General features: G+C 45.2%; 3 protein-coding genes and 1 non-coding gene across 9 annotated transcripts; 2 read left to right on the plus strand and 2 right to left on the minus strand.

Annotated features, from left to right (window-relative positions):
• Nucleotides 1–16: 16 nt before the first annotated feature.
• On the plus strand, nucleotides 17–125 carry LOC120362866 (U6 spliceosomal RNA). Its single transcript, XR_005578661.1, has one exon. It is a non-coding gene; the product is annotated as a U6 spliceosomal RNA (small nuclear RNA).
• Nucleotides 126–48,277: 48,152 nt separating this feature from the next.
• ZNF835 (zinc finger protein 835) lies at nucleotides 48,278–55,042 on the plus strand. Its single transcript, XM_003945165.4, is given in 3 exon segments — nucleotides 48,278–48,451; nucleotides 49,446–50,986; nucleotides 50,989–55,042. Coding segments are annotated over 3 exon segments (1,782 nt in total). The 5' UTR covers nucleotides 48,278–48,345; the 3' UTR covers nucleotides 51,124–55,042.
• On the minus strand, nucleotides 52,994–95,503 carry SMIM17 (small integral membrane protein 17). Of its 3 annotated transcripts, none has more exons than XM_039466979.2 (4): nucleotides 95,430–95,503; nucleotides 61,974–62,242; nucleotides 60,127–60,203; nucleotides 52,994–54,792 (listed from the first exon to the last, which is right to left on the minus strand). In XM_039466979.2, exons 2-4 carry the CDS (start codon nucleotides 62,140–62,142, stop codon nucleotides 54,682–54,684), a joined length of 357 nt encoding a protein of 118 aa, XP_039322913.1. In that variant the 5' UTR covers nucleotides 62,143–62,242; nucleotides 95,430–95,503; the 3' UTR covers nucleotides 52,994–54,681. The 3 variants fall into 3 exon arrangements, with proteins under 3 accessions (XP_039322913.1, XP_003944073.1, XP_074241968.1); XM_003944024.4 differs by lacking the exon at nucleotides 95,430–95,503 and adding an exon at nucleotides 68,859–68,894; XM_074385867.1 differs by lacking the exon at nucleotides 95,430–95,503 and adding an exon at nucleotides 66,562–67,129.
• On the minus strand, nucleotides 70,534–112,848 carry ZNF71 (zinc finger protein 71). 4 transcript variants are annotated; one of them, XM_074385865.1, is made up of 4 exons: nucleotides 112,776–112,848; nucleotides 105,862–105,947; nucleotides 95,430–95,556; nucleotides 70,534–87,810 (listed from the first exon to the last, which is right to left on the minus strand). In XM_074385865.1, the coding sequence occupies exons 2-4, from the start codon at nucleotides 105,892–105,894 to the stop codon at nucleotides 86,321–86,323; spliced, it is 1,650 nt and encodes a 549-aa protein (XP_074241966.1). In that variant the 5' UTR covers nucleotides 105,895–105,947; nucleotides 112,776–112,848; the 3' UTR covers nucleotides 70,534–86,320. The 4 variants fall into 4 exon arrangements, with proteins under 4 accessions (XP_074241966.1, XP_074241967.1, XP_074241965.1 ...); XM_074385866.1 differs by lacking the exon at nucleotides 112,776–112,848 and adding an exon at nucleotides 112,603–112,763; XM_074385864.1 differs by lacking the exon at nucleotides 112,776–112,848 and adding an exon at nucleotides 96,461–96,555 and having other exon boundaries at nucleotides 105,862–105,938.
• Between the last annotated feature and the right edge of the window lie 3,338 nt (nucleotides 112,849–116,186).

Genomic DNA, 116,186 nt, shown 5'->3' on the forward strand with positions numbered 1-116,186 from the left:
AAACAGGGCTTTGTACTTGCTTCAGCAGCATGTGCTTTAAAACTGGATCAATACAGAGCAGATAAGCATAAACATGGCTGCTGCCTAAGGATGGCACACAAATTCATAAAGCATTCCATATTGTGCATTGCCCCTGGAAGGTCATTTGACTGTTTTTTGACCAGCTCCAAGGAAGCAGTGTGAGTCAAACCAAAATAGGAGATACCCGATATTAAAATTGTGATAATCACTATATAACTATTGATGTATGGTGATCTATGAAATGAGAACAGAGCTGAGTAACATATGGGATGTTACATGGAAACATGTTATTAGTATATGTCTTGGAAATGGGAAAATGTCAACTTGCATTTCCTTCATAAACCTGAAAAACAAGAAAAGCAGGGTTTTCTTCTTGTCTGTTAGTTGGAGAGGACCACGGAGAGCCAGCATCCTGGCACAGATGTGCCGGCTCAGAGTTTGAGGAGGTAGAGAAGGAGTGGTGGTTGTCCAAACCAGGTTTGACATCTGTTAATTTTCTGCTCTTGGTGTGATTGATGAGCTCAGTAACAGGGGACAATTATGTTATCTATTTTAATAAATATAAATATATTTATATATAAATTTAGTTATATTAATGACTTACCTAAAATGCCCTGATTTACAAGCCACAATAAATACAACCAATAAAATTAGCACTTAATAATGTTTTATGAAAACTGCAACATTCAAATCTTAGAACCTATGGAAAAACACACATCAAGCTTTATTTGGGACTCCAAAATAGTTTCAGCAATAAAGTTCAAGAATAAATTATTCCACTGCTTTACTATTTCTCTGAACATTTAAGCATGTAATCAATCTCATTACATCTTCCTATCAACCTAGTGAAATAAGGCAGCAAAATCCTTATTTTTTAGAAGAAACCATGGAGCCTAATAGAAGCAACTTGTCTGAACACAAATACCTACTGGTTACAGAGCAAAGACTTGTTCTGAGTGCAGGACACTTTGCACGATGTCCAGCTAACTGTAGTTAATTTACTGAGCTGTGCTCCCTCCATTTATTAGTACTTCACTTTTTTTCTTTAATTATAAGGTTAATAAACTTGTAAAGCTTAAAATTTTGAAGTGTATGGGACAGAAATTAAAGTTCTGTCACTAACGCTGATATTGCCTGAAATGGTTTAAGAACTTAATACGTTTGGTAAATATTTTTTATTTTAGTATTAAAATAACAATTTTATTTATTACTTTTTTATACATAGAATTTGACCCCAAATTTTGGAACATAAAAAGAAGACAAGTAAGACTTCTGATAGTAAATTTCTCATTTATCTTGTTGGTCCTACTCTTGATAAAAAAGAAAAGATGTAAGATTAAGGTAGTTTTAATGGGAAAAAGACCAGTTTAAAAATGTGTAAATTGCAAGTATCTATATATGTATACACATATATGTAAATTAATTTTCAAAATTTAACTTCTTTAGTTTGGAATTCAGAGTAATTTAAGAAGGTAGTTGTATCTATAATCTGAGACAGTTACTGTCTGGAAAAAAAATCACTTAATTATAATCCCTAAACCTCGATATATTTTTTTGCATAAATAAGAAAAAAGATTGTCAAGTTGGTATGTTTTATGTTTTCTCTATAGTCACATTATAACAAATTGAACTTGTTATACATAGGGATCTTCTGTTTCATTTTTATAATAAATTGTTTGTATTTAGTAAATAAATAGTTGACCCATGAATACTGTGGAGGTTAGGGACTCTAATCTCTGTGCAGTTGAAAATCCGAGTATAACTTTTAATTTCCCCATCTTAGCTACTAATAACCCACCATTGACTGGAAGCCTTCCTGATAACATAAACAGTCTATTAAAACCTATTTTATTTGTGCTGCATTATTATATACTGTGTTCTTACAACAAAGTAAGCTGATGAAGCTGTTAGAAAGAAAATCATCAGAAAAAATATACTGACTTTTCATAAAACGTAAGTGGATCCTTACAAAGGTCTTCATCTTCATTATCTTGAGGTTGATTAGGCTGAAGAAGAAGAAGAGAGGTGGATCTTGTTGTCTGTGGATTTCAGAGGCAGAAGAAAATCTGCATGTAAGTAAACCCCTGCAGTTGGAACCCTTGCCGTTCAAGAGTGAACTGTATTATGTATTAATTTGTGTCACTAAGAAAGTAACTATGTTTAGAACTGGGAACTCAACAATCCCTTTCTTGTACCATAAGTAAATGGCAATAAGAACTATAAAATTGAACCAGCCTGCACCCATACAAACTGGAGATTATGTTTTGGAGATACCCACTGAGTGCAGAAGACGGAAAAACAATTCCTTTGTGAGAAGTACAAGTCATGTCTTACATAAGCAAAAATGGTTTTATCTGTCATAGTTGACACACACGTACACATGTACATGCACATATACACACATGCTCTTGCACGTACATATGTACACACTAAAAGTCCTGCTGATTCTTTATGACCAAATCCACTATTTGCAGAGAGCAGTGAATAACACATCCTACACTTTCGATGCAGTTCTTTTGACTTTTTGACTTGTTCTGTGATGAACTACCTTTAATGGATGAACCATGTTTCTAGTTTTAGAAGTAAAAGGAACTCTATGATCAGTAGTAGACTGTTGTACTTTATTCAATGGTAACATACGACAAGTTACTTGAATGATGAGTTCTCCAGTTATATGTTACTTAAATAATTAATTAATTATTATTAAGAAATGGGGTCTCTCTATGTTGCCCAGGCTAGAATACAGTGTCTTTTTAGTGGTACAATTACAGCTCACTGTAGCCTTGAACTTCTGGGCTTAATCAGTCCTCCTACCTCATCCTCCTGAGTAGCTGGGACCATAGTCACGTGTGGTTACATCTAGCTGGATACACAATTATTTATTGATTATCTGTTTATTTTTGAGACAATGTCTCCCTCTGTTGCCAGTACATGAGTGTAGTGGTATAGTGATGCAATCTCTGTTCTATTTTTAGAAGAGGCCATATTTTAATTGTATCAAGAACTGTTATTTAATATATAGATGGCTGACCTTTTCCCAGATTGTGTTTTTGTTTTTTGGAGGGGGAAGCTGAATATAAACTGGCAGGTAAAAAATATGTATTTAAAAAAAAATCAACTTGCTCATTTTTATTGTATATTTTTGCTCTAAAGCATTTTCCATGAACTGTGTGTGGATTCATGCCCTAAACCAGATGATGAAGATTTGACTGTTACTACCAAGGTAAAGTGGTCTCTTGTAAAACTTTCTCACTCAGTTAACTTTTGCATAGTATTTACTTTTAAAATTTAGCAGTGGTTTACCTGTTGTTGTTTTATGATGTTTATGGAAAGTTGGTCAGAGAAAACCATAGACATATGGCTAGTTGATTAAAAAATTTATTTAACATTGGCAACTAACAAAAGATTGATAAGTACTGTGACAGGGTGGGGGCTGAACAAAAATGGACTGGAAAATACATAGCAACAGAAAAATCACATTAGGAAATGCTTTCTCCAATAGAGAAAACATGACATTTGGTTAAGGTTTAATTAGATAAATATTAATACTTTGCCTTTTAAATCATACTAATGCGACATCTGTATTTTTGCCACTATAAATCTTTAGCAGATCAAATTACTTGTGGTAATCATGGAATCTCCCCGGCATCTTTTAGTTGAAAAACTGTACAACAAATAGCACATAGCTGTTTTTCTTGGACACTTAATTATATACTTGGTAGGAGAGATTGTTCCTCTGCTTATATTATTGGTTCTGTAGTGAGACTAAAATATTAAAAATTGTAGGGAAAAAATAGCTGGGTGTGGTGACATACACCTATAGTCCCAGCTACTTGGGAGTTTGAGGTTGCTTGAGCCCAGGGGTTTGAGAACCACCTGGGCAGCATAACAAGACAACATCTGATTTATTTATATTTAAAAAATTATACTAAAGTTCTGGCGTGCATATGCAGAACGTGCAGTTTTGTTACATAGGTATACACATGCTATGGTGGTTTGCTGCATCCACCCCCGTCATCTACATTAGGTATTTCTCCTGCTATCCCTCCCTTACTCCCCTCTCCTCCCGACAGGCCCTGGTGTGTGATGTTCCCCTCCCTGTGTCCCTGTGAGTAAGAACTTAAACGAGTAAGAACATGGCTGTGTTTGGTTTTCTGTTCTTGTGTCAGTTTTCTGAGAATGATGGTTTCCAGTTTCATCCATGTCCCTGCAAAGGACATGAACTCATCATTATGGTTGCATAGTATTCCATAGTGTATATGTACCACAATTTCTTTATCCAGTCTATCTTTGATGGGCATTTGGGTTGGTTCCAAGTCTTTGCTATTGTAAACAGTGCCACGATAAGCATGTGTGTGTATGTATCTTTATAATAGAATGATTTATTATCCTTTGGGTATATCCCAGTAATGGGATTGCTGGGTCAGATGGTATTTCTAGTTCCACATCCTTGAGAAATTGCCAGTGTCTTCCACAGTGGCTCAACTAATTTACGCTCCTGCCAGCAGTGTAAATGTGTTCCTGTTTCTCCACATCCTCTCCAGCATGTTGTCTCCTGATTTTTTTAATGATCGCCATTCTAACTGGCATGAGATGGTATCTCAATGTGATTTTGATTTTCATTCCTCTAATGAGCAGTGATGAGCTTTTTTTCATGTTTGTTGGCTGCATAAACGTCTTTCTTTGAGAAGCGTCTGTTCATATCCTTTGCCCACTTTTTGATGGGGTTGTTTTTTCTTGTAAATTTAATTTCTTTCCAGATTCTGGATATTAGCCCTTTGTTAGATGGGTAGATTGCAAAAAATTTTTCCCATTCTGTTGGTTACTGGTTCACTCTAATGATTGTTTCCTTTGCTGTGAAGAAGCTCTTAAGTTAAATTAGATCCCACTTGTCTATTTTGGCTTTTATTGCCATTGCTTTTGGTGTTTTAGTCGTGAAGTCCTTGCCTATGCCTATGTCCTGAATGGTATTGCCTAGGTTTTCTTCTAGGGTTTTTATGGTGTTAGGTCTTATGTTTAAATCTTTATGGAGTTAATCTGTGTGTAAGGTGTAAGGAAGGGGTGCAGTTTCAGCTTTCTACAGATGGCTAGCCAGTTTTCCCAGCACCACTTACTGTATAGGGAATTCTTTCCCCATTGCTTGTTTTTGTCAAGTGTGTCAAAGATCAGATGGCTGTAGATGTGTGGCACTACTTCTGAGGCCTCTCCTCTATTCCAGGGTCTATGTCTGTTTTGGTAACGGAACCATGCTGTTTAGATTACTGTAGCCTTGTAATATTAGTTTGAAGTCAGGCAGCATGATGCCTCTGGCTTGTTGTTGTTTTGCTTAAGATTGTCTTGGCTATGCAGGCTGTCTTGGTTATATATAAAGTTTAAGGTAGTTTTTTCCAATTTTGTGAAGAAAGTCAGTGGTACCTTGATGGGGTAGCATTAAATGTATAAATTATTTGGGGAAGTATGGCCATTTTCACAATGTTGATTCTACCTAACCATGAGTGTGGAATGTTTTTCCATCTGTTTGTTTCCACTCTTACTTCCTTGAGCAACAGTTTGTAATTCTCCTTCAAGAGGTCCTTTCATCCCTTGTTAGATGTATTCCTAGATATTTTACTCTCTTTATAGCAATTGTGAATGGGAGTTGACTCATGATTTGGCTATCTATCCGTTACTGGTGTATAGGAATGCTTGTGACTTTTGCCCATTGTGTATTCTTAGACTTTGCTGAATTTGCTTATCAGCTTAAAAAGATTTTGGGCTGAGAAAATGGAGTCTTCTAAATATACAATCATGTCATCTGCAAATAGAGACAATTTGATCTCCTCTTTTCCTAGCTGAATACCCTTTATTTCTTTTTCTTGCCTGATTTCCCTCACCAGTACTTCCAATACTATGTTGAGTAGGAGTAGTGAGAGAGGGCACCCTTTTCTTGTACTGGTTTTCAAATGGAATGCTTCCAGTTTTTGCCCATACACTATGTTATTGTCTGTAGGTTTGCCATAAATAGCTCTTATTTTGAGATAGGTTCCATCAATACCTAATTTCTTGAGAGTTTTCAGGATAAAGGGCTGTTGAATTTTGTTGAAGGCATTCTCTGCATCTATTGAGATAATAATGTGGTTTTTGTCTCGGTTCTTTTTATATGATGGATTATGTTTATAGATTTGCATATGTTGAACCAGCCTTGCATTTCAGGGATGAAGCTAACTTGGAATATGATGGAGATTCTTAATGTGCTGTTGGATTCAGTTTGCCAATATTTTTTTTTTTTTTTTTTGAGACGGAGTTTCGCTCTTGTTACCCAGGCTGGAGTGCAATGGCGTGATCTCGGCTCACTGCAGCCTCCGCCTCCTGGGTTCAGGCAATTCTCCTGCCTCCGCCTCCTGAGTAGCTGGGATTACAGGCACGTGCCACCATGCTCAGCTAATTTTTTGTATTTTTAGTAGAGACGGGGTTTCACCATGTTGACCAGGATGGTCGCGATCTCTCGACCTCGTGATCCACCCACCTCGGCCTCCCAAAGTGCTGGGATTACAGGCTTGAGCCACCACGCCCGGCCTTGCCAATATTTTATTGAGGATTTTCCCATTAATGTTCATCATGGATATAGGCCTGAAATTTTCTTTTTTAGTGTGTCTCTGCTAGGTTTTGCTATCAGGATGATGTTGGTTTCATAAAATGAGTTAGGTAGGATTCCCTTTTTTTGTATTGTTTTGAATAGTTTCAGAAGGAATAGTACCAGCTCCTCTTTTTACCTGTGGTAAAATTTGGCTGTGAACCCATCTGGTCCTGGACTTTTGTTTGGTAGGCTATTACCTGCTGCCTCAATTTCAGACCTTGTTGTTATTGGTCTATTCAGGGATTTAACTTCTTCCTGGTTTAGTCTTGGGGGGTGTACATGTCCAGGAATTTATCTGTATCGTCTAGATTTACTGGTTTATTTGCAAGAGGTGTTGGTAGTAATCTCTGGTGGTAGTTTGTGTATTTCTGTGAGATCAGTGGTGATATCCCTTTTATCACTTTTTATTGCATCTCTCTTTTCTATTAGTCTAGATAGTGGTCTAATTCATTGATATTTTCAAAAAACCACCTCCTGGATTCATTGGTTTTTTTTTTTTTTTTTGAAGGGTTTTGTGTGTCTCTTGTCTCCTTCAGTTCTGCTCTGAACTTAGTTATTTCTCGTCTTCCGCTAGCTTTTGAGTTTGTTTGATCTTGCTCCTGTAGTTCTTTTAATTATGACAATAGAGTGGCTCTAAAAGGAAGTGTCCCAGCCTCACTCCCCTGCTACCTCTTTTCATGGTTTTTCTTTATATGTATGCTTATTTTTTACCTATGTTAAAAATCCCATTCCCTATTTTTAAAAAACATAATGAAATAATAATTGTTTTATCAGGCTAGGACCCAAATGAGACTTTCTCAGGGACATAATCATAAGGACTAAATGAGAAATGAAAAAGAGGCCAGGTGCAATGGCTTATACTTGTAATCCCAGCATTTTGGGAGGCCGAGGAGGGAAGATGAGCCCAGGCCTGGCCAACATGGTGAAATCCTGCCTCTACTAAAAATACAAAAATTAAGGGCCGGGTGCGGTGGCTCAAGCCTGTAATCCCAGCACTTTGGGAGGCCAAGGCGGGTGGATCATGAGGTCAAGAGATCGAGACCATCCTGGTCAACATGGTGAAACCCCGTCTCTACTAAAAATACAAAAAACTAGCTGGGCATGGTGGCGCGTGCCTGTAATCCCAGCTACTTAGGAGGCTGAGGCAGGAAAATTGCCTGAGCCCAGGAGGCAGAGGTTGCAGTGAGCCAAGATCACGCCATTGCACTCCAGCCTGGGTAACAAGAGCGAAACTCCGTCTCAAAAAAAAAAAAAAAATACAAAAATTAGCTAGGCACGGTAGCAAGTGTCTGTAATCCAAGCTACATGGGAGGCTGAGGCAGAAAAATTTCTTGAACCTGGGAGGCAGAGGTTGTAGTGAGCCAAGATCACACCACTGCATTCCAGACTTGGTGACAGAGACTCTGTCTCAAAAAAGAGATAGGAAATAAAACAAACATTCGTCTGTCATTGGATGTGTCTGCACACAACCTGAAACCATTTCAGGCACAACTGAACCCCACATTGCAGGAAGCCCTGATTTAAAGCCTAGAGCTAATGAGAGCCCCTAAGCTGCTCAAGTTAATGTGGCAGTCAGTAGAGCAGACACTACAAGCACCAACCCTGGAGTCTGCTAGGGTTCAAATCTCAGTTCTGTCGCTTACCAGCAGTGACCTTGGGTATGTCACTAAACCTCTCTGTCCTCAGTTTCCGGTGCAGTAAATAGTACCTTTACAGGTGTACTGTAGACAAGGCACTTTCCGGTGCAGTAAATAGTACCTTTACAGGTGTACTGTAGACAAGGCACTTTGCACAGTGGGCGCTCTGTTAGCTGTAGCCACCATCATCACTGAAGGAGCAAATCTCACCTACCCTGTCTGTGGCTTGTCAGCCTCCATCATTTCCAAGTCTCCTCCTTCTTGGCTTCAGCTTTCTGCAGCTCTGTGGTGCTATTGTGGTGCCTGCTGACGTCCGCCTGTAAGAGGAGGACCTGCTGAGCTGTCTTGGACAAGTAAAGCACAGGGATGTCAACCACACAGGCATACGTGTAAACATATGTCAACATGTGCAACCCCCACCACCATGTCATTACCCAGGGTTATAGGTCCCCAGAAAAAGGGAATGCCTCAGGCAGGAATGAGGCCTATGGAAAATACAATCTGTGATGATCTCTGGGGATCTGCAAAAAGCCCATGAACACTGATGTGCAAAAAGTGCATGCTTTTTTTTTTTTTAAAGATCAATTCTAATTGATCACAAATAAAAGATAAAACAAAGGGCACGTGTTAGATCATCTTTCAAACATGACAAAGTTTCAAAATATGAAAAATTAGGCAAAGTACCCAGTTCGTTCAATTTTCTTGTTTTACAAAGGTGGTGGGGGTTGGGGTGGGATCTTGCCCTGGCTGCTCCTTCATGCAAGCATGTTACTCACAAAACACTTTTTGGCTGGGTGCAGTGGCTCACACCTGTAAACCTAGCACTTTGGGAGGCTAAGGTGGGCAGATCACTAGTGGCCAGGAGTTCAAGAACAGCCCGGCCAAAACAGTGAAACCCGGTCTCTACTAAAAATACAAAAAAAATAGGCAGGCATGGTGGCAGGCACCTGTAGTCCCAACTACTAGGGAGGCTGAGGCAGAAGAATCGCTTGAATCCAGGAGGCAGAAGTTGTAATGAGCCAAGATTGTGTCACTGCACTCCAGCCTCAGCGACAGAGACCCTGTCTCAAAAGAAAAAAAAAAAGGACTTTGTGTACATCAGTGGTCATTATCTTTAGGCAGACCCCAGAGAACCTCACAGACTCTGCTGCCCAGTTCTGTGTTCAGTAGCTGAGTTGGTGCCACCGCACACTGAACTCCAGCCTGCACAACAAAGGGAGGCTCCATCTCGTAAAAAAAAAAGGAAAGAAAAAAGAAGTTATGGAGGCCATGCAAAACACAGATATGGCTCTTTGCTGTGGAACTTTCTATGCCTTCCTCTACCTACTTCTCTCCTGAACAAAATTACATGCTACCTGAGGTCAAGAGCCCCATTCATCACTGTACCCCCAAAACTGTGTCCCCTGAAAATACTTCCTGAAGGCCAAATTAACCTCCAGCGCCTCCCCTCTTTGATCTAGGGCCTGGGGGTGGGCAACCTTTCCTTGCCCATGAGATCTGTGTAGAGGTCTTTGGTTAAGGCCAAGTGAGGTGGGAGTGGCCCTCAAATCCAAAAGCAAATGTGGATTTTCAGGGAGCAGCAGAGAGAAGAATCAGAACCAACTCTGGATGAAATCTGGAATTCAGGTGGGGAACCGGGGCTTCCTGCTTCATGGCCTAGGGCTTCACAAATCCAAGCTAGCACGTGGGATGAAAATCTTATATCCTTCTGTGCTCATGCACTGTCTGGAATCTCCTACTAGAATGCAGGCTGTTTAAGACGATCACAATGGCAAAAGTGACACGTACCAAGGCACAGTGCTAGGCCACATCATCTTTGCCTTCTTCTGACCCCTATAGCGACTGCAGGTCCACCATCCTTTCTCAAATCCCCAAGGTCTGGTATGTTTAGGCTCTGACTTTGTCAATGTTTGTTCTTCTGTTGTTTTTTTTTCTTTTTGTTTTTTGAGACGAAGTCTCACTCTGTTGTCCAGGCTGGAGTGCCATGGTGCAATCTCAGCTCATTGCAACCTCTGCCTCGTGGGTTCAAATGATTCTCATGCCTCAGCCTTCTAAGTAGCTAGAATTTACGGGCACCTGCTACCATGCCTGGCTACTTTTTCTATCTTTAGTAGAGACAGGGTTTCACCATGTTGGCCAGACTAGCCTTGAACTCCTGTCCTCAGGTGATCCACCCGCCTCAGCCTCTGATAGTGCTGGGATTACAGGTGTGAGCCACCATGCCCAGCCGACTTAGCCAGTTTTTAAAAGCTAACATGGTTAACATACTGCATATGCTGTGAATCCGGAGGGATCTAAGGAAGCCCTCTATAATCAAACATGAGGATACTTCTTTTGTGGAGATGGGGTCTTGCTATGTTACCCATGGTAGTCTCAAACTCCTGGCCTCAAGTGATCCTCCTGCCACGACCTCCCAAGGTGCTGAGATTACAAGCATGATCCTCCATTCCTGGCCTTGAGATAGTTTTATATGGAATGCTGCTTCACAAAGACTGAATCTTCCAGGCCCCCCCTCCCCCAAGTGACCCGAGCAAAGACCCACACCATATAGGGAACTCGAGTGTCAAAAGCATGGACAGATGGTGACATCATGAGGCCTGTGTGAGTCACGCCACCTCCCCCCACTTACCTCTGTAGTTGCTTCCCCGCACTGTGTTCAACCAGCATGTCATTCTCCGTCTGCTTTGCTTCCTTCCCTGGACCATTGATGCCCGTGACCCCTGGCAAAAAAGAGACAAAGGAGGGGAGGGGAGTTACATAAGCCAAATGCTAAAACCAAGGGCAAGAAAAACTGGCCACTTCAGGGAGGAGATGGCAGAGCACCAGACAGTCAGGATGCTCAGAAAGTAGACCTGCTCTGCAGAGGCCGTGAACAGGCTGTCTGGTTGAGGGGCAGGTGGTATCTGGAGTTCAGTCCCTTGGGGCAGGAACAGTGCTTTGCAGCTGTGCAGAGAGCTCCATCTACTGAGGGCACTGGGCCCAAGCCAGCATCCTGTACCAGCAGCGATGGGTAAAACCCAGCCCAGATAACAGTATCTGCTGTGTTAAGCTCACTTCCCCAGGATCAGGATGCAAGGAACTGCAGGAGGGAAAGGGCAGAGCCCCCTGGCTCCCAAGCACTGCAAGAAGAGGTGATATGCAAAATAGATAACCAGTCTGACAAGGGCATCATCCAACAGGCAGAGGCCCAGGGACCCCTGTAGTGCCAGGAATTAACCCTTTAGTGCCCAGATCACAGAGAGCTCCCGAGAGTTCACTGTGAAAGTTACCTGGGGCACTGGCTGTTTCCACAGTAATAAGGAAGTATTTCAACATTTGAACAACTGGAGAACCTAGGTCTGCCAACAATCAGGTGAGCTTCGAAGTGGGCCCTTCCCCGGCTGAGTCTAAGATGAGATGCCAGCTCTGGCAGATGCCTTAGCTGCAGACTTAGGGAAGGACCCTGATAAGGACACCAAGGGACAGGACAGCTGGGTATCTGCCCCGATCCCAGGAAGAATCCACCCAGCATCAACAATAATCACCAGAACATCAACAATGACAATGACAGCCAACACTTATCAAGGGCGCTTGGGCACTGTGCTGTGTTAAAACATCCTATCTCTTTCCTGGTTCACAGTACCTCAGTGATGATGAAGAATACAGCCCCAACTCTGCACTGGCTGCCTCATTCTTTGGTGCCAGAAGAGAAAGCAGCACAATGTAAGGCAACAAAGGACTGACCCCAGAAGAGGCGGGAGAGGACCCAAGACGGAAGATACAAAAGGGATAAATACGCAGCCGGCAGCACGGTGAGGGTGACTGTGGGAACATGCTCAGGTGACACAAATAAAAGCAGAATTCGAAAATTCAGGGTCTCACCGAAACAGCCACAGGGAGACACAGACGTGCCTGGAAGGGAAGCGGGGGCTGCAGATCATTCCTGGACTCGGGGAGGCACTCTGCACCAGGGATTCTCAATCTTGGTTGCAAGTGAATCACAGAGGGCTTTATAAATGAGCAGGTGGCAGTTGGGCACGGTGGCTCACGCCTGTAATCCCAACACTCAAGGCCAAAGCAGGCAGATCACTTGAGTCCAAGAGTTTGAGACCAGCCTGGCCAACATGGCAGGCTAAGGCATTTGTGCCAGGATGGAAACCAGTGCCTTCTGCTTCCTGCATTAAGAAAGCCTTGTAAGAAAAAAAAATGTGAGCTGAGCTGAATGGCACGCTTGGGGCCATAGCTGATCTCCATTGTGGTGCTGCCTCCTCATATGATCACCAACTGGTCACAAAGTGTGGATTGTCAGTGTCCGGTGGACCACATGTCAAGTGTGGTTAGACCACAGATATGGCATGGTCTAAACACACTCTAAAATCTACTTATTTTGGGCTGGGTATGGTGGCTCACACCGGTAATCCCAGCGCTTTTGAAGTCCAAGGTAGGAGTATCACTTGAGGCCAGGAGCTCCAGACCAGTCTGGCCAACCTGGCAAAACCCTGTCTTTGCTTAAAAAAAAAAAAAATTGGTTGGGCATGGTGATGCATGCCTATAATCCCAGCTACTCAGGAGGCTAAGACATGCGAATCCATTGAACCTGGGAGGCAGAGGTTGAAGTGAGCCACTGCACTCTAGCCTGGGCAACAGAGTGAGACCCTTTCTCAAAAAAAAAAAAAAAAAAAAAAAAAAAATTAAAGAATTTTTTAAAATATACTTCTTTCCCCACTAGAATGTCAGCTCCAGGTGGGCTGCTGTAGCCTCAGTACATAAAACAATGCACAGCAGGTGCACCTGAACAAATACTTGTCATCCACTGAAGGGGAAAAAAAAATCATACAGAAAGATGTAAAATAAAAAGTATACTGTCTTTTCTTCAATTAGTTCCTCTCCTCCAAAGTAACAGTTTTGTGCATGCTTTTTGAAGAAAATGTATAAGCATATAGGTTGTTTTGTTTTGTTTTTTGTTTTTTTTTGGAGACGGAGTTTCGCTCTTGTTACCCAGGCTGGAGTGCAATGGCGCAATCTCGGCTCACTGCAACCTCCGCCTCCTGGGTTCAGACAATTCTCCTGCCTCAGCCTCCTGAGTAGCTGGAATTACGGGCACGCACCACCATGCCCAGCTAATATTTTGTATTTTTAGTAGAGACGGGGTTTCACCATGTTGACCAGGATGGTCTCGATCTCTTGACCTCGTGATACACCCGCCTCAGCCTCCCAAAGTGCTGGGATTACAGGTGTGAGCCACCATGTCCGGCTAACATATAGGTTTTTTAAAACATATTTTGACAGATTTAAATGGGATCATACGGTACATAGAGTTCTCTTTGTGTAGCTAATAGTATATCATCTGGGTTCATTCTGATCTGCTTTTTTCTCTCTTCTTTTTTTTTTTCAAGTTTTGGTTTTGAAATGAGGTCACGCTGTGTCCCCCAGGCTGGAGTACAGTAGTGTGATCATAGCTCACTACAGCCTCAAACTCCTGGGCTCAAGCAATCCTCCTGCTTTAGCTTCCCAAGTAACTGGGACTGCAGGTGCACTGCTGCCATGCCTGACTTGCTTCATTTGTGTTAATGATACATACTTGTCTGGCATGTGGATGTGCCCTGCTGGAATTACCTTTCTCCCATTCATTGCAAAAACTGGTTGTTGTTACCTGTTTTTTAACTATCATGCTACACTGAGCGTTCTGGTGCCTGTCCTGGGATATGGTTACAGGTCTATCCCTGCCTAGCTGGCTTTGAAAAGTTTAAAGACAACAGTGCAGGCCGGGCACAGTGGCTCACACTTGTAATCCCAGCACTTTGGGAGGCAGAGGCAGGGGTGGATCACCTCAGGTTAGGAGTTCGAGACGAGCCTGATCAAAATGATGAAACCTCATCTCTCCTAAAAACACAAAATTAGCCAGGTGTGGTGGCTCATGTCTGTAATCACAGCTACTTGGGAGGCTGAGGCAGGAGAATCACTAGAACCCAAGAGGTGGAGGTTGCAGTGAGCTGAGATCACGCAATTGCACTCCAGCCTGGGTGAAAAGAGTGAAATTCAGTCTCCAAAAAAAAAGAGAGTGAATACATCAATTGTGTTAGATTCCTAATAGAGTATTATTCAACAATGACTAATGAACAAACTACAGCTCCATAAAACACAGGTGAATCTCTCAAAATGACACTGAGTGAAAGCAGCCAAGTAAAACAAACTAAATGGTTCCATTTATATAAAGTTCAAAGAGCAGGGAAAACTAAACTACCAAGTTTGGGTGCAATATTATAAAAGAAAATGATCCTCATGAAAGGAGAGAGGTAACATTTTTGAGGAGGAGGAGGAGGCATACAGTTGATTAGGGGGAAGTTAGGGAGGGCTTTCAGGAGCACTGGCACTGGTCTATATAATGACCTGAATACAGGTTACAGGGTTACACTTTGTTGATTACAACAACAAAAGATGCACCGCTCAGTGATTTTTCTGTGTGTATGTCTTTTTCTTGAGACGGAGTCTCACTGTGTCGCCCAGGCTGAAGTGCAGTGGCACAATCGCAGTTCACTGCAACCTCTGCTTCCTGGATTCAAGAGATTCTCCTGCCGCAGCCTCCCAAGTAGCTGGGATTATAGGCACCTGCCACCACACAAAGGTGAGTTTTTTGTGCTTTTTAAGTAGGGACAGTTTCACCATGTTGGCCAGGCTAGTCTAGAACTCCTGACCTGAGGCAATCCACCCTACTCAGCCTCCCAAAGTGCTGGGATTACAGCTGTTAGTCACCATGCCCAGCCGGTGATGCCTTTTGTTAAGATAGTAAACAGCATTTTCAGAGGAAGTATATGAAATCCTGGATATGCTGAGTTTAGAATACTTTTTAGACATCCCAGTAGAGATGTCCAGTAGGTGATTAGATATTAGCAGATCGAGTTCTCAACAGCAGAAGTTAGGGTAGAGATGAAAATGTTGGATTTGCCCATGAGTGAGGCCATGGACATGGCTGTGACTGCTTAGGGAAAGAATGACAGAAGGGCCCAGGGCTGATGGTGGAACATCAACATTTAATCATTTAATGGCCAAATACAGGAGAATAACACAGCCAAAAAAAAAAAAAGAGTGGTAGGAAGAAAATAAAGAACACATTATGAACCATTAAGCAAGAGGAAAGAGCGTCTCAAGAGTAAGAAGTCACTCTCTACAGGTTGATGTGTAGCTGAGGAGCGGCTGGGGGGACATGGATTGTGTGTAATTCTCAGCAAGTCAGTTGTCACTCCACCTCTTTCTGGCTGATTTGACACAGGCAACAAGCCAACAGAAAACTAATGCTTCTGAGAATGGCTGCGAGTTTTTATGTGCTGTCTTTTGAGGTGAGAAATCAAGGAGCTCTTCTTTCTCAGGAAAGAAGAAGGCAGATGTGAGAACCTGATTGGGTCTGTGTGTCATGGGGCAGCGTCACTGTTAAAAGGTCAGCACACACATGCAAGCTCACTTTTCTCCTCCTTCCATGTGACTGAAGTGGTTGAGAAGGTTGTCACTCCCTCCTGTACCCCCCACCATCAGGGACAGCCAGGACCAAACCTAGTGCTTGGGCAGAAGAGGCTAGGGCAGGTGTCCAAGGCAAGATCAGCAGTCAGCCAGGGCAAATGGGCTCACTGTGGTTACATGACCCAGGGCAACTGACAGAAAGGAGTGAAATGTGGGGAAGATCTCGGCATGTTTGAGAACTGGGGAGATGAAGAGGGTTCATCTCACGGCCTAAGTTCGAAATAGTTTAAGCTTAACTAGATGCCAAAAAACCAGCATTTCCACATGAACCAGTTGAACTCATTCCAGTCTTCTACCCTGGAGTTTGCTGTGCAAGTCCTAGTTAAGAATAAAATACACAATCCTTTTGTTTTCCATTTGTCAGTGCAAATATTTAATACAAATCTTTCTCCCATGGACCCTATAGACTTGAAAACAGTGTCTATAGATTGAAGCCAATTCTGATATTCCAGGAATCCCTGACCAGAATAATATGAAATTGCCATAATTTCTCAATTTCTAGTACCACACACATAAACCGCATCACACATACACATACACACGCGCGCGCACGCACAAACACACACACACACAGAGGCAGGCTCACCTACCTCTCAGAAAATTGCACAGATTCAACAAGAACAAATAGTAATTAATGTGTTCCTTAATGGCTAGTGAATAATAGTAACTAAAACTAAAACAAATATTTTTAAACCCACTATTGCCTCCCACCAAATATTTAAATCATGAAGTCTAAACTGACAAAAATTACAAAACGCTGTTTCATAAATCATAGTATAGTCTTAAAATGAATACTATGTAAACTTTAAAAATGAGATGCTTGTGTGAAAACTAGCTTTGAAGGAGACACAAGGTATTTACAAATTATGATATCAAAACATAGTATCTGTGGAACACCTATGTACTAGGGCTCTGCTGACTGACTGTACACCTGCTGTTTAATTTTACAATAACCTTACAAGGGAGGTGGCATACTAACCTCATTTAACAAATAAAATGGAAGCAGAGGCTTAAGTTTATTAACTAGTATCACTGAGGGAGGACATAGCAGAATCAGGATTTAAAACCATGAAACCTTGATTTCAGAACCTATACTTCCACTCACTGTGCCAGTGTGTTATAAAGTATACATACATTTGAATAAATCATTATTTAATATGCATCAGTGTTGTATATTTCTTAATATAGAGCAATGTACATAAAACATCAATATTATATATTTATGTAATATACATCAATGTATGAGTTCCCAGCTCTTATCACGAAGGATTTTTGGATTTCTTTAGTAAATTTTAAGAGAACTGTTATGAATTAACAGTACAGATGATACAAATATATGGCAAAAGTAACAAGGAGGCACGTCAATGACTGAAAGGTTGGAGAAAAAACTCTCACTTTCTCAAAAGAGACTTTATATGCAATACTACATGAAATTTTCATAATTACATATTACCTCAGAGTTTTCTCAAAAAAATAAACCCCCCGAAACATTTTTCAAGTAAAACAAGAGTAAAAGCACTGCCTTAGTGTGTACTCTCAGAACCTAGAAACATCCTTATCTAACGTAAGAGTTAAGTACAGTTATCAACTTGATTAAATCATCCTTAATCATTAATGACAATAAGAGATCATACAACACTGCCAGTTGTTACAAGAGCCTGAGTAAACATATACCATACATCATGATAAAGTCTCTTAAGACCCAAAATTAAAGGTGAAAAGAAATGAAAACATGAAGAGATAATGAGGTTTTTCACTCAACTAATTTACTCTAATACTATCTTTGTAATACATGTGTTTAGAACAAAACAGTGCTACAATGAGCATCTAGGTTAAAACCATTATCAGAAAGGCAACTCCAGAATAAACAGATACAGTATGGTCCTTGATGGAAAGACCTGCTAGTGAGAACTGACTGCTTCCCATATTTGTCTATAAATTTAGCATAATTCTAATCATAATCTCAATGGGATTTGTCTTAAAACTCATCAAAATAATTCTAAAATTCACCAGAAACAGTAAATTCATGACAACAGCTAGGAAAAATTTGAAAACGAGCATATTTGCCCTATCAGATATCAAACTTCTATAAAAAGCCACAGGGGAGGAGAGGTAATGGAATGAACACAGACAGACCTGTCACTGGAACAGAACTGAGAATCCAGAAAGAGGCCTTATGGATGCAGGAAGACTTTGTAGCATTTGAAATATGAACAGATCAGTGAACTGAGACACAAAAGCCTATCCATTTGGGAAAAAGTTAGATTCCTACACTCACACTAGACACAAAAAGAAATTCCATACAAACTAAATGAGCTCAGTGTGAAAAAATTTTTTTCACATAAAATATATGAAAAATTTTTAAAGATAATCTTGGGATGGTAGAGATTTTGCTAAACAATTAAAAAAAACAAACAAGCGAAAAAAAAAAAAACCAAAGCTATAAGGAAGTGAGATTTTCAAGTTGAATAATGAAGAATCTTTTTTTTTTTTTTTTTTTGAGACGGAGTTTTGCTCTTGTTACCCAGGCTGGAGTGCAATGGCACGATCTCGGCTCACCGCAACCTCCGCCTCCTGGGTTCAGGCAATTCTCCTGCCTCAGCCTCCTGCGTAGCTGGGATTACAGGCACACGCCACCATGCCCAGCTAATTTTTTGTATTTTTAGTAGAGACGGGGTTTCACCATGTTGACCAGGATGGTCTTGATCTCTCGACCTCGTGATCCACCCGCCTCGGCCTCCCAAAGTGCTGGGATTACAGGCTTGAGCCACCGCGCCCGGCCTATGAAGAATTTTTTTAAGTGAAAGATCTGACCACATAAGTTAAAACTTCTATATAAAGACACCATAAACAAAATTAAAAGACAAGTAACAAATCAGGATAAAATATGTGTAATATATAAGAAAATATTAACCATTGTGATATCAAGAATTACTGTAAAGCAATAAACAACCCAGAAGGGGGAAAAATGGGCAAAGGTATGAATAGGCAATATCCAGAAGACCTAGTAAACCTAGTAGTAACATCTAGTAAACTACAATCTAGGGGATTAAAGAAGTCATGTTTTTTAAAAACTAATACATTACACATATTTTCATGATATCAGAATGGGAAATGCCCTTCTAAACTTGAATCTACAGACAAAAATTACCAAGAAAAATCATTAAAATTTTCATAGACTTAAAAAGACCTCTCTACTAGAATTTGTCTAAATCAATGTGAAAAGTTCTAAGATTTATCTAAGCAGAAGAAGAAACACAGTTAATAAAAACATGAAAACCTCATTATCAAACAAGGTGATTATAAATTTAAAAATACTTTTTTAAAATGTGAAAACCATTAAACCTCGATGATGCTTGGGGAAAATGCAAATCAAAACAATGACATATGACAGTTTTCATATATCATATTGGCAAATATCTAAAAAGTGAGAATGCCCAATATCGGCAAGGGTGCAGGGCACCCAATATTCTCTTACGTTACTGATGGAATTTTTAACAACATGAGAAAATAGTTGTGATTTTTTTTTTTTTTTTTTTTTTTTTGAGACAGAGTCTCACTCTGTCACCCATGCTGGAGTACAATTTTGGCTCACTGCAACCTCCACCTCCCCGGTTGAAGCAATTCTCCTGCCTCAACCTCCCAAGGAGCTGGGATTAATTTTTGTATTTTTACTAGAGACAGGGTTTCACTATGTTGGCCAGGGCGGTCTCAAACTCGTGACCTCAGCGACCCAAAGTGCTGGGATTATGACCATCGCACCCAGCCGCAATATATTAAGTGAGGAAAAGAGATATTAAATGTAAAGTAAGATCTCAACCATGTTCTAAAATAATAACTATGTTTTTTTGGGTTTTTTTGAGACAGAGTTTCACTCTTGTTACCCAAGCTGGAGTGCAGTGGCCCGACCTCGGCTCACTACAGCCTCCGCCTCCTGGGTTCAGGCAATTGTGCCTCAGCCTCCTGAGTAGCTGGGATTACAGGCACGCACCACCATGCCAGCTAATTTTTGTATTTTTAGTAGAGACGGGGTTTCATCATGTTGACCAGGACGGTCTTGATATCTTGACCTCGTGATCCACCCGCCTCGGCCTCCCAAAGTGCTGGGATCATAGGCGTGAGCCACCATGCCCGGCCAATAACTATGTTTTATGAGTACCTTTATGCCAGGGACAAGGACTGGTTACATGTACTAGTGCACTTCATATTCACAATAATCCTATGAGTTAACACTATAATTACCCTCATTTTATGGAGGAAGAAACTGAGACAAGAGATCAAGTGACAAAGCCAAGACTTCAACTCAGGTTAACTCTAGTCTCAGATCTTAACCACTAGCACAATGTACGGAAATTAATTAAAATCTTTAAACACAGTGCAGTTGGGTGTACTACTTCCCTATTTCATCATAGATTTTTTGCTACTTTACCTCTCAAATACCATGATTTTTAAAAGGATCAATAATCATAAGACAGCAACAGTGTCCCTGAAATTCCCCTAGAGATGCTATCTACAAAATAAAACTTATAAATCATAATCCAATAGCTTTAAATATTTTAGTACAATAACATTTGTCTAAATGAATTTCATTTGGATCTATAACGTAAGAAACAGATTAAGGCAGTATTTTATTCTATCAGGGTACTTTAAAGCTAAAATGTGGCCGAGTACAGTGGCTCATGCTTGTAATCACAGCACTTTGGAAGGCTGAGGCGGGCAGATCATTGAGGTCAGGAGTTCGAGACCAGCCTGAAAAACATGGTGAAACCATGTCTCTACTAAAAATACACACACACAACCCCACACACAAAATTAGCCAGGCATGGTGGCACATGCCTGTAGTCCCACCTACTCAGGAGGCTGAGGCAGGAGAATCGCTTGAAGCTGGGAGGAGGCTGCAGTGAGCCGAGATTGTGCCACTGCATTCCAGCCTGGGTGACACAGTGAGACTCTACCTCAAAGAAATAAAAGGCCGGGCGCAGTGGCTCATGCCTGTAATCCCAGCACTTTGGGAGGCCACACACGGCAGGCAGATCAATAGGTCAAGAAATCGAGACCATTCTGGCCAACATGGTGAAACCCCATCTCTACTAAAAATACAAAAAAATTAGCTGGGTGTGGTGGCGCGCGCCTGTAGTCCCAGCTACTCGGGAGGCTGAGGCAGAAGAATTGCTTGAACCAGGCAGAGGTTGCAGTGAGCCGAAGTCATGCCACTCCACTCCAGCCTGGCGCCTGGTGACGGAGTGAGACTCTGTCTCCAAAAAAAAAAAAAAAAACCTCTAATGTAGAACATGCATGAGAATAAAATTCTTCTGTTGAACACAAACTTTAAATTATGGATGATTAGGCAGTCTTATGTCAAATTTGTTTTGATTACATGAATTCAAGAAAAACCTGAATCACAAAGATGAGATGATAAAGCATGTTTTACAAATGTTTTCTGTGTTTTTTAAATAGTACATTAATGCTATCTGAGGATTTAATTACACCTGTCCAGAAGTTTTTAAACGAGAACATTTCTAAATTAATTCTGTAGTAATGTTAAGGAATGTGAATACTTGGTAGTTGTAAACTTTTTGGTAAAAAATAAAAACTTTACAATATGCACTAATGCTGATATATGCATAAGGCAGTCACGTTATTGCATAATGCAACTAGTTCTGATAGTACTGAATGTGCTTACAAAATGTTACAGGAGCAAACAAGCACCACCCTAAAATTCCAAAACATCAACATAAAACTACAGTCTTACTAATCAGTAAAATTTTTTTGCCTTTCTGAGGAAGAAAAGAAAAAAACAATTTTAATTAAAAAATAAAATGGTTTTTTTTTTTTTTTTTCCCCAAGACAGAGTCTTGCTCTGTCGCCCAGGCTGGAGTGCAATGGCATGATCTCAGCTCACTGCAACCTCCATCTCTCGGGTTCAAGCGATTCTCCTGCCTTAGCCTCCCTAGTAGTATAGTAGCTGAGACTACAGGTACGTGCACCACGCCCAGCTAATTTTTGTATTTTTAATAGAGAAGGGATTTCACCATGTTGGCCAGGATGGTCTCGATCTCTCAACCTCGTGTCCCACCTTGGCCTCCCAAACTGCTGGGATTACAGGCCTGAGCCACGGCACCCCGCCTAAAAAGTAAAATGGCATTTATTTCAAGTCTATACACAAAGTGAGAAACTCTATTCCAAGGATTGTTGTCCTGGGTATGAGCATTATAGACAATTTATATTTTCTTCCTTTTGCTTATTTTCCCTCAAATATTCCAAATACATTGCCCTTTTTTTTTTTTTTTTTTTTTTTTTTTTAACTTTTATTTTGAGACTGAGTTTTGCTCTGTTACCCAAGCTGGAGTGCAGTGGTGCAATCTCAGCTCACTGCAACCTCTGTATCCCAGGTTCAAAGCAATTTTCATGCCTCAGCCTCCCAGGTAGCTGATACTACAGGGGCACACCCCACCATGCCCAGCTAATTTTTGCATTTTTGGTAGAGACAGAGTTTCGCCATGTTGGCCAGGCTGATCTCAAACTCCTGACCTCAGGTGATCCACTCGCCTCAGTCTCCCAAAGTCTCCCAAAGGCGTGAGCCACCATGCATGGACAACTTTTTATTTTAAAAGCACTGTAATTACAAACCACAGGAATTTGCAAAAAAGTACACAGGGAGGTCCCAAGTAACCCTCACCCAAATTCCTCCAATGTTATAACTTACGTGACTCTAGTACACTGTCACCATCAGGAAAGTGACCTTGGTACAATCCCAAGTTTATTCCGGTTTCAACAGTTTTGTATGCAAAATGGGACTGGAGAATGCTAGGATTTCTATGCAGTATGTGTGTATGTGGTTGTACGAAATTTCATCACATTTGCAGCTTTGTATAATCACACCTGAGATAGAGAACTGTTCCATCCCTACACAGCTCCCTCATGCGACCACTTTATAACCACACCACCCCTCACCTCCCATTCCGAACTCCTAGCAACCACTAAATCTTCTCCATCTCTGCAGTCTTGTTATTTCAGTAATGTTACATAAATGCAATCATACAGTACGTAACCTTTAACTCTTTTTTTTTTTTTTTGAGACAGAGTCTTGCTCTGTCACCCAGGCTGGTGTGCAGTGACGCAATCTTGGCTCACTGCAATTTCTACCTCCTAGGTTCAAGAGATTCTCCCACCTCAGCCTCTTGAGTAGCTGGGATTACAGGTGTGTGCCACCATGCCTGGTTAATTTTTGTATTTTTTGTAGAGACACGGTTTCGTCATGTTGGTTCAAGACCAGCCTTGGTCTTGAACTCCTGACCTTAGGTGATCCACCCACCTTGGCCTCACAAAGTGCTGGGATTACAGGCGTGAGCCACCATGCCCAGCCTTCACTCAGTATAACTCTTGGGATAACCTGGCAGTACAAATCAGTTGTCGTAATATATTAAAATTTAACATGATATGCACTTGAGTGCATATAAACATTTATAACATTTTAAAATTTAAAACTTTAAAATGTGAATCAAAGGCATGTGAAATCCCTGTTTCACTGACAAAAAACAAGCATTCTGAGATAAAAATTTTGAAAACTGGTAATCTAATATATGTCTAGTATAATCCATTACAGGTTGATTATTTCTTATTTCAACGCTTTGGAGCAGGAATATTTTGGATTTGGAATTTTTTTCAGATTTGGGAATATGTGCATTATATACTGGTTGAGCCACCCAAATCTGAAAGTGCAAAATCCAAAATGTTCCAAAATCCCAAAACTGTGAGTGCCAATATGACACTCAAAGGAAATGCTCACCCTGGAATTTCAAAGTTTGGATTTTCGGCTTAGAGATCCTCAGCCTGTACAAGCACTTCATAGAAGCAAGGCCCAGGGCTCAGCGCCATGTCTTACCAGTGTTCACAAGAGTGCATGGTTTGCAGGAACGCCTGGTTTTGCACTTTTCACGGCCAGCTCTGGATTCCAGTTCTTTCCAACCCAGTTGAGTGTGTTACATTCAAATATGACCACGTGCTCTTCTTCTCAAATGACCTCAGTCTGCTACCCTTTCAAGTTCTTCCTAATGATGGAGGAAATGAACTCCTCTTCAATTTCCAGATCTGTGTGGTGCTTTAGCTAGCACCACACGTCAGGTCCAATTCTCCCGTCTCTGTGTGCAGCAGGTCCACATGACAAGGCCTCCCTCAGAAAGAGCTACCCCAACCTGGGACAGATTCAAACAAACTCTTCTCCCTGTCCCTCCCTCCAGCTGCCTAGATGCCCTATCTCCTTCCTCGCTAGGCTAACCGGCTAAGTCTTCCGAATAGCTCACCCCCACTGCCTATCTGTTAGCTAACTGGGTGTGATAAACCAAGTCCTCACACCTTCAGGTTACAAGGCAAACACTCCAGGAACTTAATTCTCAAATACCAATACCTTCACAGTAATTTCCGTGCCTTTCCTAGGAGTGCTCTAAATAGGTAAAAACTATAATACAAACTCTACATATTTTTGTCATATAGATTCCAAAAATGGCAGCCTTTTTTTTTTTGCAATTAAAAAAATCTGGTTGATATGGTTATCGCTCTAACAATATTAGATCTAAATGGAATTTGAAGTAGTGGTAAAAAGCTGCTTGTGGTGGCTCACAACTGTAATCCCAGCACTTTGGGAGGCCAAGGTGGAAGGATCACTTGAGGCCAGCAGTTTGAGACCAGCCCAGGCAACAAAGAGAGACCTTGTCACTACGAAAAATAGAAAACATTAGCCAGGCGTGGTGAGATGTGCACCTGTAGACCCAGCTACTTGGGACGCTGAGGTGGAGGGATTACTTGATGTGGGGAGGTTGAGGCTGCAGTGAGCCATGATTGCACCACTGCACTCAGCCTGGGGAAACAGAGTGAGACAATGTCTCAAAAAATAAAGGAAAGAAAAGAAAAAAGGAAAGGAAGGCAGGAACAAGGAGGGGAGGGGAGGGGAGGGGAGGGGAGGGGAGGGGAGGGAAGGAAATAGAAGGACAGAGAGAGAGAGGGAAAGGAAGAAAAAAGAAGGAAAGACAGGAAGACAGAAAGAGTGGTGGTAAAGAGCATGGACTCGAGCCAGACTGCCTGGGTTAGAATCAGGCCTCTGCCACTGTACTACCTGGATCAAGTGTTATTTTGTGTGGCTCAGTTTACTCATGTGTAAAATGGCGATAAAAGCTACATGCCTCATGGGACTGTTGTGAGACTTTAATAATATATGTAAAACATTTAGACCACTACCCAGCACATAGTAAGTATTATCTGTAAGTATTAACATTTATCTCTACTACAGTCCAGATTCACTTCTTTGTGCTATTTCTCTATTCTTCTTGGACTCTTTTCAGTTCAACCTGCTTCTGAAATGTCCATACCAAGACACAATGACAATGTTAAGAGTTTTATTTCTTAAATTCATCTTGGTTAGTCAAAACTACTAGAACAAATTCTCTTTTACGTCCTAGTAGTTATTAACATTTCACTAAATATAAATACAAGCATTTAAACTATAGGAGTAATGGCACAAATGCCAAGCCAAAAGCAGGCTATCTAACAGAACATATACATGACACTCCCGTTAAAAAAAATGGGAGGAAAAATATGTTCACATGGATGTTTGTCTGTGAGTCAAATGGCTCTGAAAAGTTTCACAGTGGCCCACTGACAGGAAGAACTGTCTGTTTGGGGGAAGGGATACAAAGAGTTTTCACTGTACATGCCTTGTTACCTTTCAAATCTGAAGCAGCAAATGCATAACCTAGACAATACTTAATTTTTAAAATAGGGGTGCAGAGGTGACTCTAAATAAGTACTCTGAAAGCCACGTGTCAAGTATCAACTTGCTACTACCTATGTTATCTTGGGTAAACTGCTTAACCTCTGAATCTCAGACAAAGCAAGGAGTAATAAAAACTTCTAGGTTCTTTTTTTTTTGAGACAAAGTTTTGCTCTTATTGTCTAGGCTGGAGGGCAGTGGTGTGATCTCGGCTCACTGCAGCCTTCATCTCCTGGGTTCAAGTGATTCTCCTGACTCAATCTCCCGAGTAGTAGCTATTGCAGGTTCCAGCGATTCTCCTGCCTCAGCCTCAGGAGTAGACGGGATTACAGGTGCACACCACCACACCTGGGTAATTTTTTTATATTTTTAGTAGAGACGGGGTTTCACCATGTTGGCCAGGCTGGTCTCAAACTCCTGGCCTCAGCTGATCTGCCCACCTCAGCCTCCCAAAGAACTGGGATGACAGGTGTGAGCCTCCACACCTGGCCCTAGGTTCTATTCTAAAAGTTTTATTATCTCAATGGGGTAGTAAATAGATGGTACTTTCTTTTAAGATATGAGAGAGGTACTAATCCAACATTTTATAAAACAAGGCAACATTTTTGTGGACTTCATTTTCAAATACAGTGGGCCCTTGAACAACACGGGTTTGAGCTGCATGGGCCCATTTATATGCGGCTCTTTTTCAACCAAATGCACACTTGCATATACGGAGGCCCAACTTTTCACATACCCAGGATCTGCAGGGCCCACAGTGGGGACTTGAGTATGCCAGGGTTTTGGTAGAAACAGGGGTCCTGGAACCAACCCCATATGGTGTATGTTCTATGCATATACCATAGGACAACTGGACTACTTTTACAGTGTTAAGAAATATAAATTTGTCAAGCCTATTAACCTTTCCAGATCATTTGTACTATTCTTAAATAGAAACCCTTCTCACAGGGGGTCTTAAATAAGAAACATCTACATACAGTATTTTGCATATTAGGACTGGGCACGGTGACTAATGCCGGTAATCTCAGCACTTTAGGAGGCTCAGGCGGGCAGATCACATGAGGTCAGGAGTTCAAGACCAGCCTGGCCCACATGGTGAGATGCTGTCTTTACTGAAAACACAAAAATTAGCCAGCATGGTGGTGGGTGCCTGTAATCCCAGCTACTTGGGAAGCTGAAACAGGAGAATCACTTGAACTTGGGAGGCGGAGGTTCCAATGACGAGATCGCACCACTGCACTCTAGCCTGGGTGACAGAGCAAGACTCCATCTCAAAGAAAAGAGAATATACTGCATATTAGCTTCTCTTGCACAACTTCAAAAGTGTTTTAAATGAACACATCTTTATGCTATGCCATGAAGTCAGCAACAAAATACATTTAAACAATTAACGTTTAAACATATAAATGACTATATACAAGAAATTTATTATACTTAAAGGCATTTATTATCAAACACTGAAAAAAAAAAGGTAACATCTCCAATCAGTGGTAACAGCTATAACTGAGGACAGACTTTATTTCAGGAACATATATGTAATCACTTTTCATCTTAACATTCATCTGGCAAAGTAGGTTGGTTGGTTTGTTGTTTGAGACAGGATCTCTCTCTACCACCCAGGCTGGAGTGCAGTGGCACCATCATGGCTCACTCCACAGTGACCTCGGCCTCTGGACTCAAGTGATCCTCATACCTCAGCCTCCCAAGAAGCTGGAAATAAAGGCATGCACCACTATGCCCAGTTAATTTTTGTATTTTTTGTAGAGACAGGGTTTTGCCCAGTTGCCCAGGCTGGTCTGAAACTCCTGAGCTCAAGAGATCTGCCAGGTGTCAGCCTCCCAAAGTGCTGTGAGAGCTGGAAGTCCCCCCAGGTCCCTTACATTTGAGCTCAGTATACCAAAACAGAGGGGGAGGGAGGACCAACTTCATGTTACATGGCAGGCTGGTGTAAGTTTGCAGCAGAATTTTCACTGATTTATGGGAAAACGGGGAAAAGTAAGGAAACAAAAGTAAACTTTTTTTTTTGAGACAGTTTCACTCTTACAGCCCAGCTGGAGTGCAATGGCACCATCTTTGCTTACTGCAACCTTTGCCTCCTGGGTTCACGTGATTCTCCTGCCTCTGCCTTCAGAGTAGCTGGGATTACAGGTGCATGCCACCACGCCCAACTAATTTTATATTTTTAGTAGAGACAAGGTTTCAGCATGTTAGCCAGGCTGGTCTGAAAGTAAACTTTTCAATATAACTAAATGATTCAATTTAAAGATCTCTTTGTTTGTTTGTTTTTGTTTTTTTCTAGGACTAGTGCTACTGAACAATTTAAAGATCTTTTATTCTGGCCGGGTGCAGTGGCTCATGCCTGTAATTCTGACACTTTGCGAGGCCGAGGCAGGCAGATCACAAGACTATCCTGGCCAACATAGTGAAACCCCATCTCTACTACAAATGCAAAAATTAGCTGGGCTTGGTGGTGCACGCCTGTAGTCTCAGCTCCTCAGGACACTGAGGCAGGAAAATAACTCGAACCAAGGAGGCAGAGGTTGCACTGAGCCAAGACTGATCGTCCCACTGCACTCCAGCCTGGCAACAGAGCAAGACTCCATCTCAAAAAAATAAAAAATGAAATTTATTGTGAGAGATTCTGTTCTTTCCAGTTGTTTGAGTGAAACTATCCTTTTGTTAAATGACGGTGACAGGAGACACTGGTGTGATACTTGTTTTTATTGGCTGTACCTGGTAGAAATAAAAAATCAGGCCAGGCACCGTGGCTCACGAGGTCAAGAGATTGAGACCATCCTGGCCAACATGGTAAAACCCTGTCTCTACTAAAAATACAAAACTTAGCTGGGTGTGGTGGCACGTACCGGTAATCCCAGCTACTCAGGAAGCCTACACAGGAGAATCACTTGAACCCAGGAGGCAGAGGCTGCAGTGAGCTGAGATCACGCCACTGTACTCCAGCCTGGCAACAGAGCAAGACTCCATCTCAAAAATAAATAAATAAATAAAATCAACATTTCTATTGTAGCCTCCTAATTTTGGGAAAATGTTTCTTTAGAAATCTAAAAGCCTGGCCCTTTACATCATTATGGCCCCAAAATAATAGGGGACTTTATACACAGATAACACATGCCCCTCAAGATTCTCTCTTTAACCTCTACCTTATTCTGTTTAGATTAGGACATTTGGGGATTGTGAAATGAGAATAAAGTTGAGTGTAAGCAATCCAAAACCACGTGCTGACACTGGATCCTGGAAGAGGACCTTCTTCAGAATCTTTTTCATCTGTTAACTTTTCTCTGGGCTCAAACATTTTTTCTTTTTTTTGAGACAGAGTTTCACTCTTGTTGACCAGGCTGGAGTACAGTGGTGCGATCTCGGCTCACCGCAACCTCCCAGGTTCAAGTGATTCTCCTGCCTCAGCTTCCCGAGTAGCTGAGATTACAAGTATGCACCACCATGCCCAGCTAATTTTGTATTTTTAGTAGAGACAAGGTTTCTCCACCTTGGTCAGGCTGGTCTCAAACTCCTGACCTCAGATGATCCACCTGCCTCAGCCTCCCAAAGTGCTGGGATCACAGACGTGAGCCAGGTGGCTTCAAACTTTCTTATTTATTTATTTGAGATGGAATTTCGCTTTTGTTGTCTAGATTGGAGTGCAATGGCATGATCTCGGCTCACCACAACCTCTGTCTCCCGGATTCAAGCAATTCTCCTGTCTCAGCCCTCTGAGTAGCTGGGATTACAGGCATACACCACCATGCCCACCCACTTAATTTGTATTTTTAGTAAAGACTGGGTTTCTCCATGTTGGTCAGGCTGTTCTCGATCTCTCAACCTCAGCTGATACGCCCGCCTCGGCCTCCCAAAGTGCTAGTATTACAGGTATGAGCCACCAAGCCCCACCTGGGCTCAAACTTTATTTTCCTAAGAGTCACATCTTTGAGTAGTAATGCTACCTGGCAATCACTACTCAAAAGAAACTAACTTGAGGTGTCCAATAATCAACTTTCATTTAAAGTCTCTTTCAGCTTGACAAAATAAAAACTTTCAATGGTTTGTCTACCTACTTCCAAAAGAAAATTAGTCTATATATGTATATATATGTGATTATATATGTATATATATACATACATTATTTTGATCAGCCTGTTTATAAACTATTTCCAAAATAAGTTGACCTGTAAATTCATTTATTAAATAAGTAGTTTATAAACGACTTGATTGTTGCAAGTAGTTTATAAAACGGGCTGATCAAACTGAATAAATTTCTTAAAATAATTTCACTGTATAGATAGCAAGTAAGTTATTTACTCTTATTAGCATATCTTATTTTTAGCTGTCCTTTAACAAGCATCTAATTAAACTCTTTTATGTCCACAACTACACGCTGAAACACTTTCAGTCACAATATATTAAATTCACATTTAAAACTATAAAGAGATCCATTTACCTTTAGTCTTACACGTACATGTATATACTTTTAAAATACTTGATGTTTTATGATGCACAAACACGAAGCTCTTACAGTATATACAACTGAGAATATTTAGAGTGTATACTTATTAAATGGTTCAAAACTATCTTTTTTTAAAGAAAGTCAATTTTAAGAACTTAAGCATAAAGTACTCCTTCCATGCCCAATGTTAAAAGATCCATTTATTTTAAACTACTTGTTTCAAAAAAAATCTAAAATTGATCATAATTCTGCTTAAATTTCGTATTAACCTAGGATCAAAAGTCATTTTTAGTTGTTTCTTAAATACTTGAAATGTGCTGCTGCATAATGTTTTCCTTATATATTTCTTCATTCAACTAACTTCAGGTGGAAGGTACTTAGTAGCTTAAAAGTCCTTTCCCAAAATGGAAATAACAAAAAAAATTTGCATAAAAGACACTCAATGTTTCTCAAAGGGTATCTGAGAGTCTAATTAGCCTATTAACTTAGTTCGGAATAACCACCACCAGCAATTGTTTTTTGTCACATCTATGTATTTTCCCCTGCAAACTAATACCTACATTTTAATTGCATTTTCAAAATGTTTCATTTGGCCACGTGATAATTATTTCCCCTGTAAAAAGCTACAGGATTTTGGTTTAAGAGCAAATGAGATAGAGTATCTGGTCCATCAGAAGGCTAAGTGGAAAGATCACACCCTGAAGTTTGTAACCGATAACAAGACAAACTCCAGTGCTACCTTATTCATGTAATCAACAATATGTGAGTCGAAATAAACTAGTCAGCTATACATTTCTGTCTACATACCAATTTACCAATCAACAGGAGGGGAAGAAATTGCTCAAATGTGACTACTGTTAACAAGCATGTTAACGAACGTCTAAATATTAGACATAGCGTCTATTAAAATCGTAGCCTATCAATTCTGAAATCATTCCTTCGACTTGTTTTTAATACCCCCCCCCAAAAAAACAAACAAAAAAACAGCAGCCACCTTTAAAATGTAAATTCCTCCCTTTTTCAAAGTAACTTGCCTCGGAAAATTTAATGCGTTTAAATAAAACATAACAGACAAACCAATTACATTTAAAAAATAAAATTATCATCAGTAACACAAACCAATCGCTCAAGTTTAGCAAAGCGTGTGTTTTTAATCTGTTGTGGGTATCCTATTACACTAAGAAGCAACAACGTTTAAAAGTCATCTCAATGCCTAAACACCACCATAGGCATTGTCCTTTACTCCAATGAAGCTTAAACTCAACCATTTCCCCCTCCTGACACACTGAAATATACAAGGGGAAATCCAAGAAACCAGGTATGTCAAGTGCCAGTATCTTCCAGAGGAGGGTCAAATTCATGTTTGCCCGAAAATGTCACCGTTCCAGAAAGACGTCACCGTGCCAGAAAGTCTGCAAATTCTATCACCGGAGTACAAAGAGGCCTGACCACGGAAACACCTGTCCTAGCACCAGGAAGACGCTGGGAAACGCAAGCCCCCTGAGTCCGCGCCGGCCCCAAAGCCTCGGCTGCAGCCATTTGGGCGGGGGATGGGGGGCAAGAGGTGGCCGCTGGCCTCGCGGGTGCGGCGGACAGGGTCCCACACCCCCGGCCCGCCTCCCGAGAACCAGGAAACCTGTCAGGCCGGCCGGGACCCACCCTCCTCAGACCCCCGCGCTCGAGCCCAGCGCGGCCGCCGCCCGCCCGACCGCCCCGGCCTCCCGGCTGCAGTCACCTCATCCCTCCCTGGCGGCCTCGAGCCGCCGCCCCCCGCCTGGCCCCGGCCCCGTCCTTTCCCCAGCGGCCCGGTCCCTGCCGCCCCCAGGCCCGAGCTCCCGCCTCGCGCTCCCCACCCCCAGCCTCCGCCCTCGCCCCGCGCGGCGGCTCCCGGCCCACTCCCCAACGCCGGCTACCTGGAGGCAAGGGCGGCGGAGCACTTCACCCAGGGCCCCAGGCTGCAGAGGGCCCGGTGCTCGGGGTCGGCGTAGATGGACAGCAGGATCCCGGAGGCGCACACGGCGTATCAGGCCACCCGCTCCCACCGCGGCACCGACACTCTCAGCGGGACTGGCGCCGCCATCTTCCCCTCTCCGTAGCCACCGCCTCCTTCCGCCTCCATCCGCCTCCACCTCAGCCGCCGCCGCCGCGCCCCATTGGCTCGGTCGCTTGCTCCGGGCTTCTCCACCGCATGCGCGCTGCCCAAAGGCCCCGAAAAGGGCGAGGTGGGTGGAGCGCGGAACGAGGGGACGGAGCGCGCAACCGCCGGGGAGGCCGGATTGGTCTGCGGAGACCGAGGCGGTGCGTCGCGGCGGGCGGGGCCCGGAGTGAGGGGCGGGGCCGGGATGAGGGGCGGGACCGCGGGTGAGGGGAGGGACCGGGAGGGAGGGGCGGGACCGGGGTGAGGGGCGGGGCCGGGGTGAGGGGCGGGACCGGGGTGAGGGGCGGGACCGCGGGTGAGGGGAGGGACCGGGAGGGAGGGGCGGGACCGGGGTGAGGGGCGGGACCGGGGTGAGGGGCGGGGCCGGGGATGAGGGGCGGGACCGGGGTTAGGGGCGGGACCGGGGTGAGGGGCGGGACCGAGGTGAGGGGCGGGGCCGGAGGTGAGGGGCGGGACCGGGGTGAGGGGCGGGACCGAGGTGAGGGGAGGGACCGGGGATGAGGGGCAGGACCGGCGTAAGGGGCGGGACCGAGGTGAGGGGAGGGACCGGGGGTGAAGGGCGGGACCGGGGCGAGGGGCGGGACCGCGGTGAGGGGCGGGACCGGGGTGAGGGGAGGGACCGGGGCTGAGGGGCGGGACCGGGGTGAGGGATGGAACCAGAAAAGAGAAACGGGATCCAGGTGAGGGGAAGGACAGGGATGAGGGGCAGGAGACGGGTGAGGGGCGGGACCGAGGGTGAGGGGCGGGACCGGGGTGAGGGGCGGGACGGGGGTGAGGGGCAGGACCGGAAGGGAGGGACGGGACCGGAAGGGAGGGGCGGGACCGGAAGGGAGGGATGGGACCGGAAGGGAGGGACGGGACCGGGGTGAGGGGCGGGACCGGGGTGAGGGGCGGGACCGGGGTGAGGGGCGGGAACGGGGTGAGGGGCAGGACCGGAAGGGAGGGACGGGAGCGGGGTGAGGGGCGGGACCAGAAGGGAGGGACGGGACCGGGGTGAGGGACGAGACCAGGATGAGGGGCGGGACTGGGGTGAGAGGCGGGACCGGGAGGGAGGGGCGGGACCGGCGGTTAGTGACGGGACAGGGGTGAGGGGCGGGACCAGAAAGGAGAGGCGGGACCGGGATGAGGGGCGGGATCGGGAAGGAGGGACGGGACCGGAAGGGAGGGACAGGACCGGGAGGGAGGGGAGGGACCGGGGTGAGGGGCGGGACCGGCAGTTAGGGACGGGACCGTGGTGAGGGGCGGGACCGGGGTGAGGGTCGGGGCTGGGGGGTGAGGGGCGGGACAGGAAGGGAGAGACGGGACCGGGGTGAGGGGCGGGACCGGAAGGGAGGAGCGGGACCAAGGTGAGGGGCAGGACCGGAAGGGAGGGGCGGGACCGGAAGGGAGGGGCGGGACCGGAAGGGAGGGGCGGGACCGGAAGGGAGGGGCGGGACCGGAAGGGAGTAACGGGACCAGGCTGAAGGGCGGGACCGGAAGGGAGGGGTGAAAGCGGAAGGGAGGGGCGGGACCGGAGTGAGGGCGGGACCGGAAGGGAGGGGCGGGACCGGAAGGGAGGGGCGGGACCGGGGTGAGGGGCGGGACCGGAAGGGAGAGCTGGAAGTGGAAGGGAGGGACGGGACCGGGGTGAGGGGCGGGACCGGAAGGGAGGGACGGGACCTTGGTGAGGGGCGGGACCGGGGTGAGGGGCGGGAACGGAAGGGAGGGGCGGGACCGGGGTGAGGGGCGGGACCAGAAGGGAGGGGCGGGTCCGCAAGGGAGGGACGGGGTGAGGGGCGGGACCGTGGCGAGGGGCGGGACCGTGGTGAGGGGCGGGACCGGAAGGGAAGGGCGGGACTGCAGTGAGGGGCGGGACCGGAAGGGAGGGACGAGACCGGGAGGAAGGAACGGAACTGGGGGGGGGCGGGACCGGGGTGAGGGGAGGGACCGGAAGGGAGGGACGGGACCGGGGGGTGAGGGGCACGACTGGAAGGGAGAAGTGGTACCGGAGTGAGGGGCAGCACCAGGGGCTAGGGGAGGGACCGGGGTGCGGGACACGACCGGAAGGGAGGGACGGGACCGGAAGGGAAGGATGGGACCGGAAGGGAGGAGAGTGACCGGGTTGAGGGGCGGGACCAGGGGTGAGGGGTGGGACCGGGTGGAGGGGCGGGACCGGAAGGGAGGGGCGGGACCGGAAGGGAGGGGCGGGACCGGAAGGGAGGGGCGGGACCGGGTTGAGGGGCGGGACCGGAAGGGAGGGACGGGACCGGGAGGGAGGGGAGGGACCGGGGTGAAAGGTGGGACCGGAAGGGAGGGACTGGGGTGAGGGGCGGGACCGGCGGTTAGTGACGGGACCGGAAGAGAGGGACGGGACCTTGGTTAGGGGCGGGACTGGGGTGAGGGGCGGGACTGGGGTGAGGGGTGGGACCGGAAGGGAGGGACAGGATGGGGTGAGGGGCGGGACCGGAAGGGAGGGATGAGACCGGGGTGAGGGGCGAGACCGGGGTGAGGGGCGGGACCAGGAGGGACGGGACAGGGTGAGGGACGAGACCGGAAGGGAGGGATGAGACCGGGGTGAGGGGCGGGACTGGGGTGAGGGGCGGGACCGGAAGGGAGGGGTGGGACCGGAGGGGAGGGGCGGGACCGGGTTGAGGGAAGGGACCGGGGTGGGGGGGCGGGGGAGGGGCCGGGGTGAGGGGCGGGAGCGGGAGGGAGGGACTTAGGGGAGCCGTTGGGAACACTTGCAAGGATCCCGTTGTGGGTGACTGGGTGAGCCCTCGGCCGGCCCCTCCCTCTGTGGAATGCCAACAAGATTCTGTTAGGTTAAGCCACCCAGTCTACCCAGGCCACCCATCTGCGGTGCTTTGTTACAGCAGCTGTATAAAATTAATCCAGAACCGTCCCACACACTCAGGTGAGCACCCACAGCCCTCCTAACTGGTGCACACACTCACAGTCACACTCTGACACTCACACTTGGGCTGTCTTAGAGAGTCGCACACAACAGCACATGAAGTAACACAGCGAACTGCGATGCACACGCAACAGCCCACGGCCAGACACAGACACACACCTTCCTGTGGCTCATCCAGACTGAGATAGAAGCATTCAGGCGAAGCATGACACTTAATCACACATGGACATACACGGCTGGACATCCAGCCGTACGTGCGAGACCACACACTCCAACCACACAGAGTCAGAGAGAAACACAAACACATGCACACACTCAGAAGAACCCTCAATCCAACACACTCAAGGACACACAGTCACGCAGACATGGGAGACAAGCCATTACATAGTTGTACAAGACGCTGTCATCTCCCTGTTATTTCCCTCCTGTCCTTCCCTCCCTCCCTTTCTCCTCTCTTTCTTTCTTTTCTTTCTTTCCTTTTCTTTTTTTCTTTTTTTTGAGACAAGGTCTAGCTCTGTCACCCAGGCTGGAGTGCAGTGGCACAATCTCAGCTCACTGCAACCTCTAGCTGGGCTACAGGCTTGCACCACCACGACGAGCTAAGTTTCTGATTTTTTTGTAGAGATAGGGTCTCTTTACATTTCCCAGGCTGGTTTCAAACCCCTGGTCTCAAGCAATCTACCCCCCCCCCCAGCCTCCAAAAGTGCTAGGATTACAGGCATGAGCCAGTGTGCCCAATCTCTTATTTAAAATTTTCTACTTTTTGATGTAGGAGTTTATTGCTGTATACTTGCCTGTTAGTAGTGTTTTGTTTTGTTTTTTTCCTTTTTGTGGAGAACCAGGTCTTGCCATGTTGCCCAGGCTGGTCTTTAACTCCTGGGCTCCAGCGATCCTCCTGCCTTTGCCTCCCTACTGGATTATAGGCGTAAGCCACCATACCTGGCCTTGGAACTGCTTTGACTGCATTCCACAGGGTTTGGTATTTTGGGTTTCCATCTTAAGAAGTAACCAGTAAAATACTCACCTCCTTCAAGAGTGCAATGTGCTATTGATACAGATTTCAGAGGCACAGCTCAAACTCTCAGAGTTCATGACCTGGTGGGGGAAACAGGTAAACAGTCAGTTATGTCCTGATGAGAGTCAGAGAACAAGAGAACCAGCACACCTCTACGACAGCATCGAGGAAGAATTTGTTCTAACAATTACGGATACAGTGGCTGCGGGAAAAATTACAAAGAAGATGACTCTCTTTACTTTCTTTTTATTTTCTTTTTTGAGACAATTTCGCTCTTGTCACCCAGGCCAGAATGCAATAGTGCAATCTCAGGTCACTGCAACCTCTACCTCCTGGGTTCAAGTAATTCTCCTGCCTCAGCCTCCTGAGTAGCTGAGATTACAGGTGCCCACCACCACACCCCGCTAATTATTTTTGTATTATTGGTAGGTACAAGGTTTCACCATGTTAACCAGGCTAGCCTCAAACTCCTGACCTCAGGTGATCCATTCACCTCACTCTCCCAAAGTGCCGGGATTATAGGTGTGGCCACCTCACCCAGTGGACTCTCTTCACTTTCTTTTATTTGTCACATTATTAAAATAAAATATTTCACATTTATGGTAGAAATGCCCCAAAACCCCACCTAGCCACTATTTCTTGATTGCTTACAATGTATTGGTGGGCACCAGGTCAAATCCTTCCCCAGTCCCAGCCCCGACTTATAGGTGAAGGAGGTGGTCTCAGAGGGTAAATATGTTCCCTAGGACCACCCACAGAATAAACGTTTGGGCTGCGGTTTGTGAACTCAGGAATCTACGTTCGACTTCCTCATCTAAGAATTCTATGAATAAGAAACTTATCTTATGATCTTCCTTTCCAGACACAACTCCCCCTTCCCCCCCCAAAAAAGAATGTAAACTTATCCTATATTAAGGGAGTTCTCTGGAAGGCTAGGTACAAATAGCTCAACATACCTTTCACTGAAATTCTTCACCGGGTTAATTATGGTAAGCAGTGTGAAAAATTGATAACAGCAAGACCCACCTGAGTTACTTTTCCCATGAGAACTTAGAACCAGAGAAGCAACTGGATAGCTTCATAGCAATTTGACATGTGTATGAAAAGCTTTGAGTATGCATATTCTTCCACCCAGCCAGCTGATATCTAAAAACTTAACCTAAGGAAGTAATTCTTAATCTTCTTTAATCTCAGGCCAATTTTGTACATTTTTAATCTATTGAGACCCTAAAATTTTTTTCTTTGTATTATCTATATTTATATACAATTATATATTGACACTGAGAAAATTATAAATTTTAAACTTAAAAAATATATATTAACATTAAACAATTTTTATAAGCAATTATACAGTATTTTCCAAAGAATTAGTAATATTAGCATTGTCTTACATTTTTGCAAATTTCTTTAATGTTTGCCTTGTTACACCACAGCTAGATTCTCAAATCTGCCACCACTTAATAAAAACATTTGCAGTATTACATCATGCACATAAATTGAAAAGTCAATAGGCAAGTACATTCTTAATTTTCTTAGGAAAATGTTTGGAATTATGGACCCCTAGAAAGGGTCTTGATTCCCCAGGAGTCCTTAAACTACATTTTGGGAACCACTGGCCTGAAAATATGCAAACAGTTAGCCAGGCATTGTGGCTCACATCTGTAATACCAGCACTTTGGGAGGCCAAGGTGGGATCATGAGGTCAGGAGTTCAAGACCAGCCTGGCCGACATGGTGAAACCCCTTCTCTACTAAAAATACAAAAATTAGCTGGGCATGGTAGCATATGCCTGTAGTCCCAGCTACTCAGGAGGCTGAGGCAGGAGAATTGCCTGAACAGGGACCTGGGAGACAGAGGTTGCGGTGAGCCAAGACTGCTCTACTGCACTCCAGCCTGGGCTACAGAGCAAGACTCTGTCTCAAAAAAAAAAAAAAAAAAAAAAAAAAAGCAAACAGTAGACATGAAAAAATAAGTGGAGACCACCTGAATAAACAACTGAGAGGTTATTCATTTTAAAAACCACGTCACATCTACATTACTTTTCCTGAGTCTCTGCAGCTACAGTGGCTGAGGCAGAATAGCGCTTCTGCCACTGCCTGTTCTCACTCTAATTCCTTCAAGAGTCCCCTCTTGAGAGTCTAAGCATTGCTAGGCAACCAGAGGAGGGCTTCAGTCTCTCCCTTTCCAACGCATACTCCTGCTATCCTGCTGTTCTATCCTCACAGCTGCAACTGTGAGCCCAGGGAAGCGTGGCAATGTTAGACCTCTGATACACATGAACCTCCACCTCCAGGGGTTCACAGTTTCAGCCTAAGAAACTTTTTGTTGCTGATCTCATGCTTTGTGATGCTGGGTTGGCAGTGGTTGCTGTGAAGAAAAGCAAGAATCACCTTGTGGAAAGTAGAAAAATTCCTGTTTAAAGTTTCCTTTCTTCTTAAAGAATAAATGTGCTAGTAGCTCTTTGTTAAGCCCTATGCTATGCAGCTGTTAGACATGTCATGCTTACAGGCATGTAGTACACTCTGTGTCCTTGTACTTTAACCATGTTATCTGTGCTGGATGTGCTCACAGGCATGTCCCAGCTCTCCATTGCTTTTACCTGTTTAGAAAAGTTTTAAGTTGTTAGCCAATCGGGTTTCAGTTTAGATTGCGAGGTCTGACTCCAGCCAGTGGAGATCAGACACAGCAGTAAGGATAACCCCAAATGCGTAAGGGATAAATTTGTGTGTTTTCCTTTGCTCATTGTACTCTCATGGCAAGATGACTATTGAGGGTACCCTACCTGCAGTCCAGGAAGTAAAAATTGTGTTGCTGAAAGATTCTTTGTCTCAGGGCTAATTTTTCTTTGCAGCACCGAGCATCTATTTCCAACATCCTGAAAATCAACAAGGAGGAGGAAGTGAGGGGGGCATGGTCCAATCTGATTCCTACATTTGAGAAGGTACAGAATGCCCAGCAGGCACACACCTTCTATTATTATGCAATTATTACTGAAAACTAAAGGAAATCATTACCTTTGCAAATCAGAAACCACCTCACTTTCATTAACATGGCTACTATCCATAAAACACAATGTATTGCACTCCAGCCTGGGTAACAAGAGCAAAACTCCTAAAAAAAAAACCACAATGTAAGAAATTTTGGGAGGATTTGGAGAAAATGGAACACTTCTGCACTGCTGATACGAATGTGATATGATGCAGCCATTGTGGAACACAGGCTGAAGGTATCTGAGAAAAATTAAGATGATTCTAATTCTAGATGTAGACCTAAAAATGAAAAGCAGTGACTCAAAGAGACATTCACACACCCATGTGCATAACAACATTATTTATAATAGTCAAAGGTGGAATCAACCCACATCTCCATCCAAGGATGAACGGATAAGCACCATGTGGTCTCTTCAGACCATGGAATGTTTTTCAGCCTTAATAAGGAAGAAGATTTTGAGAAATGCTACAACTTGGATGAACCTTGAAGACATGATAATAAGTTAAATAAGCCAGTCACAAAAGAACAAATACTGTATGATTCCAGGTGCAGTATATGAGGTGCCTAGTGGAGTCAAGTTTGTAAAAACAGAAAGTAGAATGTTGGTTGCTAGCAAGGAGGGGAGGAGAATTAAGTAGTTACTGTTCAGTAGAGTTTCAGTTTTGCAAAATGAAAAGAAAATTGGAAATAGATGGTGGAGCTCATGCAGAACAATGTGCGTGTACTTAATACCGCTGAACTATACACTTCCAAATGGTTAAAATGGCAAATATTACACCTGTAATCCCAGCACTTTGCGTGGCTGAGGCAGGCAGAACATGAGGTCAGGAGTTCAAGACCAGCCTGGCCAACGTGGTGAAACCCTGTCTCTACTAAAAATACGAAAATTAGCTGGGTGTGATGGCAGACGCCTGTAATCTCAGCTACTTGAGAGGCTGAGGCAGGAGAATCACTTGAACTCGGGAGGCAGAGTTTGCAGTGAGCCGAGATCGCACCATGACACTGCAGCCTGGAGTTTTGAGAAACCGTCTAAAAAAAAAAAAAAAAAAAAGTAAATATTACATGATGTGTTTTTTTACCACATATCTGAAAAATGAAAAATAATTAAAATAATATGCTCATGGTTTAACATTAGAAAAAAATCTAAGATGTTAAACTGTATGTGTATTGTCCCACAACTCAAAATTGAAAATGAAAAAAAGTAATGAAAGCTGATTTTTTTTTTATTATGCAACACTGCCATCTAGTGATGGCAAGGGTGCTGGAAACGTTCATTTGCAGCACCAGAAATTCAGAAGAAAAAAACATTTTCAAAATGGGTATGCTGATATTTGGGTGTTTGTTTTGTTTAATATGATTTTTCCCAAAGTCACCAATTGTGCAGATGCTGTGGGTAGGCTGCCGGACTTTGGATAGATTAATGGAATGCTGTAATGAGAATCCTGCAGCCCTGTCGTGAATACAGCTTGGGGAGAGTTCAGGCTGGATTCTACATCCAGCTCATCTTCTTGGATGCTTGCCTGAGTGCAGACTACAACATACACAGCCATCCCCAGCAGCACTGGCTGTGAACAAAGACCTAGCAGTGTCTTTTTTTTTTTTTTTTTTTTTCAGTAGGGACGGGGTTTCGCCATGTTGGCCAGGCTGGTCTCAAACTCCCAACCTCATGATCTGCCCACCTCAGCCTCCCAAAGTGTTGGGATTACAAGCATTGCCGCACAGTGCCTTCATTTTACAGAGGAAGACACGGGGCTCAGAGAGGGGAGGTCTCCAGGCTGCCTGGCCCTGAGCCCATGTCCCCATCATCTGTCCTCATCCTGTCTCTGGACATCCAAGGAGGGGTGTCCTGCTGGCAATGTCCAAAAGTTACCTTATACGTTCTGAAAGGAGGAGAAACCAGTTCCAGGAATTCCTTACCCACTTTCCCAGAAAAACTCATGAATAACCCACCCCCTACTTAGCATATGATCAAGAATCAATCATAAAAATAACCAACACCATTTCTATCTCCATTTCAATCACTCTTTCACTATTTTATTCCTTTACTTTTTTTTTTTTTTAAACAGAGTCTTGCTCTGTCACCCAGGCTGGAGTGCAGTGGTGTGATTTTGGCTCACTGCAACCTCCACCAGGGTTCAGTTCAAGTGATTCTCCTGCAACAGCCTCCCAAGTAGCTAGGATTACAGGCACCCGCCACCATGCCCAGCTAATTTTTTTTTTTTTTTTTTTTTTTTTTTTTTTTTTTTTTTTTTTTTTTTTTTTTAGTAGAGATGGATTTTCGCCACGTTGGCCAGGCTAGTCTTGATCTCGTGACTTCAGGTGATCCTCCCACTTCGACCTCCCAAAGTGCTGGGATTGCAGGTGTGAGGCACCATACCTGGCCTTATTCCTTTCCTTTCTTAATAAACTTGCTTTCACTTCACTCTGTCGACTCACTCTTGAATTCCTTCCTGTGCAAAGCCAAGAGGCTACTTGACCTCCTGGGCTGAACCTGATTTTGGGATATACCCTGTGATACTGGCACCTTCGAGAGGTGAGATCCCAAGGCTGTCTTGCTTTGAGCCTGGGCATCTGTGGTTTGGGCAGATACGGGACAAGGAAAATGGCCTGAGACTCCAACTTGGTTGTCCGTGGAGAGTCTCTCAAACTCCGCTTCAGCCATACACTTGCACACACACGCACGCACGCATGCCCACACATACATGGACACACAGGACAAGGACATGCTTCTGGGTATTTAAAAACTCACAGAAAATGGAATTCATAGTGATTTCCATTGCACGACTGGCATTGAAAAAACAGTTGTCCACATTCACGACGGGAGGGGCACACTATGTCACTCAGGGCCACGTGGGGAGCTATAAGGTTATGGGGAGGGGGAGGCAGAAGTCTGTGAAGAATGTGGGCAGGAGCCTCTATTTTATTTTTCTCAGGAAGGAACAAGCAAGTCGATGTAGGTGCGCTTAGGAGTGGCTGGTTTAAATAACTCCAGTGGCTCTGGGATACACTGGCTGTCTGATGACTGGCCCCAGGTGATGAGGGCTGGTGGACAGTGTCCTGGATTGTGAGCACCTGATAAAGGAGGGGGATAAGTGTGGGCTCTGGGTTGGCGGTTCTCATACGAGCGGCAAGCTCTTCCATGAGCTCTGGAAACTGACTAGGCCTCAGAGGAGCAGTCTCTTAAGGGTCTTCAAAGTCACCGATATCAAAACATCAGAACACAGAATATAAAAGGCTAGTTGGTACTGTGGGAAGCAGAAAAGTTTCTCTTCAAAGTTTCCTTTCTTATTAAATAATAAATCCTTCTTGCCTTTTGCTAATAACTCTTTGTTAAGCCATATCGTCTGCAGCTGTTACACACGCTTATAGGTGCATAGTACATGCTGTGTCCTTGTATTTTAAAATAGCTGTGCTAAACGTGCTCACAGGCATGTCCCAGCTCACAGCCTATGGCCCTTCCTTAGTTGGACTTCCTTTCTGTTCTCTATTGCTTTTACCTGTTTAGAAGAGTTTTGTTATTAGCCAATCGAGTTTCAGTTTAGAATGTGAGGTCTGGCTCCAGCCAACAGAGATCAGACACAGAAGTAAGGATGACCCCAAATGCATAAGGGATACATATGGCTGCTTTTCCTTTGTTCATTGTACCTTCGTGGCAAGATGGCTGGCAAAGGTACCCTTCCTACAGGAAGTAAAAATGGCTTCGCTGAGAGATCCTTTGTCTCAGTGCTAATTTTTCTTTGGGGCACCGAGCTTCTGTTTCCAACAGTACAAACATCCTCACAAAACTCCCCTGCTCCTTGGGCATCTTAGCCCTCTGCAGATCTGCACTGTCACCCTCACCAACACCATTTCCATCTGAATTTCAGGTGACTTCATATTGAGGTGGAGGAGTTATTTTGAAACAGGGTGACCACCCCCAAGGGACAGCTGACAAGGTCCGGACATACTTTGGTTGTATGGACTAGTGACATCCCCTGGGTAGAAGGCAGGGATGCTGCTCCATACCCTACGACGCAGAGAACATCCCTCCCCACAACATACAGAATTCTCAGCCCTGATTTTCAATATTGCCAGGGTAGAGAAACCCTAATCCTTCCAATACTCTTGATTATCTACATACAGACCTCCTGTCCTCCAGGGCTGTGGTCTACACTCCCTCAGCCAGCCACTCCCATCTGGCTTGTTATCAACCATGACCCAAATTTCTCCATCCCCCCCAGTTCCGGCATCCCATCACCAAGGGCACCTCCTCCCTTGCAGGTGACTTCTTATGCACACCTGATGCTAACATCCATTCATCACTTGAAGATCAGAGCTCTGTTGATTAAACTATTTTCCGCTGACCTTCACTCCCACCCCCAGGTCACGTTCTGTGGTCATTCATTAAAATTAATTCCTTCTGGCCAGGTGCAGTGGCTTATGCCTGTAATCCTGGTACTTTAGGAGGCTGAGGCAGGCAGATCACTTGAGGTCAGGAGTTCGAGACCAGCCTGACCAACATGGAGAAACTCCATCTCTACTAAAAATACAAACTTAGCCAGGTGTGTGGTGGCACGTGCCTGTGATCCCAGCTACTCGGGAGGCTGAGGCAGGGGAATCGCTTGAACCCAAAAGGCAGACGTTGCGGTGAGCTGAGATTGCGCCATTGCACTCCAGCCCGGGCAACAAGAGCGAAACTCCATCTCAAAGAAAAAAATTCATTCCTTCCTTCTACACAGACTCACCTCTCTGTTTCATATTCTCGTTCACGGGATTCTCTTGGAAGCCCCATCCCTGCAGGGCTCTGGCTTTTCCTGCTCCATCCCTCACTCCTGCAGCCGAAGGTGGCTGGGGAGAAACAGTCCCCACTCCACAGCCTGTTCCCACTCTAACTTCCTGGTGGCTCCTCTCCAAGGACGCTGAGCAGAGCCTGCAAACATGGCCAGCTCCTCCGTTCTTTCTCCCTCCAATGCACGTGGCTATGTTTCACATTTCATATCCTTGTTACTACAAGATCATGATTAAATTCTCTAACTGGCTACTTAATCCAAACACTTACAACATTACATCATACGGAGAAAAAGAGAAAGAAAAGGGAAATAAATTTTTTTTGAGATGGAGTCCTGCTCTGCTGCTCAGGCTGGAGTGCAGTGGCACCATCTTCTCAACCTCCGCCTCCTGGGTTCAAGTGATTCTCCTACCTCAGCCTCCTGAGTAGCTGAGATTACAGGCACCCACCACACCTGGCTAATTCTTCTTTTTAGTAGAGATGGGGTTTCACCATGTTAGCCAGGCTGCTCGCGAACCCCTGACCTCGTGATCCGCCCACCTCGGCCTCCCAAAGTGCTGGGATTACAGGTGTGAGCCACCGCGCCTGGCCAAAGTGTTAATGTTGCTAGGAAAATACTTCAGAATTGTGAACCACCTTAAAGCATCTCGATTCCTCCCGGAGTCCTTGAAATACATTTTAGGAAAAGCTAACCTAAGAGATATACAGATAATATGTGAAAGTATAAATGGAAGCCATCTGAATATAAAATCAGAAGGTTACTTTAAAGAAAAACAAACTATGGGACATCCACATCACCTTCCTGTGCTCTGCAGCTGCATTAGGCTGGGGCAGAACAGCCCTTCCCCCACTACCTGTTCCTGCCCTGTTTCCATGGTGACTCATCTCCGAAGACCCTGAGTGTTGCTTCGCAACCAGACCAGCTCCTCCATTCTCTCCCCTTCCCCAGCTAATTCCTGCTTTGTTTCTATCCTCATAGCTGCAACCCTGCACTCAGGTAATGTTAAATTTGAGGGAAACACAGCATATTTGACATCTGACGCACCATGGAATTCTCTGAGTCACAGGTGTTCACGGTGTCAACAGTTGCTGTTTCACATGTCCTGTGCCGACATCACATCTGTCTGTGTGATGCTGAGGTGTCCGTGCCTGCTGGGAAGAAAACCAATCGCCACATGAAAACTAACAAAGGGCCGGGCGAGGTGGCTCAGGCCTGTAAAAAAATAAATCAATAAGGTTATTCGGGTGGGTCTAAAGTCCAATATGACTGACATTCTGTGTGTGTGTGTGTGTGTGTGTCGCAGTCTCACTGTCTCCCAAGCTGGAGTGCAATGGCATGATCTCAACTCATCGCAACATCTGCCTCCTGGGTTCAAGCGATTCTCCTGCCTCAGCCTCCCTAGTAGCTGGGACTACAGGCACGCGCCACCACGCCTGGCTAATTTTCATGTTTTTAGTAGAGATGGGGTTTTACCATGTTGGCCAGGATGGTCTTGATCTCTTGACCTCGTGATCCGCCCACCTTGGCCTCCCAGAATGCTGGGATTACAGGTGTGAGCCACCGCGCCCGGCCTGTGCAGGTGTTTTCTCAGTGACCACAGAAATACATTTTCTCCAGGCTAGAAAACAAAAGCGGCAAAGTGCTTTCAAGAGGAAGCGCCAGCTTGGTGCAGTGGCTCACACTTGAAATCCCAGCACCAGGAGGCCAAGGCAGGAGTTCAAGACCAGCCTGGGCAATACAGTGAGATTCCCCCACCACTAAAAAAATAAAAAATAAAATAAAAATAAATGTTAATACCAAGGAGGCAAAGGCTTCACACAGACAGGGGCTCAACTTCCAGCTCCTCCACTTGCAGCCTTCTAAATCACAGACAAATCACGTATGCTCCAGGAGCCTCCATCTCCCCATGTGTAAAATGTGTGCTGCAGTGTGCTTGGGATGTAAAGAGGTGCTAAGGCGACTATCACAAAGCACCGCCAACCTGTGGCTGCAGCAACAGACGTGTGTCGTCTCACAGTTCCGGAGGCTGGAAATCTGAAATCAGGGTGTAGGCAGGGTTGGTTCCTTCTGAGAGCCAGGAAGAAGAATTTGCTCCAGGCCTCTCTCCTTGGCTTGCAGACAAGGGCCTTCTCCCTGTGCCTCTTCCCACCAGGCTCTATCTGTGTCTCTGCGTGCAAATTCACCCTTTTCAGAAGAACAGCTGTCATACTGGGTTACGGCCCACCCTATTTACTCATTTTAACTTCATTACCTCTGTAAAGAAACCATCTCCAAATAAAGTCACATTCTGAGGTATGGGGGTTAGGATTCCAACATATATTTGGGAGGGGGGGAATAAACCCCCAACAGGTAAATGTGGCTTTCTAAAGAAAATTGTCCTAAAATCCATATTTAAAGGAAATGAATATTTGAGCTTGCGGGAAGTAGAAAAGTTCCTTTTTACAGTTTCCTTTCTTGTTAAGAATAAGTGTGCTACTAGCTCTTTGGTTTTTCTTTTTCTTTTTTTTTATTGTTAACAAAATATTTGGTTTTTTCTCAGCTAGTAGCCCTATCCTATGCAGCTGTTGGACATGCTGCCCTTACAGGCACGTAGTACCTTCTATGTCATTGTACTTTAACCAAGCTATTTGTGCTGGACATGCTCACAGGCATGTCCCACCTCTCCATTGCTTTTATTTGTTAAGAAAAGTTTTAAGTTATTAGCCAGTCGGGTTTTAGTTTAGATTGTGATGTCTGGCTCCAACCATCTGATCTCCAAGATCAGATAGAGCGGGAAAGACGCCTTCAAATGCGTAAGGAATAAATGGGTGTGTTCTGCTTTGTTCCCTGTACTCTTGTGGCACGATGACTAGCCTGAGTCCCTTCCTGTAGTGTCCAGGAAGTAAAAATTACATTGCTAAAAAATCCTTTGCCTCAGTGCTAATTTTTCTTTGCAGCACCAAGCACCTATTTCCAACAGAGCTGTTTCTGTTGTCCATCTTTTGAGGAAAATGTCTCCTCCCATGAAGCTTCCAGAAGGAAGAGGGAAACACACAATGCCTGTTGAGGTCTACATATAAATAAAATATGAACTGTGAAGAAAGCATGGGTCATGGTGTAAGGGCAGCCTTGGAGCTGCATAAAGTCATGTGGTATCTCACAATCAATGGCATGTTGCTTTGGTGAAATGCATTTTTCTTCCCATTCTATGTTCACACATTTCTCTGCTTTCCCAATTATCTAAAACCGATCTCATGCCCATTTTTCTAATTATTTAAAAATGATCTCATGGCCATTTTTCTAAGGGAACAATTTAGGAAAGCTAACAGAATTTTTTCAGAGAAGGCAACTTAAAATATTGCTGGCCAATAGCAAATACCATGTGCATATCAACTATTAATATTAAAATTATTTAAGCCTGAGGTGGAAGGATTGGAGTTCGAGACTAGCCTGGGCAACATAGTGAGACCTCATCTGTACAAAAAATAAAAGTTAAAAAAAATTAGCCAGGAGTGGTGGCACATGCCTGTGGTCTCAGCTACTTGGGAGGCTGAAATGGGAGAATCACTAGAACTGGGGAGGTCGAGGTTGCAGTGAGCTGTGATCGTACCACTGCATTCCAGCCTGTGCAACAAAGCGAGCCTCTGTTTCTAAAAAATAAAACTGAAAAGCAAAATGAAATTATTTACCTATGCCAATGGATTTGCTACCTTCTTTGCAATAGACTGCAATGACATCAACTACCTGAGACCAAAACAAAAGTGTGGGTTGCAAACTCCAGCACCTGCCTCTCTAGATTGTGCAGCCTGCAGTAAGGAACTTAGCCTGTCTGAACCTCAGGTTCCTTCTTTCTTCTTCTCTTTTTGAAACGGAGTCTCTCGTTGTCACCCAGGCTGAAGTGCAGTGGCACGATCTCAGCTCACTGCAACTTCGCTTCCCAGGATCAAGTGATTCTCCTGCTTCAGCCTCCCGAGTAGCTGGGTTGACAGGCGCGTCACGCCCGGCTAATGTTTAGCATTTTTGGTAGAGATGGGGTTTCACCATGATGGCCAGGCTGGTCTCGAACTCTTGACCTCAGGTGATCCACCCTTCTAGGCCTTGCAAAGTGCTGGGATTACAAGCGTGAGTCACCGCGCCCGGCCTCACGTTCCTTCTTTCTAAGCCCACGGGCTCGGCTTCATATCCTGAGCAAGAAAAAAGTCCCACGCCTGAGTTACCGGCTGCGCACACCGCCCCGCACTAAGGCTGTGGTGGGCAGGGCTCTGGGCAGCCGCCCGGCCCTCCTTGGGTCCCCAGGCATAAAGGCCCTGCGGACCCAGGCGGGCAGGCGCTTGACCTTCTGGGAGTTGTAGTTTTGATGACCCAGGCTCTGCAAACCTTGATCGCGGGGCCGGCGAGCGCGCAGCGCCCCCTGGGAGTTGTAGTTCCTAAGAGTCAGGCGGGACCGACGCGCAGGCGCAGTTCGCCCGGGCCCGGCGCGCTGGCTCCTCCTCCGCAGCAGAAGTCTGGACCTTCTCTCCTCTGAGGAAGGAGGCCCAGGGTCTGCGATGGCCCAGCAGGACTCGAGACTGAGTAGAAGCGGAGGCGACTCTACTAAGCCGGGAGGGGGCCGGCCAGCGCGTTCGGAGGTGATCCCGGAAAGCGAGAGCAACGGTGTGTAGTGTGCGCGTGCGACCGCGTGTGAGCCCGTCCCCGAGTGTCACTGCGTCTGCACCTGCTCACTCGGGGTGCCAGCCCGTGCAGGTGTGTCACTGCGTCTGCACCTGCTCACTCAGAGGTACCAGCCCAGGCAGGTGTGTGACCGCGTGTGAGCGGTCCCCGTGTGTCACTGCATCTGCACCTGCTCACTGAGCGGTGCCAGCCCAGGCAGGTGTGTGACTGTATGTTAGGGCATGTGACACTTTATTGGTGTGTTATGTGCTCGTGTATGTGAAGCGGTGTCTGCATATCACAGCGTGTCCCACACACATGTGTGACTGACTTTGGGCAAATCTGAAATTTCTCCTGGACATGAAGTGTGTGATCCCGCGTGTGCATGACGGGGTGCCACCGTGTAGGCTGACTGGGTGCATGTGACTACCCGCACAATGACGGGTGACCTGGGTGTGTGTGAGCCTGCAGAGTGCCATGCTGCCTGAAGTGTGTACGTCTGCACGCGATGGAGACGCTGCACACGTGGGCTTTGGCCATGCTGGAGCTCTGCCCACCAAGTGTGACTGCATGTGTCCAGGCTTCCCCTGTGTGTGTCTTGGAGATGGCCGGCCTGGGTGGAGCAGGTGGTGTGTGCAACAGTTTGCTAGTCTCAACTCTCGGGATCAAGCAACCACCTTCCTTGGCCTCCCAAGGTGCTGGGATTACACGTGTGAGCCACCATGTCCGGCCTGGAGACGCTTTTCATCGTTACAACTTAGAGGGTAGGGGGCGGTGTCCCTGGCATCCAGTATGGAAGACAAGGGATGCTGCTCAACTTCTCACAACACACAGGATGGGTCCCACCACACCAAATTATCAGACCCAACATGTCACTGGCACAGAGGTCGAGGAACCCCATGCTAAGTCCCTCCCAGTTCATCTGTTAGCCATTTTTCCAGCTCAGGACAAGTGACAATCTTTAACTTTTTTTTCACCTTTTTTCTTTCGGACCCAGAGAAGAGATGTGAGATCGAGACAGCAGCTCAGGGATCAAGGATGGAGGGACTCTTGAGCGTTGCCCTCCAGGGCGCGGAGTTGGAAGGAAACTGGCAACACGAGGGCAGGCTTGAGGACCCGCAGGAAAACCAGGAAAGCTGTCCAGAGCCAGAGGCCATGGCCTGCAAGGGAGACCCTGCAGGGGACGGCGTCCAGGAACGCGATGAATTACCCCTAATCCCAAGAACCATACTGAGTCCTACTGCTACCCAAGCCAGCGTCCCCGGCGACAGCAGGCCCGGCAGGCGCAGCACGCCCGGGAAGAGACCGAAGCGGAAGCCTTCTGACAGCCGCCCGCCGGAGAAAGGCGGCGGCTTGGGGAAGCCGTGGAAATGCGAGGACTGCGGGAAGGCCTTCAGCTACTGTTCCGCGTTCCTCTTACACCAGAGAACCCACACTGGGGAGAAGCCGTTTGCGTGCTGCGAGTGCGGCAAGGCCTTCAGCCAGAGCGTGCACCTGACCCTGCACCAGCGCACGCACACCGGCGAGAAGCCCTACGCGTGCCCCGAGTGCGGCAAGGCCTTTAGCCAGAGCTCCTACCTGGCGTCCCACTGGCGCACGCACACGGGCGAGAAACCGCACCGCTGCGCCGACTGCGGCAAGGCCTTTGCACGCCCCACGCACCTGACCCAACACCTGCGCGTGCACACGGGCGAGCGGCCCTATGCGTGCGCCCGGTGCGCCAAGGCGTTCCGCAACCGCTCGTCCCTGATCGAGCACCAGCGCATCCACACCGGCGAGAAGCCCTACGAGTGCGCCGAGTGCGCCAAGGCCTTCCGCTTTTCCTCGGCGCTCATCCGCCACCAGCGCATCCACACCGCGGAGAGGCCCTACCGCTGCGGCCAGTGCGCCAAGGCCTTCTCGCAGATCGCGCACCTGACGCAGCACCGGCGCGTGCACACCGGCGAGAAGCCCTACGCGTGCCCGGACTGCGGCGCGCCCTTCAGCCAGAGCTCTTCGCTGGCCGAGCACCGGCGAATCCACACCGGCGAGAAGCCCTACGCGTGCGGCCGGTGCGCCAAGGCCTTCACCCAGGTGTCGCACCTGGCGCAGCACCAGCGCACGCACACCGGAGAGCGGCCCTACAGCTGCCGGGACTGCGGCAAGCGCTTCGGGAACCGCTCCCACCTCCTCCAGCACCACCTCGTGCACAGCGGGGAGCGGCCCTACAAGTGCCTGCAGTGCGGGGCCGCCTTCGGCCACGTGTCCTCCCTCGTCGAGCACCAGAAGATCCACACCGGGGAGCGGCCCTACAGGTGCGGCGAGTGCGGCAAGGCCTTCAGCCAGGCCTCGTCGCTCACGCTGCACCTGCGCACGCACACGGGCGAGCGGCCCTACGCCTGCCACCAGTGCGGCAAGGCCTTCAGCAGCCGCGCCTACCTCATCCAGCACCACATCGTGCACACCGGGGAGAAGCCCTACGAGTGCGGCGGCTGCGGGAAGGCCTTCAGCTTCTCCTCGGCGCTCATTCGACACCAGAGGACGCATGCGGACAAGAAGCCCTACTTGTGCGGCCCGTGCGGGGGCGCCTTTGCCCAGCTCCCACGCCTGACTCGACACCTGCGCGCTCACAGGGAGGGGAAGCCTGTGAACAGGGGTGCCCTGGTAGAGACCCGCGTGGACCAGCAGAAGATTAAGAGCTGAGGTTAACTGGGGCCGCGTACGCCAGGCGCTCCACCAAGTGCTCGCCCCGTTTCCAACCTCACAATGCCATGGGTGAGATACTCTGCTATCCCCGACGCTTCCAGTGAGGAAACCGAGGCTCAGAGAAGCTTGTTAACGTGCCTGAGGGCACACAGTGGGGAAAACATATGGCCGGGACTGTGTCCCACATCTGCCAGACTCCCCGCAGTCTCCCTGGTGCAAAATTTTAAATGGGGCACAGGCAAGTAGAGCTGCAGAAACACCTGTGGCTGGCTTTTTCTTTCTTTTCTTTTCTCTTTTCTTTCTTTTTCTTTCTCATTCTTCCCCTTCCTTCCTTCCTTCCTTCATCCTTCCTCCTTCCGTTTCTTTTCTTTTTTTCTTTCTTTCGACAGAATCTCTCTCTGTTACCCAGGCTGGAGTGCAGTGGAGCGGTCTCCGGACACTGCAACCTCCGCCTCCAGGGTTCAAGCAACCTCCGGAGTAGTTGGGATTACAGACACCCACCACCACACCCTGCTAATTTTTGTATTTTTAGTAGAGACAGGGTTTCACCATGTTGGCCAGGCTGGTTTCGAACTCGTATTCTCAGCCTATCCGCCCGCCGTAGCCTCCCAAAGTGCTGGGACTGCAAGCATGAGCCACTGCACCCGGCTGGCTGGCCTTTTCATTGTTGATTTTGTTGAGTAAGCGCTTGCTCAGTAAATTTAATTGAATTAAAGGAAGAAAACGTTTTGTTCCTTTGGTCAAGTTGCCATCTTTACGAAAGGAGCAGTCTAAAGAAGAAATCTGGATACTCTAAGATAGAAGCGGCGCTTAGAGAAAATGAGCTGTGCACCCTGCTGGCTGGACATCTAAGACAGTCTCCACACTCATCTTCCTGCCTCCACCTTTGCCCTGCTACAGTCTACTCTCCACCCTTTACTTGGGCAGTTGGCTTATGCCTCAGGGCCTTTTCAGTTGCTGCTCTCTCTTCCCTTATTTCAGCACACGTGTCCCCAAGGCAGAACAAGGATGCAAGTTGCAGATGTGTTTGATGAGAATCTGCCAGGTCTCCCACCTGGCCGTAAGAGATGATCACAGGGTCCATGATAGCCATCCTCAGCCATGCAGAAAAAAGAGAGGGAGGTCAGGAGAGGAAACGTCCCAGTGATATTTTTGGGTTCCCTGGAACCAGCTGTAAATAAAGCCAATTTTATCTCAAACTTTGGTGTAACATGAACCAATAATAATAATTATTATTTTTGCTTACGCTCATTTGAATTGAGCTTCTCTTATTTGCAGTAGAATCCCAACAAATGTCATAGTTAAGGCCTGTTTTCCTTTCTCTCTTTTTTTTTTTTTTTCCTTTTTGAGACAGAGTCTCACCCTGTTGCCCTGGCTGGAGTGCAGTGGTGCAATCTTGGCTCACTGCAACCTCCACCTCCCAGGTTCAAGCAATTCTTCTGCCTCAGTCTCCTGAGTATCTGGGATTACGGGCGTGCGCCACCACCCTGCCTAATTTTTGTATTTTTAGTAGAGACAAGCTTCCACCATATTGGTCAGGCTGGTCTCGAACTCTCGACCTTGTGATCCGCCCATCTCGGCCTCCCAAAGTGCTGGCAATATAGGTGTGAGCTGCTGCGCCTGGTCTGTTTTCCTTTCTTTTAATGGCTGGTTGCTTGTTGCAGGCAATCGGCCTGAGCGAGGAATGGAGAAATAATCCCATACTTTTCCCTGTTAATTTCTCTAGACAACCTCATATACACAGAGAATTTTTTAAAAGAGTAGAATGGTAACATCAACCAGTATTAGACAAGTAAAATTTAAGGCAGAAGATTAAATTGACTGGAGACAATCATTTTTTATTTAACAAAGGATTCAGAATCAGGTTTTCATTAACATTTATTGAGTGCCTGCTATTTGCCTGGCTCTGTGCTTGGTGTTTTACACATATTATTTAATTGTCAAGGACATAACAGTGCTGCACTTATATGCATCGAATTACACAGCTGTTGAGTACATAAAGCATAGATTATAAACATTTACTGGCAAAAACAATTGTACTAGCAGATTTTCGCATAACCTTATTGGTTTTTAATGAATACAGTAGGCCAAAATTAGATAACACATGAATCTGAAGAATATAACTGATGATATTGAGTTGATTAACAGGCATGTAGAATTTTCAATTCTACAGACAGAGAATATATTTTCATCTTAAATGTTCATGAAACAATTACAAAAAGTGGACATGTTCTAGGCCACACTAAAAGCTTTTTAAAAAGTTTTGGAAGCAGATGTATTTTAGGTCACATTCTGTGTTCACAGTGCAGTAAAACAAGAAAAAAACCTTTTAAACAAAGAAATAAACCAAATCACTGATTTTCAAAGTATTATTTAGAAACACTACAATGTAATATTTAGACAACCTAAACAAAAATGCATAATCAAACACTGAGATGTGGCTAAGGCTATATCCAGAAGTACATTTGTATTAATAGGTATACTATTATAAAAAATATAATAAAGAATATAAGTCAAGTATTCAACATAACGGAGACAAAGAAGAAAAACTAAAAAATAAACAACACATATTAAAGGAAAACAAATTATAAATAAAAGAAATAACAGATATAAATGAATCTTAATGCTGGTTCTTTGGAAAAACAATAGTAAACTAGATAAATCTTTGACAAATCTAATAATGAATAAACCACAAACAGAATTTGACAGGATAGAGGAGATAGAACAAAATAGAACATTTTAATTATAAAAACAGTATGCATAATTAAGCTAATAATATGAAACCACTCTATGGAATGAAAAATTTTCTAGAGGATAAAAGAACTCTATAAATCACCAAAATAAATGTAAGAGGTTAAAAGTATTAATTGATAACATTGGAAATAACTGAGAAAGCTGCCCAAGAATTAGCTGAAACATTCTCTCCATGGCTCTATGACCTGGTTATAACAATGAATTCTTTTAAAATGTCAAGGGTCTGATACTTTTCAAGCTACAGAAACTATTCAGAAGCATAAAAAAGGTAAAAGTTATCCAAGTCTTTCTATGAGGCAAGCTTAACCATGATAATCAAACTTCACAAAGATAGCACCAATCTCACATATGAAGATAGAGTCAAAAATCCTACATAAAATATCAATAAATAGAATTTAGAGTATGAAAGGACTGGTGCACCACAACCTTAAGAATGCAAAGTTGGTTTGATGTTAGGAAATGTACCAGATTTCATCGATCTTCAGTTGCACATTTTTTCATCTTCTCAAAGTCAGGAGTTATCTTCCAGTTGGTGGCATCTTACAAATAATTAGCATTTTTCTTTCTCCATGGTATACAAAATAATGTTTTACAATCAATGATGTCTTCATTTCATGGAAATAAAGTATGTGAAAACTCACACCAAAAATATTTTTTAAATCATCTCAAAGGATGTTTGAAAGGCATTTGAAAATATTCAACACCCATTTCTGATTTTTAGCACGCTTCCTTAACATGACACAGGGCACCTATTTCATTAAATTAAACCTTTAAAACAACAACCACTATTGTAGTTAAATGTGAAACATCATTGGCATCCCCGTCAAAACCAGGAACAAAAAAAGCACGCACACTACCAAGACTATGGTTGTTTGTTGTGGAGCTTTTGACCACTCCACAAAGCCCTGAAACAGAAAAAAGGAAAAGGATAAATATTGGAAAGGAAGGGGGCCACCATTGTTACTTGTAGGAAAATAGAATTACATGACTGGAAATGAAATGTCACATCAAAAGAAAAGCTGTTTGAATTTAAAACTGTATAACTGAGTAGATATAAAATAAACAGGAGAATGTAATGTGTCTATTCTCTATCAGAGGAAATGTCAGATGACAATTTGAAAATCTCATTGGTATATTAAATCTGTTTCAACATACCATCTATGCTCTAATGACTCCACCCCCTCAAGAAACGTGTGTGTGTGTGTGTGTGTGTGTGTGTGTGCATATGTATGTGTATTTGTTCTCCCAGCTGTATATCTCACTGCCTATTTGCCATCTCCAATTGGGTATCTGATGGACATCTTAAACTTCACATGTCCCCAAACAAATATTCTAATATAACCACCACACACACACACACACACACACACACACACACACACACACAAAAGCTCCTCATGCTTTTTTTTTTTTTTTTTGGCGGGGGTTACATTAGAATATTTGTTTGTTTTCCTCACATTACCCCTTCAGGCCCTTCCAGACCTTCAACTGTGGCATCCCTGACTCCGCTCTTTCCGTCACCACCCACATTTAAGACATCAGCAAATACTGTTGGCTTTATCTTCAAAACCTCCAGAATCTGACCATTTCCCTTTACTTCACTACCACCACCCTGGTCAAAGCCACTGTCATCTATCTTGTACTCTTTCTACAGAATTCAGTTTCTTATCTCAATAATCCCACCCAACTTCTTCTCCATGGGTCAGTCAGAGTCCTCCTTCTAAAGTGGATGTCATTCCTTGCCTTTCTCACTCTGTTCCAGGCACAGTCATGTCCAAGCCTTTGCAGTTACGAGTTCTTCTGCCTGGAATGTCCTTCCTCCAGATACCCTTAAAGCTTTCTCTGTTACGTCCTTAGAAAACCCTTCCCTCACCATCTATGTAAACCAGCATGCCCTCCACAACCCCTTCCCAACAAAGACCCTGCACTATGCATGCTGCTCGTCTTTATCCCCCATGCGCTTACCACCACCTGACATGCTAGATACGTTTATTGTTTCTTCCTCCAATGACACTAAGCACCAAGAGGGCAATCCTTTGCTTTGTTTGCTGCTGTATTTCCAGTGCCTGGAACAGACTATGAGCTCTGTAAATATTTGCTGAATGAGTTAATAAATGAAAAAACATAATAGATGAAAGATGAGAAGACAAAATGTTTAACAATGACAATTTTCCAAATTAATGATGAATTTAGTGCAATTGCTCTTAAAATTATCAAGGAAGTTTGGTGACTGTACATGACACAGTGGATTATCTGGAAAGTGAGGCAATGGTGAACACTGAAAACATCCTGTGAAAGAAGAAAAATGGAAGGAGACATGCTATGAGTTGTGAAACTGTATTATAAGTCATTGATGGAATTCACATTTCTAATCTTTGGAAAAAAATTCCTCCCTCTAGCCTGCTGATTCCCTCTGGATGACACCTCATTTCAAATCTTCCTTTACAACCAGATAAATGACCCACTAGGGACATTAACCCACTTAAGCACTTCTCAAACCTTGCAGAGCACCAAAAGTTGTTGGGAGAGTTTTCCAAATATCTTGGGCTCCTCCTTGGATTTTCTGGTTCACTGCATCTCAGGAGGACCAGAGAATGTGAATTTTTATAAAGTTCCTCAAAATCCATCCATAAAATTGAGCCAACTCAACAAACGTTCATTGTAGCATTTCCTTCTGTAGCAAGGACAACAATGGTGGTCTAACAATTCACCAGCTAAGGAATGGGTCTGACACAACCGAGCTATCGAATATTTTAGGCCGTGTGAGGTGGCTCACGCCTGTAATCCCAACACTTTGGGAGGCTGAGGCAGGTGAATCATGAGATCAGGAGTTTAAGACCAACCTGGCCAAGATGGTGAAACCCCGTCTCTACTAAAAATACAAAAATTAGCCTGGCGTGGTGGCAAGCACCTGCAATCCTAGCTAATTGAGCAGGAAATTGCTTGAACTCAGGATGCAGAGGTTTCAGTGAGCTGAGATCACACCACTTCACTCCAGCCTGGGCAACAGAGTGAGACTCCAATTCAAAAAAAAAAAAAAAAAGAGAGGATATTTGGCAGCAGTAAAAAGTAACTTTGAAATACAATAAAGATAATCAACATGTATTAAATGGAAAACTGTTTTCCCATCTGTAAAATGGGATGACAGGTCCTACATTGAGGGCTGATAAGATAAATGAAGGTAAGTAGAGCACAAAGTCCAGCTCCCAGCCCGTGTCGAGGGCTGTAACTGTCGTCGAAGGTCTCTGGTTCCAAACGGCCCACTCCTCTTTCTTTTTTGGAAGTGGGTTGTCTGCAGGAAGGAGAGTCTGTCTGTGCAGAAAACTGACCCAAGGCCTGCCAATGAGAGGCTCTCCCCTGTCAGCCCCCTGGTATGTGCTCCATCAATGCTGGTTCAATGAATTACAACTGGCGAATGAGTGGATGAGTGAATGGATGATGTCACAGAGGCCTCTACCAATCAGCATGTGTAAAATTGACCTTGTCACTTCTTCCAAACTTTCTTTGTGATCCCTATTCTGGGGGCCAGAACCTCCCTCTGCCCTGTCCCCACACCAGAATTTGGGTGTTGCCCCGGGCTTACCCCCGTTCCTTCACCTTCCATGCCCTACAGGTTTGGAAATGTCCTTGGGTCCCCAGCGCCACACGCCCTGGGTCCTGTTCCCACAGCCATGATGCCTCAGCCCCTGTCCTCTCTCCAAGCCCAAATTCCATGCCAGCTCTGCTACCCACTCACGGTGGGACCTGAAGCAAGCCATTTGGTTTCTCTCTGCCTCAGTTTCCTCATCTGTAAAGTGGGAAACCATGCTAACAATCTCACAGGAATCATGAGTTAATCATGAGGGTTAATGAGTGTCGATTTACTAGGTGAGTTATAATAAGATGCGCTTAGAATGGCATCAAGCAGCTGGGTGCAGTGGCTCAAGCCTGTAATCCCAGCACTTTGGGAGGCCAAGGCAGGGGCATCACAAGGTCAGGAGATCGAGACCATCCTTACTAACATGGTGAAACCCCGTCTCTACTAAAAATATAAAAAATTAGCCAGACATGGTAGTGTGTGCCTGTAATTCCAGGTACTTGGGAGGCTGAGGCAGGAGAATCGCTTGAACCCAGGAGGCAGAAGTTGCAATGAGCCAAGACCACACCATTACACTCCAGCCTGGGTGACAGAGTGAGACTCCGTCTCAAAAAAAAAAAAAAAAAAAATTAGTATCAAGCTTGTAACAAGCACAAGGTAATGACCACTGCCCCTCCTGGTGTTCCGCAAATGTACGTGGCACATCTGTACCTCAGGACCTTTGCACTTGCTGTGTCTTCTGCACAGAGCCTCTCCCTCTAGACATCTGCCAGTCTCAGTCCCCACCTCCTCCAGGTCCTCACTCAATAGCTCCCTCTCAGTGGAGACTTTCCTAGATACCCTTCTTAAAATAGCAATCCCCAGCCCCAACTCCTACTCTCAAACCCTCTCCCTGTTTTATTTTTCTCCATAGCAGTCATCACCACTCAGCATAATTCATATTTTAGCTGCTTATTTCAATTGTTATCTGTCTGCCTCGGAGACTGTGAGCTCCATGAAGGCAGGGGCCATGTCTGTCTTTACTATTGTACACTCTGTACATTGAACACTGCTTGGCACTGAGTAGGTGCTCAAGAAATAGATGTTATATGAATGAATAATGTCATCCCAGTCATATTTTCACCCAAACCTCCCACCGTTCTGCCCTCAACTTCAGTGTCTCCCAAACATACCTTGCTGTGCCACCTTGCCTGTGCCTATGCTGTTTCCTTCCCTGCTATGCCTGTGAAGTTCCCACTATCCCTAAAACCCCAGGTCTGGTGTGTCCTCCTCCCTGGGATATCCAAGAATAAACTCCTGGCATGCAGTTAACTTCTTCCTTTGGCCTACACCACTGTGCCCAGCACTTATCTCTGCACTATCATGCTTTCTTGGCCAGTTTGTGCCCCTTGCCCTTACACCTGCACCATGAGTCAATAAATCCCTTTTCTGGCTTGAGCCAGCCAGAGTTAGATTCCTGGCATGATTGGGAGATGGATGGGACTCTCATGTGCTCACTGAGAGTAATTATGTGATATTTCTCATGAATGAGATGAATGTATAAATGAAAGAACTACTGGCTTTCTTATATTGATGTTTTGTTCCTCAAAAAAGAAAACATTTGGTCTCTGAGTGAAAGGAATGTGTTTGAGAATTCTGTTTGGTTTTACTCATAGCATATGGATTAAAACTCAGCCGGTGGTTAGTGGATGGATAAATGGAGGAGTGGGTGGATGGGTGAATGGGTTGGTAGGTGGTCTTATGACTGTATGTGTGAATAGATACAGATGGATGAATGAATGAGTCGGTATATGGGTGGATGCATGCTAGCCACACCCTCACCACAGCCAACAGGAGTAGAGGGATGAAGAGGTGGGCGGACAGATGGGTGGATAGGGGATGGATAGGTAGGTGGGTGGATTGAAGAGATGGATTGATGTAATGTGGATGAAAGGGTGAATGAGTAGGTATATGGGTAACTGGATATGTGGATGGATGATGGATGGATGGAATGGGCATATGGATGCATAGGGGATGAAAGGTTGGGTAAAGAAATGAGTGGACGGATGAATGGTTGGTGGATGCTCAATGGGCAGATGAATGAATGGATGGGTGAATGGAAAGGTGGGCGGATGGGTAGAAAAGAGGGCTTATGGGTGGATAGATAAGTGGACAGACAGCTCAGGTAGAGGGACGAGTTGATACATGCATGCATGAATGGATGGATGGGTAGATGAACAAATGAATGGAATGGGTATACAAATGACTAGGTGAATAAGTTTTGGTGGATGAATGAGTGGACAGACGAATGAATGGCTGGTAGATGTTTGAGAGGTGGATGAATGAATGGATGAGTGATTAGAAAGGTAACAGGGTGGGTGGAAGGGAGGGTTGATGAATAAGGGGATAGAAGATGAAATACAGAGGTGGATGCAGGATGGATGGGCTTGTAAAGAAAGTGTTGGAGGGTAGGTGTGAACTGAGTCACACACACCACATGGAGACCCTCCAGTCTGCGTCTGATCACCATAGAGATCAGACATGAGAGATCTGATTTCCCACAAGAGATCTCTTGAGATTTCCATGGGGAAGGTAAATTCCAAGCTGAGAATGCAAATGTGACAAACTACTGAGATCTATAGAGTGGGACATTTGTGGAAAAAGAGGAAACCCTGCAATGTACCTGGGAGCCCTCTGATTCGTCATCTTCCTCCACCGAACTCCACTCCTGGGAAAGCCCAGTCTCTTGAGAAGGCAGGTCTGGGTGAGGGTGGGAGTGGAGGAAAAAGGAGCCATGAGTGAGTGGCCAGGCAGTGGGGGTGGGCTCTTCCCCCTGGCATCTTGTCCCTTTTCTACTAATAGCCGCCTTTTCTCTCTCACTCTACCCCCAGTCAGTCTCTCTCTCTCTCACTCTCTCTCTCTCTCTCCCCCATCCTCACATACACACACACACACACACACACACACACACACACACACACACATACACACACACACAAAACACATGCCTATGTGGTTTAGGTGGGGCTGAGAGAATGAGAGGCCTGAATTCTATGTATAACTACCTGGAAAACTTCAACTATGCCTCCTGATGTGCCCTGCCACCTGAGTCTTCACTCCCTTACCTGTCCAGTAGGTAAAAGAGTTCCTTCTCTACAGGCCCCCAGCAAGAACTGGGTGAAGGAGCAGAAGAAAAAGCCGCAGAAGTAAACCAGGGTGATGGAGGCTTCCCCAGCTTCCGAAGAACAGACACTAGCAGAGGCATGTCCCCACAGTCAGAACCTTAGCATCGCTCTCATCCCTAAGCTGAATAGACTGAGCAAGTCCTGGCATTTTCCACTCTTCCTGCACCTTAGCCCCAGCCAGGAGCTCCAAGCCTCACTAGCAGAGCTGGCCTCTGTTATCCGTGCCTTCTGTCCAAGGCTTGCTCATCCCCGGAAGAAAAAGACAGTGCCTAGTAAGTGGCATACTGCTCAGCCCCTTTTCTGCCTGGGGGTGCCATTGAGATGTCAGCAAATGACACTGCCCTTTATCCGTCTGTTTGGGACAAAACCCTAAAAGTGATCTTGATGCGTCACTTTTACTCCCCTCCCCCACATCCATCAGCAAGAACTGATGCCCTCTCCCAAAGGTGTCCCAAATCTCTCTGCTTACCTCACTTCTGTCTTGGACTGTTGCAGGAGTCTCCTAACTGGCCTCCCACCTTCCCTTCTTGACTTCCTAGCCCTACAATCCATCCTCACATGCAGTGGGACTAAGGGTTTCTCAAATTTGGCACTATCAGCATTTGGAGCCTCACTGTTATTTGTGGGTGTGTGTGTGTCAGGGGTGGGGGTCCATCCTGTGCATGGTAGGATGTTTATCAGCAGCACTACTGGCTTCTCCCCACCAGACAACAGCAGCATCTCCACAGTTAGGATAACCCTAAATATTTCCAGACATTGCCAAAAATCACCTGGGGAGGAGAGGTAGGGTATAAGACCGCCCCTAGTTGAAATCCACTGAGTTAGAGGAATATTTTTGAAATTCAAATGAAAGTGTGTGATTTTCCTCTTCAAATCTTCCAGTGCTTGAAAATTGGGGTGTTCCTTCTCTTAGCCATTCCTGAGAACCCTGCAAGCAGGCCCATGAGGATAAGCCTGACAAATCCTGCTGGAGACATATGCCCTCTCCTCAGCACTACCAAGCCAACCAAGAGCCAGTACCAGCAGACATAGGAGTAAAGCCACCTGAGATTGACCAGTGGGCCCGCCAGCTCTCTGAGGCTACACAAACAAGCATAGGCAGCAGAAGTGTTCTCTGAAGCCAGGCCAAACTGCTGACCCACAGAATCATGAGCTGATAAGTGATTGTTGCTTTAAGCCACTAAGTTTGGGGATGATTTGTTACACAGCAACAGCTGACTGACACAGTGCTCCTTGAATAGCTGTTGAATGGATGAGTGAAGGAGTGTATGTTTAGTCTTTCCCTAGGCTCTGCCAATTCCTTTCCCTCCACCTATTCACCTCCCAAAGGACCCCTGCATCTTACCTTTCTCATCACTGTCACAGCTGGAGGCCCCAACCTCCACAACCTCCCAGTCTTTGGTGCAGGTGGGTTGGGGAGGCTTCTCCCAGGCCTGGCTCTCCTGAGGCAGCAGCATCTTGGTCCTCTCGGGCTCCAGCAGCCCCCACGTCTGCTCAGGCCTGAAACTCTGCATCGCCCCAGGAGGAGGTGGAGCTTCTGAGATAAGCTTCTCTTTCTCCTCCAGCTCCAGGGTCCTCTCTGGTTCCCCAGGCACAGGATTCAGAACCTGAGGACTGAAGGACATTTCATCATTCAGTTAATCATTACAGAGGGCCAGCAGGTACAAGGCATGATTCTAAGCATTAAAAATGCAGCAGTAATCAAGTGGAGATTCCCATCCTCCTGGGGCTTACATTCTAGTAGGGAGAGAAAGAGACTGGCAGGGAACAAATAAAGCATACAGCACGTTAAACACCAGAGAGTGCTCTGGAGACAAAGCTGGAAGGGAAATGACTGTCATGGGCAGGCACATGCAGACACACACTCACACTCACATATACACACATACAAACATAAACAGACACATACCTACACACAGTCATATACACACACATACTCACATATACACACATATAAACATAAACACACACACACACAGTCACATACACACGCTCACATGCTCACATACACACATACAAACATAAACACACACACATCAAGAGACACAGTCACATACACACACACATACTCACATATACACACATAAGCATAAACACACACACAGATACACATACATACCCACATACACACACAGTCATGTACACAGTCACATACTCACATATACACACGTACAAACACACGCACATATCGACAGACACACAGTCACATACACACACTCACATACTCACATATACACACATCCAAACATGAACAAAAACTTTTTAAAGAAAATCAAATAAATGTGATTATGTACTGGATATTTGATTACACCAAGGAATTATCACTGACTTTTGTTGGGCGTGGGAATGGCTTTATGGAGAGACAGGGAAAGGTCCACCCTAGTTTTTAGAGGTGCTTTGGTTGTATGTACAGGTGAATTGACCTGATGGCTGAGATTTGCTTTAAAATATTCTCCCCTGCAGCCATAAAAAAAGGATGAGTTCATGTCCTTTGCAGGGACATGGATGAAGCTGGAAGCCATCATTCTCAGCAAACTAACACAGAAACAGAAAACCAAACACTATATATTCTCACTTGTAAGTGGGAGTTGAATAATGAGAACACATGGACACAGGGAAGGGAACATCACATACCAGGGCCTATTGGGGGGTGAAGGGAAGGAGAGGGTGAGCATTAGGACAAATACCTAATGCATTGGGGCTTAAACCTAGATGACGGGTTGATAGACACAGCAAACCACCATGGCACATGTATACCTATGTAACAAACCTGTACGTTCTGCACATGCATCCCAGAAATCACAGTTAAAAAAAAACTCCCACAAAGTAAAAGCACACAAGAAAATGATAACTGCTGAATCTGGGAAATTGGTAGACGGCAGTTCATAGCACTATCCTCATATTGAAGAGTATGTTTGAAATATTTTCATAATAGAATATACGTGTGTGTGTGTGTGTGTGTGTGTGTGTGTGTGTGTATTTTTTTCTGTATCACCAGTTAGCCTTCATGATGTCTCCTTCCTGGAGTGGGGTGTCTCACAGGTTCCTAGGACCCAAATTCAAGCTCATCATTTCCCCAGTCCCCTCTGCCTACTCTCCCACCCACGGCACTCCCTCCTCCTGGGTCCCCCACTCTTGGCCAGGACTCCACCATCCTCCCCAACAGTCTCTACAGGACTCATCTTCGACTTGCCCCCACCTCACCCCTCACCCGCCACATCCAAGCCACGGCCAAGACCTCTTTCTCTTGCCTCAGAAAATGTTCTACCCTCCTGCCTGCTGCCCAGCCCCTGTCCCGTCTGCGTTTTTGTTCCTCCAGATAGAGTGACTTCCACTGTGTTCACCCTGCCTCCTGTGGGTCCTCTCAGCCCTTCACTCGCTGATCCGGCTCCCCACTGCCCCCTACCAGCTTCACCCTCCTCACATCCCCTCTAGTTAAGAGATTCTCAGTGCCCAGGAGTGAGCACACCCACCCCTGCATGCTCTCACCTCCCAGACAGCCCAGGCAGACATCCCAGGCACAGCCAGGGCTCCATGACACTCCATCCCAGGAATAAGAGAAAGCGTCTCCTGCTTCAGCCTCTGCGATCCTCCCCATTACCTCAAGGAGCAAGTTTCCACTGAGTGCCCCTATGCTTTTAGCGTCTCTATGGCTGAGCTTCCTTCCTAACAAAGGGAGAGCAGCTTCAGGCCAGGTGGGCAAAGCAGCCAGCCCAGAGCTAACCTTCAGTAATACATGAACATTAAAAGCCATACTGGCTTTCCCTTTGCAACAGTGATACGAAGTTTGCCTTTGAAATCCGCTGAGGTCAAGTTTTAAAGCAGGCTGACTCATGCCTGCTGGTGTGCGCGTCTGTTGGTTCAACCACTTTGGAAAACTATTTGGCAACATCTAGGAAAGCTGAAGAGTGGTGCACCCTGGGACCCAGGGATTCCACCCCCAGACACTGAGGAGCAACGAGAACCTATGTCCACACACACACGTGTATGTGAATGTTGATGCCTGCTGTATTCATAACAATTCATAAGAATGGAGTGGTTTATATGCATAGCCAGAAGCACTCATAGGCATAATACAAATTTTAAAACACTAGGTGTTTCTCAGAAGGATAATACACATATAAATTGCAGTTGATGCATACAGCTCCCCACTGAAGAGAGTACAGCTCAGTAATGAGAACGGTCAGCAAAACGATACAGGCAGCAACATGGGTGAATATAATATATATATTTAAATATGCACATATATTTTAGTATATATTTTTTTATAAATACATACTTATAAATATGTAAAATAATGCATTTATAATATAAATGTTCAAGTGTTTACATTTTATAATTTAAATATAAATATGCTATAAATATAATTTATATTATAAATATAATATTACAAATATATTATAAATATAAACATAAAATTATAGAAACAATTTTATAATAGTTATACATATAATATATTCATATCATAAATATAATACATATATAAGTATAAAAGTATAAATATGTTTATATTATCAACATATAAGTACATAATGTGTATATGTACATATATGACTGAGTGAAAAAAGATACAAAGAGGACGTATATGTGATTTTATTGGATAAAAAAATATCTGGAATAGATAAAAATGAATTGATCTCAGTGGAAGTCAGAACAGTGGTTATGCTGGGTTAGCAGACGTGAGAAAGGCTATGAGGAGCTTTCTGGGGTTGCTGGAAATGTCCTCTATCTTTCTTAGTGGTGGTCACATGGGGGGTTACTTTTGCACAAATTTATTGAGCTGTACCTTCACCCAAATGTACACTTTGTGCACATCACTCTGTCTTTTTTTTTAGATCTCACTTCACTTAAAAAAGAAAACTAGGCCAGGTGCGGTGTTTCACTCCTGTAATCCCAGCACTTTGGGAGGCTGAGGCGGGCAGATCACCTGAGGTCAGGAGTTCGAATTAGCCTGGCCAACATGGTGAAACCCTGTCTCTACTAAAAATTCAAATATTAGCCAGGCATGGTGGCACATGCCTGTAATCCCAGCTACTCGCAGGAGAATTGCTCAAAGCTGGGAGGCAGAGGTTACAGTGAGCCAAGATTGTGCCACTGTACTCCAGCCTGGGCGACAAGAGTGAAACTGTCTCAATAATAATAATAATAATTAATAATAATAAAATTGTTAGAAGAAGAAAGAGGTAATTAAAAAAATAGTAGGTAAATGTTTGCTAGTACAGTGTTGCTAAACAGAGATACTCAGCATGGTGGGGAAAGAATGACAGCCATCAATAAAATGCTAACGGCTGCCTACATGGCTGAGTAGTTAAAAGCCAGGCATGGAGATGACAGCACAGGTGTGAATTTCAGTTCTGCCACATATTTCCAGTGTTACCTGGGGCAGGTCACTTTAACCTCTCCAAGCCTCAGTTTGCTCATCTGTAAAATGGGGAGGTGATAACAGTGACAGCTACCTCATAGAGCTGCTGTCCCCACTGAGACACACGATTTAACGCACAGTTTAAGTATATGGTGAATGGAGGAAGAAAAGTGTGTTCCTCCATCCCAGGAACAGGCTTGCCCTTCCTGCACAGGCTTCTAGAAAGCCTCCCACCCGTCAGGCCTGAGCTTCCACATCACCTTTTGAGGGACCCTGTGGGTATTTGCCACCCCTGGGTGCTTGAATGAATACAACTTTTCCCAACCATTTCTTAGCCAGAACTTTTGGGCATTTGAAGATGGATTTGACATCCTCAACAGCTCACATTCTCCTGGAGAAAGGTAAGTGAGCAGACAGGACAAAGAGAACACAGACCCAGCATTCCAGCAGACAGAAACCCCAGCATCCAGGACTGGAATTCACAGGCCTTCAGAGGCTCAGCAGGTAACACAAATGGGATAGGAAACGACATCAATTAACAAATAAATCAGCCAGGCAAGGTGGCTCACACCTGTAATCCCAGCACTTTGAGAGACCAAGGTGGGACGGTTGCTTGAGCCCAGGAGTTTGAGGCCAGCCTGAGTGAGACCCAGTCTCTACAAAAAAAAAATTAAAAAATTAGCCAGCTGTGGTGTCACGAGCCTGTAGTCCCTGTTACTGGGAGGATCCTTTGAGTCTGGGAGTTCGAGGCTTCAGTGAGCTGTGATCATGCCACTGCACTCCAGCCTGGGTGTCAGAGCAAGACTCTGCCTTGAAAATCAGTCAACAAATCAATCAAGAGCACTCTTTCACTGTCACTTTTCTACAAATGAAAATTAAATATAGGTGTGGATAAATACTCTCTATTGCAAGGAGCACATGAACCAATGGCAGCAGATGTATGGCCTGGGGAGAGATGATGGAGGTGGTGGGGAGTGCAGCAAAAGAGAGATCAGGTCTCCTGTCTGAAGAAGCTGCACCACACAACTCAGCTAATGTTTGCAGAGCGAACCCCTGGGACTGATGTCACCCCTCTTCTAATTCCCCTAAAGAAGACTGGGGATCTATATTTTCATATGACATTTTCTGCATTTCATGATGTCAGTAATTATTTCCCACGTGTATGGGCTAGCATCACTGACTCCATCTTAGCTGTAAACTCCAACCTAGCTTCCCCCTCCCTACCACAGCCCCTTTGGGTGCATAAGTGGGCCACACTGACGCTGCACTTATGTCATGATGACTCTGTGCTTTTCCTACCATATAAGCAACGTAACTGCATCCTGCTTGAAAAGCACACCTGCTATTGTGTATAACTCTCTTTAAACCCCCCTAATTGTTTGGAAATACCCTTAGCAACCAACAATCCTGGGAACCTCCGACCCCCGTTACTAGCTAACTTACCTGTTCTGCCTCTGTAAAATTCCGCATCAGCTAGGTACCCCCTCCCCTACCTAAATCAAGGTAGAAAGGAAAATCAAGCCCCTTCCTTGGGGCCGAGAGAACTTTGAGTGTTAGCCGTCTCTCAATGAAAAGGACTCAGTTTAGAACTCAGTGCTTGGCCCATTCCTTCTAACTCTCTCCGTTATTACAACAAGAAGGCACCTTTAGTCAAATGGCACAGGTTGCGGGGCCGAGTTAGGCGCTGGGGCTGCCAATTTTCAGCCTCAGTGTGGGCTGGACAGTCTGTCGGGGTTGAGAAGAGCAGGCTGCCTAGACATTTTTCAGGGGAAGAAAATTCCTATGGGACCTTCATGGAAGAGTGTTAGAGAGTACGATTAGGGAGTTCTGCTTTGTTTATTGCTTTGGGGTTTTGTTTTGTTTTTAATATAAGACATAATTAATCATGGATCTAGGTTGAGGGGAGGGGAAGGCATGGGAAAGGAGAAAATACAGGCAAGCGGGGTGACAGATGAGAAAGACGAGAGCCATCAGGTCAAGGTCAGGAGAAACTGGATCCGCAGTGAGTCAAGGAGGAAGGAAAGAGGGTGAGGCAGAGGTGTGTTGAGGGGAGGGGATTCACACCCCACAGCCTCAGTGTTCTTGGTGAAATAGCAAACAAGTCATCCCCTGGGAAAACGGAGACGCAGTCACAACGACAACCAGCAACAACCATCAAAGCAGTAACAGTATCGGCAGTTTCCTGGAGCGCTCCTGTGCCCAGCCCTGCTGAGCACCAGAAACCCTTTTTCTCACATAAATCTCGCCATACTTCTCGCTACAGATACTACTATGTTTCCATTTCACAGACAGGGATGTCCCTTGATGAAAGGCACACAGCTCGGAAGAGTGGGGGCGGGGCTGCTGCACCTGCGACCCCAGAGCCTGCGCTCCTATCGTTGCAGGGTGGTACACGGGGGGTCCAGACGGACACAAAGCGCGAGAGCGCACAGGTGCACCCGCGGGCAGGTGCGCTGAACACACAGGGGCAGCGAGCATCCACACCGGCCCCCCGCGAGACGAGCGCACGTGCCCGCGCCACCCCACGAGGGTACACAGACCATCAATGGGCACTCAGGGCAGGTGCGTCCTCCCCTCCTGGTTCGGAGGCTGAAATTCACCCTGCAACCCCCAGCCGGGACCCAAACCGCCGCTGCGGAGTAGACCGGTACCGACAGACCCCACCCTCTCCCACCGGACAGACAGACGGGCTCGAAGACGCTCCCTCCGCGGACCCCATCCCTGGAGTGCCTCTGCCCCTCAGCCCCACCCAGGCACAAACACGCTCTGCGCATTCACACTCGCGCGCGCATCCCCGATCGCCGCCCGCGCCCCCAGCCCCTTTTCTCCGCCTCCTTCCCGCTCGCGGGGGTCCCTCGAAGGACTCACCCTCCCCAACCAGACCCTGTCTGGGCTCTGCAGAGCTGGCGCCGCACTGACTGCGGCTGCGCAGACGCGGAGGCTGCGGGGGGGGGCGGTGGGGGGTGGTGCGTGGAGGTGGGAAGTGGGAGGTGGGGAAATTGGGGAGCGTGGGCGGCCTCCTCCCCTTCTCCACTCCCGGGAAGCCTGCACCTGGAGGGGCGTGGGGAAGGGAGCGGAGGGGCCACACGCCCCTCCAGCTGTGTGCGCGGTTGCAAGGGGGTGTGGTACCGTGCAGGTCCATCACCAGCTGACGAGCACTTAGGTTATGTTCCGACTCACGCCCCAAGGCCAACGGCTTTGCACACGCCCCCCTCCCCGCCCCCAGGGTTCTCCAGTCTGCAAACGGGGGTCCTGGGTCAGCGGAAAGGGGAAGAAGCTGGGACAGGGTGTAACATTCCGAGGACCCTGAGGCCCGACCGCCTGGGGACAGCAGCTGGCTTTGCCACTTGTTACTAGTGAGCACTCGGGTGTGTCACTTAAAACTTCCGTGCCTCAGCTGCCCGTTCTGTTAACTGGCAATAATTATGGTTACCAAGTCCCAGGATTGCTGGGAAAGTAAAACAATAATAACAATAATAAGCAATACACTTATAATTCTTTAAAAAGTACCTAATAGCTGCTATTATTAGCAATGATCATTGTTCAAATTTACAATGCAGTGACTACAGCCAAATTGCTCTCATGGAGGCTACATTAAATTTGAAAAATGTTCGACAAAGCCATAGGTAGGAGGAAAACGGTGTCCCTGTGTAATCTTAGCTACACTCCACTGATTACCAGTGAGGAAAGCAAACTCACATGTTTGTTGAACAGACTTATTCTCTTATCTGTGAATTACCTGTTTATCACCACATTGCTTTATTTGTTTATGTAGCTTGTACTTACTGATTAATGGGCATTCTTTTTATATTCTGGACATTAATCCTTTGCCTGTTACTCTATCTGTGGCAAGAATTTTCTCCTGGCCTGTCCCTTCTGTTTTTATTGTGTTTACACAGTGCCTGAAGTTTTAAATTTTAATAAAAATCCAAGATATTTTTTTATTTTATAATTTTTGCTTTTGGGATCTTATTTAAAATGCCCTTCCTTGGTGCACCCTTTCTCTCTCTCTCTCTCTCTCTCTCTCTCTCTCTCTCTCTCTCAAGACAGGGTCTCACTCTGTTACTCAGGCTGGAGTGCAATAGTGTGATCATAGCTCACAGCAGCCTTGAACTCGTGGGCTCAAGTGATGTTTCTGCCTCAGCCTCCTTAGTAGCTGGAACTGCAGGCATGTGTCACCACAGCTGGCTAATTTTTAAAATTTTTGTAGAAATGGGGTTTCACTGCGTTGACCCTGGTCTCACACTCCTGGCCTCAACTAATCATCCTGGCTCAGCCTTTCAAAGTGCTAGGATTACACGCATGAGACACTTCACCTGGCCTCACCCTACTCTCATAAACACTTTTTCCTGTATAATCTAATATTTTATTTTACAGTCTTATTTTATATGTTTATTTTGTTTGAACCATCTGGAATTTTTTGAATGGTATGAGGTAAAGATTTAATCTCCTTTTCCAAATGGATAGATAATTGAATTAACCTGATTAATCGGAAAAACAAAAATAACTGTCATTTATTTAAAAAAATACTATAAGGAAAGGCATCTATTAATATTATCTCATTTAATTCCAACAGCCAAAAGTGGTAGTATTATTATCCCTATTTTACAGAGAAGGAAACTGAGGCACAAAGGCAATAAATGAGTTATGCAAAGGACACAAAGCAAGATGATGGAAGGATTGAGATTGGGTTTGCCTAGGAGTTTTCAGATAGGTGATGTAATTGGGAGGGAAAACTTCTGTCATTTATATGTTTAGGACATGAGTTTCCTGCCATTCCAAAGATAGTTCAGAGTGTGCAGAGAAGAGAGATAAACTGCCAAGAATTCAACGTTTCATCCAATCCTCACTTCCTCTGATAACAAGACATTTAGTGCAGGAAGCCAGGGGAGCTGCCCCAAGTCACAGAGTCTTGAGAGGGTTAAGAGCTGGGCGTCCAGATGCAGATCTAACCATATACCATCTGTATAACTTTGGGAAGTGAATTAATTGGGTCTCAGTTTTCTTAACTGCAAAATGGGGACAATAACCGTTTTTACCTAATAGGGTTATTGTGAACATCATATAAGTTAATACATTTACCTCATAATTTTGAGAGCACAGTAAATGCCACTAGTATTATCATTATAATTCTTGAACAGCAGGTCCTCAATATGGGGGGAAAAAGCTTCAGTTACAATCCTGATGGTCCAGATAATTTATGGTTGTTTCAAAATGGACTCAAGTTTGAGTGGCTTCCCCAGAATTCTGAGGGAAGGAATGTTACTGAATGACCCCTTAGGGGTGATTTCTTCCCAAAATAGAAGAAAACAATGAAGGAAGAGTGTCTGCAATCCTGTTTTATGTCTTATTTTAATGTTTCTCAAACTTCAACCTCCAAAACATCCTTTTTCAATATTTGCCCTGTGTCTGCAGCAGCAAATAACATCTTCATGATTGCTTCCATTTCCACATAACATCCACATTCCTATTTACATAATATTTTTATTTAAAATGAATGTCTTCTAAAACCTTAGGTACCTTTAAATGGAAACTTTACAGCATTCCTATAAATGGAAAATCAGTTTCAAGTGCCATAACCTAAAACGGAAATAAAATCACGATTAATAAATTATAACTACAAACCACCACTTGGTGTGGTAGATTCAATTATTGGTTCCAATTCTTCATTATCCTGTTGTAACATAACACATTCTCTGCCTTGCCACAGCCTCAGGGCAAGTCCAGGGGTGGAGTACAGATGTGTTATGCCCATGGGCCTTTTCCCTTTGTTGATTGTGCTTTGTATACTTTCACTGTAGCAAATCATAGCCGTGAGTATGACTATGTGCTGAGTCTCTCATGAGTCCTCCCAGGAAATCATCAAGTCTGAGGGTGATCTTGGGGACCCCAACACAGACCTCAAACCCTGGACCACAATTTTACCAGGAGGTGAGTGCTGTTGACACCTTTTTGGGGCTCCATGACTAGCCAGGAAAAGAAAAATTAATGCAGGGTTGATAATTCATCCACTCATTAATTCATTCACTCATTCAACTAATATTTATTAAACAACTGCCATGTGACAGACGCTGTTCTGGGTAGCTAAGGCAATTGATGTCTGTGGCCTAATGGAGCTTACATTCTAATAATGAAAACAGACAATGTCAAGTAAACCGCTAAATGCAAAATGAAATATAGTTTGCGCTAAATTCTGTGAAGTACTAAATTCTGTGAAATAAATCACTGTGACAGTAACTTTGAAGTCACTTTAGATGGGGATGGTCAGGGAAGGCCCGTTAGAAAAGGTAACATTTTGAGCTCAGAACCAAATGGTGGAAAGGAGACAGTTACAGTTGAATCCACACTTGAATGCACTCAGCACCATGGACAGAGCACATCAGAGGCAAAGTCCCTGAAGCACTAACAAGGAGGTGGTGTGGCCAGCGTAACCAGGAAAGGGAGCAACGGGATGTAAGATAGAGAGGCATCCAGGGTCAGGAAAGCCACAAGATCTTTGAATTTTATGGTATGTGTACTGGAAAGTAGTGGCAGGTACTGAGGAATGGTGTGATAGACGCTGGTTTACATTTTTTTTTTTTTTTCTTTTTTGAGACGGAGTTTCTCTCGTTACCCAGGCTGGAGTGCAATGGCGCGATCTCGGCTCACTGCAACCTCCGCCTCCTGGGTTCAGGCAATTCTCCTGCCTCAGCCTCCTGTGTAGCTGGGATTACAGGCACGTGCCACCATGCCCAGCTAATTTTTTGCATTTTTAGTAGAGACGGGGTTTCACCATGTTGACCAGGATGGTCTCGATCTCTCGACCTCGTGATCCACCCGCCTCAGCCTCCCAAAGTGCTGGGATTACAGGCTTGAGCCACCGCGCCCGGCCCTGGTTTACATTTTCTAAGGGTCACTCATCAACTGCTGTATAGGGAATGCACTAGAAGGGGCAATAAAGTAGGAAGATCACTTAGAAGGCTCTTGCAGTAAACCAGGTGAGAAGTGACAGCCTGGAGTAAGGCAGTGGCAGTGGGGATGGAGAACAGTGGGTAGATTCAGGATTCGCTCTACAGGTGGAGCTGAGAGGACTCACTAATGGGTGGAGTATGAGGTGTGAAAGAGAGAGAAATCAGGGGAGACTTACGGCCTTTGGGCCTGTGCAACTGAGTGCCCCGAAGTGCATTAAGCGGGATCAAGGGTTTTTTTTGTGGAGAAAATCCAGAGTTCCCTTTTAAGCATATTACCTGTTGGATGCCTGCACTTCCGAGGTCAACTCCAGAAGAGCCTGGATTGCCCAAATAGCCCCATCAGAGCCTCCAGGTGTGAGGGTTGCAAAGTGGGATCAGCAATCAGCTCAGAAGAGTGCCTACAGCTAGCACAGGTGGTGGCAAAATGACACTTGTTTCTGTCCATGTTGCAGAACCAGTCCATTGGGGCTCTCCGTGATGCTGGACTAGTTCCAGCACAGGCTGTCCTGCGCGGGAGGACTGTCCTGCGAGGCTGGGGGCTGCCCGTGGTGCTGAACCATTCTGGCATGAGCCGCCCGGAGTTCTGATAGATATTAGCAGGGCTGTCCGTGATGCTGGAATAGTCCCAGCACAGCCTATCCTGAGAGGCTGCGGTGGAGCGGGGACTGTCCTGCGAGGCTGTGAGGCTGCCCATGGTGTTGAACCATTCTGGCATGAGCTGCCCGGAGTTCTGAAGGGTACTAGCAGAGCTGTCCGTGGTGCTGAACCATTTCCAGAAGGACTGCCCTGCGAGGCTGGAGGGGACAGTCCTGCGATGCTGGGGGGCTGCCCGTGAGCTGAACCACTGTAGCCTGAGCTGCCCGGGGTTCTGAAGGATATTAGCAGAGCTGTCCGTGGTTCTGAACCATTTCCATCCAGCAGGGCTGCCTTGCGAGTGTCGGGCTGTTTGCAGTGCTGAACCATTCACAAAACGAGCTGCGTTTGGAGGCTGTCCGTGGTGCTGAATCTGCCTGGCATGAGCTGTCCGCAGTTCTGAACCATTCAATCATTAGCTGTTTCGTGGCGCTGACCCGCTACACAGACCAGTTGGAGATTTTTTCCCCTCCTTCAAAGAACCCATCCGCCTGGGGAAAGCCCTGCTGTTGCCTGGAAACAAAGATCTCTGGACTGTGGAGAGCGTGGGATGAAAGTAGATGAGGGCAAGAACTGCAAAGTCATTTTTAAGTGACAGCTTTCGTTCTTAGGACAGCAGGGCCTGGACACAACCTGATTGAAATAATTAACATGATTTCCCAAACAGCTCTTAAGAGGAGAAAAGTACAGAAAGGAAACTCAGGGAAAGATGTGCCCAGGATTCAGGCTGCTCGTTATTCTGGGTTGGGAGAAGGAGGGGAATAGAGAGGAGAGTGCTATATATGTGAGTTATTGGCAAAGCCCTATTTTTTATGTTCCAAGGTGGGGTCACAAGAGGGATGTTATTGTAGATTTACAGCATGGCTACAATTTTCATGCTTTCAAATATAATCAATTACATACATTGTAAACTGTGGCTTTATTTTAGTGTCACTTTAGCTAATGAATAGACATACCCACAAGCTTTTTGTCAGGATTAGTCTTAAATTATGTGGTCCCTCTGCAAGAGTGAGTCCTTCACAAAATCAAACTACTCTGGAATTGTTGAATGGATGAATAAGTATTCTTACTAATAATCTGGTCACCAGAAAAGGCACAGCTTCTCCAATCACTTAAGAGACAGACAGACAGACATTCATAGAGCATTCACTATGTGCTGGACACTGCAGGTGACATCCAGTGTGCCTGAAGCATTTCCTCTGTGCCTAATAGGATGACATTCACAACTCTGCAAGGGCCAGAGAGCTTTGAGTCTCTGACTTTGAGCTCCTTGTTTACGTACAACCACCGTGATATGGTTCTTAGCTATTTTTCTATTATATCCTCTAATGGAGTTGCTGGCCCAGTGAATTTTGATATTTCCATTTCTCACAATAATCTGGAGCTCATTATGTTATGATTTTTTTTTTTTTTTTTTGCTTACTGTCAGCTTTGTTTCTAAAATAGTACAGACCCATGGTGGCAGTGGCTGTGTGTTTCTAATTTACCTGAGCCTCCAGAACCTAGAACACGTCTTGACACATACCAGATGGCCTACGAATGTTGTTTTGAAAGACTTAAATGAATGAAAGATAGTGTTTATAAGTGCAAACTCTCTCAATGTTTTAATGATGGCAACTCATTAAATTAAAAAGAAAACCAGTGACCCGAACTGTGATCATCAGTTGGCAGGATGCAGTCTATGATCTGTCCAGTTGAGACATCCAAGATCATGGACCCCTGCTGAGCAAGACTCTGCCATAAGACTACTTCATGGGCAGGTGATCTGCTGTTCTATCCTCCGGTACATCTGCTGTGTCCCATAAGGCAGGGCTCTGAGGCACCAAGCAGGGAATCCTATCAGTAAGGATCATCCCACAAGGAGAGGAATCTTATTTCATGCTTTTCGGCAAGTGCAGGAAATTAACCACACTGTGTGGATGTATCTAGTTGATGTGGCCATTTCCAAACAGTGATCATTTGTAAGCCTCAGATCCCCTTAGGAGGTCAGCTCAGAAATGGCATATCCGGGATTAAACCCAGAGCATTATGTCCCCAAATACTTTCTTGCTTTACTACTACTAAAATTTTTCCATTTATGTAATGTGGGGTTGCAAGGGGAAGAAATATGATTGAAATGGGAAAAATCACCTTGTTATTTAAAACCTTGAAGGATACAGTGAATTGGGGATGTGTGGTGTAAATCATACAAGGGCAGTGAGCTGCTAGGTCTGCTTAGAGAAAGATCTTCTCCTAGCCACTTCTAGCCCACAGGGCTTTTCTGCAGTCTCACTCTAAAAATGATGGGGTTAACATTCCAATGACAGAAATATTATAAATCAGGTAATGTTTATTGAGCGCTTATTGTGTCCTCACCAAGATCTTCTTGGTTGGTTATTCTTATTGTACTCATTTTGCAGAACAAAACAGATCAATATGGATGGATATGAAAATGTTTCCAAGAGATATTGTTGCATGGGAGGATGGGGGAAGCAAGCTGCAAAACTGCATATGTAGTCTGACATAAATTACGTGAAAACCCAAGAACACATAAAACAATGTAGATATGTTCTGTGGGCACATAGATGTGTGTCTAAAGTCTTCTCAAATTAAAAACACAAAAGGCATTTAAAAGAAAAAATAATCACAGGATTACCAGCTTTACCAAGATTATATTTGTACTTTCATGATGAAAAAAGCAGTAACAAGATTAAATGATTACCACATCCAGAAAGTTTGTGACATCTCTTCAAATCTCAGCATGGCAAAACTCAGAGATGTTTTTTTCTAAGGAGTCCAGCTTACAGAAAGTGCTCAATGTTTTATTACTTGGGGACCAGGACTAAACAGGGTGAATCTTGTATGTTTGGTTAAGCTCAAGATGCAACCTAATTTTTCTTTCTGACTGTGGTATGCCATAAATGTAATGATTTTCCTCTCATATATATTGCCTTTAAATAAAAAAGTTAAGAACCTTGTAAAGAAAGAAGAAAAGCCAAAGATATGAACAATTGTAAGACACATTTCAATGTAGAGATATTAAAATGTGAATAACAACTGGCCTTGGCATCAATAAAATATTATGTACTGGCTGGGTGCAGTGGCTCACACCTGTAATCCCAACACTTTGAGGGGCTGAGGCGGGTGGATGATCTAAGGTTAGGAGTTTGAGAGTAGCCTGGCCAACATGGCAAAAACCCATCTCTACTCAAAACCACAAAAATATAGACAGCATGGTGGCAGGCGCCTGTAATCCCAGCTAGCCAGGAGGCTGAGGCAGGAGAATTGCTTGAACCTGGGAGACAGAGGTTTCAGTGAACCAAGATGGTGCCATTTTACTCCAGCCTGGGCATCAACAGCGAAACATCATCTTAGAAAAAATGATTTATTTATCACCACTATGAGATAGTGCATATCTCATAGTATGCAGCTGATAGGCATTTGGCATTGTTGCTATGGATTGGGCAATAGAAACCGGGTTCATTCTATGTATAAGAAAAGTGAGGCTAAGGATCAATGCATACACACACACCTCAAGAGAATTCAGTGCTCTCTCTTCCTCTCAAATCCCTACTCAGTCATGTGCACTCGCTTAAGCTAGATTGCTAGAGGATTCGATGCCCAGGGAGGAAAGGCAAGTCATCTTGGACAAGGTTATTCTAGACCAGGCAGCCCGTTCACAGATCACAGTTGAACTTATGAGGTCAGCTGAGGCCAGAACTATCGAGTTGAACTTAGCCCAAATGGCCACATCCATGAGCTAATAATGCCTGTTATTTTAAGTTACTAAGTTTTGGAGTGGTCTGTTACACAGCAGAAACTGACTGATACACTCTACATACACAGCTGATAATTAGCAGAAAAGCACTACTACTTCAATATAGGTTGTTAATTTATTGAAATGCTTCTGTGAAAGTCAGTAAATAGCTGTTGACTGAAAGCCCCTGAAGCCCCCTCACTTGATAAAACCACAAATGAGGGTAAACATATATGCTGTCATTGATTGTTCTTTGTTTTCATTTAATTCTGTAATTCAGAACTCTTAGCATATTCACATGTTCAACTCTTCCTCATTTCTCACCTTAGTTAAATCCTGATCTAGTTAGCCAATCTTCTAAGGATGGACTCTTGGGTGTTGCCAATGTTTCTCTCTTCTAAGCAAAGCATCAGTGAACAGCTGGATGAAAGGAGAATGTCTTCCTTAGATACCTATATAACTGTCTTCTCTTTGCCAAGTGGGTCTCTGCTCAAATGTTACCTTCTTAGAGTGGCCATCTCTGGCCATTTGAGACAGCCTCTCCCCTTTCCATTTCATTCCATTCTTTTATCATGCCCAGAAATTGGAAGTGGTGGTTCCATAAGGCAAAAAGACTTTGATTTGTTCATTGCTGGCTTCCCAGACCCTGGAACAGTGCCTGGAACAGAGGAGGTGCTCAGATATTTGTTGAATGAATGACTCCCTGCTCACCCCCCAAACTTCTTGTCTCTTGAGATTCCTACTTATCAGAGGGCACAGAAGTTCTGAGTATCCATATATTAAGCATTCCCTCTCTTATTTCCTTTTTTTAACTTTCTTTTTCCTTAAAATAGCTACTCACCCACCACTAAGTGGGGGAGAAAAAATAGCTCAGGCTCCTTCCTGACCCAAATTTCTCTTCCTCCTTTCCAAATGCATCTGTTCACACCAACCTCCTTGTGCTACATTGGATCAACAATGAAAAATGCCAACTTCACACCTACCTCTTCCTTCCCTCCATTTCTTTCCACCTCTCAACCTTTCTGTAAAACAGGTGATAAGCTATAAATAAACATTTACATCCCTGTAGGCATCTCTTAAAAGAAACTTGGACCCAAAAAGGCATCTCGATCCCCCTATGAATTTTCATGCCTTGAAAAAGATTTGTTGGGCAAATGAGTACATATCATGAAAGAAATGGAAAATCTATTGAGCCGCATGGGGTTGTGCTGGGGAGGAGGGAGTAGATGGATGGATATAACTCCTAATATTTCTTCCTGGTCTTGGTAGACAAATAGCATCAGGGAAACTTGTTCTGATAATAGACAGGGAGCTTGTTCATACTTAAACCTTACATCAACCTTAGGAGATGACAGTAAAAGTATTATTGGCTGGGTGTAGCAGCTTGCACCTGCAACCCCAGTGATTTGGGAGGCTGAGGTGCGAGGATTGCTTGAGCCCAGGAGTTTCAGACCAGTCTAGGCAATATAGAGAGATCCTATCTCTACAAAAAATTTTTTAAAAATTTAGCCAGGTGTGGCGGCACACACCTGTTGTCCCGCCTACTGAGGAGGCTGAGGTAGGAGAATCACTTGAGCCCAGAAAGTCAAGGCTGCAGTAAGCCATGATCACACCATTGCACTCCAGTCTTGGGACAGAGCAAGACCCAGTCTCAAAAAATAAAATGTAAGTATTATTATACTGATAATGATAACACATAACACAACTTTCCATGTGTAAATACTATCTTTTTTTTTTTTTTTTGGACAGGACAGGGTCTCACTGTGCTGCCCAGGCTGCAGTACAATGGCATGATCTCAGCTCACTGCAACCTTCACCTCCTGGATTCAAGTGATTCTCATGCCTCAGACTCCCAAGTAGCTGGGACTACAGGTGTGTGGCAACACACACAGCCAATTTTTGTATGTTTAGTAGAGCTAGGGTTTCACCATGTTGCCCAGGCTGGTCTCGAACTCCTGACCTCAAGTGATCTGATCACCTCCGCCTCCTAAAGTGCTGGGATTACAGGCGTTAGCCACCACATCTGGCTGTAAGCACTGTTCTAAATGCATCATTGTTACTTTACTTTTTCTTGGCAACACTATAAGGCAGATACTATTGTTATCCCCATTCTACAGATGAGGAACCTGATGCACCAAAGAAACTAAGTCACTTTTCGAAGTTCCCCAACAGAGAAGTACAAAACCAGAATCTGAATACAGTAGTCAGTCTCCTGGAAGTGGCAACATGATATTGCTATTTACACCTCATTGGCTGGAACCTAGTCACATGGCCATACCTAGCTGCAAAGGAGACTGGGAAATGCAGCTAAAATGTAAGGGTTCTAGCGCACTTCCCATGACTCTTCGTATACAGGAGGGCATAAGGAACACTGCTCACCAGTGGAAGGAGAGGAGAGCTATGTGTCCAGAAATGCCTTTGTCCTCCCCTGTTTGCTACCCAGATGTCTACTTGAGAAATTATGGGCTCAAGATGGTGGAGGGAGCTTGATCCCTGAGTCACTCCATGGAGTAGATCCTCCTGCTGAGGGAGAACAGCAGGATCAGACTTGATTAACAAGGAATACTTTCCAGTGTGGGATGTCTCCTGGTCTTTGGGGCTTGTTGATGCAACTAGTCCATGCCAACCAGCACAAAGTCTGTGACTTCACCTCGAGCCTCACCCCTGCACAGAAGATGCTAGGACCATCCTCAGGTACCAAGTGAGCTCAGCAAGCACTAGCTGGTAAGTAGTAGAACTAGCAGCTGGGTCCAGGATTTCCTGATCTCAGACCCCACCTGATCACTTGGTTTCCCTACACAGGCTGCAAGCCAGGAGTTGATACTGCTTCTTCCCCAGGGGTATTTTGTGTGACTTGTCCAGTGCAGGCCCAAAGAGAATATCTTGTTTGTTTGTTTGAGACAGGCTCTCACTCTCCTGCCCTGAATAGAGTGCAATTGGTTCAGTCATGGCTCACTGCAGCCTCCAACTTCTGGCCTCAAGTAATCCTCCCACCCTGGCCTCCAAAGTGGCTGGGATGACAGGCACATATCACCATGCCTGACCCAAAGTAGCATTTCTTAATAAATATGTAAATTCATTGCAATTTAGAAATCAGAAACATTGCACATAAAAGTCTGGCTTTTCAGCTCCATGATCTCGAACAAATTATTATTGTTCTGAGCCTGTTTCCTCAACTGAAAGAGAATAGTATTACCCCACATTCATCATGTAAGCCCTGTTAATGTATTTAACTCTTATATGTAAATATTTAACATTTACATTACAAATATAAACTTTCTATTAATATATGTTACAAATATACGCTATAAACTTTCAAATATAAACTTTTATATAAACTTTCTATTACAAATATAAACTTTCTATTAATAAATAATAGTATTTATAATAAAATATTATTAGGGCCATAAGGCATGTGTTGGATAGTGCACCTGCTTGACTCAAATCACTCATGTTCACAGCCCTACACTTCACTTGCCTGGAGTCATAGAAAAGTCTGTGATTTTGGAGAGGATACCCAGCTCACCTTGTGTAATTCGGGAACTGCCACCAAACTGGGATTCTGCAGGAAGAGCTTCCTCCTCTCCCCCATATCTGAGGCTGTGAGCCGAGGCCCAGCCCCTCAGCTGGACCATTTTCAGGCCAGCAATCGGCGGCTGCCAGGGCTGTAAGTCCACCCAGGAGGTCCCTTTGTCATGTTCTGGAGCAGACACACTGGGTTCCCAGGTACTGACTGGGATTCCTAAAATAAGACGATGTCTAGGCAAGGAGTAGAAGGCCCTTCCCTCCACAGCCTGGGTCTCCTGAGGCTGCCCCTCAGCCAAAGCCTGACCCAGGAGCCTTCTCCAGCTGTCCACTCTAAGGCTGAATGCAGGGGATTCTCTTTGGCTGGGGCAAATGTGTATTAAACATGCCTTTTATTTTCTGATGCTTTGACATCTTGGAGCCTTGCTGACCTTGGAGGGACTGTCCCTCCCAGATCTTGGTCATTCCTAGAGATAGAAAATGACCCCACTGAGAGCGTGTCTTTCACAAGCAAATCACCCAATCCAGAGCCCACACCCAGCCCCGCCTCCAGTAGGCTCCCAAACTCAGGGCTTCTGTGCGCCTGCCCTCATCACCCAGGGCTGGGAACCAAACAACAGGACAGTGCTTGTGCCTCAGAGCCACTAAATTACTCAGAGAAGCCAATCCTGCTCCTTGCTGTTGAAGCCACAGAAAGGCTCCTGCCCATGTTCTCTCCCGGCCCCTCTGCCTCCTGACCTGCCCTGTGGCTTCCTGTGTGGCCTGGCATTACCCTATCCTCTCAGGAAGTGACACAACTCTCTTTTCACTCACTGGTGTTTCCTAACCTATGGGCCTTGCCTTCCCTGAATAATAATAAAACCTACATTTTAAATCAAACAGGGGCTGTGGACAAAAGGCTGAGGAATCCAAGTCAGATCCAGGTCTCCAGGGACTATGTTAGGTCCAGGATGGAATGGGCTGCTGCCTCAGAAAACTCACTTGCTTATTTGTGATTCAGCAGGGAAGCATTTATTGAGCACCTACCATTAACTCTTTCATTCAACAGATATTTACTGAGCACCTACTATGTACCGGTGACATGCCAAGTGCTGGGAAAACAACAGTGAGAAGAAACGACAACATCCAGATCTCTCCCCTCATGCCCATGATGGAGACAGATGGTAAAGAAAGAAAACAGGTATCAGTACACACTGCAGTACATGAGATGGGGAATATGAAGCAGGGGAAGAAGGATGACGGGGGCAGTGTTTAATCAAGGGCTGTGTATCAGTTACGGTTCTCCAGAGATGCAGGAGTGACACAATTAATATATTTATATATGTCCTATCATATAGATTGCCTTATGTAGATCATATGCATCCTGTATATCTTATGTAGATATATATGCCATTATAATTATATATTTATAATATATACATTATGTATCATATATAGATTGGGTTTTTTGTTTTGTTTTGTTTTTGAGATGGAGCTTCTCTCTTTTTGCCCAGGCTGGAGTGCAATGGTGCAATCTTGGCTTACTGCAACCTCTGCCTCCTGGGTTCAATTCTCGTCTCAGCCTCCCAAATAGCTGGGATTCCAGACACACACCACCATGTCCAGCTAATTTTGCATTTTTAATAAAGACAAGTTTTCACCATGTTGGCCAGGCTGCTCTCAAACTCCTGAGTTCAGGTGATCCACCTGCCTTGGCCTACCAAAGTGCTGGGATTACAGGTGTGAGCAGTGAGTCACTGCACCCAGCCTTTTTCTTTTCTTTTCTTTTCTTTTGAGAGAGTCTTCCCCAGTCACCCAGTCTGGAGTGCAATGGCACAATCCTATCTCACTGCAACCTCTAATTCCTGGGCTCAGGTAATCCTCCCACCTCAGTCTCCTGAGTAGCTGGGACTACAGGTACATGCCACCACACCTGGCTAATTTTTCTAACATTTCTGTAGAGATGTCTTGCTATGTTGCCCAGGCTAGTCTCAATCTCCTGGTCTCAAGTGATCCTCCCAGCTCGGCCTCCCAAAGTGCCACAATTATAGGTGTGAGCCACCATGCCCAGCACTATATATATCTTAGGCATATCTTTTTATATACCTTCTATTTCTTGTTATGCATATGGCATATGTATACTTATATATAAATAGATTTGATTTAAATAACTGGCTCATGCTACTGTGGGAGCTGGCAAGTCCCAAATCCATAAGACAGGCTGGTGGGCTGGAAACTCAGGCCAGAGTTGGCACTGTAATCCTGAGGCAGAGTTTCTTCCTCTCCAAGAAACTGGTTTTGCTCTTAAGGCCTTCAACTGATTAGATGAGGCCCATCCACATTACAGATAATAATCGTTTACTTAAAGTCAGCTGATGTGGACGGCATCCACGTCTATAATGTGCCTTCTCAGCACCACTGGAGCTCACTGTGCAATGGAACTGCTGGGCACTGGAGCCCAGCCAGGCCAACAGGTGAAAATGAGCATCAGGGGCCTGAGGAAGCTCAGCGTGGGTGCCGGGGCAGGAAGGGAGAGGGCCCTGCAGTGGGAGTTAGCTGGGCCAGCACTGGGAATGGAAGGAGGCACAGTGTGGCTGGAGCAGAGTGAGGAAGGGGAGCAGGACGGGAGGTGAGAGAGGCTGCATCACATGGAAGTTTGTGAGGAGTTTGGCATTTGCTCCGAGTGATGTAGTGAGTGCATGGTATGGACCCCTACTGACCTGGAAATGGGGTCATTCAGACGCCATCTAGCACCACAACCTCTACTTCCAGGCCAAGCTTGTGTCAGGCCTGGGGACACAGGGCCCTGTGAAGCCGAACAGGAAGGCCAGCACATAACCCCAAATAGTGCCTTGGACAGATGTATGGGGTAGGAGACTTGTTAATAAGCAGGTTCATGACCTGCTTCATCCTCCCCAAACCCACATTTTAATGGGGGTAAATTTAATCTTGACTTCAGTAGGTACTCGACTGAGGAACTGAGGGGTGGAGTGGTGCCATGGACTGCAGTCCAGCTTCTGGAGTCAGACTGGGTTTAAATCCACCTTGAGCAGGTGGCTGAACCTCTGCAAGCCTGTTTCCCCATCTGTAGAGTGGGGGTGATAAGAGGAGCCCCTCAGAGGTGGGTGATGACTCCATCAATGAGGCTATTATTCGAGCCCCCTCAGGGTTCCTCTTGGGGAAATGTGGAGTTTCCCACTGAGTGGGGAGCTTGCCCAGGAGGCAGGAGCCCTGGGAAGTGAGACCCACCTGGCACTGCAGCAAGCGCTCCAGAGGAACCTCAGTACCCTCCATATCAGCTTGGATTGCTGGGAAAAGAAACAGGAGGGAATCAGAGGTGGCCCGGCCGGTTCTCTGGATGGGAGAGGGGGATCGTGATGGTGCAGCCTCAATCCTGTCTCTGTTTCACATATTGGGGAGTCCAGGAAACCAAGGCCAGGAGTCAAGTCCTGAGAAATTCAATCTGTCCATCTCCAGAAGTAGTCCAGTGTAGGCAAGGAGCATGAACCTTGGAACCCCAGTGGACCCCAGCTCACACCCTGGCCCCTCCACTTCCATGCTGTGTTCCCTCAGGAAGCTTACCTTGCCTCACTGAACTTCAGATTCCTTATCTGTACGACATGCACACGAATCCCTACCTCAAGGATCCTGTGAGGGTTAAATGAGCCATTTCATCTCTCCAAAGGGCCTTAGACTGTCTTTCCCCTCCATTTTGCCACTCAAGAGTAGTGAAATCTTGTGTACACATTAGCTAATATTTGTTGACTGCTGTAACACCCCATTCTCCGCAGTCCACACATATCTCATTTATTGCCATAACAGGTGCAACTAAAACAATGTCTGATCAAGACTCGCTGCTGAAAACCACCACAATCCCACATGGGAAGCCAGCCTGAGGATGACGCTAACTCATGAAGGGAAAGCCAGAGAGTCACAGAGAACCAGAGCTATGGCTCCAATGATAAGCGCCTAGATCAAACTCACCCTGATGCCCACTTGACTGCCAGAATTTGAAAAATGGTCAACCTTGTTTATACACATCACAGTGGCTGTTTTTGCTATTTGCAGAATGTGCTTGCTGATATAATTTTTTTTCTGTATTATTTCTTTATATACGCCATTGTCAGGGAGTGTGGAACAACAGGAAATGCCAGGACAGTAGCAACCAGTAGTATCAAATACCAACGTAAAGAGGATAGTCTAAAATGCCCAAGAGAAAGTACCCTTTGAGGAACAGTCTTATGTGTAAACAGAGCTTCACTCGACCTTAGGAAACTCACTTAAAGTTACTGATATGGTCTAACTGTTGGTGCCTCCCCATATTCACATGTTGGAAACTTAGTCCCCAGTGTAATTGTATGAAAAGGGAGGACCTCTGGGAAGTGATGAGGAGATGAGGGCAGAGCCCTTGTCACTGGGATTAGCACCCTTATAAGAGGCCTGAGGAAGTCTACCGTTCTCAACCACGTGAGGACACCCATAAAAGCACTACCTATGAAGAACACAACCCATCACACACCAAATCTGCCAGAACCTTGATCTTGGACTTCCCAGCATCCAGAACGGTTCAGTGATAAACTTCTATTGTTTATAAATTACCGGGTCTAAGGTCTTTTGTTACAGCAGCAGGAAGGGATTTAAGACAGTTGCTTTCACATTTAGCTGCAAAAATAGCTATAAAAATAGTCTGTGCTCAGATGTGTATACTTATTGAATCCATGTACATTTAATCTTGAATATCAAAACTGCTACTCTTTCTTTTCCTTCTTGCCCCCACCCCACAATCACTGAAGCCGATTTTGACCAACTAGTCAAAAGAAGACTGTTTAAAATGACATGGTGTCCCTTAATTAAAAGTTTTATTTTTTAAAAAAATGTTAACAGACCACTCTAAGAAACTTTGGCATTCAAAGCAGTAGTTATTGTTATTTGCCAACTCTGAAAAAAAAATCTCTCCCCTCACAAACAACTGGCAAACTGGTGTCTTCCAGCGCATGCTGCAGGGAAATGGTGGGTGCACAGATAGAAAGGCCCGCAGGCTCCCAACCCACCGAGAAAATGCAGATGGTGACAAGCTGCATCTGGATGCCAGGGTGTATCTGACAAAGGGAGACACAGTTCAAGGTTCACCTGATGAGGTCACCTCCCTCCCCACCACCTCCACTTGGCCATTGAAGAAACGGATGAGGAGGAACAGATGTGGAGGCCGGTGTGACCTGTCCAAGCTCATAGGACAATTACTCAGAGGGCTAGTCTGGAACCATGATGTCTGTTTCCAGCAGCCATGGCTCAGCTACAGTGAACCTTGAAGTGTCCCCAGATACATCAGACACGGAGGGGCTTGCTTTCTGAGGCCCAGTAAGTGGGGGGCACATGTGATCCGACAGCCACTCCACAACCCCCTGTTCCTGAGCTCCCCTGACCCTGAGTCCCCACCCCAGGGAAGAACTTCTCACAGCACTGATCAGGCGAGCATCTGGCACCAAGGCGAGTCCTGCAACTAGCGCTCAGGTGTGAATCCGAAGGTGGCGCGTCAGGTTGGTGTTGCGGCTGAAGGTTTTCCCGCACTCGCCACACCGGTAGGGCTTCTCGCCAGTGTGGATCCTCTGGTGCACAGTGAGGGACGAGTTCTTGATGAAGGACTTCCCGCACTGGCCGCAGCGGTAGGGCTTCTCGCCGGTGTGGATGCGCTGGTGCTCAATGAGGTAGGCGCTCTGGCTGAAGGCCTTACCGCACTCTCCGCACTTGTAGGGCTTCTCGCCGGTGTGCACGATCTGGTGCACGATGAGGGACGAGCGCCCCGTGAAGTGCTTCTTGCAGATGTAGCACTCGTAGGGCTTCTCGCCGGTGTGGATGCGCTGGTGCTGCGTGAGCGAGGAGTTCTTGCTGAAGGCCTTGCCGCACTCGCTGCACTCGAAGGGCTTCACGCCGATGTGGAAACGCTGGTGCTGGATGAGGTAGGAGCTCTGGCTGAAGGCCTTCCCGCACTCGCCGCACACATAGGGCTTCTCGCCTGTGTGGTTCCGCTGGTGCAGGGTGAGTGAGGAGCTCTTGTTGAAGGCCTTGCCGCACTCCCGGCAGGTGTAGGGCTTCTCCCCTGTGTGCGTGCGCTGGTGCTCGGTCAGGTGCATGTTCTGGCTGAAGGCCCGGCCGCACTCAGGGCACACGTACGGCTTCTCCCCAGTGTGCGTGCGCTGGTGAACGATGAGGTGCATGTTCTGGCTGAAGGCCTTGCCACAGTCCCCGCACGCATAGGGCTTCTCCCCCGTGTGGATCCGCTCGTGCTGGGTGAGGGACGAGGTCTTGCGGAAGGCCTTGCCGCACACGTGGCACGCATACGGTTTCTCGCCCGTGTGCGTGCGCTGGTGGACCGTGAGGTTCATGCGCTGGCTGAAGGCCTTGCCGCAGTCGGCGCAGGCGTAGGGCTTCTCGCCCGTGTGCACCCGCTGGTGAATGGTGAGGGAGGAGCGCTCGATGAACTGCTTCCCACAGGTGTCGCACTCAAACGGCTTCTCCCCCGTATGAATCCTTTGGTGTTTTATCAGTGATGAACTTCTGCCGAAGGCCTTGCCACACACGCCGCAGTCATAGGATTTCTTCTCCACGCAGGGCATGAGGGGCTTACTGAGGTCTGAAGCGCTGGAGAAGTTCTTGCCACGTCTTATGGGTGGACAGGCCCCCTTTTTCGTGGGATCGTCTGGCTGTGGTGGGACCAGGACAGAGCTTTGGTTGGCAAATGCCCTCAGGTCATTACATCCGGGTACTGAGCCCCCCAGGAGTTTGTTCCCCTGGGGAATTCCCAATGGCTCCCACTCCACCCCCGCATCTCCCTGCGGCCTCCCTGGCCGACTGCCTGGTTCCCACGCTCCTTCTGAGGCAGGACCCTGGGGACCGTTCCTCGTGGGTCCTCCCATGGCCACCCCTACAACACAAGGCTTGTCTTCCAAAATGTCATTTTTTGGATCCAACTCTTTCATTTCAGGTCTAGTCTCCCAGTCTGAAAAAAACAAAAACAGAAGATGCAAATATATATAGTTAAAGATGCTGGGAGTGGGGAATTTCCACAGCGGGAAGGAGCAAATGACACCGACCACAATGAGTCCCATGGCATAGAGCGAGTTAGCAAATAAGAACCTTGGATCAGAGAGGGAGGGAGAAGGGAGCCATGGAACTGAGGCCAATGTGGTTTATAAGACAGAGTCAACACAGGAGGTGAGCAGGGAGAACCAATGTCCCTTCAGAAGAGAGAGGAAAGGCGCACCAGGAACTGAGATAGGGCACACGTGGAGAGAAACTACAGCAGTGGCCCTGGCTTGCAGGAAACAAACTGCAGGCTCTGAAAACTTGAGCAAGAATGAGTGCACCTGGCTCCTGACTTGCAGGATCCTCCTCACTGCATCCTGCATGTCCACAACCAGTCATGCTGCCCAAAGCATGTTTTTATCAGAAATAGTAAGATGGTTAGGCGTGATGGTTCATGCCTATAATCCCAACATTTTGGGAGGCTGAGGCAAGGACTGCTTGAGACCAGCCTGGGCAACACAGTGAGACCCCCCGCATCACTACTAAATTGTTTTTAAAAAATTATCTGGGAAGGGTGGCACATGCCTATCGTCCCAGCTACTGGAGAGGCTGAGGTGGGAGGATCACTTGAGCCCAGGAAATCGAGGTTGCAATGAGCTATGATTGCATCACTGCACTCCAGACTGGGTAACAGGGTGAGACCCTGTCTCTAAATAAATAAATACTGAAAAAAAAATAAAGACAAAGAATAAATAAATAATAAAACAGCTAGCATTTAAATGGGCTGTGCTGGTTATTCTCTACTTCTTCAACCCACTTTCCATTCTCCACCCTTCTCTGACCTGCCCTGTACTCAGGATGCTAACTTTGCCCACTGGCTTCCTGTGTGTTTGGCCAAAGGCAGGAAACTGGAAGAGAGAGGAGAGAGAAGTAGGGCATTTCTCCTGCCCCTTTCCCACTTCTCTTGATGTAGCTGCCCCAGGGTTGCTGGATCAAGATCCCCTCTCCTGGCTGGAGCTCCCGCTCCTGCTAGCTCATCACACACCTGCCCTGGCTGGCCCCAGCCCTCCCACACCTCGGGCCTCTTCTCAGCCTCAGCACCAAGAGTGTTCATATCCACAGGATCTCTCATGCTGCCCCGGCACATCCCTCTCTGCTGCCTGGTTCTTGGGTAGCAGGCATTCTGTGGAGCTTGGGTTCAGCCCCTCTTCTCTGCCTATCCACCTCTCCCTGGCTAACTACTTCCGTGCCCACAGCTTCAGTCACCTTCCACGTGTATCCTGTTCATTTCTAAACCTCAATATCTAGCCCAGGTTGGCTCTCTGGAGTCTAGACTCTGCATCATGGGACTCATTCCCAACATTTAAAAATTGATGTCCATGTGGCTACTAGCTCATAAAAGACATGAAGATATGGCCACATGAAGCCTCATTCTTATGGGTGACAAGACATTGGGTGGGGTGCAGCTGTCCCCTCCCCCACATAAATGATACACCTGGTAGTCCCTGAGGCCACCTGAGTTTGAGACCCCTCTCCTGAATCACACACTGGGCCTTCAAAGCCACACTAAGTGAATCTGGGTCCAAATGTTATCCACAGGCTGATACTGCTCAAATATGCACCTCCAGCCCAGACCTGCCTTCTGGGCTATGACCAAAATGTTCAAGAAAGCCTGGCATCTCAACTGGATAGCCCAAGCCTAACATATCTGATAGAAAACTTGGGATTTCAGTTTCCCCACAAAAATCTTTTTTTTAAAAAGCAAAGCCCATCAAAAAGACTTAGTAAAATAACTCAGACATGAAAGGATGAACACTATGTGATTCCACTCATCTGAGGTACCTGGAGGTTGGATTCCCAGAGACAGAAGGTAGAACAGAGGATGCCAGGGGCTGAGAAGTGGGATGGGAGGTGGTGATTAATGGGGATAGAGTTTCATTTACATAAGATGAAAAGAGTTTTGGGGATGGACAGTGGTGATGGCTGAACAAAAATGTGATGTCCTTAAGGCATTTCTCCTGCCCCTGTCCCACTTCTTTGGTGTGGCTGGTTGTGAGTACAATGAACTGTACTCCTAAAAATGGTTAACATGGTAAATTTTATATTCTGTGTATTTTTTCACATTTTAAAATATAACATTAAAAAAAATTGTTTTAGAGAGACTTTGCAGACACCCGACTTATCCTTTTCCTCCCACTGTCCTGACCGCTAGCAAGCATCGCTGTGCACAAACAGCCTGAATCAGACCAAATCTCCCTGTCCCCACTGACAAACGTCCAGCTGGCCACTGAGAGTCCTTGCCTGAAATGCAACAGCAGCTCCTACCTGTCCTCCCCCACCCATTTTTACCTCTGTGATGCGTCCTCCACTCCTCTGGGAGTGGGGTCTTCTGAGGAGTCAGATCAAGCCCTCTGGTGGCCTCCCTACTGTACTGAGGATGAAGCTAGCACCTTCCAGCAGCCTCAGGGCCCTCAGCAACCAGCCAGCCTGCCTGAGTCATCCCCTGCCCACCCTCTCTCCCTCATTTTTCAATACCATGCTCTCCCTCTTGTCCGTGTGAAGTTCTTCCTGCCTCAGGGCCACTGCACTCGCTGTGCTGTGGACCTGCCATGGATGTCCTTCTCATCCTTTAGGACTGTTTCCCCACTCCCCCATAGCAGCCTTGCCAATCCACCCTAGGTAAGGAAGGAAGGTCCTCCTGCCCATTTCTGTATGAACACTCAGTGGCCTGGGGCAATTTTTCTCTGCCTGTTCCTTGATCTGTTTATTATCGGCTCCCGGGAGGAGTCAGCTCCACCACAGGCAAGGGCCTTGCTCACCCCCAAGCTCCTCACACAGCCTACACAAGGAAGGCACCAGATGAGCGAGTATGGAGCCCTGGCAACACGCCTGGCACAATGCTGAGCAATCTGCATGGATCTCTAGAGACTCTTACAGTCATACATGAGTTAAGTACAGTAGTGGACAGTTACGATCATCCCATTTTTCTGATGAGGAAACAGATTCCAAGAATGGAGTCAGATATGTTTTCGAGGGTACATAATACACCTGAGATGCGGCTAGGATCCAAGCCCTGGATGTGTGGCCCCAAGCTGTGGCTCCTGAGGACTGACTATATTGTCCCGCATTGCTTTTCCCATCTCAGAGGAAAAGAGCTGAGAAATACTTAATGCAGGAGAATGATCATGGTTTAGAGACCTCAGTCAGGGTGTGGCACAATGCCCAGATGTTGGCACAGATGGTAGTGTGGGGTCTAGACTCAGTGGAGAGAACACTGTCTCCAAGGGTGACGGCAAATTTGGTTTGGGCTGGATAGGGTCAGAGATACTCCGGAATATGAGCTGACAGCGATTGGAAGGGACCAGGAGTCTTGGTTGCGAATACAGCTGGAAGTCTCCTGGAATGAACATTACCTCAGGAAATCAAGAGAGTTGGGGGCAGAATACCAGCAGAGGGATGCGGGGAAGGAAGTCACCTCCCTTTCACAGGCTAAAGCCCTGCAGTAGAGATCATCCACAAACAGGAAACGCTCAGCGCTCAACCATGACAGCTGTGAAGACACAGGTCCATGCCACCCAGATTAAAACTACCCCACCACACCTTTTCTGTAATCAGGTCAGCAAAAGAGCAGAACATCTGATGGCATGGCCACTGTCATGGGAGACGTCCCAAGCTTCTGCAGAGGGCACTTTGGCCAAAAGCTGTTAATGTACAAAATGTTATTCATTCCTTTTGATACAAATGTAGATGCATTCTTTCTTCACATTGCTAAATCTCTTGTCTTTCATGGTTTCTTTTTCCATTTTCTGTCTTTCTATGTTTGTTTCTGATTACAGAGTAATTCACACTTGTTTTTAAAACATCAAATACCAAAACAGTAATGGAGAAAATGGAAGTCTCTGTAACCTCAGCATGTTGGGAGGCTGAATCCGGCAGATTACTTGAGGGCAGGAGTTTGAGACCAGCTGGCCAACATGGTGAAACCCTGTCTCTACTAAAAATACAAGAATTAGCTGTGTGTGGTGGCAGGTGCCTGTGATCCCAGCTATTTGGGAAGCTGAGACGCCTGTATTCCCAGCTACCTAGGAGGCTGAGGCAGGAGAATCACTTGAACCTGGGAGGTGGAGGTTGCAGAAAGCTTTGATTGTGCCATACACTCCAGCTTGGGCAACAGAACAAGACTCTGTCTCAAAAAAAAAAAAAAAAGAAAAAAAAAAGAAAGGAAGTCTCCTGTAATCTCACTCACCAGAATTAACAGTTTGGTTTCTATTTTAGACTCCCCTCGGACACATACCTTTAAACAAATACATACAACACACCTGTACATGCACACACATATTTTTTCCTCCCAAATGGGGCTTTTGTCCAAGACAGAATATAAAGGATGAGATTCCCTCAAGCCTAAAACAAAATATATAAAACAACGGTTGTGAAGACACTGAATATCAAGCAATGAAGGGCAACAATCCCTGAGAAAAGAAAATCAAACAAGACTGCTCCAGAACCTGGGAAGTTTCCAGGCTCTGACAAAGGTAAGGAAAATTGAGGCATAGTCTGGCAGACTCCCCAAGTTCAGGAGACAGAGTTGAGAGACCAAGGCAGACAGAGTTCCCGGGACAGACCAAGGCAGGTAGAGTTCCCAGGGGAGACTAGAGGGGAATGAGCTGCAGAGAGTATTCTGGAGACCTGCAAGAACTCCCTCCAGTATTCAGCAGAGTACTGGTCAAAAGGTGCATGTAAGGAAACTACCCAACACAGCAAAATACCATCTGAAAGGATTTAAAAACAGTGCCCAGTGCTTTTTCCTACCAGTCAGACTGTAAAACCTTGTCATTAATGGGGCTTTAGGCAGAATACCCAGAATGGTCTTGTCAAGAATGTCTTTTTAGACTGAGCACAAGTCATAAGAGCAAGATCTGAAAGGATGACACTCCTTTGTATTGGTGCAAAGGCAGACGAACAGATGGACAGAACAGAATTGAGAACTGGACCCACACTTGTATGAACTACTGATTTTTGACAAAAGTGCAAAGGCAATTCATTGGAGAAAGTCGTCCTTTCAACAAATGATGTTGGACAACTGGACATACATTTGCCCTCCCACCCCCCAATAAACTTGGCTTAATACTTTACATCATATTAAGAAATTAACTCTAAAAGGATCAAAGAACAAAATGTAAAACCTAAAACTATATAATTTACAAACCTCTGAGGCTTTGGGATAGGCCAAGATTTCTTACAAACCAAAAAATTGATAAATTGGACTTCATTGAATTAAAAACTTTTGTTCTTCAACAAATTGTGCTGGGGCACCTGGATATTCACATGTAAAGGAATGATGCTGAGCTCCTTTGTTACACCAGTCACAAAAATTAACTCAAAATGGATCAAAGACCTCAATGAAGAGCTAAACCAATAAAACCTTAGAAGAAAACACAGGAATAAATCTTCATGACTTTGGGTTAGGTTTTTCAGATATAACACCAAAAAACACAGGCAACAAGAACAACAAAAAAATAGATAAATCAGACTACATCAAAATTTAAAACTTTAGAGTCAAAAAAAATGCCATCAAGGAAGTGAAAACAATTCACAGAATGGGAGGAAATATATGTACAGCATGTATCTGATTAAAAAAAACTTGTGTCAAGTATAGTGAACTTTCAAAATTCAATAATAAAGAACCCAGTGGGGGGGGGGGAACAGAAGACTTGAAAGGATACTTTACCAAAGAGAATATACAGACAACAACAAATAAGCACACAAAAAGATGGTCAATATCAATGAAAACCACAGTGTGATGAGACTACATAACTACAAGAAAGTCTACATTTAAAAAATAAAGCAATTGGAATGAAGCTTGTGCACTGCTGGTGGAAATGTGAAATAGCAAAATCACTTTGGAAAACAGGTTGGCAGTTTCTTAAAAAAGTTAAATATACCTGTACCACGTGATCCAGACATTCTACTCAAGAGAAGGAAAAGCAAATGTCTACACAAATAATACACAAATGTTCACAGCAGCTTTATTTGTAATAGTCCAGAACTAGAAACAATCCAAATGTTCATCACCAGGTGAACAGCCAAACAAATTGTGGCATACCCATATGGTAGAATAATAATACACAGAGAGAGAAATAAATGAACTATGATACATGCAATGACATGGGTGAATCTCAAAATAATGCCAAGTCAAACCAAAAAAAAGTCAGACCCAAAAAAGAGTACATACTGTATGATTCCATGTATATAAAATTGGAGAACAAGCAAACTCAACTACAGTGACATAAAGCAGACCAGTGGTTTCCTGGGGATGGGGACTGAGGAAGAGGAGGTGGGTAATAAAGGGGTATGAGGAAACTCTTGGGGGAGATGGATATGTGCATTATCTTGATCACAGTGAGTTTCCTGGGTAAGAACTATGTCACAAGGCATCAAACTCTTCACTTTAAATATGTACGGTTAATTACAGGTCATGATACCTCCAAAAAAGCTGTTAAAAAAATAGGACAATACTCTAATTCCAAAAGTGAGTGTTTCCACCTAACAGTATGTTGTGGGATATCTTTTCATGGCAGTGCCTACAAACAGTCCTCAGCTTTGAAGAGCTGCCTGGTTTCCATCATATGGATAGACTTTGATACATTCAGTCTTATATAGCTGGGTATTTAGGTAGTTTTCCTTTATTTTTCTTCTCATGGAAAACTTCACATACTTTTGTGAGAATTTCTAAAGGGCAGATCTCTAAAAATGGAATCCTTCAATATTTGCTTGGCCAAGCTATCCTCCAGAGGACCTGTCCCAACTTTATACCCCTAAAATGATAGTCCTTTCCCCTACAGTCTCGTAACATAGGCTATTACTCTTTTTGGTCTTTGTGTGCCTCACGGGCAAAAAGTGCTGGTATCTCAATTTGTATCTCTCCAGTAGTAAGGTTTAAAAGCTTTTATGGCTGGGCGCATCACGCCTATAATCCCAGCACTTTGGGAGGCTGAGGCGGGTGGATCACAAGGTCAAGAGATCGAGACCATCCTGGTCAACATAGTGAAACCCCGTCTCTACTAAAAATACAAAAATTAGCTGGGCATGGTGGCACGCGCCTATAGTCCCAGCTACTCGGGAGGCTGAGGCAGGAGAATTGCTTGAACCCAGGAGGCGGAGTTTGCGGTGAGCTGAGATCGCGCCATTACACTCCAGCCTGGGGGGTAACAAGAGTGAAACTCCACCTCACAAAGAAAAAAAAAAGAAAAGAAAAAAGAAAAAATGAAAAAAAAAACTTTTATAAAGTGTAACTTTGTGTATTTCTACATCTATGAATCACGAGCTCATAAGTTTGGTCCATTTTTCTATCATTCACTTAGTCTTTTTCTTATTCCCAGGAGCTGCTTACATAATTATCACCCTTTGAATGTTATACCCATGAGAAATATTATTTCCCATATCTATCAACTTTATCTTTAGCTTCAAGTAGAGCAAATTTTAAAACTTTCCATGTAGTCAGATCTATTGATCTTTTTTGTTTGTTTGTTTAATTTATTTCTGGTCCTGAAGTTATGGGCCAGTGATGAGTAACTCAACAAATCTGCCCCTTACCCAGTGAGACCAGGTTCCTGTAGTTCTCCAGCATGACATCCCTGTACAGGTCCTTCTGGGCAGGCTCCAGCTGCTGCCACTCCTCCTGGGTGAAGTCCACAGTCACATCCCTGAACGTCACTGATTCCTGTAAGAGGAAACCCACATCCGCTCATCGCAGGGCTCTCCTTACAGAGGCCTGGAAGAATGGCCAGAAAAGCCAAGAAGATTTAGGGGAGGCAGATGGGATGTATCTGAAGTGATTTCAGTAGGATGCAGGGTTCTAAAGCGGTCACTCAGTTTTCTCTGTGTCTAGTTATATTGGGTTGGCACTCTGACACAGAAATAAATTCCATACAAGACATTCTGGAACAGAAGGTCACACATCTGAGAACCAGATGGAAAGGAACCAAAGGCAAAGTGAGCCTAATCCAATGAATCAACAAATTAGGAGAACAGCAAAGGCAGAGCCCCAGATGGAATCAGGGGCAGAACTAACTTTTCTGAGCTCCTACTAAGCACCAAGCAGCAAGCCCAGTGCTGGGATACAGACACAAAATTTCAAGAATTAGTTCCTCATGGCAAAGGCAGACTAAGACATGTACTTTGGTAAGTGCAATCACGAAGGTATGAACAAAGGTCTCCAGGTGCCTGAGTAATGCCAGCTGAAGGGGGTGCCCAGGAAGACTTTGAGTAGTCTGTGAAGAAAACTGGTGGTTGGGTCTTTAGGGGGAGATTCTGGGTAGGGAAGAAAGCTTGGATGAAGACCCAAAGCTTAAAAGGCAGAATAGACTGCTGGGGAATGGAGAGAAGTCCATGTGGAAGGAGCAGTGCTTTGTGGTAGATGTGTCCACAGGCTGTGGCTTGTGGACTGAAAGAACCTAGCAGAGCAGGGTGGATGGTGATGAAGAGGTAGGCAACACTAGTCATTATGCAGCAGCTACTGTGTGCCAGGTACTACTCTTAGTGGTTGGTTCGGGTTGAATCAGACACCCCACTACCCGCCAATTCATACGTTGATGTCCCAGCCTTCAAGCCCTCAAGAATATTACCTTATTTGGAAACAGGACTGCTGCAGATGTAATTAGTAAAAATGAGGTCATCCTGGAGTGGAGGTAGTGGGGTCTAATCCAGCAGGGCTTGTGTCCTTATAGAAAGGGGAAATTTATTTGTTTTTCAATTTTTAAAATCTCAATAGCTTTAGAAGTATAGGTGACTTTGGTTACAGGGATGAACTATAAAGTGGTAAAGTTTGGGATTTTAGTGCACCCATCAACCGAATCCTGTACATTATACCCAATATGTAGTTTTTCATCCCTTACCCCCTCCCACCCTACCCGCTTCTGAATCTCCAAAGTCTATTATACGACTCAGTATGCCTTTGTATATTCATAGCTTAACTCCACTTATAAGTAAGAACACACAGCATTTGGTTTTCCATGCCTGAGTTATTTAACTTAGGATAATGGCCTCTAGTTCCATCTAAGTTGCTGTAAAAGACATTCTTTTTTGTGGCTGAGAAGTTTTCCATGGTGTGTGTGTGTGTGCATGTATGTGTGTATGTGTATAACTGTGATATATATATGTATATATATATACACACACACGTAATACATATATATGTAATACACACATAATACATATATATGTTATATATATTACGTGTGTATTACATATATAACATATATATACATATATATTACGTTATATATATAACATATATATATAACATATATATAAAACATATATATATATAACATATATATATATAACATATATATATATATATATATATATGTATTACGTGTGTGTTTGTGTATCACATTTTCTTTAGCCACTGGTTGATGGGCACGTACGTTGACTGCATATCTTTGCAATTGTGAACTGCACTGCAATAAACATACACGTGCAGGTGTCTTTTTGATATAATTACCTATTTTCTTCTGAGTTGACACCAAGTATTGACATTGCTGGATCAAATGGTAGATCTACTTTTAGTTCTTTGAGAAACCTCAATACTGTTTTCCAAAGAAGTTGTACTAATTCACATTCTCACCAGCAGTGTATAAGCATTCCCTTTTTACCACATCCACGCCAATCTATTGTTTTTTGACTTTTAAATAATGGACATCCTGGCTGGGGTAAGGTGATATCTCACTGTGGTTTTAATTTGCATTTCAGAAAGGAAAAATTTGGATAGAGGCAGACATGCACACAAGGATAAGGCTGTGTGAAGACTGGAGTTACGCCATCACAAGCCAAGGAACTGCCAGCAGGTGGGAGAGGGGCCTGGAACAGAGCCTTCCCTAGAGCCTTCAGAGGGAGTGTGCGGATACTTAGATCAGGGACTTCCAGCCTCCAGAACTGTGACAGAATAAATGTCCTTTGTTTAAGCTGCTCAATCTGTGGTACTTGAGACATTTTATAGAAATGAGGCATCCAGTGTAGTGGTACTAGCATCCAATCTGTGGTACTAGCAGCCTTGAGAAACAAATACCGTGCTTCACATATATTGATTCATTATTAACTCAAAACAGACCTACAGGGCAGGTGCTAACATTATAATAATAATATGCCTATTTAAAAGTGATTGTTTTTCATCCCCAAAGCCCCCTTCCACACTCTGCACAGATATCTGTGGGCTTTAACTGCAATCTGGTGGTGGTTCAGCCTTAGCTGCTCCCTGTGAGGCTCTGTCAATAGGGGGCAGTGAAGGGAGGCTGGAAGGTGGAGATGAAGAAACCGAGACACAGAGAGGGTAGGTTCCTGGACCAGGACACACAACTAATGAGTGGGACAACCAGGCTTTGAACCTCATGGGCTGTCTCCAGAGCCCGAGTCCTCATCCTTGCAGGCTACTGTCTCTCATGAACCAGCCAGAGGGGCAAGTAATGAAAACTTGTGGTGCCCAAACATGTAGTCCTGACTCTGACCTCTGACCCCCACCCTATCCCCACACCTGCTCTGTCCCTGTGCCCTGTTCCAGCCCTGCTACCCTTCCTCCTCTCCTTCAATCTACCCCAGGGCACTTGAACTAGCTGTTCCCTCTGCCCAGAATGCTCTTCCTTCAGGTTTGGACTAAGCTGGCTCCTTCTTATGCATTCTTTGGAAGGTTTGAGCAGGAGAGGGACAGAATCTAATTTAGAGTTTTACAAGTGCACTCTGTATTTGCATGCCCATGTTCCTAGCAGCACTATTCACAATAGACAAAAGGTGGAAACAACTCAAGGGTACACTGACAGATGAAAAGATGAACAAAATGTGGTCTCCATATACAATGAGATATTATTCAGACTTCATAAGGAAGGAAATTCTGACACATACTACAACATGGGTGAATCCTGAGGACATGATGCTCAGTGAAATACACCAGTCATAGAAATAAAAACACTGCAACAACCTCTCAAAAGGAAATACTCTCTCAAACTCACATCCTTAAACAATCCTCTCTGACACTCCTCATAGGAGAACAGACTGATACAATGTCTATGGAGTGGCGTTTAACAAAATCTATCAAAACTAATATTCAAATTATTTTGAACAGTTTAGACTAATTCAGATATATTAACATACATGCACAAGCATATATGTATAAGGATATTTATTACAGCATCATATGAAGAAGCAAAAAGACTGAACACATCCCAAATGGCCATGAGCAGGGGTGTGGATAAATGAGGTCAGGAAATCCACCACAGTAAAATACACACAACTATAACCAAAAAAGGGGGGCAGTTCCTTGGCTGTAGATGTGGCATAATCTCCTGAATACACTGTTACATAAAAAAAAAAATCAATGCCCAGAACAGTGTGTCTAGTTTGTTAACATCTCCATAAAAGGAAATAATCAAGAGACATTTACACACATGTGCCTATATAGGCGCAGACTTTTTTATGGAAGTGAATGCAAGAAACTGGTAAGAATACACAGCTGGTGGGGATGTAAAATTGTTCAGCTGCTTTGGAAAACAGTCTGGCAGTTCCTCAAGTGACTAAACACAAAGTTACCTTATGACCTCGCACTTCCATTCTTGGTAGATATCTAAGAAAAATGAAAACATAATGCCACACAAAAACTACACACTGATGCTCAAAGCAATGTGATTTGCAATAGTCCCAAAGTGGAAACAACTCACACTGTCCATCTACTGACGAATGGATAAATAATGTGGTTTATCCATATGACAGTTCTGACACATGCTACAACGTGAATGAACCTGGAAAACATACCAAGTGAAAGATGCCAGGCACGAAGACTACATTGGATGCCTCATTTCTATAAAATGTCTGGAGTAGGCAAAATAGAATGAAAGTAGATTAATGGATGCCTGGCAGGGGTGAAGGTGGGTTAGAGAGAAATTGGGAGTGATTGCCAACTGCCAATGGGCAAGGGGTTTCTTTTTGGAATGATAAAAATTTTCTAAAATATTGTGGTGTTGGTTGCATAACTCTGTAAATAAACTAAAAAGCACTGGATGTTAACTCATCTACTTTATATGGGTGGATTTTATGATACATGAATTACACCTTAGTAAAGCTCTTAACCAAAAATGAAGAGCAGGTGATGCCAGTGGTTTCAGTATGGGGCAGTTTACTAATTTTCCAGTTTACTAATTTTCAAACAGGTGCATTGTACCTACTATTTGTTCAATTAAAAGGTTAATATTATACATTTTATGTCTTTAAAATGTTCAGACATTTTATTTCTGGAAATCTATCCCAACAAGATAATCCAAAAATTGGGCAAATTGCACAAAGATGTCCACCCATCTTATTTATATGGTCAAGCCTTTGGACAACCATAACACCCATGGCACAGGATTCATTAAATAATAGCCCACTCCCATGGCTGATTATATAGCTATTTTCATTAAAAGATTATGCAGAGCTTTTCCATGTAGAGTTGCTTCTGGGTTTCCAAAATTATAAATATCACTTTATCCCAGCCACATGAATACAATACACAGGAAAAAGACAGAAGGAAACGTATCAAAATGTGGACAGTAGCTGTATCAGAGGAGTGACACTATGAATATTTTCATGTTTGTGTGTGTGTGTGTGTGTGTGTGTGTGTGTGTGTGTGTGTTAGCAGCCTCCAAGATAGCCCTGAATGATCCCAAACTCCTGGTATCCACAGCCTTATGTAGCCCCTTCACTGTGCCAGGGTGATTCTGTGTGATCAACAGCATACAGCAGAAGCAGTGTGGTGTCGTCACTCCCAAGGAAAGGTTATATGCACACTCATGTTCATGAGGGTGCTAATCACAGTTGCCAAAAGGTGGAAGCACCGGACACAGAAGTTAAAATACAGCCTGATTCCATCATTTAAATGAAGAGATGCCCACCAAGGCCCCAGCTCTGCCATCCACACCAGCTAAAGAGACAGACATGCGAGCAAAGAAGCCAGCAGACTACTCCAGCCCAGCTGCCATCCAACTGCCACCACACGAGAGGTGCCAGGCAGGAACTGCCCAGCTAAGCCCATCAACCCCAAAATAGTAATAAATTGTTTTTGAGCCATTAAGTTCTGAGATGGCAGCTACCCAGCAAAATATAGCTGGATCAGAAATTTAACTGGTGCTTTTTTTTGCTGGGCTACCAGAAAAGTATAGTCGAATTTTTACCTCCTAAACAGGAATTCTAGGTCAATGGCATCTAATACATATTCTGACATACACTAAATACATTCATTGATGGTTCCTGGAAACACAGAGAGTGATACTTCACCCATTTATGTATTCATTCAACCAATATTTATTTATTTATTTATTTATTTATTTTAATTTTTTTTTTGAGATGGAGTTTCGCTCTTGTTACCCAGGCTGAAGTGCTCAACCAATATTTATTGAGTGTCTGCTATGCACCAGGGATTGGGCATACAACTGTGAATAAAACAGACATGATATTGGCACCAGGTTTCTTCCCCACTAATTCATTAGTAAATATTGATAAAAATAACTAATGTTCATTAAGCACATACTACATGTCAGGTATTGTTCTAAGCCCATTGGACATTATCATCTCACTTAATCTTTAAAACAAGGCACTTCTATGAGCTCATCTCTTTTACAAAGTGGGAGACTGAGGCTCAAGAGGTCACCCAGATGGGAGTGGCAGCATTTTAAACCAAGTCAGTTCAACTCTCAGCCCCAGTATTAGATGGCTTCATTCACATATAATACTAATCTAGCATCACGGCCAAGGAGCAGTTTTGTTTGGATTAGACCCTGAGATGGATGGTATGTCCTTTGCCTATAAACAAGACAGCCGAATAAATATCACAGAGTGTCCCAGCAGGTGCTTCTCTTCCAGAGAGATCATGAATGATCCTGAAGCTACTGACAGTCAACCTTGTTCCTAGCGTGGTGAAGGCCTGCACGTCTAGCATTATGGCTGGCTGATCACGTCATCCATGCATGAGTCTGCAACGTGAAGATCTTGAGTCAAGGCCACAGATTAAATTTCTGATCCAGTGATATTTTGCTGGGTAGCAGCCATCTCAGAATGTCATGGCTCCAAAAAAACAATTTATTACTATTTTGGGGTTGATGGGCTCAGCTGGGCAGTTCCTACCTGGCATCGCTTGTGTGGTGGCGGTTGAATGGCAGCTGGGCTAGAGTAGTCCAGTTTCTTTGCTGACATGTCTGTCTCTTGAGCTGGTGTGGATGGCAGGGCTGAGGCCCTGGTGGGCATCTCTTTTTCTCCACATGGCTTTTGCTTATGGCTGGTTGGGCTTCCTCACAGCATGGCAATGTTGAGTAATGAGACACCTATTGTGTCCTACAAAGGGTCTTGCTGTTCTGAACTGATTCAGTAGGACAACCCCCATGGCACAAGGAAAGAATGGGAGCTCTGAGTGGGTACCACATGCAAGATGTTCCTGGGCCTGAAGACAGCTGCACACATTTCTATTTTGCCCCTATGGGGGTTTGAAAATTGTTTTTAATTGTTACTCATAGGAAAAAAATTGTTTTTAACTGTTACTCACAGGAAAAAAAATCCACAATTTACCAAGAAAATGAATTTCTAGTGTCTCTTTAAACACTAGAATATCTGGTCACTTTAGACTAGAGCTGAGTGGGGCAAGAGAGCTCCAATTTGCCACAGGCCCCACCTGCCCACTTATTTATGTAAGACACTCAGAATGATAGTGTACAGCATACAGCAGGCACTCAGTAACTTCTAGCTATTGTTACTGACACCCAGAGCTCACTGACTCTCTCCAGCATACTGAGTCTCCCCACCACCAACTGAATCCCAAGGGGAGGCCTCACCCCCACTGGCTAGTCCCTGCATGGTCCCAGGGTGCCCTTCTCGGGCTTGGGCTTAGGACAGCCTCCTCTGCCTGAGGGCTCACCCTTGATAGAAAGCAGCTGGGGTGTGGGTTCAGAGTGTGGGCTTAGGGACCACACTCTGTGACAGAAAACTGGCTCTGTCTTTCACGAGCTGTGTTTCCTTAGACAACTGTCTTTCTCTTTCTGAGCCTCATATGTGAAGCCGGCTTCCTGATAACAATGTCCCCCTCCACAGGGTCATGAGGTTAAATGTGTACAGATATTGTCCCAGCACAGTGCCTCATGTGATGGAGGAAGCTCTCAGTAAATGTTAACTCCTGCTATTATTTCATTTTGATATTTAACATATATCTTACATACAATTACAGATCCTTATATGATATTATCTGACTTTTGGCCCAATATATCTTTCAGCCAGCCCAGCTAATAATTCCTTTTTTTAAATTTAAACCACTTGATTGAGGTGTGACTGATATACAAAAAGCTGTTCATATTTAATAATGTACATAGTTTGGGGATGCATATACACCCATGAAACCATCACCACCATCAAGGCCGTAAACTGATCCATTACCTCCAAAAGTTCCCTCTCACCTCTATATTTACTTATTTTACAAAATTGTGATATAACAATTCCTTCTGGAAGTCTTCCCTAAGCACACCCACCTAATTCACTCAATATATATTCACTGAGCAGTCTCCAGGCACCAAGCCCAGGCTGGCACCAGAGTTGTGCTAAGACACATAACACAGCCTACCAGGTCTGGGAGCCCATCATGTTGGAACAGAACTGCTACAAAGGGCCTCTGAGTTCTCTGCACATATGTGTCCAAGTCCAAGTCTTTCTAGTACTCCATCTTTTTCTGTTTCCCGTCTAATGTCACAAACCATTTCACAGGGAAAACTCAAAAACGCCGAAATCAGACAGGCTCAATTTTTTAAAAAATCATAATGTAATTACACTAGTAGTAATTTGTAAAAAACCAAACTTAAACCAAAACTCTCAACTCTGTTGAAATAAAAACAATCAACAAATCTTTCAAAGTAATGTAGGTAAAAGAACTCAAGACAAGAATCACAGATGAGATAAAAATGAAGATATCATGGTGCAATCACGTAGGAAAGCAGTCTGGTGGTTCCTTTAATAGTTAAACAGAGTTAACCATATGACCCAACATTCCACTTCTAGGTACATATCCAAGAGAATTGAGAACATATGTTCAAACAAATACTTATACATGGATGTTCATAACAGCATTATTCATAACAGCCCCAAACTGGAAACAACCCAAATGTCCATCAACTGATCAAAGGATAAATAAACGGTGGTATACACAGTGGAATACTGTTCAATCAAAAAAAGGAATGAAGCCTTATATGTGGTACCACATGGATGAACCTTGTAAATATTATGCTGAGTGAAGGAAGCCAGTCACAAAAGACCACACAGTGTATGATTCCATTTATTTGAAATGTCCAGAATAGTCAAATTCATAGAGACAGAAAGCTGATTACTGGTTGCCAGGGGCCGCAGATTGATGGGGAAAACTGGGAATGAGTGCCAATGGGTACTCAGCTCTTTTAACATGATGAAAATGTTCTGAAATTGACTGTGGTGATGGTTACACAACTCTATGAATGTACCCAAAATCAATGAATTAAACACTTAGTGGTACATGATGTGTTATCTCAACAAAGGTATCAAATAAATTAAGATGGAATAAACCAAAGCTCCCCAATGAGTCAGTTGACACATTTACATAGGAAAACAAATTACGGGTAGATTCAAACATTCATTGCAAACATTCAAATGATAAATGGTAAAAAGGAAGAAAATATAGCTGTTATCTGACCTGTGGATGGAGAAGCAGCTTAAAGATGAAGAAAGACACCACAGTGGGAGAAACCAACAGATTTGATTTTTAAAATATGAAATGCTTTTATACAGAAAAAATAAAGTAAAATAAAAAACAAAAAGCAAATCTGGGAAGAATATCTGCCATAAATATTTACACATACACATTTAAAGCATACTCAGATTCCTGTAGACTGGTAATGCACAAGATGTATTATTTCCCTGCCTACAGAAATGGCTAGTAAACATTTTCTAAGACTTGAACTTCACTAATGTTACAAACAGCATTCCATCATTTAATGCTGTTCAGAAAGAGATCACTTGGCACCACTTGTCCCCTATCAGGCTCATGGTTTACAGCATTTGTCATTTATATCCATTTGTCATTTATTATCATGGTGCAATATTGCACCAATCTAAATATATCCAACATGCAGAATAAAAGCCTGACAACAGCCATATAAACCAGCAGAGACCCACTCAGACACGCTGGTGGGAATACATAGTGCCATAATCAATTTGGAAAGTAATATCTAAGGTCTCAAAAATACCCAACCCAATATTCCTCTTCAAGGAATCGCTCCTAAAGAAATCATGTAAGACACAGGGGAAGATTTATGCCCAGTGTCCCTCACAACACTGTTTGTAACCAGAAAAGAAGATCTGGAAACCAATAAAGGTCCAACAAGAGAGGAACTATTAAGTAAAACAGGGTATGGCCACTGAACAACACTTTTATGTGGTCATGAAAATGGATGTTACAAAGGAGTTTTTAATGATGTGGAGAAATGCTCAGGATGAAATCTCTGATGAAAAAGCACTCTTTAATATTAAAATTGCTTAGCCAGACTGAAACATTCCAGAGTGATTATCTTTTGGGGTAAAGTCATGGGTGAATTTGTGGGCCTCATTCTCATAAGCTTCTGTACTTTTATCCCACATGTGGGCATTCACAAAGAGCATTTAGTGTGTTTGCCCATTTTAAAGGTCACACATCCAGCATGGTCCTGCCTGGGTTGGCACTCAATGTCATATGTCTAAACCACCACTTCCTGCAGGTACCCACCTGTGTCTCCTGAGAGCCCAGAGAGCTAGTTTGCCCATTCCAAAGCTTCCTTGTCCCCCAAAACTGACCCCACAGCCAGGGTCAGCATCGTCTGTAAGCACAGCCCTCCTTATCAGGGCAGACATAGCCCCAGGAGATGGGACGGGGGGGCTCTCGAGAGGGTTCGAGTGGCAGAGGCTCACCCAAAGGCAGGAATCCAGCCTTTGGAAAGGAGAGTAACAGGGCAACGTGACTCACCAGTGTCTCATCAGTCAGCAGCTGAGCAGCCATTCCTCTGCTGCCCAAGGTGAACAGGAAGACGGGCCTGGGGAGAGCCAACAGGGCTGTAGGGAGAGGAGAGAAGAAGGCTTAGAGACGAGGCCTGGGCTGGCCTCACAAATGCAGATGGGACAGACACACACCCACTGAGAGACAAGCAGAGACAGACAGACACACATACACACACACCAACAGTGAGTATTTACAGGGCTTACTGCATGCAGGGAACATGATGAATGCATCTCACTTGATCTTGCAACCATCCTGGAAGGTAGGCACTAATTCTACCCACCCATTTCACAGATAAGGAGACTGAGGTCCAAACAGATAAACCACTTGCTCAAGATTACAAAGCTGGGACTGGAGTCAGGCAGAATATGTCTGGGTCCATCCACATGCTTAGGCAGTAGGCTATGGTGCCTCACAAATGCACTTCCATGCGCATCCTACAGATACTGCTAACACACATACACTCACATTCCCACACGCTGCTGAGGGCCACAGGACACCCTGCCCTCTCCCAGTGGCCCTGCCCGGATCCCTCCTTGAGTGTGAGTGCTGGATGGAGGCCCCCTGATATGCCCCAGCATCACCTGTGGCCTCTTTGGGCACTTCTCCCAGGCTTCATGGGGTTACCATGAGATTCAAATAGCAGATATGTGTGCAAGGAACAGGGGCTCTCAGAGCCAGATTTGCCTAGAGAGATGTATCCTGGCTCAATTCTCTTCCAGTTCTCCTGACAAGCTCAGGACAAAGTCTCAAGTGCCTGCTAGCGTATCTTAACATCCCTGCAACTCCTTACTCATTCCTTGAAACAAAAGAAAAGCAGGAAAATGAGATCCTGTCATTTGCAACAACATACATAAAACTGGAGGTCATTACGTTAAGTGAAATAAGCCAGACATAGAAAGACAAACTTTGCATGTTCTCACATATTTGTGTGTGGGTAACCCCCGACATGAGCACCACGGAAGGAGAGCTGTGCAAACTCCAGGCACAATTAGAGCCTGAAGAATATCTTAGTTTATAGTGTTATTACTCAGTTATTTCCTTTATATAATCCTTTACATATAATCTTATATTAGTTTATAGAATTAGTGCCTCAAGTATAACTTACTGCTTACATCTATCTAGCTTATATAATATACTTAGTACTTATAGCTAGAATACTTAGTTCCATATAATCTTTCTATATAGTCATATAAATATTGTAGTCTATATAATCATATATATATTGTAGTCAGAGCTGTACCAACACATTTAGTGATGATTTATATAATCTTTCTATATAACTACAGAGTCATTTGTAGTAGGAGGAACACACAGAGCAGTCACAGAGCAGAAGCAAGTACGTGGGAAAACAGCCAGACCAGGACAAGAACCAAAGACCCAGGCAGTGGCGTCCCTGCCTGAAAGGACATACATACGCTGTACGGCAGGCTTGGAGCAAGAGCCTCCCCTCCTGAAAAAGGAGTTGTAGTACCTTGCATCCAGTTGCTGTGGCAAGTAGGCCTCAGGCTTGAGATCCCACAAATAACCGAGGGAGAATCCCTCTGGTGTGACCAGGTCACGGCGCCTGTACACCCTGTCAGCCTTTTCTTGCTTCTGTGCTAGCTCAAATCATCCTCCCATAAATATCTCAGAGAAGAGCACAAGTCTGTCAGCCTCTACCACATTGGCTTATAGTATCCTTCTATTAGAAATCCTTTGAAGTCTCTAGCCCTCAAATAAGAAGTGTTGTGCACGACACTTGTTGCACACAGCCCACCTCCTCGCCTCTGTGACCTAATGGGGGTGGACCCCTTTTCTGTACATGGCCCGATGTTACTGGGCAAGGCACGGCTCTCTACTGCACATGGCCCACCTCTCTGCCCAGGTGACCTAATCGGGTGGCCCCCATGCTACTCAAGCGATTATGTATGCCCTATCATTAAGCCTATATATGACCTCACTCACGATCCTGCCCCCCTTCCTTGTGCCCAATAAATACAGACGCTTCTGGACATTAGGGGTCTCGCCTGTCTCTGCTCATAGGTGGCATGGCCCCCTGAGTCCAGCTGCTCTCTTCCAGTTCTTCAGTGTCCTGTCTCTTTACTTCTCGGATCCTGAACCTCAGCACAGCATAAGGGACACCTCATGATCCAGTGGGGCCCATTAGCCCTACACTTGTGTGAGCTAAAAATTAAAACATTAAATTCATGGAGATAGAGACTAGAATGACGAAGAAACCAGAGGCTGGGAAGGGTAGCAGAGGGGTAAGGGGAATGTGAGGATGGCTAATAGATATTAAAAAAAAAAACACACACACACAAAGAATGAATAAGACCTAGTATTTGATAGCATAACAGGGTGACTATGATCAATAATAATTTAATGATACATTTTAAAATAACTAAAAGTATAATTGGATTGTTTGTAACAGAAAGGATAAATCCTTGAGGTGACAGATACCCCATTTATCCTGATGTGATTATTACACATTGTATGCCTGTGTCAAAATATCTCAGGTACTCCACACATATATAAACCTACTACATAACCACAAAAATTAAAATTTTAAATTTAAAAGAATTTTAAATTTAGAGTCAGGCCCCAAACTTAGGGTGACCATAATATCTCCTTAGAACTACCTGGCTTTATTTCCATTTGTTTTAATGTTTGTTTCCCTTCTTACAGCAAAATTCAGCTTCTTTCTACAGCAGTCACACAGAATGTCCTTTTTAACTAAGTTGATTTAAATTTAAAAACAGTATCATTGAGCCAGTTCAAGTAAATGGCAAAGTGAAAAACAGGATCCAGGGCACAGGTTAGGACAATTCTTGGAGTCTGAGACATGTTGGCTTAGTTCTGCCTTCTCCCATCATGGGGAGCTGACTACCTGTGCCACCAACACCTCTGACTGAAAATGAGTTTTTCTTCTGCTGTAAACAGAAGCATGCATCTACACATCTCTAACCCTTCAGGATCACCCAGAAAAACCTTAGTCATCTCCAACACAATATTCTTTTAGCTGGTGCACCAATTCTCAAAGTACCAGAATCACTGGGGATGTTTAATAAAATATTACTCAGAATATATATTCCTGCTCCCACCCCAGATCCTCTGAATCAAACTACCTGGGTAGAGCCCCTGAATCAGTATTTCTAAACAAGTTTTCCAGGTGATTCTGACACCTCTTAAAGTGTAAAAACCACTCAGACAAAGAAGAGTCTTTCTTAGGCAACTTCCACAAGTGAAAAGTAATTTTAATGGTAGGGGGGCATATATATATATGGCCAAGTTGGCAGAGGCCTTTAGGTCAATGGTACTCAACCAGGAACAATTTTGCCCTCCCAGAGACATCTGGCAGATGTCTGAAGACATCTGCCAAACTGTCATAACTAGGCAGGGGAATACTATGAGCATTTAGTGGGTAGAGACCCGGGATGCTGCTAAACATTGTACAATGCATGGACAGGCCCCACAACAAAGAATGATTAGGCGCAAAGGTCGGTAGTGTGGAGGTTGAGAAGCCCTGTTGTAGAACAAAAGGATCACAAAGGTGTGGGCTTGGGGTTCCCACCATTTTACACCTGTAAACAGGCACCACACCTGGCCAACTGTAATCACTGAGTGAAAATGTCCTCTGGGTTAAAACTCTTCAAAACTGTTCGTTGGCTTCCCTTACTACTGGAAATCACCCAAAGTTTTCACTGCTGCCCACACAGCCCTTACAATGTGCCCCTGATGGTCTCTCCCCTTCCATTGCCCCTACTCCCCTCTCCCATGCTTGGCCCCAGGTCCCCTGGCCTTTGCTTCTTCTGTTCCCTCTGCAAGGAATGCTCCTCCTATGACTGACCCTGCTTCATGGTCAGCTCAAATATTACCTCCTTGGAGAAGTCCTCCACCTCCCACCACCTAAGCTCAAGCAGCAACTCTCTCCCCCTCTATTTTCTTAGAGTACGAATCACTATTGACAGCTGTCTTTTTAAAAATAGTTGTTTTCAAGTTTGTCATCTGTCTTCCCTCCATGAGAACATAAGCCCCCAGGGAGCAAAGATTATCATTTTTAGATTGTATTTCCAACATCTAGGACAATGTCTAACACACAGGAGGCACTTAGACATCAAGCTGAATGAACAGATGGGCTAACTTCTAGTGCTGGCCAGGATTCAAAGGAACAGGTCCTCTCACACACTAGTGAGGGAATGTGAGTTGCTCAACTTTTTTCTGGAAAGTGAGCTGGCAATACACAAATGCCATAACCCAGCAACCCCGTTCCTGTTCCTGCCCACAGCAATAAATGCTCTATGTAAAAGTTACATAGAGGAAAAAAAAGAGATTTATGGCAGCATTGTTTCTAGAGGAAAAAAAAAATCCTGAAAACAAAATTAATAAACATTACTAAAGGAATAAATGGTAGTGTCTCCATGTATGAAATACCAGGTCACCTCTAGAAAGCAGAGTTAGTTCTGCATCTGTTGACATGTCTTTGGTTTTACTAAGTGAGAAAAGCAAGTTTCACAATTTTATGCCTAACTTCAACCCCTTTGTGAAAAACCAAACCAACACATGTGGACACATCAGTACAGTGTTTTCCAGCCTGGGGAAGGCTGTGGAACAAGGCTGGGAGGGTGTCTGGATGGCATAGAGTGGGAATGAGAAGTGAGTAGGGGTTATTAATTCTTTTTTCTTTCTATTCCTTTGAATTGTTTCCCTGGATACAGAAACCTCATATTGCTGTCAAAATTTCTGAAACAGAATTTTAGAAAATATATTCCTTGCAGATCAGTGGTCTCTGGCTTTCACCTCTGTGCTGTGAGGTCAAGAACACTGGCCCATTTTGCCAAATCACAGCAGTGACCAGAGCCCACTTACCCAGTAGGCACAGAGCCTGGGGCCCATGAAACCTTTAGGGGCCCATAGGAAGATCTTAATTTCTTTTAAAATTATAAGAAAAGAGGTGAATCTAATTCAGTCTATATTTGTCTGCCTATTAATGAAATCACAAAATGTAATTTTTAGTGCTTTAAATAAAAATGGGGCAAGGGGCCCATGAAGACAAAGTACCCTTAAAAATCATAAATCGGCCCTGGAAGTAACTTGCCCAAGAGCACGGCCAGTGACTGCTAACCCCAGTTTGGCCTTAGATCTGGATTCTTCTTCCTCTGAGCTTTTCAGCATTTCCTTCCTTTCACCCATTTCCATTGTTTCCAAGGGGAGATTCCCTTGGGGAAAATCCTGCAAACTTGTAGCAGCTGAGCAGAAAGGGAAAAAAAGACTCTCCCATTTGTCTGATGGCTAATTGTGGGGGCTCTGGAACCTGGACGCCTGAGTGTAGCCTTGGGTATTCACTTAGTCTGAGACTCAGTTTCCCCAGCTGTAAGATAAGGATGATGACGGTCCCTACCTCAGAGTAACTGAGACACCTATAAGTGGTGAGCACTGGATCCATACACATTCCCTGAACAAGTCAACCTCTCCTTGGTCAGAACGGAGTAAGACTTAGAGACCCTTTGGGAGTCTGATCCCCCTTTAAGAAGACCCTGTAGGAGACAGAAGAAATAGCCCTCCTTTGCCCCTCCCCCACCCCAACTTCTTCACTCCCAGGTCCCTACCCCTACAGAGCCTTCATGGGCAGGAAGAAGCCAGGGAATTGTGGGTGGGCAGACTAGGAAAAGTGTGGGGTGAGAAAACAGTGGCTCTGCTAGGCCCCCTTATCCAGGCATACAGTCTTTGGAAGAGGCCCACACAGACGCACCCACCCCTACAGAGCCACTCACAAACATCAAGAAACACTCAGACACAGGTAGACACACAGAGACAGGGAAAGACCCCAACAGGACTGGCCCCTGGAAAGACACACCCCTACACTCATGCTAAGAGACATGAATGGAAAGACTAGACACCCGGAGGGCAGCCTCACACAGAGACCCATGGACAGAGATCAAGGCTGACACACCACCACCACCAAAGATAAGGACACAGCCAGTCACTCAGAGGTATCGCAACGCAAGCATAGACAGAGACCCAGAGAGACACGAAAACTCTGAAGAAGTGGGACAAACACACACACGTTACCACACATGACTCACACGGACACACATGGACACATTCACAGACCCAGCCTCTGGACGACACTGCAGTCTCTGTCTGTCTCTCTCTGTCTCTGTCTCTCTCTCTCTCTCTCTCTCTCTTCTCTCTCTCTTCTCTCTCTCAGACACACACAACCAATATCCAGACACAGCCATACCCTCAAGACGACATTGTCTGTCTCCCACACAAATACAGACCCACGCGGACACACACACACAGACACATTTACAATATCCACAAAGACACAGCCTCATCCTCGGGATGGTAAGTGCTGCCTGTCTCTCTCACAGGCCACCTCCCCCCAGGAGGGCCCTGGTGTCCACACACCTTTCCTACCTCCAACCCACTCACGCCTCTCCCTCCCTGGCCCCGACCTCAGCCTCCCCTCAGCCACTGCTCAGCCTCCCCTCGGCCTCCCCTCTCCCTCTCCTCTGCTGCTCCGCCTCCCCTCAGCCTCCCCTCAGCCTCTCAGCTGCTCCGCCTCCCCTCAGCCTCTTCTCAGCCTCTCAGCTGCTCCGCCTCCCCTCGGCCTCCCCTCAGCCACTGCTCAGCCTTCCCTCAGCCTCCCCTCAGCCTCTCAGCTGCTCCGCCTCCCCTCGGCCTCCCCTCTCCCTCTCCTCAGCTGCTCCGCCTCTCCAGGCGCACCTCGGTCCCGGCCTGTACGTCCTCCTAGCGCCGCATGCCCGGGAGCAGCACGCAGACCTGCACTCCCCGTAGCTGGGCCTGCACACCCTCTCCCTCAGGCCGCGCCCTCCCCGTGGCCAGGGTCCGGCCCCCTGAAAGGTAGAAGGTGGGCGGAACCCCGCTGCCACACTCACCGGCTCGCCGCTCTGCCAGGACAATGACCGCGCCCGCTAGGCTCGCCCGGCCGCTGTGCGCCTGCGCGGACCGCGCCGGACTACGCTTCCCAGAAACCCGTGCGCGCCACCTGCCCTCGGGCCCTTTCGGCCGAGCAGAGCTGAGTGGAGCGGAGCCTACTGAGCTCGTCCATCTCCCAGAGGCCTCCGCGGCCAAGGAGGCGGGGGCGAGAGGGAGGATTGAGGGGGAGGAGGTAGGGAAAAGGGAGGAGAGACGGAGGAAGAAGGATGGAGGGAAAGCAGCGGCGAGGAGGAAGAAAAGATAGAGAAGTAAAAGGAGTGGGAAGAAGGATGGAAAGGGAGGAGGGATGGGGATTAGTGGAGAGAAGAGATAGGAGGCGGAGGGACGTGAAAGGGAAGAGAGATGAAGAGGAAGAGATAAAGAAGGAGGAGAAGCCGGGCGCGGTGGCTCAAGCCTGTAATCCCAGCACTTTGGGAGGCTGAGGCGGGTGGATCACGAGGTCAAGAGATCGAAACCATCCTGGTCAACATGGTGAAACCCCGTCTCTACTGAAAATACTAAAAATTAGCTGGGCTTGGTGGCGCGTGCCTGTAATCCCAGCTACTCAGGAGGCTGAGGCAGGAGAATTGCCTGAACCCAGGAGGCGGAGGTTGCGGTGAGCCGAGATCGCGCCATTGCACTCCAGCCTGGGTAACAAGAGCGAAACTCCGTCTCAAAAAAAAAAAAAAGAGGAGGAGAGATTGGGAGAAGGAGGAGGAGGAGGAAGGGCTGGGGAGAGAGCGAGGGAAAGTAACAGGTCAGGGAGGAGAGGAACCAACAGAAAGAAGAGGGAGCCGGGCGAGAGGAGGGAGGGGCAGGGAGGCAGGAAAGGAAGGGGATTGAGAGGCGAGGAGGAGGAAAGAAGAAAGGGTGGGAAGGGGGACGAGAAGGTGGGAAGAACTATAAGGGAGAAGAAAAGCGTGGGGAAAGGAGAAAAGAAAGAGAAGTCGAGTTGGGGAGGGCAGGAGGGTAAGTAGGGGGATGAGGGAGGAGGGAAAATAGAAAAGTACAAGGGATGAGTGGAAGCAGAGAAATGAGGGGAATGAAAGAGGTGTGTCACATCTGCTGCAGACATTCTGCAGTCCAGCCAGTGGACTGTACTGAGGGACCATTCCAGGCAACCTTAAAGCTGATAATCAGACTTATTTGTAGAACATTTGTAAAAAAAATACAGATACTCAAAGAAGAAAATGAGCATAGGTGTAGAATAAAATGTACAGGAGACTATTGGTTTGGACTGAGTTCCTGCACTAGGCCCAACAGATCAAACCGAAATGGAGCTACTCATGCTGAAGTTCCAGGCCACCAAATCCAACTAAGTTGTTATCTTACCTCCTCTCAGGAGAGAGAGAGAGATAATAGCCAAGTCCCAAACAGGCCAGTTTTCGCAGGCATGATAAAAGAAATACCCTTTGCTTTAACCTTACAGGGAAAGTAACTTTGAAATGACAGTCCATTTTTGTTCTATGTTTTTGCATTCCTCGGCCAGTTTCTGTTTATGAAGCCATATTCCTCTGCTCGAATCGCCAGAACACTTGTTCTATTTTATAGAACAAGATGTGGCTGGATTCTAGAATTGCAAATAAAAACCAGCTAGGGACCAGGCAAGGTGGTTCATGCCCATAATCCCAGCACTTTGAGAAGCTGAGGCAGGTGGATCATGAGCTCAAGAGATAAAAACCATCCTGGCCAACATGGTGAAACCATGTCTCTACTAAAAATACAAAAATTAGCTGGGTGTGATGGCGCATGCCTGTAATAGCAGCTACTCAGGAGACTGAGGCAGGAGAATCGCTTGAACCTGGGAGGGAGGAGGAGGTTGCAGTGAGCTGAGATTGCACCACTGTACTCTAGCCTGGGCGAATACTCCACTGTACTCCATCCCCCGCCTCCAAAAAAAAGAAGAAGGCAACTAGATCTTTAAATTAAGTGTCAACTCCTTTTGTCTTTTGATACAAGAAAAAAGCATTAATCCTTATTGTTATGAGTTTCCTTTGTTCTGGCCTCTGGTTTCCACACTTTATGATTTATAAACAATCTTAACAGCCAAGCTACTTTCCAGATGAGTTAGGTAATAAAGAGAGGGGAGCTTATACAAGAGGAAAGATAGGAACCAGGCGCCTGGCTGAGGCCCTTTTCTACTGTAAACAACAAAGCCAAGTTTAAAAACATTTGCTGAACCTCTGAGTGGCTACAAAACTGTCAACAGCAGCTAGCCTTAGGTGGTGTTTAATGATGTATTTAAATGAAATATTTTATTCTGAAATACATGTGAATTTATTCACGTCAAGTTGTAAAACACAATACAGAAATCATATAGTGAGACCTATGTCTCTGTTAGTAATTTCACCCAAGGGCAACATCTTGCAATATCGCAAGTAGGAGACTGACATTGATCCTGTCAAGAGACAGAACATTTCCATCACAAAGATCTCTTCCAGTTTTCCACAAGGATCCCTCGTCTTGCCCTTTTATAGCCACACTCACTTTCCTCCAGACTCTGACTATTATTAGTTGTCCTCCATATATACAATTGTATCATTTCAAGAATGTTAATATAAATGGAATAATACAGCATGTGAATGGTGGGATTGGCTTTTCTTCATTCAGCACAATTCTCTGGAGATATATTCAAGTTGCTATATACATAGAGCTTAATTATCTTGCACAACAGAAACTTTATACCTGTTGAGTAACATCTTCTTGCCTCCCCCAGCCCCTGGAAACCACCATTCTAATTTCTGTTTCTGTGAGTTTGACTATTTTACATTCCACGTGTAAATGGAATCATAAAGTATTTGTTCTGTGACTGGCTTTTACTTAGCATAATGTATTCAAGGCTTATCCATGTTGTAGCATGTGACAGGATTTCCTTCTTTTCTAGGGCTTAAAAATATGCCTCTGTGTGTGTGTGTGTGTGTGTGTGTGTGTGTGTGTGTTTTAATCTGTCCATCTCCCACTCAGTAGGTTGCTTCTTCCCACTGTTGTTTTCTTACAGGATTTTGTGTGACTGTAACTCTTCATTTCTCTAGAATAAATGCTCAGGGATGTAATTACTAGGTCATATAGTATGTTTAGCTTTTTCTTAAGAAATTGTTAAACTGTTTTTCAGAGTGGCTATACCATTTTACATTCCTAACAGCAATTTATGAGATACCCAGTTTTTCCAAATCCTTGCCAGATACCCAGGAGTGTGACTGCTAGATCATATGGCAAGAGTATATTTAGCTTTGTAAGAAATCACCAAACTGTTTTCCAAACTGCATTCCCCCCAGCAATGAATGAGAACTGCTGTCCACAACCTCGCCACCATTTGGTATTGAAAGTTCTTTTTGGATTTTAGTCATTCTAATAGGTGTGTAGTCATATCT

Source organism: Saimiri boliviensis, chromosome 14 (assembly GCF_048565385.1).
Source record: "Saimiri boliviensis isolate mSaiBol1 chromosome 14, mSaiBol1.pri, whole genome shotgun sequence".
In the NCBI taxonomy this organism is placed as follows: Eukaryota; Metazoa; Chordata; class Mammalia; order Primates; family Cebidae; genus Saimiri; species Saimiri boliviensis.

Bases quoted from the DNA above. Each gene is read 5' to 3' on its own strand.
- SMIM17 (XM_039466979.2), bottom strand. From the start codon at position 62,142: ATGCAGAGTTTCAGGCCTGAGCAGACGTGGGGGCTGCTGGAGCCCGAG. The intron at 60,204-61,973 runs GTAAGATGCAGG...ACCCTCACCCAG, and splicing joins CTGTGACAGTGATGAGAAAG to ACCTGCCTTCTCAAGAGACT. The intron at 54,793-60,126 runs GTACATTGCAGG...TTTCTGTTTCAG, and splicing joins ACGAATCAGAGGGCTCCCAG to GGCTTTGTGGAGTGGTCAAA.
- ZNF71 (XM_074385864.1), bottom strand. From the start codon at position 96,511: ATGACCTCATTTTTACTAATTACATCTGCAGCAGTCCTGTTTCCAAAT. The intron at 95,557-96,460 runs GTAATATTCTTG...TTCCTCTTACAG, and splicing joins CAGTCCTGTTTCCAAATAAG to GAATCAGTGACGTTCAGGGA. The intron at 87,811-95,429 runs GTAAGGGGCAGA...TGTTTTTTTCAG, and splicing joins CAGGAACCTGGTCTCACTGG to ACTGGGAGACTAGACCTGAA.